Source organism: Homo sapiens, chromosome 1 (genome assembly GCF_000001405.40).
Source record: "Homo sapiens chromosome 1, GRCh38.p14 Primary Assembly".
NCBI classification, from domain to species: domain Eukaryota; kingdom Metazoa; phylum Chordata; class Mammalia; order Primates; family Hominidae; genus Homo; species Homo sapiens.
Genome location: NC_000001.11, coordinates 234,805,279 through 234,931,965, shown reverse-complemented (window position 1 = coordinate 234,931,965; position 126,687 = coordinate 234,805,279). Strand labels below are relative to the sequence as shown.

The following is a 126,687-nucleotide window of genomic DNA, read 5'->3' as shown; positions in this document are numbered from 1 at the left end:
GGAGCAGGGCTGTTGTAGGAGTTCCTGGACAAAGCTAGGCAGGAGTCTCAGGATCTCTAGGATGCAGGACAGGTTTCTTCCCCTCGGGTTCTGTCCATGAGCAGACCAAGAACCTTTCAAATGACAGTGGTCACATTATTTAGTCTGAAACTGGGGTTTCCAAAAAGCCTGATTCCTTGTATAAAGTCAAATCAGCAAAAACCCACTTGGACTAGGCTGCATACTTGGCATTTGCAGCCTCTCCCTATTGATGAATTCAACCTAACTACATGTTTTAAACACATTCTACATTCAGGGATGCCATGAACAGATGTGCAGGTTGGGCACTGCACAAAGGTGCTTGGCTTAGCCAGGAGTGTGGAGTGTGTGGGGGGAGTGGAAGGTGCATGGGTGCTGAAATACAGATTGTGCTTCTCTGTTGGATGTGCTCTGAGGGTTGCCTCCACCAGGAAAGAGGTGACTTTTTCTTCACACAAGGGCATAGCTCCACAGAGCTGTCATGCCGGCTGGTAGGCACTATACATGTGAGGGGGCTCCAGCTCTTTTCCCCAGGCTGTGTGCGTGTTGGGGATATGAGAGTGAGGAAAACAGATCTCTTTCCCTCCAATTGCAAACAGACTCCTAGAAAGACAGGCACCTATACCAACAATTGCAATCACACCACTTCTCTTTTCCTTTCCTGTAATATTCCTTTCTGATTTGTTGGAATGGTAGCCAGCTGTTAGCAACCTTGAAAAGGGGGCTGGGCGCGGTGGCTCACACCTGTAATCCCAGCACTTTGGGAGGCTGAAGCGGGTGGATAACAAGGTCAGGAGATCGAGACCATCCAGGCTAACAGGGTGAAACCCCTTCTCTACTAAAAATACAAAAAAATTAGCCGGGCGTGGTGGCGGGCGCCTGCAGTCCCAGCTACTCAGGAGGCTGAGGCAGGAGAATGGCGTGAACCTGGGAGGCGGAGCTTGCAGTGAGCGGAGATCGCGCCACTGCACTCCAGCCTGGGCGACAGAGCGGGACTCCGTCTCAAAAAAAAAAAAGATAAGGCTACAGTGCTCTTAGGGAGGACCCACAATCTCTGCGAAGGAAGTTTCCCCTTGTTCCCCTTTGGCAGGAAGTAGAAGCCCAGCTGAGGGACTCAGCAAGGGGTCCTTTCATCCCATAGGCTTGTCCCCTAAGGATACATCCCATAGGCTTGTTCCCCTTTGGCAGGAAGTAGAAGCCCAGCTGAGGGACTCAGCAAGGGGTCCTTTCATCCCATAGGCTTGTCCCCTAATGATGTGAAGTCATCACAAACAGGCACAGGTGGGACAGGATGCTGAATCCCAGCTCCAACCATGGGAAACATTGTAACAGAGGACAGGTAACACGTGACAGCTCCCGGCCTGAAAGGAAACCCAGTCAGCAGAACTTTCGTTCATCAAACTAAGAGGGATGTTGTGGGTGTGTCTGTGAACATACTGCTTCGAGGCCAAGGCCGCTGCTCTGTTGGCCTCAACCCCATGGACAAGGAGGATGTGAGCTGGGAGGTTCCTGGGTTGGCATCCAGACTACTGGTCCTTGCTTCCACCTGGACCTGTGCATGGGGGAGCCAGGCACTGGCCCAGATACCAGCCTGGCCAGGACAGCCAGGAGAGGTGTGGCAGCCCCACCCCAAACCCATGGGGCCGAGTGGGTGGGTCAAGCTCTGTGGGCACATGAGACATTAGCCAGGCTGGCAAGACATTGGTCAGGAATCACCTACTGGGGACCTGAGGGGCTTCAGGGACCCCCCTGATCCAGCACCCTAGAATGCAAAGTCTGTCAAAGATTGAATTCCTCTAAGCTTTTTTTTTTTTTTTTTTTAAGACAGAGTCTTGCTCTGTCGCCAAGGCTGGAGTGCAGCGGCACCATCTCGGCTCACTGCAAGCCCCGCCTCCTGGGTTCACGCCATTCTCCTGCCTCAGCCTCCCGAGTAGCTGGAACTACAAGCGCCCGCCACCACACCCGGCTAATTTTTTTGTATTTTTAGTAGAGACAGGGTTTCACCGTGTTAGCCAGGATGGTCTCGATCTCCTGACCTCGTGATCCGCCTGCCTCGGCCTTCCAGAGTGCTGGGATTACAGGTGTGAGCCACCACGTCCAGCTGAATTCCTCTAAGCTTTTTACTGCCCATCATCCCTATTAAAGAAGGAGGGAAAATGTCTTAGCTTCAGCTGCTGTAACAAAGTACCAGAGCCCAGTGGCTTATAAACAACACGCAGTTCTTCCTCACAGTTCTGGAGACTGGGGGTCTGAAATCAGGGTGCCAGCATGGTTGGGTTCTGGTGAGAGCCTCTTCTGGACTGCAGATGGCACATTCTAGCTGTGTCCCTGCATGGTGGGAAGAGAATGAGACTCCTCTCTGGGGTCCCTTTGATAAAGGCACTAATCCCATTTGCAGGGGCTCCAACCTCAGGACCTAATCACCTCCCAAAGGCCCCACCTCCTAATGCCATTCGTTACCTTTGGAGTTGGGTTTTTTTCAACATAGGAATTTTGGTTGGGCTGTGGGGAGCATAAACATTCAGTCCATAACCGAAAGGAAGTCAGCACAGATGAAATGTAACTCTGCTCTTTCACTTAATTCTCACAGCAAACTGGCAAGGGAGGCAACGTGACTCTTCCTATTTTATGAGGAAAAAAACGGGCTCAAGAGGTGAAGGAATGCTTTCTGGGTTAGAGAGTTAACCAAAGTAGAGTTAGGGGCCCAATCTAGGGTGTAGATGCCAGGCCCGCCTGTCCCTGCAGGGAGCAGGCAGTGACCTCCTCTGACGGGGCCAAGTCCCCTTTTCTCCTTGGTCTGAGGAAGGTGGACGATGAAGAAACAATATCACACGCTCTTCACCCTTCTAGACTCAAGCCAATTTCCACCTCTTCCATGAAGCCATCCCTGATCCCCCAGCTCTGAATCATTGCTCAGCCCTCCACGCTGCCATACATTCTAGCAGCCCCTTTTATCCTGCTTCCCCTACCAAAGAGTGAAGGACCCAACTGCCCCTTCTTCAGCAGTCTCTGTAAACCTTAGGCCCTGGGACGCTGCCCTGCTCTTATTAGGAGTGGAGCAGTGTATTAACAAGGGGATTATGTGCTGGCTGCTGGACTCTGGTGAGCAGAGAATAGAGCTGAGGCTGCCAGGTGTGTGCACACCTGTGCCACGGGCCTGCCCCGGCAGCTGATTTACAGTGTCGGTGAGGAGATGCATCCCCATGAAGGGAAAATCCATCAGATGGTAAATACTGTTTTGAGATATTAGCTCTCCCAAGCTAATTAGTTCCTTCCAAGCCCACCTGGGGTTTCTGAGACTTCTGGTTGCCTCCCCTGCTGGCGTTTTCACTGGGGGAGGGGCACGGTTTGGAGGGGGAGAGCTGGGGGAAACATTTCCAGTTTCGTCCCAAGTGTCTAAGCTATATTCTCTGTGGATTCCCTTCTTCTTGCCTATTGGTAATCCATCATTTCCTTTCCGGTAGATAAATAGCTATTCTCTGACATCAACCCACATTTTTCTGTTCACTTCTGCTCCTCATAGTCATGGCATAAACCTGCACTCCCAAGCTCTAACTTGGTTCTTGATGTGTGAAGGCATCCTTCAGAATTCTAAGAGAAATCTCTTTCTCAGTGCAGCCTGCCTTTTGCAAATCAAAAGTGCTTTGGTTTTCAGACTATTTATTGTTTCCGCTAGAGATAGACAAAGCCTACTTGAAAGCTGGGAAATGAAGAACCTGAAGTTGGTGTGCACAGTGGGTAGGAAGTGATCCTGCCACCTTGGGGGCTGGGCTCAGGCGGGTTTGTCACCAGCAGTCCTAGGGCCACCATTCATCTCAGGCTTCATAAATGTGTTCATAAATGTGAACAGACTTGGTAAATGCGACAATCTCTGAGCAGTAGTGTTCTGAGGAAGGGGAACGTTTTTCTGAATTTGCGAACAAGCCGGTGGGGGTCTTTGACAATGGGTACAAGGAAGTAGAGGAGACAGCAACCTTTTAATGCCTATTGACATCCCACTATAATGAAGCAACATGGGGACACAAAGGCAGGGAGAAGGATGGGGTTGCAGTTGTTGCAGAGTCAGGCAAGGTTGCCACAGGGAGGGAGGGACTGGAATTGGGCTTCGATGAGGCGTTGAATGGGCAGATCAGAGGGAGAGGCATTTTAAATAAGGTGATGGTGGGGACACAGGTATGAGGGACGGACATTCATGGAGTGGCAGGGGACAGCCTGATGGTGTTGAGGGTTGGTGTTAGAGAATAAGAGAAGAGTGAGTTGGTAGATTTGGGTCCTTGAAGGTCAGACTGAGAGGTGGTTCAGTGAGCAGTGAAGGACCCCGGAGGAGGACAGCAGCCTTCCAGAGGGAGGCGGAGGGCAGAGTAGAGGTGAGGTGGAGGGCAGAGTACAGGTGAGGTGACAGAGACCCGGACGGAGGCTGGAGAGGAGGCCCTTCTGGGCTGAGGCCAGGCTGGGTGGAGGGCAGTGGGTGTGAGAAGGAGGAGGTCAGAATGAGGAGACATTCAGAAGGGGAATCAACCGGACTCTGGGGCTCCTTGGAGACAATGAGTCTTCACATCTGTGTGGCTGGAAGCTGATCAGACTTCACCAGGAAGGGGGGCCGTGGAGGAGACCCTGTTGGGGATGCATCGGTGGGACTTTAAGGGTGCAGTGTCCAGTAGGCAGCTGGCTTCGGGAACCTGGAGACTGCAGCAGAGTCAGTGCTGTGTGCCCGCCCAGGGGCTGTTTGTGCAGGGCGACCCGGGCCCGAGGTGAGGCCTCAGGGGACAGAGGCACCTGGAGAGAAGTGTGGAGCAGGTGTGACCTGGGAAAGCCCGTGGCGGGGGCCACTCCACGCAAGAGCAAAAGAGCTTTGGAAAGGAAGCATTGCAGTGGTCATATGTGCCGCTCTGCACTTGTTCAATGGGCTGGTGATTCCTCATTGTTCTGTGATGTTGGTTTCAGTTTTGTAATGAGTTTTCATGAAAATAACGAGCACAATGAAAGCCCACATCCCTCTCAAAGTAGCGGAATGGAAAATAGAACTCTGAAGAACCAGCTCTCTTGACGTTCTGAGGCCCAGACATTTCTCTCAGGGTTGTAGAACAACCTTGAACCTGCGTGTCTCCCTGACCCCACCGGACACCTGCCCCGGACCTTCCTAACGTCTAGGGGGTGACGCACCTGAGTGGAGATTCTCCATGCAGCACCAGGGATTTCTGCCATCGTGGACTTTTTAACAGGTGTTCTCAGGATGAGGACTTTTGGGGTGCACCCCCCACCGGCAGCAGTTGCGTTTCTGGGCTTGAGATTCAAGGCATGACTGAGCAGGTGGGGGATGATGCTATGCATTTTTTGGCATGAGGTCTCTTTCAAGTAAATGAAGAGGCCATTTCAGAAACACTGCAGAGAGAGAAATGTGAGCACACATTTTCTGCTCTGGCCACCATGATTCTTTTGCATCTCGTCACCATTTCCCTGCACTTATGCCACCCCCTTCCCCAAGCTCCAGGGCCCACTAACTGTGAGAACAACGAAAAGCATTAGCTATGGACTCAGCATGCTTCCTCCCCGAGAGCTCCCGACAGCCAGCAGAAATCAATAAATTAGGATAAAGAAAATGACATTTAGCTTTGTCTGGGCTCTCCTGTCTGTATGATTTTGCAGGCTTGGTGTGGAATGAAAATTCTGTTTCCTCTGCTCCCCTCCCCTAAACCTACAGACTGGTCTTCCTGCTTCCCTATGAGTGCCTGCTTCAACCCAGACAGTTCTGACACTTTGACTTACTGATCAACTTTTTTTTTTTTTCTTAAACCACAGTTTAAAAAAAGTCAAACACACACAGTCACGGGAAACAAAAACACACAAAACAACAAACCCTGTTTAAGAGCTGAGTAAGCACTAAGGCATGCATTCCCTCCAAGAGCAAGGGCCAGGATGAGAATTCTCGGTTCAGCTGACTAACGCAGCTCACATTTTAATAGTCTGCAGCTCTTTCTAAGCTGTTAACACTTTACTGTCTTAGAGGATGTTTGGGCTGAATACCTCCCATAGTTCTTCCACTGAGACATACCTTCTCCATGGTAGAGAAAAGCAAACAGGAGTGTTGTAGAGAAAGATGAGTCAGGGGCCAAGTGGGTTGGTGCCAAGACAAAGCAGGAACAAACCAGTGTTCTGGTGCCTTCCGAAAGGTATGTGTTTAGCTCCCACTGATAAGTGAGAACATGATATATTTGGTTTTCTGTTCCTGCATTAATTCGCTTAGGTTAATGGCCTCCAGCCACATCCATGTTGCTGCAAAAGACCTGATTTCATTCTTTTTTATGGCTGTGTAGTATTCCACGGTGTATATGAACCACATCTTTATCCAATTCACCATTGATGGGAAACTGGGTTGATTCTGTGTTTTTGCTATCATGAATAAAGATGGGAACAATAGTCACCGGGGACTACTAGACCAGGGACAGGGGAGGAGGGGCAAGGGCTGAAAAACTACCTGTTGGGTGCTATGCCCATTACCTGGGTGCCAATCGTACCCCAAAGCTCAGAATCATGCTATATACCTTGTAACAAACCTGCACAGGTACTCCCTGACTCTAAAATAAAAGTTGAAAAAGAAAAGGAAAAAAGGAAATGTATGTATGTGTCTTCTACACTTGACTGGTCAGCCAGGGCTGTCCTGTCCAAGCCTCTGTTCTCATCTCTCTCTTCACCCTGACGGCCACGACACGTCCAGAGCTGAAGAACAAAGTGTGCTTGAGGTCGTCTTGAGCGCAGGTTCCAAGATGATTGTTAACACACACAAAGCCTTCCGGACCCCAGCAGAAGGGTGACATTTTCTTCTGGTAGAGTTTGTAATTTAAGATAAGGCAATAGAGCCCGAAGCTGGCAGTGTGGTGTGCACGCCAGCCACATAGCAGCCTCACTTCTCGAGAGGAATCACAGTTTCTGTTTCTAGGTCTCTGGATTTGTACAGCCCAGGCCAGACACTGTGAGGATGCTGGATGGAAGTCTCTGTATAAGGGGCCGGTCCCGGAAATGAGTCCGTCATGTCTGTAGAGAGGTCACCAACAGCTGCCGGATATTGTGCTGCCTCTTCTGGTGGCACACATTTGCTTGGAGGAAAATGCACACTTATTTTAATATTAGATAAAGAGGAGGAGTTCTTCTCCACCAGTGAGCCCGACTCCAGAGAGTTTCTGGAGCCTTGAGGATGCATTTGTTGAGCACTTAGCAAGGGGCTGTGTGCTGTTGGCAGTGGACAAGGCCAAGGGCCTTGAGGCCTCTACTACCTAGGGCAAGGCCAGCAGATGTCTTCTGCAAAGAGCCTGATAGTAAATGGCATGGCTGTGTTCTAATAAAACTTTATTTACAAAAACAGCTGCTGGCCAGATTTGGCCCATTTGTTTGCTGCCCAGATTTTTCCTCTGAGCTTCTCAATGGTAAAAACAAATTCTCACCCGTTTTTTGTCTTCCTAGTGCCTAGCACGAGGCCTGACCCATGGAGGGCCTTCGGTGGCATGTGCCGAGTAATACTCCGTAAATGTCTTCCAAGGAAAATGCTGTGGCTCTCTAAGTAGATTTACAATTTGCAACTTGAGCTGCACTTGGAGTTATGATGCTAAGTTGTTGAAAGGACCGTAGCATCGTGTGTGTGTATGTGCACACACAATGTGCACACGCATCTTAACTCCCCAGGTATGTGGGCAGTGTACAACCCAATTCTGTTGGTCTTTTGACTCTTTCCTTTCCTTCTCCTTCTCTGTTCTTCTCTTTTCTCCTCCTCTCCCTTCTCTTGCCTCTTTCCCTAAATATTCATTATGTACTCTCTGTGTACCAGGTACTATGCTAGACACGAGGGATGTGAGGAAGAGAATCAAGACCTAATGTCTGCCTGCAAGGAGCTTATAGTCCAGTAGCTGAGCTGGCAAGGAGAAAAAAATTCTTGCCCAGGGAGCAGTGTGCACCAAGGGTGCGTTGCACTATGCTGGGGAAATGTGTTCATGGGGGTGGTGCATGGAAGCATGAGAGACAGAAGATATTTGCTGGTGGGGAGGGCGGGCAGAGACACTTTGTGCAAGACGATGCAGTGTGTTTGGGAAAGGTCAGGCATTGGTGTAGCTGGGGATGAGGAATGAGATGGGCCTGGGCCAGCAGGAGGCAGGATGAGGGGGAGGCCCGCCAGGGAGAGCCACTGAGGGGTTTCAGCTGGAAAATAAGGTGATCAGAGCTTCCTGTCTTAGACGGATGCCCTGGTGGTTTGCTGAGGATGGACAGAGAAAGGCAAGCCTGCAGGGTGGGTTGAAGAGCACTGCAAGGCCAGATGGAGGTGCTGAGGTCAGGAAACGGTGCTGTCACCGTGGGGATATGGAGGAGTGGGTGGGAGCAAAGACCTTACTAAGGTTGAATCTAGAGGACTTGGAATCTACATAACTGGTAGTAGACATTTTGAAGCAAAAAAGTAGGTAAGTTGAATACGTGCAGGGAGTCAGGGAGAGAAGAAAGATAAGAACAATACATTTGGGAAAGAAGTAGGGGGAGGATGAGGAGTTGAGTTGGGGAATGTTGAGTTTGAAAATCTATTGTCCAGTAGGATGTTGGGCATTTGGATTTGGTGCTCACAGGGGAAATTTGTGCAGAAGATATTGGCCGTCAAAAGCAGCAGGTGGTTGGAGTTGCAGGATGGAGGCACCCTCTCAGGGAAAAGGTGGGGGGGTTGGCGAGAGAAAACTCTGGGCAGCACCGTCACTTCCAACAGCCATGGGCCATGATGGGAAAGTTCCTACTGGAGGGAAAGCATGGGCAGCATCATCACCTCCAACAACCACGGGCCATGATGGGAAAGTTCCTACTGGAGGGAAAGCGTGGGCAGCATCATCACCTCCAACAACACGGGCCATGATGGGAAGGCTCCTACTGGAGGGAAAGCATGGGCAGCAACACACCTCCAACAGCATGGGCATGATGGGAAAGTCCCCACTGGAAGGAAAGCGCAGGCAGCACCATGGAAGGAGAGCAAGGGCCCTTTTTTGAGGTTGTCTGCATGTTGCTGGCACAGAAATTAATCGCCCTGGCTGAGGAGAGCCTCCAGTGGGAGGCGAGCCCTTGGATTGGGAAACCCATGGACAGAAGGAAAACAGAAGACCTTGACCATAGATTCCAGGTGTTTCTTCCTTCCAGTAATGATTCCTGGTCTGGGTTAGCAGTGGGCCTCTGTACATGCCTCTTTCTCCCTTAAGCAATAAAGGAATAGGGCTGTCGTTTTCCCAATGTTGAACCAAAGTGTGTGTTTTGGGTCATCAGCCCTGTAGGGAAGGAGAAGCCCCTGAGTGCCTTGCCCTGCCTTGGGGAGGGTGCAGCTCTGGACACACAGGGGTGTCCACTTTAGTTCTGCTTTTTCAAACTAAGGAGTGAACTTAACAGCCTTTGATAATTGTCTCAGCTTTTAAGCCATAGATTAAGTTTGAAAGCCATTCTGCAAATACATGGTCCTGGGTGATTTTCTGTTTATAGGACCAAGGCAGTAACGTGTGTCTACTGTTTTGATAAATCTTTCTTATGAAAGTCTGTGTAATTGGTTATAGACATTTTGAAGCAAAAAAAGTTGGTAAGTCCTCATTAAAGGAGGAGAAAACTAAACTAAATAGACAATACAACGCTGAGGGAAAGGAACTGGACCAGACAATTTTGGAAAAACATGATGCAGGGGCAGCCTTTGTGTGTTTAAATAAATTTTACTGAGAAGACCAATAGTTTAAACAGGTAAGTACTGAGAGAGCCTTTCCCTGGAGGTCTCCCTTCCCCATCCCACCTGCCACCTCCCCTCAGGAGTTACCCGTGGGCCTTTGCACCCTGTACTTGGTAGAAGTCTATGTCTGTCCTGCTAACTTTCCCAAATGCCCAGTGAGCATTATCTCCAGGCCATTCATTGACATCTCTCAACCTAGACGAAAACTTCTGACACATGGCACGTTAACCTGCCTGCTTCCGTCTAAACCTTGCATCACAGAGAGACTCATTTGTTTCTAAGGAACATTCCAGACAATGCATTTTCTGGCCTGGGACTTGGTTGACCTCTGGCTTGAGTTGACCTGAAATCCTGTGTCTGCAGGAAACAGTCACAGCTCTGGGCTTTGGGAGGAAAGAACCCCAGAGACGCGTGCATGCTCTTTGGGTATGTGGATGTTGACAGTGGCCTTGGCCAGGTGCCCTGGGAACTCCGGGCACATTTACATGCTTCCTTGGGTGGAAGAGAAGGAGGACAGAAACAGATCAGGCAGGTGGGGGCTCCTAGGGACCTGAATCTGGAGAAAGAGTAGAACTTTTAGCTCTTCAAGTCTTCCAGAGACTCAAGGGTCAACACTCAAAAGACACAAATAATTCGTGCCAGTAAACTTCACTAATTATGCGACTCCTGACAATTCTACTTTGGAATTTGCTCGTGAAAAGAATGTCCTAACTTAATAACGGTGGATGCAGGAACTCAGCTGGATGATGACATTCATTCAGAGGCTAAGGTCCCACTGAACCACTCGGGGTCACCTCTCATAGTCTGGCAGCTAGTCACAGCCTAAAGATAACAACAACGGCTTTACACGAATTATCGTTTTGAGTCCTGAAATCTGTGTGCACTGTCACCAGCCTTGAGGATGTGCAACAGTGATTCTAGTTAAGTGCTTGCTCACAGGCACTCACTGTGTGTCTTGCACTGTGTCACGCTCTAAGCGTGTTCAATGCCTCATCTCATTTAATCCTCACGACAACCCTGAGAGGTAGATGCTCTTGTTTCACCTGAAACCAGATAAAAGCCATGGTGGGCATTTATTTTTTGGTGGAGACTCACTGCAAGATGGTTCTGGTGTAAGCCACAATCTGGGTTGTCTCAGCAGGCCCTGGGACCTGGATGGAGCACAGGTGTCATGGACCCACTTTCTTTCCCAGGAACTGGAACAAAGAAGGCAAGAACATACAGGCCGCTGGCTCCTGGGTGAGCACAGGTGCGGGGTCCCGGGCTATGTGTGTGCTCACACCCTTATAAGCATGTCCTCAATAGTGCTGGAAGGGACCAGTGGCCCCTGAATACAAACTGATCTAGTCTCCGAAGGTAAAAAAGGTGAAAGACAGCCTCGGATGGCCAGTGTGGCCACTGCCTTGCTTCCCTAACCTGCCCAGTGTTGCTCTGTCCTGAGGAGATGCCGTCACCTACCCAGGTTCCAATCTGTAAAGAGACTCCCAAAGAATTCAGAAGTGAATGTCACCCACCAAGCCGCTCAGCTGAAGGGGGCTGTTTCTGCACAAGGTCCCAGGACAGAAGGAGGTAGCCTGACCTGCACTGGCTGCTTCTTTTATTTTGATTTTTTATACATTATTTTTTAATAGGGACAAAGTCTTCTATGTTGCCCTGGCAGGTTTCAAACTCCTGGGCTCAAACAATCTCCCACTTCTGCCACCCACAGTGCTGGGATTACAGGCATGGACCACTGTGCCCGGATCGGCTGTCCCTTTTGGGAAGCTGGAGGGAACTGAGGTTCTGTGTGAGCTCTGCATGAATGGAAGGGGCTGGGAGGAGGCGTGGCTGTGGCAGTAGCAAGTGGCAGTGGTGAGGGCTGAGCAGGAAAGTGCTGTGGGGTGCTAGGAGAGGGGCCCCCAGTGGTGCCAGCTGGAGGAGGGTCCAGCAGAAAGAAGAACGGCTGGGTGGGGTGGTGGTGAGCCCAGCCTGGTCAGACCCAGAGAGAGGTGGCAGCTTTGGTCTCTGGGGACATGAAGCAGGGAACACCTAACTCCTCTGACAAGTACGCCTGTGTATCAGAAAAACTACTAATTTTTATGTGAAATTGGGTCAAATGTGGGTTTAAGACATTTTAGGCCAGGTGTGGTGGCTCACGCCTGTAATCCCAGCACTTTGGGAGGCCAAGGCGGGTGGATCACTTGAGGTCAGGAGTTCAAGACCAGCCTGACCAACATAGTGAAACCCCATTTCTACTAAGAATACAAAATTAGCTGGGCGTGGTGGCAGGCTCCTGTAATCCCAGCTACTCGGGAGGCTGAGGCAGGAGAATCACTTGAACCTGGGAGGCAGAGGTTGCAGTGAGCTGAGATCATGCCATTGCACTCCAGCCTGGGCAACAAGAGCAAAACTCCGTCTCAAAAGAAAAAAAAAAGACATTTTATAAACCCAGGAGGATGAAATTGCAAAATCCTCAAAGCATGTTTCTCTCTCTTCCTGGCCATAGCAGTGGGGATAAGACAGGCAGAGAACAGGAGTGTGTCTATGTCCAGAGCTTTCTTCTAAAACGTTTCTGCACCACTCCTTCACAGCAAGACCACACAGAAAGAGAGAGGCACGAGGACTGAGGGATGTGCCCTCAGGTTACCTTGCATTTGGCGGGGTTCTAGGTTCTTGGGTTCAACTCCCAACTCTGTCTGCTTTTCTGTGTAGGGCAATGATCCCAGTAGAATTTTTTCAGTATTCAGAAGGAAGTGAACTTCCAGAGGTAAACAGAAAATAGCTTTTGGCTGCAAAAGATAGGAAGGATGTTCTGGCTTTGGGCTTCCAAGCCAGCCAGCACTGCTCCTGGGCCTCAGGGGGAGGGCAGGACATAGGCCTGGCCCCAGCAGCCAAAAGAAATGGCTCCTCCAGGGAGGGGCAGCTGGCATGCAACTCGGTGGCCACATGCGTCTGTGAGGCAGGACACTGCCTGGAGCTCATGTGGGCATTAAGACATGGGGAGAGTCACCTCCCTCCCCGGTGGTAGCAAGCTGTCTGCAGTGTGCGTCCTGAGTGATGCCTGCCCGGAAGGGCGAAGGACTCTGTTCGGGGAATTCGCTGTGTGTCTCTCAGGCTACGTCCCGGGTAAATGTGCCCGAGACCAATGGAGCATGAAGGTGAGGAAAGAGGAGGCAGAGCTGCCCAGGTAAATCAGAGGCCAGGGCTGTGCAGGATGGAGGGCACCAGGCGTGGGGGGCCTTAGTGGCCAGGAAGGCCTGCAAGGGAAAGGCCAGAAGCTGGAGGGCAAGAGTAAGGGGGGCAGGAGCAGGAAACGCAGGAGTGTCAGGTGGGTGCAAAAGCCTTGGCCCCGAGGTGGAGGGTCTTAGAAACCAGAAACAGGATATGAGAAAGGACGGAGGGGACGGGGCCTCTTTTCCCCCAGAAGGAACAATGGTCATTCTTTAATTGAAAGCTGCCATTCCCTGAGAGAGGAAAGGCCTCTCAGTGTGGGGGAGGGGGCCCAGGGACGGGAAGGAAGGGGCCCCAAGCCTGCCTGACCCAGAAGAAAGCAAGAGGCCTCTGGAATTGCATTTGGAACTCGATACGGCCTGTGAAAGGGACAGGCAAGCTTGCACTGATGGCTTTACCGAAGTGTGACTTTCCCAGGCGCCACAAACTTAGCCTCTGCCCCCACCCTCTGTGGCCTCCTCCAGGACTCTGGAGCTGCAGGCTGGGTCGGACGCCTCAAAGCCGTCCAGAGCAAGGGTCTCACAGGCTGCGTGGTTATGCGGTTCTGTAAGACTTGCCATCTACACACACGGGAAGAAGGATTTCCCAGAAAAAATAGAGGAAGCTGGCCAATACAATCAAACTCACACAAACCCCGCCTCTTCCCAAATAGACGCCTATCTCCAAAACAATCAAAACTGCCCCATTAAATAACACTTGTTCAGTACAAAGGAAGTACAGCATGATGGGAATCACACACCGCTTCCAAGTAAAACATTCCCAATTGTTAGGCATGTAACAATGAACAAAAAACTTAATGGCATTCGCACGGGAGAAGCACAGTGCTTGGGGCAGGCCCTGCAGGACCCTTGAGTGCCGGTCGTCCAGAGGGTCAGGGGTGGTTCTCCCCGGGTCGGCCCCTGGGAGAGGCGTGCTCATCACACACAGGTCCTCACCTGCTCTGCAGGCAGCGACCTGGGCATTTTCCATCTTACCTACCTCCGGTCTCGGCCCTTCGGCCCCCTCAGTGGGAGGCAGGCCGTTTACCCACTGCAATTGGTGGCACCGAAGACTTCATTTGGCAAGGAGAATGGTCACAGGGCCCAGGGCAGCTGAGAGGAGGGCACGTTCTTCAGTTCTGACCGGAAGGAGGGCTTGGGGGCCCTCAGTGACAGCAGTGTTGTCATTTGTATGGACCGACTGTCTATGTCCCTGCACCAACCCCAGTTCATATGTTGAGGCTCCAGCCCTCCATGTGACTGTGTTTGGAGATTGGAGCTTTACGGAGGTGGCTGAGGTTAAGCGAGGTCATCAGGGTGAGCCCTGATCCGATAGAGTTGGTGCCCTTCGACGCTCCTCTCTCTCTCCACCATGTGAGGACACGGGGAGAAGCAATTGGCTGCAGGCCAGGGGGAGCCCTCACCAGGGCCCCAATCAGCTGGCACCTTGATCTTGGGTCCCCCAGCCTCCAGACTGCGAGAAAGAAATTCCCGTTGTTTAAGCCACCCGGCTTGGGATAGATTTGTGATAGCAGCCTGTCTTAGTCCATTTTCTGTTACTTATGTTGAATTACCTGAAACTAGGTAATTTGTAAAGTAAAGGATTTATTTTTTACAGTTTAGAAGGCTGGGAAGTCCACGGTCAAGGGGGCACATCTGGTGAGAGCCTTCTCTGCAGCGCCCCACAGCAGAGCAGGGCTTCACACGGTGAGGGGGCCGAGCGGGCTTGCTCAGGTCTCTCTTCCGCTTCTCATAAAGCCACTGGTTCCCCTTCCATGATAACCCATGAACCCATTAATCCACAAATGGATTAATCCATTTATGAGGGCAGTGCTCTCATGACCCAATTACCTCTTAAAGTCCCCACCTCTCAATACTGTCATATTGGGGATTCAGTTTCAACATGAGTTTTGGAGGATATGTGCATTCAAACCATAGCACAGTCTTAGAAGACTAATACATCATCCAATGACAAATCTGAAAGCCAAAAAAAGACAGGAAGTCTCAGGGGACAAGAGGACCCTAAAGGCCATCTCAGGCGTCTGCCTCTCCATCCGGTGATGGCTGCCCTTCCAGGCCCCACCAAACATTCCCCTAGGGACCTGGCAAGCTAATTCGCTTGGCGTGTGTGTATGTGTGTCAAATTTTATGGGTTTTTCTTTTCTTTTCTTTTCTTTTTTTCTTTCTTTTTTTTTTTTTTTTTGCTGTAGTAGAGGAATAGAAGCCCACGGATGTCCACACCCTTCTTTATGCCTTCATTCTGTCTTTTTTTTAGAGACAGAGTCTTGCTGCGTTGCCCAGGCTGGGGTGCAGTGGCACGTCTTAGCTCACTGCAACCTCCACCTCCCAGGTTCAAGTGATTCTCCTGCCTCAGCCTCCTGAGTAGCTGGGATTACAGGCGCTCACCACCACCATGCCCAGCTCATTTTTGTATCTTCAGTAGAGATGGGGTTTCACCACGTTGACCAGGCTGGTCTTGAACTCCTGACCTCAGGTGATCCATCCGCCTCAGCCTCCCAAACTGCTGGGATTATAAGTGTGAGCTACCTCGCCCGGCCCATTCACTCTCTCTTTTTGTGGGGTACCCCTCATCTGTGGGCTAAAGTCAGGTGTGACCCTACCCCGGGTCACGTCATGTGCGACCCTGGGAATCTTCAGGCAGGCAGTAAACAGCAGGGAAGGGATAAATTCTTAATAAACTGAATCCTGTTTTTATGCAAATGTGCCTGCTATTACAGAATGAGAGTGCAAGAACTACAGAATATTTATGACAGAGAGAAGCAGGCCTGTTTGGAAACAGACGTTTTATTAGGTTCCCGTGAGGCACCAGCTGCTCTTTCAACACTTCTATTTCGGGGCTTTATGTAGAAAAGTGATCGCTCTATAAATAGCAGGGCAAACAAAGTTAGGAAGGTGGCTGTTGACATGTGGGGAGGCTGAGGCCCAGAGCCAGAGGACACCGTGTGGCTCTTTCCCCCAGCCTTTAGGAGTGTCCAGGCTAGACTGTCCCCCAAGAGTGATCAGCCTCGGCGACTCAGGAGTTCCAAGCTCTTCTCTTCAGCACCTCCTCCCAGCCTGCTTCTGTCTACCTCCCATTCTCCTTACGCTTTTTCATCTTTCCATTGTATTCTTTGTTTTTTTTTTGGGAAATAATTCATACCTTGGAAAAGTTGCAAGCATAGTATATCTTTCCTGTGAATTTATAAATGAGCATTTTGCTTTCTCTCCCTCTAGGTATAGATATTATTCCTGTTTTTTGCTGAATAGTTTGAGATTAAGATGTAGACATTATGGCTCTTCACCCTTAAATACTTTAGCAACTCCTAGGAATAAGGACTTTCTCTTACATAACCACAATATGTTTACCACACCCAATATTGTTGTCTAACATAAAGGCCAGATTCACATTTCACCAAAGGTCCCAATGTTATTCACTATATTTATATGTCCTGTAATCTGGAACAACACTATAGGCTTTCTTGAAATGTCACCGCATTGATGTTTGGATCAGTTAGACTCTGACAGAGAAAAGCAGAATGCTTATGAAGCTAAAGGAATGAGAGATTGATTAGAGGGATGCAGGCTTGCCCCATCATGGGAGAAGCTGGGAAGTCAAATCTGGGAGGACACTGTGTGGGGATCAGAGGCAAGTGTTTGCTTGGGACCACCCAGGGGAGCAGGTGAAGACACCTGTGGAGGGCTGTTGCCTTTGATCCAGGTGTTTGGCCTGAGGTCTCTACTGTAGGTCAGCAGGGTGAGTTGTGGGGAGGAGAGAAGAGGGAAAGTGGAGCCTATGAGGACACAGTGGCCATCTCTGTCCTCACCACATTGGTGCCCCCCACTACAGAGCTGCACCCACACCCGATCCAGCACTTGGACTGACCCAGGTGCAGGTGCACCTGAAGCTGAAGACGAGGATGCATGGAAGCCAGAGGTGATGCCAGGCCAGCTGTGGCTGATGGCATGGTGACCCAGCGGAGAGTGGCGATGCATAAGCCTTAGCGAGCCCCTCCTGTGAGCCCCTCCACCTCTGCCTCCCAGCTCTTGTACATATTTCTCCCTTAGCCGGTCCTAGCCATTTGTCCTCCAGTGAGAATGAGTCTGATAAATGCAGGATGAGTGGACATCTTTGTAAGTTCCCTTCAAGTCTCAGCTCACACGTCAAAGGACACGCTCCCTGGCCAGGCAGAGCCCCAGCCATGCACCCACCGTACCTCACGCTGCCCTGATCATGCATCCTTCATCTTATTGCAGCTCCTGGTTCTCTGTGGAATTGTGAGCCTTCCCCGGGAGGTCAGGGCCCAGTCTGTCCTGTTTACAGCTGTATCTCCAGGATCTAGTCCAGTGCCTGGTGCAGAGTCCTCACTCATAAAATAAGTGAGAAATGAAAGGATGGACCGCTGGCTCTGCTTTTCTGAACACCATCTTAAGGCTGCTTGGGCGATGACTGGTGCTTTTTGGTTCTCATGTTGAGGAATGGCTTTGTAGGCAGGATCTAGTGGATTAGACCTGCCCAAATCTAACCATCTTCAGTGGCGACTTTGTTTTGGGACAGAATTGTTGGAAGGAGGCAAGGTGAGGGTGGTGGTGGGACCCTCAATTCCATAGGCCGATCACTACTCGGGGACAGTCTGGCCTGGAAACCCCTAAAGGAGGCAAAGTGGGGGAGGTGGGGGGTGTCCTCAATTCCAAGGTACAAAAGGGCCAATCAATGTAAGTATGGCTTAAACAAGATGGGAGTTTATTTCTCCCACATAAACCAAGTCCAGAGGGAAGTGATCCACCAAGTCCTCAGGGGCCCAGATTCCCTAGATCCTCAGCTCTGTCCTTGTTAAAGTACCTGTCTACAAAGCCATTCCTCATCCTCGTGGTCGGAGATGGCGGCACCCACATTTCAGGCAGCAGGAAGGAAGAGGGGACAAAGAAGAAACGCCAAGTGCAGCCACAGGGCACTTCAGCTTACTTGCTGCTCCCTAGCCCTTACTACATGGCCACATCTGGTGGCAAAGGAGGCTGAGAAGGTGGTGTTTATTCTGGAAGGCCGTATGCCCAGGTAGAAATGCTGCTGCCATGGAGGAACAACAGAACGGCTTTGGCGGGCCACCTGCAAGCAGTGCCCCGCTGTGTTTTGGAGAAGGCCCTGCGGCTTCCTTCTCACTCCCTCTTTCATATGCAGAATGGGCAGGAGGAGATCGGAGGCCCCCCGGTCCTGTGTTCTCACACCAAGGAGGTGAGGATGATCAGCTTCAGCTTTTCCTAGAAACGGGGCAAGTTGGTAGCCACGTGTTGCCATCGGATTATTTGTACTGAAAGGCACGAGCTTGTCCATAATGCAAATATGAACGAGGAGGGAGTGGTTGGCATTTAAATACATTGGAAAAAAACTAAATGCAACAAAAACACAACTACCCAAAACCCAAGGGAAGTTTATTATGATTCAAAGGCCATGGTGAGAAGAGAGAGAAGCCTGTGTTTATATGGCCACGGGTTTATCATGGCCGATATGTGGCCATTTTTGCTGCATTGCAATTGAAGAGTGCATTTACTCTACGGTGGGAATCTTAAATCTCCTTTCCAAAGCATGGGTCTCCAGGGAGAGTGTCAAAGGCAGAGAACTGCTCCCAGAGGGCAGATTCGAAGCTACTTGTAGCCGAGTTTATTTTGTTTGATTAAGAAATGCCCAGCCGAACATTTCCTCCTGTTCTCATGCTTTTGGACTCGAGTTCGTAGAGAGTGAGTTTGCCTCTGGAGAGCACATCCAGGGAGATATGAACAAAGGATCCTCCCTGCCGCTTGTCCCTTTGCTGCCCTCTGTGGGGGGGTGATGGCTTTGGGGCCCAGGTGAATCACCCTAAATTCCAAGTGGTCAGCGAGGGGTTGGGTGAGGTGAGGTGTGGGAGAAGCGAATGTCGTTTGGTAAAGGAGGTGCAATGTGCCGTTGCCTCAGCCAAATTCCACTTGAAAAATGAAATGCTGCTGTTTACTCAAATCCTGGGGGCCTGGGCTATTTTTATTCCGGCCATTGCCACTGTTGCCTGGGAGCTGGCATGCACAAGTGTGTTGGGCATTGTGCTGGGCATTGGCAGGGTTGGGGCTTGTCTTAGTCCATTTTCTGTTGCTTATATCAGAATACCTGAATTTGGGTAATACATTCCTTTTTTTTAAAAAAAGGAATTTGTTTCTTATAGTTATGGAGGCTTGGAAGTCCCAGGTGGAGGGGCCGCATCTGGTGAGGGCCTTCTTGCTGCTGGGAACTCTCTGCAGAGGATGACGTGTGCAGGGCATCACATGGTAAGGGGCTGAACGTACTAGCTCAGGTCTCTCTTCCTGTTCTTAAAAAGCTACCAGTTTTACTCCCATGATAACCCAATAACCCACTAATCTATTAATCCATGAATAGATCAATTCATTCATGAGGGCAGAGCTTTCATGACCCAATCACCACTTAAAGGCCCCACCTCTCAACACTGCCACACTGGGCTTACATTCCAATATGAGTTTTGCAGGGGACAAACACTCAAACCATAGAAGGGCTTATTTTATTTTATTTTTTTTAGCTGTATCTCCTTCCCTCTGAGCCCTTATGCTCTTTGGCAGGTCAGAGAGGCAAACACAGGAATGTGATACAAGTCCTTCAACGAAGGGAATAAAATAAAATCATTAGCAACCACCATTAATTTTGTGCATACTATGCTCTAGGTCCTGAAGACACAGGTCTCAGTTCACCCTCTGACAACAACCACAAAAGGCAGAAATTGTTTTCTCACTTTGGAGATGAGGAGAACGAGGTGGTGGATAGAATGTGCCTTCTGGTCTGTGTATGATGGGATTGGGGGGTTGGGGTGGGACAGTCAAGAGGAGGAGCAGCCTAGTCCATTAACACTGTCAGTGGCATTTGTGCAGGAAAGGGAAGACGCTCCCCGTCAAAGGTGGGGGCTTTGAGGGCTGTGATGGGTGGAGGGCAGAGCGACATCCCAAACAGTGTCTCCTCCGCCTTCCACACACAAGGCAGCCCGGGGCAGCCCTCCGCCTTCCACACACAAGCCAGCCCGGGGCAGCCTCTCTACCCTTAGAAGCAGCCACAGTGCTTGACAAAGGCCCTCTAGCTGGCCCAGCCCCTGGTTTCCTGTGGTATTGTTTATGCCAAGACAATATTAGCACTTTAGCTTTGGGTTAGAATAAAGAATTCACCTTAGAGTGTGAGGTCTCCTTTCCTGAACGTTTCCCTTTGAGTTCACACCACCAGTTTAACCCTTCATCATTTAGATCTGTTACTTTTTTCATGTCTACTGGTTTCTTATGCTCTGGAGAGGAGGAGGCACACAGTCCCCAAATCCTGTGCCTGGTATAGCACCAACAGCAGAGAGCAACAAATTCTTATAGACCGATTGATAGATTTAATAATAAAAAAAGTTACTTCCTTACCTTGTGGTGTCATCTACAAAGCAGCATCTTTGTTTTTTTCTTTTTTTCAGTTTTAAGTTCCAAGATACATGTGCAGTAAGTGCAGGTTTGTTATATAGGTAAACATGTGCCATGGTGGTTTGCTGTACCCATCAACTCGTCACCTAGGTATTAAGCTCAGCATGCATTAGCTATCCTTTCTAATACTTTCCCTCCACCCCACTCTACCCCCAAACAGGCCCCAGTGTGTGCCGTTTCCCTCCCCATGTCCATGTGATCCCATTGTTCAGCTCTCACTCATAAGTGAGAACATGTGGTGTTTGGTTTTTCTGTCCCTGCGGTAGTTTGCTGAGGATAATGGCTTCCAGCTTCATCCATGTCCCTGCAAAGGATATGATCTCATTCTTTTTTATGGCTGCACAATATTCCACGGTGTATATGTACCACATTTTCTTTATCCAGTCTATTATCGATGGGCATTTGGGTTGATTCTGTGTCTTTGCTACTGTGAATAATGCTGCAGTGAACATACATGTGCATGCATCTTTGTAACAGAATTATTTCTATTCCCCTGGGTATATACCCAGCAATGGGGTTACTGGGTCAAATGGTATTTCTGGTTCTAGCTCTTAAAGCAGCATCTTTATTTCAATAATGATTTTTTTTCTCCTGTAGCTAAAAAATACATGAAACAGTACATCTTTTGCTTTTGCTGAGCTATTCATAGCCCCATGTATTTCCTACTACACCGGCCTGTGTATCTCCCATCCTAGGAAATAGATTCATGTAAGCTGTGGTTGCACTGAGCCACCACCACACAGACTCTACCCTGTTGCATCCACAGGTACAAACCAGTGAATACTCATTCATCAAATAATTATTTTTACATCTCCATGCATGAAATAGCTGGCAAGTTCTGTCCCAAGAAGCCTTTGTTTCAGGACTTTCCCACATTTTCTTCCAGATGTTTTCTTGTTTCAGTGAATCAAAATATTTCTAATGTGGCTACTATGTCCTACAAGCAATATCGAACATGTATAAATCATGGTCCCTGCCCTTAAGGAACTTACAATCCAGTTGCAACTTATAATCTGGTTGTGAGGCCAAAAATAATCAAGAGCACACAAAATAACCGAGAATCATAAAGACAATACAATATCAAGACCTCCGTTGCAAACTGCAGGTTGGAATCCACTGGTGGGTGGGTTGTAAAATCAGTTTAATGGGTCACAGTCAGCATTAAAAAAATAGCTAGAATAGTAGAGGTCAGAGTATATCCAATGTAGTAAGAATAAGGACTCTTTTGTGAAAATTTCGTTCTGTCTTATGTGTAAAGATAATCTGTTTCTGCCCAAGTGTGGTGGCTCACACCTATAATCCCAACATTTTGGGAGGCTGAGGCAGGAGGATTGCTTGAGGCCAGGAGTTCAAGACCAGCCTGGGCTACATAGCAAGACCCCATCTCTACAAAAAATTAAAAAATTAGCTGGGCATGGTGATGCCTGCCTGCAGTCCTCGCTATTCGAGAGGCTGAGGTGAAAGGATCGCCTGAGCCCAGGGGTTTGAGGCTGCAGTGAACTATGATTGCACAACTGTACTCCAGCTTGGGTGACAGCGTGAGACCCTGTCTCCTAAAAACAAAAACAAAAACAAAACCAGGATAATCTATTTCTTACTGTGGCTCATGGTGAAATGTTTGAAAACTTCTGATAGCAGGGCCTAGCTTGTGGAGGAATGCCATATGAAGGATTCTTACCTTGTGTTTGGGCCATGGACTCTTGAGAGACATTTGAAAGCTACTGGGAGTCTCTCCATTTCTGGCACACATATGCCCGGCATTGTGCACATGATCTTGGTAGATCTTGATGGACTTTGCAGCCTATTCACAGTCCTGGTTAAATCCCTCTGATCTGAACCAGGGAGAAAGAGGAGGCTGGAGGAGATAAAGGACTGATATCTCCCAGGGTCTTGGATTTCTGATGAGGAGCAAATGCCATCCATCTCCCATAGGAGATCAGTGAAGGCTTCCAAGGAAGGGAAGCTCACTATAAAATTCATATTTTAGAAAGATTGTCCTGGAAGCACTTAGAGGCCAGAAGTCCAACTTAGAGGCTATTGTCACAGGTATGTGAGTCATGGTGGAGCCCAGGTAGATAGGAGGGCACAACTGTGAGAAGTTTTTAGAATTAAAAAAATCACTGGACTTGGTATTTGTTTGGATATGGGGAGAAGTGAGGGAGGAGGAGTTTGGGGTAGCCCTTGGGTTTCTAGCTTTGAGTGGACAGTGGTGTTAATTGCTGAGTCTGGAATAAACCTATAAGGAGGTTTGTGGAAGAAAAGGAGGTTAGTTTTGTAGTTAAGGGATTGCATGGGTATATATCCAGTAGCCCAGTGTATCCTCCTAGCATTCTTTCTGCAAATAGAAGACTCTGTGACACTAGAGAGCAACTGTCAAGTTAGGGTGGGGTGGGGGGCCGAGAGGGCTGGAAGAGGAGGGGGCTTTGTACTTCGTTTGCCTTTGTGTTCTTTGGCCAACAGTTTGGTGATGGCCACAGGAGTCCCTGAAAGGCTCTGAGAGCTCTGTTCGCAATAGAAATGGGAGGCGAGGTGCATTGGGGTGAACTGGAACAGAGAGCGAATGATTCTTGAGATGAAGCTGGAGCCTCTGGAGGCAAGGGGCCTGCACACACAGACTGGCTTTGGAAATATAGGAGAAGGCGGCCTCGGAGGGTGCTGGGAGGAGACACGTAACAGCCACAGTGGAGAAGGCCCAGCAGGCAGCGGCGAGTGGCAGGGGACTGTGTGTGCACATCCAGCCCCACTTGGGTCTGCATTCGGTGGGTTTAACAGCCCCCCTCCATAAGCACCTGCCAGGAAGGGCCTTAACCTTAGCATCGTGTTCCCGGCCTGTGTCCTGACTGTGGCTTGCTGTGCTTCTGATGACCCAGCCACCGAGCTCTTGCTGATGGTCTGGCCCTGAGCCCTAGTGCTTGGTGCTGTCCATTGGTCCTGACCCCTTGCTTCCCCTCTATCCCCTGCCTATAGACCCACATTTGCTCTCATACCCTAGACTGAGTTTCCTCCAGTCTGTCTGGGTCACACCTTGTCTCATCCAGGGCCCTGCCTAGCCTGGGCTCCTGTGGCCTCATTTCTGCTGGATTCCATTGAGTCTACCAGCAGGAAACAGACCCAGGACCTCCAAGCCTGTTTCAGGCTCAGGAACCTGAACTAACGATGTCTGTTTCAGCTCTAGAGGAGAAGATTGCAGTCAGGAACTTAATGCTCTTTCACTCTTGATACGCACTACTATGAATCTGGGTTAGAGTCCAATTTGTATGTGATTATCTGGGTGAACTCCTTAACTGTTTGTAATACCACTAAGTATTTCCAGATGTTAGCACGACACGCATACTGTGCTGCTGTGATGGGGCATTAAGTGCTGAAAGTTTTTTTTTTTTTTTTTTTTTTAAGTAAGAAAAAACACATACAGGGAAATTAAATCTTCCACCATAAAGATCCTGCATTATTTGCCAACCACAAGAGTTTTTCCTGGGCCGGGACCTGTGTCTCCTCCCAGCACTTATTCCAGCTGCTCAGGCATTCTGTGATAAAGTTACTCATTAGCTCCAGATACTAGCATTACCAGAGTCCTGTTCAGCGGTTCAGTGATTTGGCACCCAGAAAAAAGCAAAGGCAATTTCCGAATTCTAGCAACCCCCCCAAATAGAACCAAATAATAGTCCTGACCTCATGAGGCTCTCATGAAACTTAAAGGAGACAAGGCGTAGAAAGCACCCAGCACAGAGTCTGGCATCTACCGAGGTCTCTGTCGAGACCGGCTCTCCCTCTCTTTTTTTTTAAAGAAGGCCATGAAATACCAGACCAACAGATTTTCACATCAGCTGGGACAGTGCCATTGAAGCCTGTGACATGGGTTTATCAGTAGTTGAGAAATTGATCAAGAAGATGCTATGCAGGAAAAGAAACAGTTAGAAAAAACAGGAGTTGTGGAGCTAGAAGACTTCGGTTTGAATCTTAGCTTTGTTTCTTCCTACCTTCTCAGGCTCAAGGTGTTTTTTTGTTTGTTTGTTTTTGTTTTTTTCCTGCATTTCTCAGGGCAATGGTTTCATTTTTCCTATGTAACTTTTTCTTTAAGATGAGAAACAGGTCTGATGTTCCAAAGCTCAAAGTTTCAAACGCTGGAATATACGGGTGTCCAGGGAGCAATGGAAACAGTGGTCACAGTGCTGGTCTGGGAATCTGAGTGCCTGATCCCACCAGAGGACTTTGGAAATGTATGGTTCTGTACTTAGGAAGCGGCCAGCCTTTCTGGAGATGGCTGTGATTCTGGGAGAAAACAGCTGAAGAAATATAATGGTTAGGTCAGGACCCACACCCAGGCCACCAGGCTGGCGAACCCCAAGGCCAAGTGTATCCTTTGCTGGAAAATGAATTCTCAGGGAGGAAGCATGTGGTTGGATGATGTTCCTTCTTGTCTTCCCAGCTTGTAGAATCAACCAGATGTTTTTCCACACAGAATGCTAGTTCTTTAAGACACAGGCTGGGTGACATGTTTCCTTAGAGTGACAATATTTCCTTATAGTGACATTTTCCTTGACTGGCTCCATGCAGAATAGGAGGATATAGAATAGGAGGAGAAGGTTTCTGCTGTGGCACCTGGAGTGGTACTTGGTGCACGCCAGGTGCTAGACAATGTGTGTGACAAGGATGCACGTGAAATGCCCCCCCCCGAGTGCCTCAGTGACTGCAGTAAAGTGGCCCTTGTCATGGTCCTCTTCCTCTTTCTGCATTCAGTCTTCATGCTGGGCGGCATGAAGAGAGAAACAAAAACCACCTTTCTTGCCAGGGTCTTAGTACCATTTTGCTGCTCTTATCTTTCAAGTAAGGGAGAACATCTAAGAAACTTATCACCGTATTCATTCTAGACTGTTAGGGATTTAACTCTTCACCTACTTCCCTGAGTGGTCTGGGCTGGAGGTTCAGAGCTAAGTGGGCTGGGTGTAAATCAGGATTCCGTCCCTCACTAGCTGTGAGGCTGTGGGTAATTCACTTCATCTCTCTGAGCCTTCATTTTCTCACCTGAAAATTGGGCATGCTAATACTTTTCCATCTCCTTCCCAGGGTTCACAGGATTAAATGAAATTATTAACACAAAGTTCTTGGCCTGGTAGGGGGCATGTACGTGGCCACCGTCCTGGTGCTGGACACTGGGGTAAGAGTTTGGAAGTTATTGGCTGGGCAAGGTGGCTCACGCCTGTAATCCTAGCACTTTGGGAGGCTGAGGCAGGTGGATCACGAGGTCAGGAGATTGAGACCATCTTGGCTAACACGGTGAAACACCGTCTCTACTAAAAATACAAAAAAAAATTTAGCTGGGCGTGGTGGCATGCGCCTGTAGTCCCATCTACTCGAGATGCTGAGGCAGGAGAATCGCTTGAACCCGGGAGGCAGAGGTTGCAGTGAACTGAGACCACCACTGCACTCCAGCCTGGGCAACAGAGCAAGACTCCATTTAAAAAAAAAAAGTTATTGACATGATTTTCTCTTTTGCCTTCCATCGTCTATAACCTTTATGCCAACTGGCTGGTGCTAGAGTAGAGAAAAAGATTAGGATTTGTTACAGAACAAAGCTCTCCACCATTTGTTTATCTCATTTCAAAACAGGGAGCTGATTGAAGGCAGCCTTAGAGCTTGTATTTTAGACAAGGAGTGATACAATGTTTAGCAGGGATGCACTAAGCCAGAGCCGGGGGAGTGGTCTTCCCTGGAGCAGGCAATAACAGGATGCATTTTCTGCAGATAATTTTAAAACAAGCGTAAAATCAACCAAATATTGAGTCTACTTTTTATTATCACCAAACACAAGCAGTGTTAGATAATACCTGTGATAAAAGTCATCTTGTGCAAAAAGTTATGCTCTAAATTCTGAACAATTGATACAGTTACTGTTGAGCTGTAATAAAATAGGGAGGTGTCTTAGCAGTTTCTAAATGTCTTCTTTAATAAGGAATTGTATTCTCTGCGGAAAGTAACGGGAAGTAATTTGGAGAACATTCAGGTATGCGGGTTGATTCTCCCAACACATGTATCCAGAACTATGTTTCATTTTGGGAGTGAATTTGTAATGAACTGGAAGCATTAATTCTGACTGTGGGTGTAGTTTATGTCTTCCATCCCTGGGTACAACACATTCCTTTACAAAATGGTATATCAATTTAATAGAATATGATTCAATTGCCAACAAAAATAAGGTAGATTTATACAAACTGATATATACTATAATAGAGTACCTATGGTACAATCTCCAATATATAGTGTTAAATGAAGTTAGAAACCTGCCGAACATTTAACAATATTTTAAAAGGTGATGTGTGTGCATGTATATGCGGGTAGACATACATACACACATATGCTTTGTACATGAACAGAATATTTTTCAAAAGACAGATAAAAATTTCTGTGGATTCAGAAGGAGGAATGATAGTTTGTAATTGTGAAGACAAAAATATAAACTTAAACTACTTCAATTCCGTCAGTCTGCATCACTGCTTGAAGATTTTGTTTATGTTAAAAATTTAACACAGTGAAGCAGAGTGTGAATTGCAAGGTGTAATATTTTTGTTTGGTGAGTACAAATTTTAGTTCATACGTAAAATATTTTTCTGTGTCTGAATAGTATTTTCAACGCTGGCATTTATTTTTCTTTCCAAATTTTTAATTGTTGATTTTAAAGATAAAGAAAACATCAAGAAAGTAATGGCCATGACTGATTATTATGTGATCTTTACGTGAATAGTTTTGTGGCATGCAGAGGTTGTTAAATGTTCTGCTCTGGGTGTCCGATTCGCTGTGTGCCACGGACTTTTAATCAAAATTTAAAAAATGCTTTTCAGGCATTCTTTTAATTTTATCCTCACCAGATTTGCTTGGAGGAACAATTTAATCAACATTTGCAAATCGGTCACCTTTGGGGTCATGCTAGAAGGCTTTGAGTGATTTCAGGAGCACCCACCTTATTAATCCTACCAATGTCATACGCAATCCCATTTCCAGCAGCAGCAAGGAGCTTCCTACTTACTGATACTGTGATTCCTAGAAAAATATTTTATTCTGTTTTTTAGACATGGGGCCTCGCTATGTTGCCCAGCCTGGAGTACAGTGGCTATTCACAGGCACGATCCCCTTATTGATGGACATGGGAGTTTTGACCTGTTCCGTTTCCGACCCGGGCGGGGTCTGTTCACCCACCTTAGACAAGCTGGTGGTCCCTGGCTCCCAGGAGGTCACCTTAGTGATGCTGAACCTAGTGTGGACACCTGATCAGCACAGCGCACCGCAGCCCAGAACTCCCGGGCTCAAGCGATCTTCCTGCTTCAGCCTCCAGAATAGCTGGGATTACAGGCATGCACCCCCATGCCCGGAAAAATTCCTTAGAGATGAAAGCCTAAACATGTAAATGCTGTTGAGGCAGCATCTTAGGCGGCTGGAAGCTCTGCCAAAGGAGCAGGGAACATCACTGCTGGGTGGCCCTCTCTGTTTGAGTGAGGGGAGAATCTGAGGAGCCCACCAGGGAAGTCAAGATCCCGAAGTAGGGCAGGGAGCTCTTCCCTGGTGGGAAAGTGGGTACGAGAAGAGGAAATCAGGAGTAAAGCCTCCAAGGACCTCTCTCATCTTCCTAAGGTAGATCCTATTTCTTCAAGTGGGCAGGACTGTGCTTTGGCCATGAAATTGAAGGCAGAGCCACTTCACACAATGTATGGCAGGTCTTTCTTCAGCCCCTTCCCTTGGTGAGTGGTGCATCTACGATTATAAAGGACCCCTTCCATCTACTTTCTGGAACTGTATTAGGAAAGGCATCGTCTTGTAGCAAGGCTTCCCAATGGATGGACTGAGGCCTGTGCCAAATGCATTTCAGCTGTGCCAAAATTCTGTGACTCCCACCTCCTTGGGGCCAGCAGCAGCCAGAAGTCCTGGGCCAATCACCTGCTTTGAACAGCAGCCTCCCATTTACCCCTGCGTGCCACAGAAATATTATTTTATACCTGTGCCATTTTGTGTAAAAGGTTGAGAAGAACTAACCCCAGGGGCAAAGACAATACTATACCTACTGTTTGGGAGAAATGAATCTGTTATGTGTAGATAAGAAAAAGGTGGTCTGACCTGTTTCATTACTTGGTGAAAATGATCTTTGGTGGTGCTATTGCTTCCAGATGAATTTGAGTGTTTTGCAACCTGGCATCCTGGGGGGTGTGTGTGTGGCTGGCTGAAAATGCATCCCCTTGTGATGTGAAGCTCAGCTGTTGTTCCCCAGCCTGGGTTGTCATACTGCCTTCTGCTACCCCACACACCTCTTCACTTTCTCTTGCTGTGAAGCACTCACAGATACAGCAGCTCGGTTCCCATGGCGGTCCTTTTTCTTCCAGAAACAAAGGAAGGGGGGACTTTGGTGCCCTGTGATGCATGCCACCTAAGGGATATAATAATAAGATTTTTCAGGCCCCTGTTTCTGGAGTGATGGCACCCCTGTGTTTGAGGGTGATGGTGACAGTTTACAGTTGTGTCGAATTGTGACCTATGAGTGAAATCCAATTCAGTATCTCCTTTTGGGGGATGTACAGCTGTTGATGAAACCATCTAGACTTCAGTCACAATCTGTTGAGGTTTCATATTCTCTTCTCATGTGTAATGAATAGAAGAGTGGAAGCTACAGCACCCGGGGTGGCTTGTCAGGTGCAGAAGGTCAACAAATGCTGATTGAATGGCTCCTGTGTCAGGCACCGAGCTACGTGCTGGGTACGCAAGACTTGTGAGAAAAGTTCCTACAAAGGCCAAACGAAATTTCTGTAAACAAAAGCTGAAGGTGTTCTGAAGTCATCTAAAGGTGGTTACTTAAAGGAAAACGGATACTGCCTGCCCTCCATGTTTGTGTGTGTGTGGCCTCATCCTCTTCATACTGAAGGGTCTACCTCTAACATATGCAGAGCCCAGGGCAGGAGTGCAGAGAAAGTCCCTCGTTTGCCCAAATATACAGAAATATCAATCAAGCTTACAAAGAGTTAGAAAAAATACAGTTTGTTCTCATACTTCAAAAATATGCATAAAGACAAAATTGAAAAATTAGGTAAAGCTATAGTTTTTACATGATCCAAAGTTAGCAGATATAAAAAACGACTGAATCAATTATTGCCATACAGGTTTAAATATTCTTTTGTTTTGTTTGAATGACTAACAAAATAAAGACTCATAATTTATAACGATCATATATTTACTTCCTTAATTTTTTTGCCTTAATTTCATCGTGATCACAGATTCTGTCATTACAATGAACATTTTTACATAATTTTGTTCTATTGATAGCAATGAGCTAAAGGATTTTAAAAATGTAAATGTATTTAAAGTATGCAAAATTTGAATATATTTTCATCAAAAATGAGAAAATACATGTGAAAACATCAAAGAGGCATTTTCTCATATCTATTTTCAAAGAAGTTATTTTTTCTTGTAACATTAACATGAAAAGTCAAACGCAAAATTACAAATTATAATTAATAAGTGTCAAAATGGTAAATAAAAATTCTTGAAATAAAACTGACTTTTAAATTTGATTTTCTGTAAATGAAACAAAATCTTATTAAATACTTTTGTAAGTCATACTTCACATTTCTAGCATTCAATTTCCATCCAGTTGCCAACCTAAAGAAGCTCTGTTTTACATCATGCATGGGTGCATGTAGATCGACGTAGATACTGGCTTAAGAATAACAGGAATTGTTAAACGTTGCACGATATTCCTCTGCTACCTTGTACCATTGTTGCAAATACCATGTTACTTCTTCAGTATCTCCAGGAACAGGAATCAGAGCAGGAAGAGAGGTGGGGAAATGGGTGAACCGCTCCACTGGGAAACGATTATTCGTTATGCAAGAATCTGTTCATTCATGGTATCCGAGGGAAAAGGTCATATGAATTTGTCTTTTCTCTCACCCATATTAGTCAGCAACTCAAATCATCTCCCACTCCAAAACACTGTCCTCTCCGACATCAGCAGCCACAGTGCAGTCCACAGACCTCCATGGCACCTGGAGGGAGCGGCTTTCCTTAGCCCTCCCCACAAAGACATAGGGCAAAAAATATGGGGAAGCCACGGAGAAGGGTTTCCTGGCTACAAGAGTGGATGTTTGGGATTATGAGTGCTGGATCCCAAGCGACTGAGGGACCTCCGTGAGCATTAATGAAATGACGTTTTTTTTTAGCCGGGCGCAGTGGTGGGCGCCTGTGATCCCAGCTACTCAGGAGGCTGAGGCAGGAGAATGGTGTGAACCCGGGAGGCGGAGCTTGCAGTGAGCCGAGATAGCACCACTGCAGTCTGGCCTGGGCGAAAGAGGGAAACTCCTTCTCAAAAAAAGAAAAAAGAAAAAAAAAAAAGAAATTACATTTTTTTGTTTGTTTGTTTGCATTTGTGACTGTGGCGCTGTCTAAACCATCTCAGGGGAGGAGTCCCTTTTGCCTGTGTCTCCTGAGAGTGCTGACTACTCATATAGAGCAAGACCCTGCTGAAGAATAACCACTCGAGGCTGTCTCTTTTTACCTCCTGGTAGCGACTTATCCTTGCTCCAGGGGTTCTGGATGAGGCATCCTTCTTAGACAGAAGGGTGCTTTTAAGAGGCATGGGCGGCTCCATGGGTCACTTCTGTTCCAGTTGGTTCCTGAAGTGGTGCAGAGTTGGAGTAAAGGCTGTGTGGTCAGTTGGCCCAGACTAAGAGTATCCTTTTGTAGTTGGCATAAGGTTGTAGCACGTGCAGGCCTGAAACAGCTGCAGTCATCTCTCTGGGAAGCTTCTGTCCAGGCACTGTCTCAGGCTGGATTGCACTCTGTGGGCCCTGTCCTGATTGGGTCTGACCTGTGTCTGACCCTGTCTTTGCTCTCACCGTGTTCCTGATCTCACTTATTTGCTGTATCTTCCCCCAGGCCCTGTGCTGCATCAGTTCCCCTCTACCTGCTCACTTCACCTGGTCCCCTGATTCTCTCCTGGCTGACTGTGGCCGCCCCAGTAGTATTTTTCCCCTTCCCCAAAGACATAGGACAAAAGATATGGAGAAGAGGTTTGAGTTTCTTGTCCCTGAGGGTCTGAAAATGAGACCCAGAATGTGATCGGCATTCCCATATAGAATGAGCATACAAACAAAAATTTTCAAAAAGTGAATGTGTGAGTCGATAAGGCCCATGCAGCATTTTCATGGTGTCCATGTTACAGAAGGGTCACCACTAAGATTTCTACAACCAGCGTGGCAAGATAAGGGCTGGCCCAGATCACCCTGGCAAAATCTCGCATTTTGAAAAAGTTGGAAGACTCTCACAAGGAAAACCCATGACTGTAACGACGCCCACGATTCATCGATCCCCTCCATAAGTTGAGCTTTGAGCCCGGTGAAATTAGGTATGTCTAAAAACACATTCAGAATGTATTTAAATTGTGCTGTAATGCGACTGTTCTCAAGGATCCCCGTTTCTCTGGTTTCACGGATGTTTTGGTTGGATTGCATCTTGAAACTGCCTTAGCCCAAAAACATCTTCTTGCAGAAACAGCAGGTTCATTTCAATTCAATATTTCACTTTGGACGATTGCTTGACTTCATTGAGCGCCGCATGCTGAGACTTGGTCTCCCCGGGACCCACATGCTTCCTTCTCATTAGCATCGGAGGGAGCCTCGGCAGACAGATTGAGGCCAAGGAGAAGGCGGACCCCCACGACTCTGCGCCATGGCAGCGTGGAGCGTAGCTGAGCAGAAAGCTGGTGCACGCTAATAGTTGTAAATGGTGTTTTGCGAGCCATATGCTGCCTCTGATTGTATTTACATTGAGACACACAACATCTTGTTATCAAACAAGGCAAGAGGCAACACTAAATGGTAGGAGATAGCAACCTCAGTGAATGGCGGCGGCTTCTCCATTGCGCGCTGGTGCCCGGATGTTTAGTCTGGCAGAAATTCAGATCAGAAGGTCATTGCTGGGAAGTGTGACAATGCCATGTGTCCTGGGCTGACAGACTGCTTTGGAATGTAAGAGGAGGCTCTCTCTGCACCCCAAAGCAGAAGAAGATTCAGGATTCTGCTGCCTGGCTGAATTTTTCCTCTAGGAACTGTTTGAGGCCCTGGGGCTGAGCCCAGTGTGAACCCAGTTTACCCTCAAGTGCTTTTCTGGTTATGCACCTTATGAAGCTGAAACTCTGGGCATGGGGGTGGGGGTAGGGGGAACTTCAGAGGTTTATCTGTGAAAAGATGTGGCTGAGACGGTGCAACACAGAGGCTGACGTGGAGGCCAGGCGGTGTCTGTGCAGGGCTGGTGCCTGCTTTCCCAGGTGGGGTATGTTGTCATCCTGCAGTCATGCTGGGCTCTGGAGAGCAGGCGTGACTGTTTGCACTGTGGCTCTGCCTGAATCTGTGTTTTGTGGCTCTGGGAGGCACAAACTCCCCAGGTACAAGTTATGTAGAACTGAGGTTCCAGCTCAGGTTACCTGTGGCACAGGTGTCTCGGAAAGCCCTCCTCCGGGCTGAAGGCAGCTGCTCCTGCCCCAGCAAGTGGAGCTGGTGAGAAAGGACGAGAGGTTCTTTGTGTCTTGGTGAAATCAACCTCAAAATCACATGGATTGGGGAGCAGCCCTGCCCTTGCCAAACTCCTTATTGGGAAGGTGTTGGGGTGTTGAAAATGTTCTTTCCTGTTCAGAGGGAATGTTAAGGCAGAAGGGGAATTTCAGCAGGTGACACGGCAGAGAGGGGTGGACCTTCCGGTTTGTGCTGGTTGTCACTGGGCAGACACATCGTGGCCGTCTCATGAGCCTAACCAGGGAGCTGGACTGGAAGGCTTTAAGGATCTGCTCTGAACCCGAGATTTTGTTAGGCCTGTCAGAGGGTGGGCACAGATGGAGTCTTCTGGGAGACCTGAGTTCAAGTCCCATCTCCCAGTTTCTTGCTCACTGTGCCTCCTGAGGCAAGTTACTTAACCTCTCTGATCACAGCTTCCTGATTCCTAAAACAGATGGTTGGTATGAAGAGTAATCTGGCTCACAGTAGGTACTTAGTGAGTAGTAGTTGCTTTTCCTTCCTCTCCTTCTTCGAGTTGGCAGGGCGCACAGGCAACACAATACTTCCGCCTCTAAAGTGCACGCCTTGTCTATCACAGACTCAACTTTCCTCCCCACACTTGGAGGTGAGGACCGTCAGCTGTAACGCCATTCAAATGGAAGGCACTGTTGCTCTTTGAGGATAGGTGTAACTCAAGAGTCCACCTGTCACCTGATTCTCTGCCAGGCCAGCTCAGAGTCTGTGGCATCTGTCACTGCTTAGGGACCTGAAGTGCCTGTGAACATCATATCCCCAAAGGTGGCCGGCCTGTCCGTGAGCTGGGTTTTCAGTCGGCTTGCGTGGCACTTGGCATTGTCAGAACACAGGGTTTTCGTGAATCCTTCCCCTGTCCCAGGGTCACCAGATGAGATGGGAAAGGAGGTGGAAAGAAGGAAGGTCCTAGTCATCCTGACCTCAGTTAAAATCTCGGCTCCCTCAATCATGAGCTGTGCAATGTTAGGCAGGTCACTCAACTCCTGAGCCCCAGCATTCTAGTCTGTGAAGCAGAGATACTAATTCCTACTTGGCAAGGGGGTTGTAAATATCCAAGGCAGTAAAGTGTCTGGCACATGGGAGGCATTCGATGATAATATCCTTGTTATTCAGAGCAATGTTCTCATGCCCTTAGATCACTTACTTTAAATAATTAGACTGGTGGTTCTCAAAGTGTGGTCCTTGGGCCAGCATCATCAGCATCACCTGGGAACTTAGAGAAGCAAATTCTCCACCCAGTACCTGCTGAATCAGAGACCCTGGGGCTGGGGCCCACAACATGTGTTTTCACAAGCCTGCCAGGGGGCTCTGATGCACGATGAAGTTGGAGAACCTCTGAATTAACTAGAAATATTTTCCAGAACCACATGTTCCAAGGTCTTTTCTTTTGCCTGATTATGCATGCTCACCCCTGCAGATGATGTGGGAGGGCTTACAAACAAGGCAATGAGGTCAGAGCCGATGCTTGTCAGCTGGGGTTGGGGAGCATTGGTTTGCCTGAATTCGAGAGAAAGGGGTCCGGGACCCCTTGAGCCCCCTCCCCCTGGAACAGACAAGGGCCTCCATCAATGTTCTAGGTATTGCTTTTCACCTGCCCTCTGGACGGACTGCCCTTCCTCACTCACTGGGGCGTGTACAGACCCTGTGCCCATCTGTTCTCCTCCGCCCCATCAGAGATACTTTCTCTCACCTTGGCTTCGCTTCCCACGGAAGGGCTGGCCAGATCCTCGGTGTTAGATGTGAATGTGATTTTCCAGGTACGCTGTGGGAATGTATTCTGTAAATGGATGCTGCCAACCGGCCAGTTCTTTGCCTGAAGTCCAGACAGCGTTATGAGTACCGTATGGAGACTAATTTTAGGGGAAAACCTGATACCGTGGTGTTGCCTTGCTCTGTCAAGCAGCCTTCCACAGCATGTGCTGATCTCTTTCATGTGGTTTGTTATCATTCTGATGCTGAATTATTGAATGGGCTACATCCAGGCAACTAACACAAATAGCATTCAACGTTGAATTCTGTGACTAGACATCATTCCTGAGGGCCTCCTGGGTGGTAGCCATTCCACAGGGGGCTGCGAGGTGGTTAGCATCTGGGGCGGCCTCTGTTCTGAAAACAGATCATTTCAATCACTGACCCAGAGTTCTGCAAATATCCGGATGTCACAGCTGAACTCAGGATCGGTGTGAGTTGTGTGGTGTGGAGCTCTCCAAGTTTTGTGTTTCTTTTCAGAGGTAGTGTGGTTATGGAGGGAGGCAGATCTGGGGTTGAGTCTGATTCTGCCACTCCCTGGCTGTGTGAGCTGGGGAAAGTTACTTGACATCTCTGAGCCTCATTCCCCTTATCCCTCAAGTGGGATAAAAACTCCTGCAGGGCTCTTAGGAAAATTACAAGAGATGCTAGAGTGGGGCCTCTGGCCCTTGGTAGGCAATCCATAAGCAATAAGTATTCTTGTTTTGGGGTTTGTCTATGGGCAAGGCATTGGGAAGACAACACATCTTATCCATGGAAAAAAAATGACTTCAGAAGAACTGTTTTAATGGAGGAAAGATGAAAAACGATTTCAGAACTAGAAAGCAGAGGTCCTTCCAGCAATGTTTGGGTTTCTTGTTTCAACATCCATCACAAGATGTACCTCCTGGTGAGTCCCACAGGGCACTCCTGGACAGCAGGTGAGAGACAATGTACCCCGCAACTGTGCCCTTGAGCCACTGTCCAGCCTGACAGCCAACTGTGGAGCTGTCTCAAGATGGTGGTGAGGTGGGCTGCACGTTGTAACCTAGGAAATGTTTGCCTGGAATCAGTTGACTGAAAACACCAAAAGCTTTGGCTAGCTGAGCAAAGAGTTAGAAGAATCAGTTCTTGACTTTTTCCTGTGATCTCATTGGTTCGGTCACTTGAACCCATTGTGACAGATGTAGCTGTCCAGATGAGAGGGCCGGGTGAGAACTTGCCTACAGCCCCTATGGGCAGCCCAGGAAGCAGAGCACTGCTGCTGCAGGGCATGGCTCAGACACTGGCCTGGCTGGGGACGGGCATGGGAGGCCCAGCAGTCCCGGATGTCCACGATTCCTGAGTGTGCACAGCAGATCAGGTACTCTGAATGCAGAGTTCATGATTAGGTGAAGTCACATGGGCTATTCCTTTTCTTTGTTTTTTCCTTTTAGAGACAGGATCTCATACTCTCTCCCAGGTTGAAGTGCAGTGGCACAATCATAGCTCACCGCAGCCTTGATCCTCCTGCCTCAGCCTCCAAGTAGCTAAGACTGCAGGCATGGGCCACTGTACTTGGCTAATTTTCTTACTATTTTTTTTGTAGAGATGAGGTCTCACTATATTGCCCAGGCTGTTCTCAAATTCCTGGGCTCAAGTGATCCTCCCATCTTAGCCTCCCAAACTGTTGGGATTACAGGCATGAGCCACCATGCCCAGCCCACATGGGCTATTGTTAAACATGAAGCAGAAGAGTATAATAAACATTTAAAATCTCCTAGATTCTTTTCAGCATGATGATAGTTTTTAAAAATTTTATCAAAACTTGTTTTGGGCATGCTTTTTATTATGGTGAAAAATACATAGTGTTAAATTGACCTCTTTCTGTCTGTCTGTCTGTCTGTCTGTCTGTCTTTCTTGAGACGGAGTCTCGCTCTGTCACCCAGGCTGGAGTGCAGTGGCGTGATCTCGGCTCATTGCAAGCTCTACCTCCCGGGTTCACGCCATTCTGCTGCTTCAGCCTCCCGAGTAGCTGGGACTACAGGCACCAGCCACCACGCCCGGCTAATTACTTGTATTTTTAGTGGAGAAGGGGCTTCACCATGTTAGCCAGGATGGTCTCGATCTCCTGACCTAGTGATCTGCCTATGCCTCGGCCTCCCAAAGTGCTGGGATTACAGGTGTGAGCCACTGTGCCCAGCCCATTTTCACCATTTTTAAGTGCATAGTTCTGGAACACTGAGTACATCCATGTTATTCTGCAACCATCACCACCATCCATCTCCAGAACGTTCTCATTTTCCCAAATGGAATGCTAACCCACTAAACGCCAACTTCCCTTCCCCACTTCCTGCAGCCCATGCTGACCACCATTTCTTCTATTGAAACTTTTGTTGAGACCAGAGGACCCTTCTAGCAGATAGGAGAAAGTGTTTCCATGACCTCCTCCTTCAACAATATATTTAAGAATACTTTTTAAAAATATGTTGGACTTTTGTTTCACCTCTCAGATGCAGACACTAAATAAAGCCATGAACACATGTGGACATATGTGGCCCCTCTGGAATAATTGTACATGCCTTTATATTGCCCTTGCTGAAAAGAGCAATATAATGTTTATAAAAGAACACTTACAAAGAAGAAAGACTTGGACCAAACCACCGTCTTCCTGAGTTGTTGACAGCTGTTATTCAGTGGAAACCTCAGTGGAAACAAAGAAATATTGCAGCATTGTTTGAACATGAACATTTGAAGTGGCTTCCTTCCAAAGCTTGGCTGATTTAGGTACCTGGGATCTGTGGCCAAAGCCTCCTGTACTGTCTTGATTTCTTTCCTATAGCTATTGTTGACGCAGCTGTGGAAAAGTCTGGTGTGTATCCTGAATCGGCAATTGCTTCCACTTGCTTAGAGTCAACTATTTCTAGGTTATGTCACTGAGTCTTCCCGAACTGTGGACTGTTCCATTTACAGGGCTTTTGCTGTATTGAGGAAAGGCAAGCTTTTCACCATGGAGGAGATTCGCCAGGTGTTCTCAGAATCTTAGGGGCAGTAGCAGCCAATGTATAGATTTCAATGGACAACCATTGAAATGTGAAGGTGGGAAGAGTCTAGAGCATTTAAGAGAAACAGACAGTGTTTTGTTTGTTTGTTTGTTTGTTTGTTTGTTTGTTTTTTGTTTTTTCCCCCCAGGAAGGGTGGTACTTCCACATCATCATTTTTCTTCTTTTAAAAATTTGTGGCAATGCAGCTTAGCCTATTTTGAGGCCTGAACGTCCTTCTGTAGGCCTGCCCGCCTAGTCCTGGTGCTGACTCACCATGGGCCCTGCTGAGTCATTTCACAGCTCATTTCTTCCCCCCACCAATAACACGGGGTCAATAACGCCTGCCCTGGTTGTGAGACTCAAATGAGAAAACCTATGTGAAAGTGATTTGAAAATCATCAAGCACTTTCCACGTGTACTGTGGGGGCCCTTGCCATATGCTCCTTAGGACAGGCATGTCTGAGTGGGCTTGGGGTGGAAGCCCCCAACCGGGTGCCCCAGTGGTTAGGGGTGTGTGTTGGGGTAGTGATCTGCTTAGCCCTCTGGCTGTGAGCTGTCTCCCCCATTTATCTCCTACAAATATTATTTCCAAGTGGGCCATGACAAACGACAAAAATAGTCAGGAAGCCTGACGGAGAAGGGCTGGCGGGCATTGGTAGGAACAGCTAGAGAGTCCTGGGCCAGGGATCCCACAATACACTCTTTCCAGTTGTCCAGCTCAAATGTCACTTCCTCCAGGAAGTCTTCCGTCAGTCCCCAGGGCACCTGGCCTCCACACTGCCCATCCTGCATTGGGCTTGCTCCTTTAACTGTCTCCTGTGTAGACTGTGGATTCCACGAGGACGAGGACAGTTGTCCACCTTAATCCCTGTTCCTGGCACACAGAAGGCCCTTAAATGAAAGGGTGGACACCCTCCTAAGCACCCTTGTGGGTATGCAGTCTTTATATAGATTTATAACTATGTCCTTTCTTAAGATTAGTTGAAGAATAAGTTTTGGCAGAAAACAAACAAATGAAAGTGGGATTATTTACAGTCTGTTTTCTCAAAATGTGGCCCAGGAACCAGCAGCAGGGGCATCCCCTGGAAGTTTGTTATAAATGTCCAATTTCAGGCCCATCTCATATGGACTAAGTCAGAATCCACTTTTGGCAAAAGACCAGGAGATATGTCTGCTCACTGCAGGCTGTGAGGCGCTGGTTTCAGGCATCTCCTGGGCCTTGCAGATGAGGGAAGGGAAGTCCTGCCCAAGCTTCTCCTAGATCTTGGAGCCGGAGAGCTCAAGGCTTCTCACCTGGAATTTCCCAGCTCTGGGGTGGGGTTGCGGCCAAAGGGATGACTTTCTTTAAGGGATCCAGGCAGAGGAACTGATGCACAGTTTAGGGGTGGGCCATGGGATGTCCCTTCACACTTGAGAGGGTTTAAGTCAGCAGCCCAGGGAGCAGGAGTCAGAGTAATGGAGTAAGCCATCTGCCGTGGGGAACTTAGAAAACTAGGGCTCCTTGCGCCCTGTAGGAACCCTGGCTGGCTAATACTTTAACCCCTTTTGCTCTTCCCTGACAGGGTTTTTTGTGTCCTCTATGTAGGGAGGGGTATGAAGAGGTCACTTTGACCTTGATTAGTTCTAACAAGTTCTAGATAAGAAGATTTCAGATCTTCCTTACCAACCCACCCTGGTATCATAGCCCTCCTGGTCTTCCTTATACCTAACTGAAATTTATTCTCAATACCTTGTGACAACACTTGCATTATTTTCCTGGATCAATATTTGACTTTGCACTGTTATTTGACTGTTTATGAGCTTAGTTCTGAACCAGACTACTGGGTTCAAGTCCTGGCCCAGTCAGACATTCATTCAGCAGATATTTATTGAACATCTGCAATGTGCTATGCACTCAGCTGGGCACTGAAGAAACAGCTATCAACCTTTCCCCTCATTCTAGTGGTAGACACTGGCAAGAAACAACAAATAAGTAAAAAAAAAAAAAAAAGCATTTTTTTTATCAGCTATATGACCGTGTGCTTGCATAACCTCTCAGGGGCCTGATTTTTTTGGATTTAAAATGCCAGGCAATAATAGTATTATTCTGAGAAGGTTGCTGTGAGCATTGAATGTATTAATACACACAGTGTAGGATGATACTTACAAAGAGCCATAGAAAACTGCCTAGCCAAAATAGCCATTCAGTAAGTGTTAAGCGCACTGTTAGCTGCTCTTGGTTGTCTCTCCAGCAGCATCCTGAAAACTTTTTGGGCAGGTGCGATTGATTTTTTTCTCTGGCACCCCAGATCAGCCACACGCTAGCCTGTGTGATCTCAGTCTTCCCATTTGATGAGTGGGAATTTAAGTCTGCCTCTTCAGGTGAGGACTGACAGAGCAGATTGACTTGGGTGTGCCTGCTGGGAGGTGCTCAGAACAGGAGTCCTGGGGTCTTGTCTTACCCAGTTCTTGGAGGCAGCCTCCTGGAAGGACTTATGTGTCTGCTGTTATTTCTGTAATTCCTGATTTATTGCTGTTGCCATGTTTGTTCTTTGAGAGTCCTTCAGCTTCATGATGGATAAATCCTTAGTCACAGTCAATTCCTCACACTGAGCAACCTTGGAGCTAAACTCTTTGAATCCATGTTTACTTATGTCATCAAATTGAACGAAGGAATTTATAGCTTTCTGTTTTGGGACAAGGACATTGAACCAACTGGTTCTGATGCAGAAATGAGATGGGTGAGTGACATACAATGCCATGTTTAAGTAAGCATGTCTACACGAGGGGCCTTAGGCTGTCGAGAGAATTTTGTCCTGCAGATATGGGACTGGGTGTGTGAGCTCCTGTCAGGACACACATGGGGACTCCTGTGGGAAGGTGTCAGGCCAGCCCAGCTCGGGGCTCATCTCAGACACACAGGGCCTTCAAACACAGGGACTGAGCTTTAGTTGAGGCTTGGGGGCTTGGGAGCCCAGGATGTGTAAGGGAAGGGGGCTACCAGGCACTGAGTTTGGGCAAGTCTGGGCTGGCCTGGGCTATGGGGTCCAGAGCTGGGAAGCACCATCCCTCTCCTGGGCAAAGGAGGGCCACGAGCAAGGGAAGGTCTGCAAGACTGAGAGGAGTCTTGGGGCACATCGTGGGTCTAGGGAAGGGTCAGGCAAGAGACTGGGCAAGATATAGGAGTGGGTCTGGAGGCACTGCCTGGCTCTATGGTGTGTGTGTGACTGGAGGAGGGCACGGAGGAAGCCCTCTATGCAGGACAGTGGCAGCGCTTACGGCCCCCAGGAAACCACAGGGACAGACCCAGCCTGGGCAGATGTCAGCAGGAGCTGTATGAGGATGTGGCTTCCTTGCCAGCCCTTGGATTCCCAGAACTACTGAGGTCCCTTGAAAGCAGGGCAGCCTGCAGCCCCATCCCCTGATGCTCAAATTGTGGCCACACTGAACAGTCACAGAGCCTAGGTCTGAATGCTTCTAGGAGCAGAGGAGTCATTACCTCCTCACGTAGCCTATTTGATCCATTCTTGATTTTTTTCCCACCAGATTTTTTTGAGGCATAACTCATGCAATTAAATGTGCAGATCTGAAATGTACAGTTCAATAACTTTTCACATTTGCATCCACCTGTGCAATCACTTCCCAGATCCAGGTAGAGAACATTTCCATCACCCCAGAAAGTCTCTCCATGCAGGCTGGGTGCGGTGGCTCACGCCTGTAATCCCAGCACATGACTGAGGTGGGTGGAACATGAGGTCAGGAGTTCGAGACCAGCCTGAGGCCGGTCTTTGGGAGACTGGGAGGGTGGATCATGAGTTCAGGAGTTCAAGACCAGACTGACCAACATGGTGAAACCCCGTCTCTACTAAAAATACAAAAATTGGCCAGGTGTGGTGGCACGCACCTGTAATCCCAGCTACTCAGGAGGCTGAGGCAGGAGAATTGCTTGAACCTGGGAGGCAGAGGTTGCAGTGAGCCGCGATTGCGCCACTGCACTCCAGCCTAGGTGACAGAGCAAGACTCTGTCTCAGAAAGAAAAAAAAAAGAAAGAAAGTCTCTCCATGCTTTCCCAGGAACAGCACCCTGCCCATCCTAAGCCTGTCACTGTTCTGACCTTGATCACCTTGCATTAGTTTTACCTCTTCTTGAGAGCTGCAGGAATGGAATCATACAGCAGCCCTGCATTTGTGCTCAGCCAATTCTGTCTATTCCAATGGAATAGCTCTGATCATATTGAGCCTCCTCTGGCCGGTGTGCCTTTGCTCACACCCATCTCCATTCCTTTCATGGGGAGCCTCCTGCATGGGCCACCTCTCCTCTGCCCTCTTCTCACCACATCCCTCCAATCCTTGCTTGTCCTGCCCAATGGTGTGAATACACCAGCAGCCCTTCTGCTGTGCCGCAGCCCGAGGCATTTCACTGTTCAGGATGCTGACGGGAGCAATGACTCTCCTGATGAGTGTGTGCGCCTGTTGTCCTCAGAGGAAGTGCCACAGAGCCAAAAGAGTCGACTCTTCTCACCCCCCACAAGGGGAGGGCGTGGTCTGGAGTTTGGAATAGGCAGGTGACAGATTCACTGGCTGGCAGCTCTGTGACCTTGGAGGAGTCATTTGACTTTCCTGAGCCTCAGCTTTCTCCTTCCCAAAATGCAGGGGTCATTTGGATGAGATGCTCTTCAATGTCCCTTTTGATCCACAGCCTGATTCTGAGTCTTCCCTGTGCAGGTTCATCGATACATCCACCGTGTGTATGTAATTCTCAAGCAAAAAGTTTCAGCTGTAGGTGTGTGGATATATATATATATTAAATTCCGCCTTGAAGTTTAACATTCCTGCACTCCTAATTTATTTTATACCCTGGGTTAGAAAAAAGACATTTAAACAGCGGGAATTCTAGACTGGTGGAGGGATGACCTCCTTGGATTGATTTTTTTTTTTTTTCCAGCTGACCTCAGGTGCTTGCCCCTACCCACAGGCAAAGGGCTATCTGGTGGTCTTCTCTATAGAAGGTCTCAGAAATGGATGAAAGGACAGTTTTGTTTGGAGAGTATTTTGATGTCTTGGTTCAGTAGTTTCAGAGAATACGAAGACTCAGAGAAATCTATATTTTTGGATTCAGTTCAAAATGGGGCTCTGGGGTCATGTGGTGGGAAGCAGGTGGTATAAGGGCCATGTTACCATCAGCTGCCAACTGTGGGCCAGCCCCTGGTTGCCATGGGTCAGGGATGCCCATCTGTAAGATGGGTGAATAATCCCTGCTTCACCTTGCCACATTGTCATGAGCATCAGATGAAATAAGGCCCAAGGAAAAGGCATTGTTCCAATTCATCTTCGGCAGAGTTGGGTAAACTTGGGTGTGCTTAAGGGCCCGCTAGGTAGTGACTTATTCTGGTTTGTGTTGCCTGGTTTGGTCAGAGCCTAGGACTTTTAGAGAGTTCTTGTAGTTCCTCTTCTTAGGTATCTTCCCTCCCCTCCTTCAGTTCTTTTCTCCCCAGCATATCCCCTTCTTCTCACCCCTGTGCCACCCAGGGGTGCTTTTTGACTAGTATGCTGTATTAGTCTGTTCTCAGACTGCTAATAAAGACATACCTGAGATTGGGTAATTTATAAAGATGTTTATGGACTCAAAGGTCCACATGGCTGGGGAGGCCTCACAATCATGGTGGAAGGCAAAGGAGGAGAAAGGCACATCTTACATGGCGGCAGGTAAGAGGGAGCTTGTGCAGGGAAATTCCCCTTTATAAAACCATCAGATCTCATGAGACTTATTCACTATCCGGAGAACAGCACGGGAAAGCGCTGCCCTCGTGATTCAGTTACCTCCCACTGGGTCCCTCCCACAACACTTGGGAATTATGGGAGCTACAATTCAAGATTTGGGTGGGGACACAGCCAAACCATATCATATGCCTTCCTCCTTCTTTGCCATCTTAAACCCACTGATCCTTTCTAGGAAATCCTCCCAAGACTCTGACCTGGAGCTGACCCTCTGCAGCACCACCTCTTGGGCTTCCCAGGAGGCCATAAGTGTGCCAGGGGCGTCATAACCTGTGCACGTAAGCTTTTATTACTACCAGCTAACTTGGGGTATTTAGAACCATGGTAGTCTATGGCTAGATGTGACTTAGATTTCTGGTTTGTTTTAGAGCCAAGGTCTTCCCCTGTTGCCCAGGCTAAAGTGCAGTAGTGCAATCATGGCTCACTGCAGCCTTGAACTCCTGGGCTCAAGTGTTCCTCCCAGCTTAGCCTCCTGAGTAGCTGGGACTATAGCTGCATGCTGCCATACCTGGGTAATTTTTATTTTTTGTATAGGCGAGGTCTTGCAATGCTGCCCAGGCTGGTCCTGAATTCTGGCTTCAAATGATCTGCCCGCCTCGGCTTCCCAAAGTACTGGGATTACAGGCATGAGCCACCATGCCCACCCCAATTTTGATTTCTTAATTGAGAAATGAACAAACTGAAGGCAAGAGGCTGAGCCACCTGGGCAAGAGCCCCTGGACAGTTTGTCTCTAATTTCCCTTTGCTCTTCCGGTTTGCTGCCTCTGATTACTCTGCACTTAGTTTAACTGGGTGTACCTTGTCCCACTCATAAGCCTTTGATGACCTGGACTAAGCCTCACATGGGAACTCAATACTTATTTTTGATCAGATTAAATGCTCAATGCGTATTTGTTTCATTACATGGAAGACATGAAGAACAGATACATCATGCAAGATGTTCTTGCATGTAAGTTATTTGTTACGGAGCCCAGCCTTTGGCCACAGGACATGGAAACACCGCTCTCCCACTTTTTTGGTAGTGCCTTCTGCCATTCTTTGTAACCGAGAAGGTCAAGGCCAAAAGAGTGGTGGAGGCTAAGGGGTTAATCTCCATCCTCAGTCATCTCTCTTTGTTTCCTGTGCACCAGACACCCTTGAAACATTACCTGCAAGTTACTGGAGCTTTAAATCGAAATGTCAACCCTCTCTTCATTTCCACTTACCACGCTTGCCCCCGTGGGACGGATTGTACCGCTCTTAAAGTGGGTGATATCCTTTCTCATAACTCTTCTGTGGATGACTTAATCCCTGGAACATCTGCCATGTGGACTGAGGGCTCCTGGGAAATGAGCTTGGATCTTACTCTTTCGTTATGTCATTTGGTTCCCTGCTTCTGAACCTCAGCCTCAAAACCCAACCAAAATAAAAGGGAAAATATTTTTCTGAGTTCAGCATGACCTCAAGGTTCTTGGTGAGTGGGTAGAACTGGATGCCCACGGATGCTGACAGCTAAATGCATTTCTGCAGAGGGGCGAGGGCTATGGGTAGATGTCGCCTTTATGGCAAGACTGAATGCAAAGGGACCTGTTCCTATTTCCAGTGTGGAATCGTGTATGTGTTTCTCAGTCGGGTCTGTGTAAGGTGGTCAGCTGAGTGCAACCGCTTTCTACGTTTGCTAAGAAGACAGTGTTTGGGGCACGCTGGGTCCCAGCGTGACTGGGCAAGTATATTGCACAAAACCACCTGACTAATTCCTAACAGCAGCCAACTGCGTCTTTATGGATCCTGATTTAGACAAGGTGCTGTTCATTTGCTTAAAAAAGATATGAGTCCCAGACCAGGAGGAAACTGTCAAGGTTTGTTTCGCAACCTCCTTTAAAAGATCTGGAGTTGTCCTTCAATGGATAGAGAGGTAATTTATAAGCCTTCCCTTTAATCTAGTTTCCAAAAATAGTGGGGCTATCTCAGTCAAGACTGCCTCATTGCCAAGGTCCACTTGAATTTCAGAACATGGTGCTCTCCCTGCAGAGGCCCAGGGCACCAGGCAACTCAGGAGAGAAAACCCCTGCGGCTCCCTGGGGACCCCCAGGCTGCCGTGGGGCCAGGGACACGCAGGGCCTTTGATCTCCTGATGTATTTCTCTAAAAAGACATCCAAGAAGACACAGGAAGGAAGAAGGAGCCCCTGCTATCCCTCATCCAGTCGGTGCCCACCCACCCTGAGCTGGGGCTGGCTGCTGACCTTAGCCGAGGGCTCCCTGCACTCCCTGGATGTGTGGCCTTGGGTCCCCTGAGCCAGGAAGCTGGTGAGGATGGCTGGCCATCTGCAGGCTCCACCTTCCCACCTATGTCCCACTTAGCCTGCCCCTTTCAGAGGTTCCATGTTCTGCACCATAGACCCCTGGGCCATGGGAGACCCTAGCTGGGGAGCCGTCAGCCTCCTGAGGAGTGCTGACATCCTCTCTGCTCTACCTGAAGATGCTGAGTCTGGGTGGGCTGGGATGTCCAGCCTCCCTCTGTTTCTTGGCAGGGCGTGGCCTGGTTTTCTGGTCTCCTTTTGCTTTTGACCTATGCGACCCTCTTGGAATAGCTGCCACCCCACCAGACTGGCATGTGCATCTGGAGTCCCTCCCCCAGAGCCCGGGCCTCAGAGGGCGTGTACAGTTTGGGGCAGAGAATAGCCAGCTGGTTGTCAGGGGATTGCCTGTAAGAAGGGCTGTTGGTCTCTGAAACATGAAAGGGGAGCTGAGGACACCAGCTCAGTCGAGGGATAGTGAAATACAATCCCAGGGCTGTTGCCTGGCTCACTTGCCTATTTTGAGGGCTGGCCCAACCCTGGGCCTGCGTGTCTGTCCTCGTGGGGCCTGCTCGGTAGTCTTCAGTCCTTCCCATGATCACCCTTGGGCCAGGGGATCCCCGGAAGGCTGATCCAGTTACTCAGATAGTTTTGTGGTGCACCTGTGCATTCCTTTCTACATTTGAGAGATGTTTATTAAATAATTGCTCTGTGCTAGGCTTTTGGGAAACAAGTTAAAAAATAAGTGTGGTTCTGGCCCTCGGACATCTCACCATCTCAAAGACATGGCAGGCAAGGAGAGAGGTATGTCAGCAATGAAGAACTACAAAAATCTCAGGAGCAGACAGTCATAGACATTTGTTTTGTGGATCTGCAGGTTCAGGCTGTAGGTCTTCAGGGGTTGGCGGGGCTGATTTTACTCCATGGTGGTTCACCCTGGGTCCCAGGCAGGAGACTCTTCTTTTGATGATGGCAGAGATACAAAAGAGCAGTGGAAACATGCAAGGCTTGTCAGGCCTATGCTTGCAGCAGACACACTGGCCCTCTAACCACATACCTGTGCCCACTGCAAATTATACAACCAACCTGCAGCCAAGGGTTAGGGAAGAGCTCTCCTCTGTTGCAGGGCTGAGGGTGCAGGAGGGAAGAGCCAGGCTGATAATCCACCACTTGGGCAGTCTCTGCAGGCATGGGTGCCCCTGGGGGCCAGGTACAGACTGCAGTGGGGCATGAAGGAGCCTGGGACATGTGGCCTGGGAAGCTGGAGGCTAGTGCCTTGGGGCACTAGGACAGGGCCATGGGGAGGCCACAGGTCAGCAAAGGCATGAATGACCTTGGCTTCTTGGGCTGGGGAAACCAGAACCTCCAGGCAGGGTCTGTGTAAGTGCTGGTCCCTGGTTGCCTCAGGACCATGGCTGGCTGTATGGAAGGAGGGGAAGGCCCTGACTTGTCCTGCTCCTGCTCCTGCCCAGTCCAGCTTGCTCCCTCAGTCTTGGACAAAGCCCAGGTATGGCAGGACTCAGAGGTCCATGCGTCCAGAGAGGCATTCTTCTTTGATTTCTTTTGCCAGCATCTGCCTTTCTGAGTATGGCACCAGAGGCTCCCCTCTCCTCTGCATGTGCCAAGTGGAGGTGAGTATGAGGTCTTCCCTCTGGGGCCCTGGAGCCACATATCCAGCATTCTCCAGATCACAGCAGTTTCTCTGCCAGTCCCTTCATTCAGGCCACCAGCACCTGTGCCCTCCTGATGGGTCTCTCTGATTCTACCCTTGCACCTCCTGCCCAAGTGACTTCCTAAAATATAACTCAGAATGTGTCACTTTCTGCTGAGCCCCATCTAGGGCTTCCTATTGCACTGAGGGACCAAAAAAAAAAAAAAATCACACTCCTTAGGATGGTGTCCAAGGCTCTGCACCTTCAGCCCTTGCTCTCCTCCCCAGCGCAGTTTGTGCCGCTGGCGTTTGCATGCCACGCTCCTGCTACCTCACCTTTCTTCAATCCCTCCATGTGCCAAGCCCTTGCCACCCTTTCTCGGGGCCTTCACACCTGACCCCTCTGCCAGGAGGGCTTCTCCTCCCACCTGCTCCGGGTCCCCTTCACCTGCCACTGTCACATCTTGCTTGATGCAGCTGAAATATTACTCCTCTGGAGAAAAGTCCACAGCCCTCCAGCCTTCCATGAACCATGTCTATAACCACATTTCTTTGTGTTTATAATTCCTGAACTTTAAAGCACTCATTCCCTTGTTAATATATGTGTATGTGTGTGTGTGTTGGGGGGGTTTTCTGGTTTGTGCCTTTCTCCTCCTATGAAGGATAGGAGGCATGTGGGTCCTCCTCACCACTGTGCTCTCAGAACCTAGTACAGAGCACATACTAGGTGCTCAGTAAATACTGGATGGAGGAATGAATGACAGAGTGATGCCTTAACATTGTATGGGGTGGAAGCTATGACTTTTGATTCTGTTCACATTTAACTGGGGCAACCCTTGAGGATGATCCTTTGCACTCTCTCTGAAATACTTAATAATCAATCATATGTACCTGGTCAGAAAGAACATAAGAATTCCAAATTACTCCTGTCCACTTGACTTTGTCCAGTAAGGAATTTAAAGGCAAACAGATCCTGAAGTTGCATTAGAACCCACAAAGATGACATAGGGAGTAAGAAAAGTTATTTTAACCTCCGGATGTTCTTCCCCACATGATCTAAGCACCTCTGGTGCCCTCCTGTATGTTCTGTCTTTCCTCACTGTTCTGCTCAGCACTTAGACCCCAGGCACAATGACCCTTGAGCTCCCAAAAAACATGGCTGCCTCCCTGTGATGTCCACAGCCTGCTGTGGAAAAAACTTAGTAGGAACAACTGTGCAAAGCCCATGGAGAGAGCCAGGACCACAAAGCCTTCTCTACAAGAGAATTGGTAAGTCCAGCCTCATGGCTGCTCTGAAGGGCAGCAGTAAGTCCTCTAGATAATCTGACCCTTGCACAGCCCTCAGCCCTGGGTTTTGCTAGTGGTGAGATGTGCGTGGGACAGGCACCCATTGGTGGCGGTTGTCCCAGACAGGCCCTTGGTAAATGATGTTGGGCAGAACTGAGAGTTCCTGCAGCGGTTCCTGAGGAAGAGCACCCAGGGTGCCACCGCTGCTAGGCCCTGGTGATTGATGTCCCCTGGCTGTCATCTCATCAGACCCCTGCCTGCCATGCACCTCTGTTCCTAGTTTGAGAATGTAGGCCAGACAGGCCTGAGGACAGCGTTCAGATGGGCAGAGCTGAGAGGGGCTGCACGGTCAGCCTCTGAACCTCTGTCAGATCAAGACCTGCCTGCACCTGCGGATGGGGAGGGAGGATGCAGAACAACTAGTGCTCAAGGAAAGGCTAAAGGATTTCTTGGTGGGCTTAGTCTCACAGGAAATGATAACCTCTACTGAATGAGTGCTGTTCGAGGTTTACCTTGTGTATGCATGGAGCAGAAGGAGGCAGAGTGACTTTGAGGAGCTCAGGGCCTGAGGTGGGGAGAGAGAGACTTGGGACAGACAGTGAAGTGACCACGAGGAAGGCACTGCCTCTGAGGTTTGAGGAGGTCTGTGCTGAGGGCTGAAGGCTAAGAAATGCGACAGGGGTGTCAGAAAAGGCTTCCTAAAGGAGTTGGACTTTGATCAGGGTTTTGAAGGATGCATAGAAGTTTTCCAGGCAGAAAGATGGGGAGTGCATCTCAGACAGAAGAACAACATGAAGCAAATGAACAAAATTGTGACAAAACATGATCAAGAACAACAGGAGCCAAGAGAGACCCCGTGATTTGAAATGCATGAAGTGTGTGGTTTGGTTACATAGTAGAGATCAGGTCTCTGTCTAGACTGATGATACAAAAAGTGATTATGGAACTTTCACTATTAGGTGTTACTCTCATTTTACAGATGAGAAGGACTAAGGGCATTTCAGTGTCTTTCCTGTTGTCACACAATTAGTTAAGTGGTGGATGCAGATTTCAAGCCTTGAGTCTGTGGTCTTTCCACTGAGCTGCGCGGCTTCCCTGGAAGAAACGCTGAGGGTTGACGGCTTGACAAGGCAAGATTTAGTGTAGTGAAATGCAAAATGTGTTTCCTGAGTGGCTCTAGGGTTACCCTGCCTGAGGGTGGGAGGCTGGCAGATTAGTGAGATTTTCATACGGTTAGCACTGGAAAGCCGTTCCACATGATGTCATAGGGTATGTCAATTAACAAGCATGTTCCACTCAATAACTCTGGGAAACATTCAATTAGACCTTATAGATGATCCCTTCATGCAGGACTTCTCAGAGTCTGCGCCTGGCTGATATGCGCTGTGAGTTTCTAAAAGAATGCCTGGTAGCCCTGTCCCTACTAAAAATACAAAAATTAGCCAGGCATGGTGGTGTACGCCTGTAATCCCAGCTACTCAGGAGGCTGAGGCAGGAGAATTGCTTGAACCTGGGAGGCGGAGGTGTCAGTGAGCTGAGATCGCACCACTGCACTCCAGCCTGGGTGACAGAGCGAGACTCCGTCTCAAAAAAAAAAAAAAAAAAAAAGAATTCAAAGTACAGTGGTGGTTTTCAGTGTGTGGGCCAGAAGTTTCAAGGGTCCTTGAGACCCTTTCAGGAGGGTCAGTTAAGTCGACACTACTTTCAGAACAAGACTAAGGCATCATTTTACCCTTACTTTGTCACAAGCATACACTGGAATTTTCTAGAGCCTACATGATAGTGCAACAGGTTGAATTCAGAAGCAGAAGTGAAAATCCAGCTCTTAAGCGGAACACTGAGGAGTTGGACCAAAACGTGGGACAGTGCCACTCTTTTCACTGGTATTTTTGTTTTGGGAAATAGAGTCATTTTTCACAAAAATATGGTGTTAGCAGGGAGTAAATTTATTATTATTTTTAAGTGAACGATTGCATATTTTAAAAAATTTCCAGTTTAATTTTGATGATAGTAAATATTGATAGGCATAACCCACATAAACAAAAGCTCTTTGAAGATTTTGATTTTTTTTTTTGAGACATGGTCTTGCTCTGCTGCCCAGGCTGAAGTGCAGTGGCATAATCATGGCTCACTGCAGTCTTGACTTCCTAGACTCAAATGATCCTCCTGCCTCAGCCTCCTGAGTAGCTGGGACTATAGGTGCATAACACCACACCCGGCTAATTTATACATTTTTCTGTAGAGATGGGGTCTCGCTAAGTTGCCCAGGCTGGTCTCAAACTCCTGGACTCAAGCAGTCCTCCCGCCTTGACCTCCCAGGGTGCTGGGACTACAGGCAGGAGTCACTACATCTGGCCTACTCTTGATAATTTTTAAGGGTGCAAAGGGTTCCTGAAACCAACAAGTCTGGGGACCACTGGGTATGTAGTATTTCTTAAACTTATTTAATCCAGAACTTCCCTATCCACCCATTTTAGGTCAGATAGCAACTATGCATCTCTTGGCATAGTGTTCCATATGGGAAGCGTTGGAATAGATGATCTTTGGTGGAGTCTGTCAACCCTGAGTTTAAAATGTGGCTCTGTCATTTAGTAGCTGTGTGACTTTGGGCACATTACTTAACCTTCTGAGTCACAGTTTCCTCATCGGTGTGATGGTGATAATAGTATAGTATTAATGTTACCTACACTCTAGGTTTGTTAAGAAGATCACGTGTGATGATGAATGAAAGGCACTCAATACAAACTAGCACCCAATAAATACTACTACTAATAATATTTGAAACAATAATATCATGATATATGACTCTAGGTACATCTTCATTAAAGACAATAACAATAATAAAAGTCTGTGAGAAATAGAGGAAGGATTGACTCTGAATGGGAGTCAGGAAGACCATGGTAGTTAGAAGAGATGGCTTCTCTGGGGTCTGACCTTGATTCTCTCACAAAAGACCTGGAGGTGGCTTTCCCACAGCTGAACTAGTGGTTGGCAATGAGGGGGCCTCATGTCAGTCTGTGGCTTAGGCAGGATCTAAAATGAGATTTTTTTTTTTTTTTTTTTTTGAGACAGAGTCTCGCTCTGTCTCCCAGGCTGGAGTGCAGTAGCCCGATCTCGGCTCACTGCAACCTCCACCTCCAAGGTTCAAGCGATTCTCCTTCCTCAGGCTCCCAAGTAGCTGGGAGTACAGGCATGTGCCACCATGCCTGGATGATTTTTTTGTATTTTCAGTGGAGACGAGGTTTTACCATGTTGGCCAGGCTGGTCTTGAACTGGTGACCTTAAGTGATCCATCTGCCTTGGCCTCCCAAAGTGCTGAGATTATAGGCATGAGCCACCGCATCAGGCTGAGAAGCTTTTGTATTCTTGTGTGATCAGCCCCCAGTGCTGGTGGATACTGAAAGTATTTGTAGGCCCGGAGAGTATGGGACAGGCCCAGGCCTCCCTCAATAGCACTCTGTCAGATGCATCAAAAGGCAAGAAAACATTTTGTTTTTGTGGGCCACCTTTGTCCTGGACTGAGCAAATGTGTTGCCTCTCCCCTCACTGGCTGCTTCTGGATAACCACTTCTTTGGCCAATGGAGTGAAACCAAGAGACATGTTTGAGTGTGGTGTATTTATAGCCGGGAGATAGGAAAGCATCATGAGTGAAACCAGAGGAGGGAAGCCAGGCAAGGGCCTCGGAGGAGTGGAGAGTTTGTGTGAGTGTGTGAGTGTGCGTGTCTGTGAAGAATATTTTAAAAATTGTGTATTTTTATAGATTTAGGGGGTACAGGTGCAGTTTGGTTACATGAACATATTGGGAAGTCTGGGAGTCTGGGTGTTTGGTGTGCCTGCACCTGAAGAGTGAACATTGTACCCAGCAGGAGTTTTCTCAGCCCTCACTGCCCCTCCTTCCACTTTTTGAAGTCTCATTATCCACTCTACATGACCCTCACTACTCAGCATTTAGCTCCCACTTCTGAGTGAGAACATGCCCTATTTCACTTTCTGTTTCGGATACAATTTGATCTAAGCCTTAATTATTTCTAGAAGGAAGCCTAATTCATTAGGTCAAGTTAAGGAGCAGAATTCCTTTTTTTTTTTTTTGAGACAGAATCTCGCTGTGTCACGTAGGCTGGAGTGCAGTGGTGCGATCTCAGCTCACTGCAACCTCTGCCTCCCAGGTTCAAGTGATTCTCCTGCCTCAGTCTCCCGAGTAGCTGGGATTACAGGAAGCTGCCACCATACCTGGCTAATTTTTGTATTTTTAGTAGAGATGGGCTTTCACTACGTAGGCCAGGCTGGTCTTGAACTCCTGACCTCAAGTGATCCGCCTGCCTCGGCCTCCCAAAGTGCTGGGATTACAGGCGTGAGCCACCGCGCCCGGCTGAGGAGCAGAATTTCTTTCCTTCTTTAGTTTCCTCATCCGTAAAATGGAAAAAGGGCTCCTGTCCTTGACGTGCCTCTAAGACACACCGTCATGGGAGTAGCATTATTATAAACATTTGCACACATGCAGTGTTCTGGCAGGCAGTGTTCCCTCTCCAATCCATAAGAAAAACCATGCAACTGCTGGCTGAGGAGGAAAAAGAAATGTGAAAACATCAGCAGCTCACCTATCTGTGTCATCCCAAGCCTTCGTTCAAGTTTCCCTTGCCATGGTGCCATCATAGCCGAGAACAATCAGCCTGGGATAAGGAGCTTCGGTCTGTTGGGTGCAGAATGTCCTTGGCTGTCATATGCCTCTCCTCAGCCGGGGGCTGCTCCGTGGCCTTGGGAGCCACTGCCAGGGCAGCTCTGGGTGCAGGGGGCCGTGGCGCCTCCTCATGCTGACGTTGGCAGAGGTAAGCCTTAGGCTAAAGAACGAAACAGAAGAGAAGCGGACCAAAGAAGGTGGTCAGCCAGGGCTGCAAATGGAGCTGCGTCCTCATGGAGGAAGGCCGGTGCCCTCTGATCTTTCTTCTGTTACCTTGAAGTTACATTCTCTTTTGTAACAGTGATGTAGAGGATAATGACCACGTTACATGATGTCCAAAGGGGCTGACCCACCCTGAAACGACTCCGTGCAGAGGTGACCCAGCTTGCCCAGAGGCGGTGTCTGTAGAGGTGTCACTTGGCCTAGAGGTGCAGTGACCCCGTGTTTTCTTGTGCCAGCTGGGACACTTGTTTGAGAATGAAAGGAGGCACTATTCACCGGAATAAACTGGGTAAAGGGGACATATGGCCACCTACCTAGAGGTCACGAGAGGGTGATAGAGGACTTACCACTGGGTGGTTTCCTATGGAAAGGTGGCCACGCCCATCCACGAGGGTTTAGCGCACAGATGGAAATAGCCCCAACATCTCTGGCTGAGGAGGAGTTGGCCAGTGGGGGTGCCGGGAAAAGGACAGCAGGCACTTACTCAGTTGGAGGGGCCCATCCTGCAGACCTGGCTTAGAGACTCAAACTGGAGTCTCCATCCTACTCCCATCTTTCCAGAGTTTCAGGCTTTTCAAAACATTTTCCCAAGATGCACAATTCCAGCAGAAAATCCCACCTAACCATCCAAGGGTGGCTGGGCCACGCTATCATTTGAGAGGCAAGGACGTTGAGGAGCAGATGTGTCCAAAGCCATCAGCCTTCAAGGAGTGAATTCATTTCCAGTGTCTGGCTCAAGGAAGATTCTATCCATTGTGCCACCCACCAGAATAGTGGCTGAGGTCTGAGTGTCTTAGAATTCATTCCTACCTAACCGGCAACCCTCAAGAAAGTGCAGAAAATTAGGAAGGAAGAGCCCCACTGGGCCATGGAACGGAGAAGCCCGCGGAGGATAGAGCAGCGGTACTGGGGGCTGAGTGGATGTGGGGCTCAGACTTTGCCTGGACCTCTTGGAGTCCTGATGGTTTTAGAATACCGGCTGAGACTGGAGCCTGGGGCTGGACACAGGAAGGAGAATAACTTACTGCTCCTGTGATTTCTTGGGACTGCATTGGGTCCGAGCCGAAAGTGGCCTTGCTGGTCATCCCCTCCAACTCCCTTATCAAAAAGATGAGGGGCCAGGCACGGTGGCTTACGCCTGTAATCCCAGCACTTTGGGAGGCTGAGGCGGGTGGATCACCTGAGGTCAGGAGTTCAAGACCAGCCTGGTCAACATGGGAAAACCCCGTCTCTACTAAAAATACAAAATTAGCTGGGCATGGTGGCGGCCTGTAATCCCACCATACGGGGCATGGTGGCGCCTGTAACCCCAGCTACTTGGGAGGTTGAGAGAGGAGAATCGCTTGAACCTGGGAGGCAGAGGCTGCAGTGAGCTGGGGTCATACCACTGCACTCCAGCCTGGGTGACAGAGTGAGACTCCACCTCAAAGAAAAAAAAAAAAAAAAGATGAGGAACTTTGTATTGATGTGGGAGGAGGAGGTGGTGGCATGTGCCTATACCTTGCAGACCATCTCGAGTTTATCTCATTTAATCTGCAAAATACTCTGAGATAGGAAATATAATCTGAGATGATCCCTGTTGCCCAAACTCCCAGGTTAGTGAATGGGGAGGAAGGATTCGAATTCATTTCTCTGACTCTGAAGCTCCTGCTTTTTGTACCATATGTCTCTGTCTCTCCCTAAGGCATGGAGAGATTACAACCCTTGTCCAAAGTCACTTCATCTGGAAGAGGTCAGGCTAAACTGAAGGTACACTGACCCTTGTCTAAGTCTTTCTGGATCAACTTTCATTGTAAATATTTTCTCCCTGATTGTGCAACGCTCAGCAGTTACTTACCAGGGCTGCAAAGTGAAGATAAGCTTGCAAGAGAGGAACCACCCACCTCCCCCGAGTGAACCATAGGCAATTTCTGAATGACTCTCAGGCTGTCAAAGGCAATTGCCACAAGAGGTCAACGCCAAGGCTGCTCTGCAGATATGACCAGGGCTCATTTTTTCCATGATCTTAGAGAAACTGGATAAGCCCGGGGCAAATCGGGCCCAGAGATGAGATGGTAGGACATTATGGCAGGCCCTGAAACCCCAGCGTGCCCCAGCAGAGGCCTGTGGTGGCCTCTGGGGAGGTGGGCGGTGGTGGAGGTCCGTGTGAGAGGGCAGCAGCAGCAGCAGATTAGGCCCTGTGGAAGCCCACTTCCTTCCAGAGACAGTGCCAGGGGAGGAAGGGTCCAGACTGAGGGCAGGACGGGCCAGGGGGTGTGGCAGGCGGATGCCCCCCTGGGCAGGTGACCTCATCCACCCCTCCCGTGTCGCCTCCTCTGATCTGCTCCCTCTGGAGATGGGGAAATCCAGAGTAGGGGCAACAGGAAGTATATTCCCAAGAAGACTGTAGACCCCCGCACAGGGAAACGATGGAGCTCAGGAGGGGCGCTGATCTCGGGAGCCTGGATCCACCAGTTATGCAAGTGATGAAGTGAGTACGCACGGTCCTCGAGGCCAGGGCCGGCGCAGTAAGAACGAACAGGTTGTTCTGGAAAATTGTCTGGCAGCCTCCCCGCGGCCTGCCTGCAGGAACTGGCATCTGTGGAGTACTTTGCCTTGCTTGTTGATCCACAGCACTTACCACATCCTGGAGAAACAGGTCAATACAGGTGGCCCTCAGGAGCCATGGGCCCCATGTTTGGAACTCTGACCCACACAGGGGCAACCTGAACTCCTGAGCCATAGCCAACCCCTCCCACCCGGGGCCTCTGATGAGCTGGGCCCCCCTGCAAATAACGTTCCTGTCTGTTTCCATCTGTGAGCTCCTGCTCGCGATCTAAGGCCCAGCTGAAAGTGCTTCTTCCTTCCTGGGCCACCTTCCTTTCATTCTCAGCTTTTCTAAATTATGAACATTTCAAACATTCCCAAAGGAGAGAGAGTGCACGATGCACCTGAACCATATGTCGCCCAGAATCCATGGCTATCAAGATCTTACCACAGTTGCTTCATGGATCCCTGCCTCTACTTATTTCTTTCTGAGTTGCTTTAATGTTTCACGCCACTTTATATCTATGTACTAGATTTTGCATCTCTAAAATAGAGGGGCATTTTTATACGTAATGATGTTATGGTCGTCTGGCCTAAAAATTGCCAACACTTCCTTGCTATCTATCATTCAATACCCAGTCCATATTGAAATTTCCCTTCTGAAAATTAATTTTTGGAATCAAGTCTACCATCGGATTTGGTTGAATTTCTGAAGGAAGGGGGTCCATTGCTCTGCCGAATGTCCCCACATGGCTTCTGTCTCCATCCACCACGTATGTCCAGCTTGCGGCCCTGACTCTAGGTGCCCTCAATTATGCCCACTGTGGAAACGGCCTTTCTGCCACATCTGAAGCTTGAGCCTTGGAGGCAGGCATGACGTCTCATCTCTGTGTTCTTTGTGGTTCCCAAGGCAATGCGTGGTGTATCCGAAGTGCTCCACTGAGTCTCGAAAACGTCCCTGCATTGGAGGGATCATGGAGTGAATTTTGTCTTTGCCACTCCACTTACAACTTCAAGTCTGGAGATTTTGAAACACCCCATGACTGGGAGTGACCGCTGGCTCGGAGAGGTTTGTACACAGAGCAGAGGGTAGACTAGATGACCCTTAAGATCCACCATGACTCTGCAATTCAGGCATGCGGAACCTGGCTGATGACAGACATCGACTTTGTCCTCCAACCTTTTTCCGGGACTTATCAATATTCTCGTGGTTAAATTCCACAAGCTGGCATGATCTGAGGAGGGAAATTAGGACATGGTTTCTTGCCATTACTTTTTACAGCTTGGCAAGGGGCAGGAGGCTGCCATCCCCTTCTGTGGTTGCTGTGTCATTCTGTGGGGTTGCTGGAGCCGGGGCCTGAGGTGTCAGGGCGGTGGAAGCTCCTGACCCTGCCCTGCTTTCTGACCCACCTCTCATCTCACAACCTCTGACCTTGTTTATTTCTAGAGGCATAATCTGTGTGCCATATTGTGAGTAAATGAGAAAATGTGGCTTGGATTATGGAATTCAGCTTTATGATTCATTTGTTCAGCAAGCTCTTTTTGAGAATCTATCTTGTGCCAGGCCCTAGATTCTGGGGGTTTAAAAATTGCCAAGACCCAGGCGTGGTGGCTCACGCCGCTAATCCCAGCATTTTGGGAGGCCGAGGTGGGCGAATCACAAGGTCAGGAGTTCGAGACCAGCCTGGCCAACATGGTGAAAACCCGTCTTTACTAAAAATACAAAAAAAATTAGCTAGGCATGGTGGTGGGTGCCTGTAATCCCAGCTACTCGGGAGGCTGAGGCAGGAGAATCGCTTGAACCCAGGAGGCGCAGGTTGCAGTGAGGCGAGATCTCACCACTGCACTCTAGCCTGGATGACAGTGCAAGACTCCATCTGAAAAAAAAAAAAAAAAAAACAACAAAACAAGAACGGCCAAGACCCACCTTGCTAGCAAGAAGTTCACTGTCTAATGACAGAGACAGACCAAAGTGGCATAAGAGAGCAAGCCTGAATGCTATGAGAGAGACCCATTTCAGACTGCTGGGGTATAGGAGGGCTTCCTGGAGGAGGCAGCTTCTAAGTTGAGTCTTAAAGGTATGCATAGAAGTTTGCTAGAAGGAGGGGAAGCGGAAGAGGAAAGAACATTGCAGATATATTCCAAGGAGAAGGAATAGCACGTGGGAAGGGAGACTGCATTTACCCTGTGCTTTCAGAAACACATATAATGTAATTCACACCTCACAAATGATTTTTATAAAAAAATAGGCCTCAGGGAGGTTAAACGACTTGTCCAAGGGGAGGAAGAAGAATTAGAATGAAGGCTATAGACTCTCTGGGCAGAAGTTCAGCACCCTGACCTTATGCCATGCTGTGTAACATCCACCCTCCATTAAGTAACCGTAAAACCCTCATTTGTGTCAGCCACGGAAGGGGCTGGGCCAGCCTGGAGGGTTCAGGGTAGATGGGGTTGCTGCATTCAGCAGTTTAGGCCCAGATGGGCAGAAACACCTGGGGCCCCTTCACGGCATTGCACGGTCACCTGGGTGCTGGGGACCAAGGACAACAAATCCCGTCTCAGAGAACAGGAGAGTTTCTCTCCTGATGCAAATATATGTTGTTTGATATTGGCTTACTGACAAGGTGGAAATACCACACTATTGACCAAATAGGCTTATTTGGTAGTTTATATATCATATAAAAACCATTATAGCTTATTTTATATATATTGTTATTACTTATTACATATATATAGTTATATGTATTTAGTTATTAGTAAATATAGTTAAATTCAGCCACAATCTTGAAGAACAAGATTTTTCTTCTCTTCTGCATGTTCGAAAAAAATGTTTAAAAAGAAAAAAGATTAGAAGTGTTCCTTCTAGAGCAATTCCATGGGCTCTGTTAAAACCCTTTGACACTGGGCCAGGCACGGTGGTGGCTTATGCCTGTAATCCCAGCACTTTGGGAGGCCGAGGCAGGTGGATCACCTGAGGTCAGGAGTTCAAGACCAGCCTGGTCAACATGGTGACAACCTGTCTCTACTAAAAATACAAAAAAAATTCGCCAGGTGTGGTGGTGCACGCCTGTAATCCCAGCTACTCAGGAGGCTGAGGCAAGAGAATCACCTGAACCTGGGAGACAGAGGTTGCAGTGAGCTGACATCGTGCCACTGCACTCCAGCCTGGGTGACAGAATGAGACCCTGTCTCAATAAATAAATAAATAAATAAATAAATAAATAAATAAATAAAACCCCTTGACACTGAAGCATTTGACACTAAAGTGACCACCATAGCATCAGGAACTTCTCTTTGAAGACTTTCTTAATTAGAGCAAATGAGGAAATTAAGAATGCCCAGTACCTGCTGCATGTCAGACGGTTTTAGACACTTCTACCCACTCTTCTGTTTAATTCTCATGGGTCCTACCAAATAGATCCATAATTAGCCCAGATTTTACATGTGAGGGAACCGATCTTCTGAGAGGTTCGGTCTTCTCAGTGTCACAGAATAAGGAGCAACACTAGAATTCTGACCCCAAAGCCTGTTCTTCCCTCTGCACCACGATAATATTTCACACGAGAGGTGGTGCCTAAGACCGAGCTCTCAGGCCAGACTGTCTGGGTTTGAATCCGGGCTTCAGTCGTGACTTACTGTGGCAAGTTACATTTTAAAATTTTATTATTTAAGTGACCTATAATCATTGTACATATTCATGGAGTACAGAGTGATGTTTTGACTCATATAATGCACAGTGATCAGATTAGGGTAATAAGCATATCTGTCATCTCAAACAGTTACCATTTCTTTGTATTGGGAATATTTGATTCATCGTTTTAGCTACTGGAGACTATAGAACATATTACTGTGGCCTACAGTCATCCTGCAGTGGGATAGAACACTGGAACTTACTCCTCCTCTCTAGCTGTGGTTTTGTATTCTTTAACAATCTCTCCCTAGCCTCCCCTTCCCCCAACCCTTCCCAGTCTTTGTGACTTGGCCTTTTGCTGTGGTTTTCCTGGTTGCAAATGGGGTGATGACGGCACCTTTCCCATAGGATTACTGTGAGGATTTGAGGATTCAATCCCCACAGAATGCCGGAAACAGTGCTTGGCACCACTAAGCACCCTGTGAATGTGAACTGCTATTATAGAGATTTTTGCTTGACATCAAGGTTACCTTTTGTCTTGGCTGGTCTCGTGTGGGGGGAGGACAGCACGTGGGCACTGGCGGGCAGTGGGAGGCATGGTGCCCACGGGGGGATGCACAGGCCCCTGGGCCCAGGAAGAAGTGGAGGCCATGGCTTGGAAAGGTCAGCAGGGCTGGGGAGAAGCAGGATGGGTCCTTCGGGCCACAGCAGAGGAGGCTGATGCTGGGGCAGCTGGGGTTTCCAGCTCCAGTGGGTGAGCATGGGGCCCCGGCTGAGGCAGGCAGAGGGCACGGCACTCAGGGGCAAGGCCAGGCCCGCATCCAGCTCTGCCATTTGCTAGATGTGCACTTAGGGCAATTTCCTTTAGCCTGGTGGAGTCTCAGTGTTCCCGTCTATTAATTGGGAATAATTCTGCTTTCCAGGGTGAAGTACAGACATGAAAGAAGCAATGCCTGGGAAGGTACTCAAGAAAAAGCATGATGTGGTGGGGAAGGGCTGCAGCCCAGCCCTGTGCCTGCATCCCACGCATTTCTACTTGATTCCTTAGCTCCCTAAACCTTGCTTGTCTCATCTGTAAGGTGGAGATAAAAATAACAGTCTTCTTTTATTATGTGAGTTGCAAATGACAGAGTGCATGTGAAGGCTCCTGGTGCCAAAAATGTTAGCAGAATTGAGTGGAAGCAGAGTGAACACTCACTGAGGGCCGGGAGACTTAGGAGGGAGCTGGACCCCCCGGGATGCTTTGCTGGATGACCACAGCTTGGGGAGGGGGCTACTGCCTTTGGAGAATGGCAACACTATCATGCAGCTCAGAAGGCTGGAGTCTAATACCCTGCTCAGCAACCAGGCATAGTCCATTCCATCACAGAGCCTGGGTTCACCTTGAGGACAGTGAGAACTCAGCCCTGGCCATGTGGAAGTCAAAGCGTGCAGCACCTACGTACATGGACCTCACCTGTCATCCAAGTCTCCAAACCACACTGCAATACAAACATCGCCAAAGTAGCAGGCTTCTCTCCTCTGGGTGACATCCACAGGGCAGATCTGAGCAACACTTAGTGTCTCCTGGGACCTTCCCAGCCTCGGACAGAATGGTTGTTAGAGGAACAAGGTAATGGTGATATACGCGGGACCTGCCAGTTTGTTAGGCCGGTGGCTTTAATGGCTATTTTGGAGGTGACATTCCATTAGGGGTGATTGGACTTAATTTTAATGGCAGGATGACTTAATGTGTCATCATTCTCTCCTAGGCCTGAAGGTCAATGGGAAAAGTTTCTTTCCTCCAGGAATTACACTACAAAATTTCCATAACACAGCGCCAATTTTGGTCATGCTAAAATATTGAGCTGTAAGAAGTACCCTTCTGCACAAACAAGCTGGATTTTTGGGCCTCTTGGTCCAGTCACCCTGGAGTCAGATAACTTAGGGTGAAATGTTGACTTCGTCACTCCCTGGCTGTGTGGCCTTAGACAACATACTTAACCTCTCTGTGCCTCAGTTTCCTCATCTACAGAGCTGGGTAATCATAGTATGCGCTTCCTAGGGTTGTTGTGAGGACTAATTTGGTGTGTGTAAAACCTGGAAGGGCTGCTAAGGGCTGCTATTATTAGCTCTCTAGGGAAAGGACCAGCATAAGCAGTAATTTGCCAAACACATTCAAAGGCACTTTTGAACAGATGGTCAGGCTAGGGTGAGGGGTTGAGGGAGGAGCAGTGGGAGGTGCGTGTGGAACGGAGGGTTGGGGTGGATGGCAGAGGCATAGGAATGCCAGGCCCGTGAGTTTAAAAGGCATCTTGAATGACATCCCACCACCCAGAGCACTTCTGCGCGGTTCACAAGCGAGAAAGACAATGAGAAAGTAGTATTTTTGGAGGATCTTTGCTGACAGCAGGAATGAAAAGAAATAAATATATATGAGAGCCATTATGAAGGGAACCCTGCAGGACCTCGCGGCTAATTGGATGTGGGGCTGAGGGAGCAGGAGGAGTCTAGGGTGACTTTGAGGTGTGGAGTGAGGTGACTCACAGAAGATAGTGTCGTCGCTGGCACTAGAAAGCCACCAGAGGAGCTGGTTTGGAGGGAGGAGGATGGATTCATTGGTTTTAGGCATGTTGCACGGGATACTGTAGCCAGGAGCCAGGGTCTGGCCCTCGGGAACTGGGTCAGGGTTGGGATGGAGACTTGGCCATCATCTGCAGAGATAAGCAGGGTTTCTCTGTCTTTGAGAGTGAGTAGAGTGAGGGGGAAGCATAGAAAATTGAGGACAGATACAGGGAACACTGGCAGGGGCTAAAACTGACAAAGGAAGAGGAGATCGCGAAGAAGGCAAAGAGAAGGCTGGAAGAGAGCAGTGCCTGGAGGAAGCAGGAACAGGTGTCTGTGGGCATGACTCAGGGGAGGAAAGTTGTTAGATGCTGCAGAGGCCAAGAGGGGCCACGCAGGTAGGAGCCGCTGGGATCAGCCCTGGGTAGCCTGTGCAGAGGCAGCCTGGGTGGACCATGGAGATGTGAATACCAGCTGGAAGGCAAGTCTGAGGTGGGTGCTGGATGAATCAGTGGTGGAACTTAGTTTTAAGAATTTCCACAAAGTGCCAGAAGTGGGAAGATGGTGTCTTCTTTTTATCCTTTTCTTTTCTTTCTTTCTTTTCTTTCTTTCCTTCCTTCCTTTCCTTCCTTCCTTCCTTGTCTGCCTTCCTTCTGTCTCTTTCTCTCTCTTTCTTCCTTTCCTTTCCTCCTTTCCTTTCCTTTCCTTTCCTCATTGCATTTAGCAGAGACTCAGTGTCTTCTTCCTCTTCTTCTTCCTCTTCCTCTTCTTCTTCTTTTGCAAACTCTGCCTCCTGGGTTCAAGTGGTTCTCCTGCTTCAGCCTCCCAAGTAGCTGGGATTACAGGTGCTCACCACCATGCCTGGCTAATTTTTGTATTTTTAGTAGAGACGAGGTTTCACCATGTTGACCAGGCCGGGCTCAAACTCTTGACCTCAGGTGATCTGCCTGCCTCGGCCTCCCAAAGTATTGGGATTACAGGCATGAGCCACTGCCTCTGACCAGATAGTGTCTTCTTGAATGGGGAAAATACCAGCACTTCTGGCAGTTAAGAAGTCCAGTTCTTCAACTCACTAAGCTGCCTTCTGGAGCCCGAACCAGGAATGCAGTGATAAAGAGATGCAGGCTGGAAAAGTTTGAACAACCTGGCCCCAGATTCCCCATCTGTGAAGGGGCACTGAGGCTAGGTCGTACTTGGGCAATTTTTGTGCTGCCCTTAGCTCATGAGCCCCTTCACCAAAGCTAGGTGACCTCTGAGTCCCTTCATATTAGACCAGAGATCCCAATCGTGGGGCATTGCAGCCCCATCATGTGTGGGTTGTGGGCCTCCCATGCTCCTAAAAGCCCAGTGCAATCAAAATAGCTAATGATTATTAAAAACTTTTTGGATTGCAGATGACTGACAGGTATATTCCCACATAAGCTAGTTATTATTATCTTGTTTATACAGTCAAGACATTTGAAGTCCAGAAATGTGACCGATTCACACAGCTAGAATGGAACTTCAACCCAGGCCCCTTACACTCCAAGTTCAAGGCTTTTTCCATCGTGATATGCTATTTTAAAATCCGAGTGGATTAAAATTAAATTTTTTTTTTTTTTTTTTTAGACGGAGTCTCGCTCTGTCGCCCAGGCTGGAGTGCGGTGGTGCGATCTCGGCTTACTGCAAGCTCCACCTCCCAGGTTCATGCCATTCTCCTGCCTCAGCCTCCTGAGTAGCTGGGACAACAGGCTAAAATTAAAATTTTAACTTGACTAGTGTGGAGAATTTTGTGTAACTCTTTGAGCTGTTTAGCAAAATCTACATAGCCCACCTTGCTGGTTGTGGGGACACTGGCATCTCTTGCATGGAAACCTGGCTGGTTTTAACCTTTTCTGCTATTGCAGATGGGGAAAGTGAAGTGGCTCCTATTGACTTTCTGCTGCCGCTTCCAGGTCTGACTTGCACACAGGGCCATGATGCCTGGTGCTTCCTCGGCTCTTCCAGTTGTTTATGTTCAGCCGAGGGCAGTGGATCCCAAAAATAGCAGGCTCTGGCTCGAAGTTCTACCTACATAACTTCTGGGAGCCAAGCCCTCTCTCTCCCTGGCAGGAATGGGTCCTGGGAACATGCAGAGATTCTCCCTGGTGGCATATGGTTTTCCATGGTGGCCGTGACTCAGGAACTCACTGCCATGCTGCCTGACTCTCTACTCTGCCTTTGGGCTCCTGTCTTGCTGGTGTAGGCTGACTTTGATGTGACCTCGAGATTAGCCACCGCCACACTGAGGTCTCTCTTCCTGTCTTCGTGTTGCTGACCTCATCTCGTCCAGCCTCCAACCCCATCTGATGAAGGAAGGGGGCAAGTATGACAGCTGTGCCCCAAGTATAATAGCTCACAACCCGCTACCAAATACAATGTCTTTCCCCACTCAATTCTTATTCTTCCTTCAGGGTTACAATTCCAAATTTCACTCATGCTATTTTTTTTTTTTTTTTTTTTGTAAGACGGAGTCTCACTCTGTCACCCAGGCTGGAGTGCAGTGGAGCGATCTTGGCTCACTAGAACATCAGCCTACTGGGTTCAAGCAATTCTCCTGTCTCAGCCTCCCAAGTAGCTGGGACTACAGGCGTCTGCCACCACACCCTGCTAATTTTTGTATTTTTAGTAGAGACAGGGTTTCACCATGTTGGCCAGGCTGGTCTCGAACTCCTGACCTCAGGTGATCCACCCACCTCGGCCTCCCAAAGTGTTGGGATTACAGGCGTGAGCCACCCCGCCCAGCCTCTTGCTATTTCTTTCAATGCTCCCTGTGCCTTGACAGAGATCCAGGGATTGTGTTGAAGACAATATGTGTAAAAGTAACCAGCATTGCACCCTAAATTGTCCTTCCCCTCTGACAATTGGCCACCATCTCTGTATTAAGCACAAGCACCTCAACAGGCCCTCCGCTGAGGATGCAGGTGAGGACGGGCTGGATGTGCCTTTTATCCCCTCTTTGTGGTGTTACTTGCTCTATTGCAGAATCGAGCATTGGCCCCATTATTCCTGAATGAGTCAGAAGTCTCCGCCCCTCTGCTGAACAGGCCGATGTGTCCCTTGACACACACGTGATAATGGTGCAGTTAAAAAAACAAACCCATAGAGATATGGAAGTGCAGATGTGTAGACGCCCCATGGTTTTTGGTGACACAAACGTCAGCTGTAGCTCAGGGACGTCCTCCTGATAGAACTCGCCATTGTGGCAGGCAACCTCTGAGATGAACTCAGATAGTCTTGCCTGCTGACACCCATGCTCTTGTGTAGTCTCTTCCCACGCTGAATAGGGCTGACTGTGTGACCAATAGGATATTCTAGAGATGACCGACTATGACCTCTGAGGCTGGGTTATAGAAGAAGTGGTGCTTCTGGCTGGGTGAGGTGACTCACACCTTATTCCAGCACTTTGGGAGGCCGAGGCGTGTGGAACACTTGAGGTTAGCAGTTTGAGACCAGCCTGGCCAACATGGTGAAACCCTGTCTCTACTAAAACTATGAAAATTAGCCAGGCGTGGTGGTGAGTGCCTATAAGTCCGGCTACTCGGGAGGGTGAGGCAGGAGAATTGCTTGAACCTGGATGACAGAGGTTGCAGTGAGGCAAGATCATGCCACTTCACTCCAGCCTGGGCAAAAGAGCGAAACTCCATCTCAAAAAAAGAAAAAAATAATAATAAGAAGAAGAAACGGTGCTTCCCTCCTTGTTCTCTTGGAACACTTACTCTGGGGGATGCTAGCGCCACCTCATGAGGACATTGAAGAAACCATACAAACAGGCCCATGCAGCGAGGGCTAATGGTCCCCAACAGTCAGCATTGACTTGTAGGCTGTGTGACCATGGGGACATCTCAGAAGCAGATCTTCCAACCCCAGTCATGCCTTCAGGTGACAGTAGCCTTGGCTGACATCCGAACTATAGCCTGTGCCAGAACCATCCAGTGAAGTCACTCCCAGATTCCTGACCCACAAAGACTATGACATAAGAAATGCTCACATTTTGAGTGCTAAGTTTTGGGCTAATTTGTTACACAGCCACTGATAACTGATACACCCATGGCAAGGACACAGGGACTTCTGACTCAGTCTGGATTCTCAGTCTGACTTGCCTGTGTTTCCAGCTAATGTTGAGTCCTATCCACCGAGCCTCCCAGTACTGCTTCTGGCGACATGCAGCTGCACTGAGGCATTTGAGACCTGGTGTTTCTACTATCTGGATCACTGAAGGAACCTTGGATGCTTTTTTCTAAGCCTGGTAAAGCCATGCAGCAGATCAGCAGGAGGGCACACATTAGCCCACGGGCTGCCTGAGCCCTGGCCTGCAGCTACTCACCTCCTCCTCCTCCTGGGGCTTCACTCCTGTGCTCATTCCATCAGCTATGAGAGTTCAGCTTGACACACAGAGCCTGGTCTCACAGTCACTTATGAGGGGCCATGAGTTCCAGGGTTTCAAACCAGAGAAGATGGGGCTGATATATTTTGTCCATCAGAAACAGCAGAGTCCCACCATGCTAGAAAGACTGTTAGGAGGGTATAGTGAGCCTGGCATGGAGCAGGCACTGAATTGTTTGGTGACTGAGGGGGACTTGGTCTTGCATCCTCCATCACGCTGCTCAGAGAGACGTGGGGCAGAGGTTGTGCTGTGTGTGTGTGTGTGTGTGTGTGTGTGTGTGTTTGTTTGTTTGTTTCTTTCTTTTTATTTTATTTTATTTTTGAAACGAGTTTCACTCTTGTTGCCCAGGGTGGAATGCAATGGTGCGATCTCGGCTCACTGCAACCTCCACCTCCTGGGTTCAAGTGATTCTCCTGCCTTAGCCTCCCGAGTAGCTGGGACTACAGGCATGTGCCACCACGCCCGGCTAATTTTGTATTTTTAGTAGAGTTGGGGTTTCACCATGTTGGTCGGGCTGGTCTCGAACTTCTGACCTCAGGTGATCCGCCCTCCTGGGCCTCCCAAAGTGCTGGGATTACAGACGTGAGCCACCATGCCTGGCTTATTTATTTTTATAGAGATAGGATCTTGCTTTGTTGCCCAGGCTGGAGAGCAGTGGCATGATCATGGTTTACTACAGCCCCAAACTCCTGAGGGGGTGATCCTCCTGACTCAGCCTCCTAAGTAGCTTGGATTACAGGAATGTGCCGCTATGCCCAGCTAATCATTTATTTAGAGATGGGGTCCCATCGTGTTGCCCAGGCTGGTCTTGAACTCCTGGCCTCAACTGATCCTGCTGCTTTGGCCTCCTAAAGTGCTGGGATTACAGGTGTGAGCCCCTTGCCCAGCCTGCACTGTTTTCTGGAGCTCACACTTTCAGAAAGAAATAGGAACACTGGAGTGGAAGAATGGGCGTGGATGAAGAGATTGATGGGGACTTCCAACTCATGCAAGCAAGTGCAGCATTTGGCAGGGGAGGCTCACAGCACATCCCACTTCTGCAAGTCACCAGTGGGTCTTTTCTTGCCACAGGGATCCATCTAGGGGTCCAAGGTATGAAGTGAGTGGGAGGGACTTACAGAGAGACACACGTCAGCTCTGCCTGGAGAAGGATGTCATGGATCTCAGTGGCACACCCAGGTCTCAGAGAGGCAATGAGTTGCTTGTCACAGGAGTTGTTTATTCCCAGCCAGGTGGCTGGGATGGGAGTCTCAGGAGATGAGAGGACTATACTGTTTTTTTCCTGGAGAGGTACATTTCTCTAGTCTGTGGATCAGGCTCCTAAAAGTCCTGCGGAGGCTGCAATTCTGCTGCTTCCCTGCCATGGACTGCCAAATGGGCTGGGTGAAGGAAGGTCCTATTCTCAATGGCATTTCCAGGACCTCTCTGTGTGTGTGATCTGGCTACTTTAGACAGCAATGGTATATTTGCCTTGGCTGATGGGAGTCCCTCATCCCTTGAGCAGTTTTGTGGAGAGCAGGAGAAATGTATCACAGTGTCTTGACGCTCCTGAAAAGCGTATGAGTCACTAGTACCAGGGAACCTGGCGTCCTTTTCTCAGTCATTGAGCTTGCGAGCCAGATCCGAATCATCTTTCCTTCTGCAGTCCTTAATTATGGGGGAAAAAAATGGACTTGTAGAAACCAGTCCTGTGTTTCTGGATGTGGAAGGACTCTGAGCTTTCTCTTGGGCAGAGGGGTTGGAAGGGGACAGGGCACAGAGGGCAAGGGCTCTGCATGATGCCCAGGGGAGTAGAGTCCAGCCTCCAGCCTCTTGTCTCCCAGAGCCCTCCCTGGTGGTCAGTGTTGTGGCCTTGAGCCCCCAGTAGGCCAGTGCTCACTTGGATCCTGCAGCCCAGGCTGGGGCTGGGGATGAAATCTGTGGCCTCCATCAATCATAGCAAATGCATTGTCCCCAGTCGATGACAAAAGGCCAGGAACTGGAACCTCCCCAGACCGACTCAGCTAGTTCACTTGGCTAGAGCCCAGGCTGGTGGGAACCGGATGTTTTGTGGAGGATTGGCGTCTCTCTCCCTGCCTGTGCCCCACGCCGCTCAGTGCTTTCCCTTGGAGTCCTCAACCGTGGAACCGGTGCATTCTTTCCTGGGCAGCTGCTCTGCTCACTTCCAACATGTTGTGCTCTGAGCTCATAAAATCAGAGGAATCAAAGGCAGAAGCTGCAAGCGCTCAGGCCTGCGGGGACCGGCGGCTTTGGAAACTCCAGTTTGCTTTCTTCTTTCCATGTGTGGCAGATGTGCCTGTCTCATCTTGTAGCGCCTTGGCCAGCTTTTGCTTTTCCGCAGAGGAAGGTAAAGCAAAGCTGTGGCCAGAGACCCCTGAGGCTGGAAAAACGTTTAAAGCCCGAGGGGGAGGGCTGCCCTCCCAATGCAGATAAAGGAATGAAACAATAGAGCAGTTGTCCATTTGGAATCCTGGGAAAAGCTCAAAATACGACAGGGAGGTCAGATCAGGCTGGACCCATCTGTAGCACTGAGGGCTGGAGGGGGAATGTTCTGGGCTTGGAAGGCTTCTCTTTCCCCTCTGGTCTCATGAGCCTACTGTCTTATTAATGAATTTGGTTTGCCTAGAGGTCCTGACTCAGTGGCCAGTTTGGTTCCAAAGCAGGTAGTGGCCCCTCTTGAAAAACAGCTGCCCACCTGTTGACCTCATCTTTTAAAAACATGCAGGACATCCATCCACGTGAGAGATCCCTGTGGGTCTCATGGGCCATCCCTGGCTGCCCCTTCATTCTTGACCCTGCCCCATCCCTCCGGGGTCACATTTGGATCTGGGAGAAATATTTGGCAAATGTGAAAATGATAGGTTTAGCAAGAGCCTGAGGAACTGGTAGGGAAAGACTTGTTTCGTTCACGTTTACTTTTTGAACAGATAATTCATTTTCTTGGTTCACAAATCAAAACTATAAAAACCATGACTTCTACCCTTGCTCCCATTAACCCCAACCCAAGTAACCACTTATATTAATTTCTTGGGTGTCTTTATGATATACAAACAAATGTGTGTGTATAACTTTGTACATATATATTTTTTCTTTTTCTTTCCCCCTTTCACAGAAAGGAACTGCAGCGGCCTTTGAGAGAATGAAAAAATACTCAATCTCACTTAGGTTCAGAGACATGCAAATTAAAACTATAATAAAATACCCATGTGGCAAGGCTGACAGAAGTTAGCATTCTGTGCAAACTGGTTTGGACTTTGCTCTTTTCACTTACCTGTGTATATATCTTGGACATCTTTCAAATCAGTACATAAAGAACGTCCTCATTCATTTTTTACAGCTTAATAGTTTCCTAGTTATGGACACATCGTAAATTTATCTAACTGGTTTCTATTACAGACATTTGATTTGCTTCCAATCTTTTGCTACTACGAACCATGCTACCCAGGATGCTTCCTATACATGTAGGTATACTGGTAGAATAAATTAAGGCAAGTGGCATTATTGAGATAAAGGGTAAACATATTTATAATTTTGGTAAGGGTTTTCAGACGTCTTCAACAGAGTGTACACTATGCACTGCCACTAGTAAAGAATGAGAGTCTCTCTTTCTCCATAGCCTTGCCATGCAGGCATTTCATTGTAGTTTCAATTTGTGATTCTCTTATTAAAGTGAGATGGAGCACTCACTTTAATTCCATTCTTTCAAGACCCATTTGCATCTCCTTTTCTATGAGCTTCCTCTTCATCTCCTTTGCCCATCTAAAGAAAAACTGTCTTGTTCACTTTGGTCTTTTTCCTTAACCATGCCTAGTAGCTATTTGTGTGTTAAGGAAAGATTGGCTCTCTGGGATATGAGTCACTCCACATTATTGTTTGTCTTTTAATTTTGCTTATGTTTTGTGGATGTCTAAGTTTTTTAAAAATTAGGTGGTATAATATAGTAATCTTTTTTTTGTATGAATTCTGGATAAAAGAAAGGCCTTCTATTCTCCAAAGTTCTAAAGGAATTTGCCGATATTTTCTTCTAGTTCTTCTATGGCTTCTTTTCTTTTCTTTTCCTTTTCCTTTTTCTATTTTTTGAGACAAGATCTTGCTCTGTCACCCAGGCTGGAGGGCAGTAGCACAGTCTTGGCTTACTGCAGCCTTGACTTCCTAGGGCTCAGGTGATCCTCCTGCCTCAGCCTCCTGGGTAGCTGAAATTACAGGCACGTGTCACCATGCCTGGTTAATTTTTGTACTTCTTGTAGAGATACATGTTGCCCAGGCTGGAGTTTTCATTTTTCAAGAGTTTGTATCTTGGCCAGGTGGCCAGGTATGGTGGCCCATGCCTGTAATCCTAGCACTTTGGGAGGCCAAGGCAGGTGGATCACCTGAGGTTGGGAGGTGGAGACCAGCCTGACTAACATGGAGAAACCCCATCTCTACTAAAAATACAAAATTAACTGGATGTGGTGGCATGTGCCTGTAATCCCAGCTACTCAGGAGGCTGAGGCAGGAGAATTGCTTGAACCCAGGAGGTGGAGGTTGCAGTGAGCTGAGACTGCACCATTGCACTCCAGCCTGGGCAACAAGAGCAAAACTCCATCTCAAAAAAAAAAAAAAGAGTTTGTATCTTTAATCCATTTGGATTTGACTCTGGGGAAAAATGTGAGGCATGGATTGAACTTAACTCTTTTCCAGTTGTTCTGATATCGTTTAGTAATACCATTCCTCTAGTGGTTAGAGATATCACCTTCATAATTTACAGAATCTCTGATTATAATTGGGTCTATTTCTGCATTTTCTAGTTTATTCCATTGTTTGGGATGTCTGTCCGTTGGCCAGTACTATGCTGTTTTCATTACTGAGACTTTACAATACACTTTGAAATGTGATAGAGCTATTTTTTCTCATTCCTTTTCGTTTTGTTTCTTGCTGTTTTTGCTTTTCCTTTCTTTTTCTATTCTTTACCTGGCTATTTTTTTTTTAAATTTGGAATGGAGAGCTTTATTTCACATAAAGGGCTGCAGCCTGCAGGGTGGCCATTCTGACAGGTTGGGAAGCATAGTCTCTGGCCAGAAACCAGAAACAGAAACTTTGAGAGTCAGAAGAATAAGACAGATATTTATATTAAATGGGGTTGTCAAATATACATATTCAATAAGCTGGAGGAGGAGTCATGAACATTTATGAAAGGAGAAACATGCGTGTGTGCAATTGAGCTTCATGCCTCTCTAGGGGACCCATGTTCAAGACATGGCAGTGGGGTTAGCACAATCCAAGGGTGGGGTTTTTGGTCCTCTGACGTCAAATGGTGAAGCAGAGGACATGGACACCCTCTGCACATCCTGCTTAGACTGCCTGGCTATTCTTGCTTGTTTCATTTTTCCATATGAACTTTAGAGTCAGCTTATCTAGGTTTTTTTTGAAAAAGATTATTTGTATTGAGGTCACATAAAATTTATAAATTCTTTTTAGGAGAAGTGATGTGGTAATGAATCTTTCTCTCTTAGAAGGTAGTATGTGTTCCCATTGGTTCTATTGTTCCTTTGCATTTTTAAAGGTTAGTTTCTCTCTTAGGCATTTTGCATGCATGTTAGTAAGTTTATTTGAAGGTATTTTTTGTGTTGCTGTTGTAAAAAAACCCAAACAACTCTTGAAGGATACACCATTTTTCTCACTCTATCCTCTGCCTGGTTGATACTTGTACATAATACTGTTGTTATCTATTACGTTAGTGTGTACCATGCTACCTTTTTTTTTTTTTTGAGATGGAGTCTGGCTCTGTTGCCCAGGCTGGAGTGCAATGGTGTGATCTCAGCTCACTGCAACCTCCGCCTGCCGGGTTCATGTGATTCTCCTGCCTCAGCCTTCTGAGTAGCTGGGACTACAGGGGCACACCACCACGCCTGGCTAATTTTTGTATTTTTAGTAGAGACGGGGTTCCGCCATATTGGTCAGGCTGGTCTCGAACTCCTGACCTCAGATGATCCTCCCGCCTCGGGCTCCCCAAGTGCTGGGATTACAGGCATGAGCCATTGCACCAGTCCCATGCTACTTTTTTCAGAAAGCCTAATTAATGTAAAGAATACAAATGTTATTTGGGTAAGTACCCAAAATGAGTATTTTAGAAATTAGAAGAAGGCAGTCCCAAATAGATTTTAGGAAAACCATAATTGGGGTGGGATGCTTAAGAGTGTGCTTCTTGAGAATTAGGGATCCTTCAACATGGTGGAATTTGAGGGATGTAACATAATTTCAGGAACTCATTCTGCACCAAGAATAAAGATGTGTGAGAGCACAAGCAGTTACCTGCAAAAGAATTTGTGATGAGCTCATCTGTGGTTGGATTCCTTCAGGTCCTAGAGCACAGAAGTGAAATGCCAAAGGCCTAAATTCAGTGGGAAGCAGGGTTCTCACTGGCTACAAAACCTGCAGCTTCAGAAAGGAGCAGTGCAGGGGGGCACTGGCCACTGAGGGCCATGGGTCCTCAGCTTTGACCACCCCTCAGAACTCATCAGAGCAAAGCCCCCAGCTGTTTCCTCTCTTAGAGCATGAGGGAAAGAAATGGAGATCTAGCACTCATCTGTTCCTTTGGAGATGGAAAGAAAAATGGAATTCACAGGTGGCCTTCAAGAGCCCAGTGAGAAACAGTGAGCCCATTCTGCTCTGTCTCTGGGATCAGTCAAAGGCAGAATGGGCAGGTGCAGCCCCAGCACCCTAACACCTTTAGTGCCACCAGTATGGTTTATCCAACCAAGGATTTGGGGTTCTTCTGCGACTTGGGGCTCTTTTAGGGAACAAAGTTTATTTTCTTCTTCGTCTTCGTCTACTACAAATAAGAGGAAGGAGGGAGCTGTTACTGCGCACCCATGCGTTATGCTTGGTGCAGTCTGTATGTCCTCAAGGCATGCCTCGAAATCATTCTCTCTGCTTTTATGGATGAAGAAATGAAGGCTCAGGAGGGCAATTAACTTTCTGAAGGCAACTTGGCTGGGAATTAGCTGCTGTAGGGTCCAGGGAGGAGGAGGATGGAGGTAGTGGAGCTCTGGACACCTCCTTCTTCTTGCTTGAATGAAAGCAGCTCCGCGTTGTGTATGGGTTTCCCATTGAGCTATGCTTTGAAGAAAGGATTCTACTTGGAAAGAGTCTGTGTTCCCAGACAGGTCTATTCTATGTTTCTCAGCCCCAGAGATGGGTTTTGAATTTGCAGCACCTCCCCACTCCTACCCCTACCCCAACCCCCGCTCATACTATAGCCCCCACTTTGCCTAGTGGATTGGAGGGGTCCCAACCCACTGAGGAGCAGTATCAGGTGCTGAAGGCTCAGAGGGGACTCAGGGCTGGGAGATGGCAATGGCAGCTCCCAGCCAAGCTCTGGTCCTCTCCAACCGATTGCCACAGCCAGCTTCAGGCTGGAAGGCTCTGCAGTGGAGTGAAGCTGACATTTCTCTCAGGAACTACAATGGGGAAAAATGCTGCCAGCCACCCTCTCCCTACTCCCTCCAGACCCTGACAAAAGGGTTCCCCAACCAACCGTACCAGTTACTCAGCAGTGTCTTTGATAAGAATTAGAAACTCAGGAATTACTTCAACCAAGCTGATGGATTGTAAAGGTACTTGAGCTCATTATATTCTCTTCCAGACTGACTTTTCTTTTGCACTTAATGATGAATAGTCCTTGGTGCTTCTGTGATCTTACTCCAAGATTTTAAAAAATCCTAGGAATAAGAACTTTTTCTCTTTTTTAAGAGAAAGGGTTCTACTCTGTTGCCCAGTCTGGCGTGCCATGGCGTGATCATAGCTTGCTGCAGCTTCAATCTCCTGGGCTCAAGAGATTCTCCTAGTTCAGCCTACTGAGTAGCTGGTACTACAGGCATACCTGGCTAATTTTTTCAATTTTTTGTAGCGATGAGGTCTCACTATGTTACCCAAGCTGGTCTCGAACTTCAGCCCTCAAGCGATCCTTCCACCTTAGCCTCCGAAAACGCTGGGATTATAGGAATAAACCACCATGCCTGGCCTAGAACATTGTTATTAGCATCATCATTACTATCCTCCTTGTCCTATTCTGGCTTCCAAATTGGACTGCGTCTAACATTGATGGCTGAAGCCAAGACATCATTCTTATCACCATGACAACAAACATAATACTGAATTAAATAATCGGCTTTTATAGGAAGTGCTCAGTGCACTAGGCCTGATACCAAACTTGAGAAAACTCAACTTTAGAGATAGGAAAAAAGGACTATCTAGAGAGAAGAGGTCATTTATTCCACATTTCTTGCAAAGATAAAGGCAAATTCTGGAAAAACACTGCGCTCTGCTCTCCCTGGTGATTGTGAGCAGTTACAGCTTGTGAAGATCTCACATCCTGGGCAGAATTCCATGGCAGGAGGGCTGCATTTTGTAGTCAATGACTGGGCTGCCTGTGGATGGGCAGCTGTGTTCAGACCTGAGCCTTCATCCTTTGTATTCTTGGACTCTTGTCATGGACCAAGGGATGCAAGAACCTCCTAACAGGCCTTGATCTTTCCTCCACGGGAACAGCCTTAAACTTTTGGGGAAAGTAAGGCAACAAAATGAGCAGTGCTAACGCAATGTGTAATCTGTTGCTCATCAGCGGGAAGACTTTTATTCAGTGGTCTAAGCATTTTACAAATAGTAACTTATTTAATCTTCACAGCAATGGTCCCACTTCAGTATTCCTATTTTCAGATGACAAAACTAAAGCACATATCGATGACATAACTGGACTAAGATCACACATCCAGCCTGTTGCAGAGCTGGAGTGGGAGCCCAGATCATCTGGATTCAGAGTCCATGGTGCACTTATTATTCTGGAAGTATCTAGTGCTGTGCCCTTGGCTTGGCAGTGTGGTTCAAAATCCAATCCAGCGTGGTTCATGGTCCCTTCCCTCTAGTAGCTTACAATCTCTGAGAAGCTTATGTTTTGAAGGTTTTGCCTTATAAGGACCTGTACCTCACTTAGTCTTCAGCCCTCTTTACAAGTACATTGAACTCACTTAGTTACAAGGATTACAAACAAATACTACAGGGATGTGATGGGTAGTTGTGTGTGTGTCCATTCCGCTGGGCTATGGTGCCCAGTTGTTCAGTTAAACACTACTGTAGATGTTGCCGTGAAGGTGTTTTTAAAGATAACATTAACATTCAAATCAGTAGACTTTGACTAAAGCAGATGGCCCTCTGTAGTGTGGGTGGGCCTCGTCCAATCAGTCTAAGGCCTTAAGAGAAAAAACTGATCTCCCCCAAGGAAGAGGGAATTCTACCTCCAGATGGCCTTCAGACTTGAGACTGCAGCATCCATTCTTCCCTGGGACTCTAGCCTGCAGCCTGGCTTGCACATTTCAAACTCACCAACCTCCACAATTAATTGAGCCAATTCCCTAAAATAAATTTCACTCTCTTTCTCTATCCATACTATTGGTTTTGTTTCTCTGGACAATCCCGACAAATACAAAGGAAAACATGACATTCTGGGGTCTCACTAAACAAATTCTTCAGTGGTAAATAACTTCCGTAGATGGGTAGCTAGAATACAAATGAAGACATCTGAGAACTGTGGAATCCTCTTTACGCTTTCTGCAATGCTGATGTGCGTTATGGTATGTGAGGAATAAGTTGAATTTGAGAAGGCAGAGATTCCTTATTCTGAAGTGTCTCAGCCAGGTATTGGCTCTTACCATTTCAGCCGCAGAGATGGCGCTCCCATCTGCAAGGTTGGGCAGGGGTCCTCTCCCAGTCCTCTGAGATAGGTGAGCAAGACACAGAAATGGCTGTGGGGGGACCAGCCTGAACACTGGTTGATGAGCAATGCACAGAGAATTCGCTGAAAGTACTCTCGGGGACAAGAGTGCCCCCGAGGGACTCCATTGGTGTCCGAGAGTAATAGAGTTCCTGCAGAGAGGAGACCGCAAATGGCATTTGCCACAATTTACCCACCTCAAAATAGTGACAACACCAGCCTTTGTGAAGCAAATCAAGTGGGAAAAAAAATCACTTTTACAAAATGGGAACAGTGCCTCTTAGTGCCACGTCACAGTGATAAGCACTTGGATCTTATTCTGGGTGAGAGTCAAATGAAACCCCAAATGTTCTTTTGAACAAGACTGTTCCACTTAATAGAACTGCCACTCAGTGAGTCCTGTTGTTCTCCCCACGGGCCCCTTGCTGAGCCTTGGAAGCATCCTCACAGAAGACTTGAAGCTTTGCTGATTTAAAGCATCCTCCTGCTCAAGTCTTGGCCAGGAAAAGTCAGGTGGGAACCCATTTGTGACTCAAGCCCCCACCTATCAATAGAGCTGGGTTCTTAAGTTCGTTTGTGAGTAATGTGTTGAGATGAACTGGATCTGTTATTCCTAGTGGCACCCTCAGCTGTGTCACTGGTGGAGTGGGGGCTTGGGGCTGCCTTGGAGCCCAGTCACCACTAAATGTGTTCCTCATTTACAGGTCACTTGTCATGCACAGGTCATCCAACCATCAAGTCTTGCCCCAGTCAAAGAGGATTGGGCCTTCCTGCCTCAGTTAGCTGAACCTGTGAGCTCCTTGAAGGCAGGGTTGTGTCTTAGATATTTTAGTATCCTCAGATGCCTTGCACAGTTAGGGCTGAGAAGAAGGTCAGTCAATATGTGCTTGATTAAGTAAAACCAACCTCTCTGCTCTCTGGAAGCCTGTTTTCTTCTGTTTGGTTTGAAGTGGTTAATGAAGTCTTGGCTTGGGTAGAGCCTTGGCTCTAACTGAGATTCTGTGATCTACTGTGAATTATAGGGATGTACTCTGCAATGAGTCGTGAAGCTTCTGGGGCAGAAAGGATGTGTGGGTGTGCTTACAGAGCAGTCCAACCCTGTCTCCTACCTCGGCCTCAAGCAGTCTAAGGGAGTCTGGTAAGGGAGGCAACCACAGCATTTGGGAAGTTCTTAAGGTCACCGGCTTCCCTCTTTTGAGACAAGTATCAGAAGACTTGAGATTTCAAATGAAATGTCTGCTTATTCTGTTGTGTGGACAGCTCAGGAGTTCACATATGAGTAAAGAGGATACTAACCACCAGCTACTCTCTTCAAACCATGTACACTGTCCATTGCAGTAAAGCATTTGTCTCTGTTTTGGAATAACTTACGAAGTTGATGACCCCTAGGAGTTCTATAAGAATTTTGTCAAGTCATCTTATCAGAAACTTAATTTGTAGGGGTAGGCACAGTGGCTCACCCCTGTAATCCCAGCATTTTGGGAGGCCAAGGCGGCGGATCACTTGAGGATAGGAGTTTGAGACCAGCCTAGCCAACATGGTGCAACCCCATCTCTACTAAAAATACTGTGTATATATATATATCCCATCTCTACTAAAAAATTGACCTGGGTGTGGTGGCGCATGCCTGTAAACCCAGCTGCTCGGGAGGCTGAGGCAGGAGAATTGCTTGAACCCAGGAGGCAGAGGTTGCAGTGAGCTGAGATCATGCCACTGCACTCCAGCCTGGGTGACAGAGCGAGACTCTGTCTCAAAAAAAAAAAAAAAAAGAAACTTAATTTGTTTTGGCCAAGGAAAACAGGGCTTTAAGCACCCTTAAATCAGATTTGCTCTTTTATAATTGTTTTGTCAAAGGGACTTCTCTGCTTTCATTCTCAGCCACCTCTGTCTTTGTCAAGTGGCTCACGCCTGTAATCCCAGCATTTTGGGAGGCCAATGCAGGTGGATCAGGAGGTTAGGAGTTGAAGACCAGCCTGGCCAATATGGTGAAACCCCATCTCTACTAAAAATAAAAAATTAGCCGGGCGTGGTGGTGTGCGCCTGTAGTCCCAGCTAGTCAGGAGGCTGAGGGAGAAGATATACTTGAACCTGGGAGGTGGAGCTTGCAGTGAGCTGCACTCCAGCCTGAGCAACAAAGTGAGACTCCGTTCCCCCCAAAAAATTTTACTGATGAAACTTGGGCCAAAGGCTTGGGCATGGACTTCCCAGGGTAGGGAAAGAGGGAACAGGCAGGGTTATATTTACTCTTATTTCCCTTGTTAAGGCAAGGATGCTTAATTTTAGTGGTGATGACGATAAAAATGATGTTAACTAGCATTCACTGAACATTTGTTACGTGCTTGGCATGGTACTAAGCACTTTGCGTGCATTATCTCACACAATTCTCCCAACAGCTCTACAAAATACACTCTATTCCCCCACCCCGAATTTTATATATGAAGGTGTGAAAGGAAAATAAATCTCAGGACCGCAAAATCACTAATCCAAGGGAAAAGTCAAGCCGGGAACTGCGTCAGGCAAACCTGCCTCCCATTCTATTCCTAAATAAGATAGCTACAAAGATAAAAAAGCTACAGATCCCTTTCACAATTTGCCCACCAGGAAATTCCTTGTGGTCTGCAAGATCTTTACCCTAAAATGGTTCTGTTGAATTACCTGACAATGTAAATGGATAGCTTATCTTCATGGGTGCAGGACAAAGGACAGAACTCAAAGTCATCCCTCTGCTCACCTGAGACAAAAGCATATCTGATTGTTTTTTTCTGATGTAAAAATGAAGGCATAAGTGAATATTCCTCCACCCCCTCACATGTAAATTGTCTATTTAATGAAAAGCTGAACAAAGACTCAAAAGAATGCAAAGTTTGTCTCTTACCTACCCACACCTTTAAAAAATTTCTTCCTTTTCTTCCAATATCTGCCCTTTCCCCTTTAAATAAGCCTTCAAAATCATCTTTGGAGAAAGGCACAGACCTTCCTCCAGGGCATGTGTCCTTAACCTTGGTAAAATAAACTTCCTAAATTGGTTGAGATTCCTCTCAGATATTTTTTGGTTTACAGAGCAAACCGAGGTTTAAAGATGCTGCGGTAGCATGCCCAAAGATCTATCTTAACTGGGGACACAGAAGCAGACTCTCAGATGAGGATTTGTGTGCAGGAGATTTGTAAGGAAGGGCTCCCTGGAGGAACCTGGTAAAAGAGTTGGGGAAGCTGGTCTGGGAAGGGGCCAGGGATGATCTCAGAGGGTGGCTTACACCTGATTCTGCAAGCAGGGATGGCTGCAGGGCCGTGCGCCTGTGCAGTCACACGGGCCCCACACTTAGGCCTTACACTTGGGTTGATGCTCTGCTGTTGTTGCTGTCTTGAAATTCTTCATACTGTTTGAACAAGGGATCTGCTTTTTCATTTTGCACTGGGTCTTGCAAATTCTGTAGGGAGTCCTGTCCCCAGGGCAGCTCTAAAGTATAAGTGCCTCAGAGCTGCCCCACCCAAGGCAAGGAGCTGGGGCTGCATGCTCTCATCATCAGCCATTCATTGGTCATCTGTTAAGGGCTGCCCCAGGGGGACATATGTTCCTGCAGGCTATAGGTTCCTTCTCTGTGCAAGCAAAGCAGCTGTACTACTCTGCAGGCAATACTGCTGATAAAGAGCTGCAGGTGATGGCTGTTGAAAGTGAAAACATTCTTAGGGGCCTCAGGATTCAAACCTGGGGCTGGAGTTTCTAACCCCTCTTCCTGCCAGAGGTCATGTGCTTCCCTGCCCTGCAGTGACGGTGGCTTCAGTTCCGCTATGAGTCCTGGAGTCCTCGGGCTCCTCCTTCCCTTCTTTTTGTCCACTGCTTCTGATTGTGGATAAAAGGGGAAGTGAAAGAATGATAAGGAAGATTGGGCAGTGGTGCAAACTGCTAGGAAAACCATGATTCACCTTCCTGGAGACAGTCCCTCTGGCCTGGGTGGGCCACCCACCGATCCATGATGATGTCGCCATGCCAATCATGCCAGTTCAGCCTTCCCTTCAGATGTGTAGTCCTCAAGTGTTTTCTAACAAAACACACATATATATGTTTTTCTACTTTGTCATCTCCTGTGAATTTCTAAGAAAATGTAATTCTTTTTTTTTTTTTTTGGACAGGGTTTTGCTCTGTTACCCAGGCTGGAGTGCAGTGGCATGATTGTGGCTCACTGTAGCCTCTGGCTCCTGGGCTCCAGCCATCCTTTGGCTTCAGCCTCCTGAGTACTTGGGACCACAGGTGCACCCAACCACACTTGGCTTTTATTTTAATTAAAAAATTTTTTAAATTATTTACTTATTTATTTATTTTGAGATGGCGTCTGGCTCTATTACCAACACTGGAGTGCAGTGGCACGATCTCAGCTTACTGCAACCTCCACCTCTCAGGTTCAAGCGATTCTTGTGCCTCAGCCTTCCGAGTAGCTGGGATTACAGGTGCATGCTACAACTCTCAGCTAATTTTTGTATTTTTTTGCAGAGACAGGGTTTTGCCATGTTGCCCAGGCTGGTCTCGAGCTCCTGACCTCAGGTGAGCCACTCACCTCAGCCTCTCAAAGTGCTGGGATTACAGGTGTGAACCACCATTCCTGAGCTTTTTAAAAAAAATTTATTTTAATTTATTATTTAGTATTTTGTAGAGACAAGGTCTCACTATGTTGACCAGGCTTGTCTACAACTTCTGGCCTCAAGCAATCCTCCTGCCGCAGCCTCCCAAAGTGCTGGGATTATAGGCATGAACCACAGCACCTGGATGAAAATGTAATTCTTACGGCCTTGAGTCTTTGTGTTAAGCTCCTCAAACCGTGTGTTTTAAAGAACTTTTAAAATTTCAGGCTAAAAAATAATAATGACATGTTTGTTCTTGGCAGGCCGGGTGTGTCTGTGCCTATGTATGTAACATGCATATCCTCTATTACTGCAGTGTAAAGATTCACGCAAGTGTCATTAGTTTTACAGTTCTATACAAAGTTTACCAGTTTTAACTCTAGGGTTAGGTTGTTGAAGGCTTGACTGAAGAGTCCTTCCGAATGGCACACTCATGAGCCATTACCAGAAGCTTTTATGGGCAGAGGTGGGCCGATCACTTGAGGCCAGGAGTTTGCGAGCAGCCTGGCCAACATGGCGAAACCCCATCTCTACTAAAAATACAAAAATTAACTGGGCTTGGTAGCACACGCCTGTAGTCTCAGCTATTTGGGAGGCAGAGGCAGGAGAATTACTTGAACCCAGGAGGCGGAGGTTGCAGTGAGCCAAGATTGCGCCACTGCACTCCAGCCTCGGTGACAGAGCGAGACTCCAAAAAAGAAGCTTTGATGGAAGGGAAAACAAGCAGGCATACAAAATGGTCCCCTGAAACACCGCATTTGCAGAGGATGGATTCGAAGTCAAACAGCAGGGACTTTCCTTCTTAAAAATTATGACTCCTGCAAACATGTCCATGGGTTGCTATGCAACAGGCACATCCAGTCAATACAGAGCACATAAATTAGCAATAAACGTGAGGGCGAAATTGCTTTCTGATTTTTTCCACCAGAAACTTCCTGGAAATGTTCAAACACTTCCTGCATATCTGTGCCACGCCTGAAAAAGTGTCCCTCTCTGTTCAGTGGGCACCAGCTCCTAAGAGCGTTTAAAGATCTTGACTTTGAAAGTTTGACTGCTTGTCCTAAGCTGCTCATTCATCCCTGGGTTGCTGTCCTCACCAACTAGACCACGTATGGGAGAAGAGTGAACCAGGTCTCTTCTAGAATGCAATGCCAGGACTTTAAAATTGCTATCCTTTGTCCCCTTTGTGTTCATTATCTTAATGACCCATTACTTACCTCATCTTACCCTCTTCCTCTTATCCTTAGCATTTTTGCAGTGTGCTTACTTTGTCTTTTAATTAGGTCTGATTCATTGGGTAGCCAAGGTGATGCACTCATCCTGCTGAAAAAGAATTCATCCATGTGGTTCATCCAGGGCATCTGGCTAAAACCCAACACACAAACCACTGCTAAACCTCAGCCTTCCTTGCATGGGAAAGCAGCAGAAAGTTCTCTCTCTTTTTTTTTATTTCCACAAAATCTACATCCTCAAAGCACGCAGAGAAGCAAATGCTGGCTAGAAGTGTCATTGTTTACTCAAGACACTGTACAAAAAAAGAGGAAGGAGCAGACGTTTGGCCACCAAAGCAAATCTGAAGGAATCTTCGAAGGAGGAAGAGTCTAAGAATTTAAGAGGAGGCCATGATGACACGACCATTTTTTGCATCTTTAGGCAAGCCCTGATACTTAATGTCCCTTATTTAAGCCTTTTATGCACAAACATCTTGTCACCTCCACATCACAGCTAGTCCCAGCAAGGAGAGAAACTGGCCAAGATAGGCGTTTTCAGGGAGTTTTCTAGGGAAATGAGGAGAAGTGTGAGTAGAAGGAAGGAGACATGCAGGCTTGGTGGACACTCCGGCAATGCTCATGCCAACCCATGTGGGGAGCCCTTTCTGAACTCATCCCTCCAGTCCCCCAAGTACCACTCCTGTTACCATGCCACACAGAACAGAAATCCCAGCTTGGGAAATAGTGTCCTCAACTATTAAAGAATTGATTTTTTTTCAAAGACATCCAGAAGAGGAGACTCCATACCCTCCCATTCCAGTATGAAAATCGTGACTTATATCCAAATAGTCTCTTTCCAAATGCTTATTAATTTTACTTCCTGGGAAATCTCCTCTTTCAACCTAAACTAGGATAGTCGCAGATAGTTCCTATAAAAACTCTCTCTAGATCTACTGCAGACTTGGCTCCCAGAACCAAATACAGACTTGCAGTCATTGTATTCTCTGTCTCTCTCATCTGCCACTTCACCTTGGTGCACCATGTTATCACATCTAACCCCACACAACCTTGGAAAAACTACAGATGAAAAATTTCCATTTTAGTTTTGATATTACAAGCCTGTTTTGAAACTCTGAATTTTTAGTCCTAAAAATGGTACTATCTAATAGATGTTGTGATACTTTTCTGTCTAATGGACCAAGATGGCTGCAAATACAATGCAAATAGACCAATTAACTCCACATTTCCTCAGAAGTCAGGGTAATAGTGAAAAACTGTTTTAATGGATAGAATCCATTATCATCGAGGGCCATAAACTTGAGTCTTTGAAAAAATAATGAATCAGATAGTTTCATACTAATATTGCTCCTTTTTCCTCCCTTTTAAGGTACCTTCTAATATTACCCGAATCTCCTGATAATGAAAGAATTGAACAATTAGATTGATCATGAAAGGTTTTACAGTATCTTTTCCTCATTATACCTATTATAAGGGCCTTGTCTAATTTGAAGGACCTAGATTTTTTAAACTGGTATTATTGTTTCTAGCTGTCTGATTTGTACCAATATTCAGATATCACTGATACTTCTGATGGTGAGTGTTTATCTAGATGTCTTTGAGAAAGGCATTTTTCTTGCCACTGTCTGTTTCTCTCTCCACTCCTTTTTTTAGTACCTATGCTGCTAAAGGGAGCACTATCTACTCCTCTCTTATGTTCAGATCCTTGGTACATGGTGCAAATCACCTGGCTTAACAGATGTTGGCATTTTGGTGACTTTCTCATTCCTTCTTGGGACCATTCTTGCCGGTGCTTGGCTCATCCTTCCCTTCTCATGTACAAAGGACTTGAACACTTTCAGTGGACAAAGTTTATCAAATATGTTTGCATAAACCCCTCTTTCTGTCTTTCAAGCTACAAGACCTAGGTTTCTCTGCTTAACATTTGCTTCATTTTACTAAGCCTGACCACACATTGTATAGAATGCGATTTCCTTGTTTCTGAGTGATACCAGGTCTTCAGGGCCTACATACAAGGCTGGCTACATAATTTGTAAGGCCCAGTGAGAAACAGAACTTCAGAGCTCCTTGTTAAAACATTATTAAGAATTTCAAGCTTGTGACAACAGAGCATCAGACCAAGAGCGGCACCCTGTGTAACTGCCCAAGTCACACCTCCATGGATCCAGCTCTTCATACATGTATAACTTCATATGAGTAACACTAGGCATGATCTGCAACTTAGCCTTAGTTTGTTTCTTTACTATTTTTAGTTTGCAGACTAAGATCATTGCTTATTTCTCAGTGCTTTGAAAATATCCCAGTGACTTCTGACTTCTATTGTTGTCACCGAAAAGTCTGCCATCCAAAAGAAACTATCAAGAGAGTAAATAGACAACCTATAGAATGGGAGAAAATATTTGCAAACTATGCATCTGACAAAGGTTTAATATCCAGCATCTATAAGGAACTTAAATTTATAAGACAAAAACAACCCTATTAAAAAGTGGGCAAAGAACATTAACAGACATTTTTCAAAAGAAGACACACATGCAGTCAACAAGCATATGAAAAAAACTCAACATCACTGGTCATTAGAGAAATGCAAATTGAAACCACAATGAGATACCATCTCATACTGGTCAGAATGGCTATTATCAAAAATAAACAAAAACAGATGCTGGCAAGGTTGCAGAGAAAAGGGAACACTTATACACTGTTGGTAGGAGCGTAAATTAGTTCAACCACTGTGGAAAGCAGTATGGCAATTCCTCAAAGAGCTAAAAACAGAACTACCATTTGACCCAGGAGTCCCATTACTGGGTATATATCTAGAGGAATATAAATCATTCTACAGTAAAGACACATGCACGTGAATGTTCATTGCAGCACTATTCACAATAGCAAAGATGTGGAATCAACCTAAATGCCCGTCAATGACAGATTGAATAAGGAAAATGTGGTATACATACATCATATAGTACTATGCAGCCATAAAAAAGGAATGAGATCTTGTCCTTTGTGGGACCATGAATGGAGCTGGAGGCTATTATCCTAAGCAAACTAATGCAAGAACAGAAAACCAAATGCCACACATTCTCACATGTAAGTGGGAGCTAAATGATGAGAACTCATGAACACAAAGAAGGGAATAACAGACACTGGGGTCTACCTGAAGGTGGAGGGTGGGAGGAGGGAGAGGAGCAGAAAAGATAACTAGTGGATACTGGGCTTGATACCTGGGTGATGAAATAGTCTGTACAACAAACCCCCGTGACACAAATTTCCCTATATAACGAACCTTCACATGTACCCCTGAACCTAAAGTAAAAGTTTTTTTTTTTTTTTAAGTCTGCTGTCAAACTGTTGTTTCTTTGAAAGTAATCTTTTCTTTTTTTTTTCCCAATTGATTTTGCCCTTTGGCAGCTTTTCCTTATAATGCCTCTAGATTTTTATATCTCGTTTTGAACTAATTATGCTACCTGAATCTGATTTTCATCTTGTTCTAGAAAACTGTCAGACACTATCTTAAAATATTGCCTCTTACCCCATTCTTTCTTTCTGGAGCTCCTATGTAATGCATGCTAGAGCTTCTCATTTCATCTTCCATGTATTTAAGTTCTCTTTCATGTAAGAAATATCTTTATCTTTCTGTGTTGCATTCTAGGTAATTTGTTTCCAAACCACTTCCTGGATGATCAATTCTCTCTTTGGCAATCTTTGCCCCGTTTATTAAGTTTTTATTTTTAATGTTACACATTTCATTTCTAGAGGTAACATATGGTACTTTTTCAAATATGCCTGGTCTTTTAAATTTATTTTCTCAAAATTTTGATTTCTCCTTTTACATTTCAGTTATGTTAACAACAATTCATATCCTCCTTCTGATAGTTCTATTAGCTGATGTTCTGGGGGTTCTGGGGACTCATTACCTGTGCCGCCCGTTGTGTCTGTTTATTCTTGTTTGTAGTGCACTCTTGCTCATGTCTCTAAACGCATTTTGTAATTTTCGATTGTGAGCTTCTATTTAAAAGAATGTGCTCACTATGGGAATCTTGTGTGGCAGAGGTTGAAGATTGGTTTCTATAGAGAAGTTTTTTATTTGTTTTGGCAAGTGCTCTTGTGATATTGGGACTCCTTTTATGTTAATTAATTGACGTAGCTTTCCTAGACCATACAGGTGAGTAAACTTAAGCTCCAAACCCATGTGAAGTGTGGTCTGTGGTTATGAAACTTGAGGTGACCTTGTTTTCCCTCAGCGGATCTCCCACTGCTCAGGCAGCCAAGTGTCAGCACTTTTTCTTGTGCTCAGACCTTCTTTATACTCAGTCTCTGGGATTTCCTTCACTCATTTCAGCTGTGCTTTTAACACCACACTTATTATTTTTCTACAGCATATTTAGGCGTTTCTGTGGCCAGAAGCTTTTCAGATTCTCCTCTAAGATATTGCCAAAATGATAGTTCTTGTCATCCTGAATTTCTGAACACAGAAAAAGTTTTCCCACGATGATTACAGATTTTGAGATCTCTCTAGATACTAGGGACATCTTTAGAAAGCAGGCCAAGAGCCTTGACCAAACTTACGGCAATTCTATTGTACTGATCAGAAAATATCACTTACTTTTGCATGTAGATTTTATTTAGATGAGAGTTAGGTTTTGTTTTGCAAAGAAAATAGCTAATGTATTCTTTGCTAAGAATGACGGTGATACACAGCGGTTGGATTTATTTAATAAAATGTGAGATGTTAAGAAAAAAATCTTAGGAATTTGAAGACACTGAGAGTGTTCAATGCAAAAAAAAAAAAAAAAAAGGCAGAGAGAGAGGGTGTTTCAGTTGCCTGCACCATACATACTCGCTGGTTCCGAATAATGCAAGGATTTCTCTCTTCTGTTCCGGTCTTTTGATGTTGAGTTTCCTGCCCCTTAAATATCTGCTTTACCAGAAAATGAGAAAGTCTTCACCCAAAAAAACAGCACAGAAGTGAAGCCAAGTGACTGTAAAAGGTTTCATAGCCTGGTCAACAGGGAGGCAGCTGGCGATCACTTCCTGCCTCACCCTGGAGGAAGGAGCTACTAAGGAAAGGGACGTCTAAGCTGAAACAACTTCAGGTGGTTCCTGTCCCTCTCTAGAGACTTTAAAGTCTCACTGCATGGAATGCCCTTGATATCCAGACTGGGAAAATCTAAGCCTGTGGACCAGGAAGAAAAGTCATTCATTTATTCATTCGTTTATCACTCCTACTACTCATGAGAGTCAAGTGAGGGCTGTCTGGGGACTTAGGGTAGGAAACTTTCAATATGGCTAGATATATGCACTTAACTATTTCTTTTTCTTTTGGATTGACAGTCTTATTTACTCTGAATACAGGGCATTCATAATGCTCATTGTTGCTGCTACTATTCTGTGAACACATGTTTAGAAAAAAACGTGGTGCAACGGTATGGGAATTCTGAGTTCACTTGTTCATCCATTTTTTTCTTTAAATAACATTTATCCAGTGGTATGTTATATAGAGCTTTGTACTGGGTGGAGTGGGGCTAAAAAGATGAATGATAAATAGTTTCTACCCTTAGGAATCTCAGTCTAATACCATGTGGGGGATGGGGCAGTATATTTACAGAAAGAAATGCTACATGGGGCATATTTAACCCACAAATGATCTAACTGAAGAATCAGAATAAATATTTCCATACATTTTAATTGTGGTAAAATATACACAACATAAAATTTACCGTTTGAAGCTTTTTTTTTTTTTTTGTAGACAGAGTCTTGCTCTGTTGCCCAGGCTGGAGTGCAATGGCACGATCTTGGCTCACCACAACCTCTGCCTCCTGGGTTCAAGCGATTCTCCTGCCTCAGCCTCCTGAGTAGCGGGGATTACAGGCGTGCACCATCATGCCCAGCTAATTTTGCATTTTTGGTAGAGATGGGGTTTCTCCATGTTGGTTAGTCTGGTCTCAAACTTCTGATCTCAGGTGAACCGCCCACATCAGCCTCCCAAAGTGCTGGGATTACAGGCATGAGCCACTGCACCTGGCCTATTTGAAGCATTTTTAAGCGTACCATTTGGTGGCATTCATTAAGTACATTCACATTATGGTGCAAACATCACCATCATCCCGGAAGCCTTTGCATCTTTCCAAACTGAAACTGTACCCATTAAACACGAACTTCTCATTCCCCTCCCCCTAGTCCCTGGCACCCACCATTCTACTTTCTGTCTCTGTGACTTTGACTCCTCTAGGTGCCTCATACAAGTGGAATCATTCAGCAGTTGTCTTTTTGCATATTGCCTGTCCAAAACTTTTTGAATGGAAAGAAGTATGTTTTACAGAAACAGGAAAGTCCCAGCCTTGTCTCTGACTGCTTCACCCCTTGGTTCAGCCCAGTGAAAGCTGGTCAACTTTCCTTAATGCTCTGAGATCCGTAATAGCACAACCATTTTAGTATCTTTCTCTGAAGACTGCAACACGCTGTCATGATATTAGTCAACTCAAGTCAACTGACATTATTATAGTGCTTATGAGGCTGCTCCTGCCTGAAAGCCCTTCACTGCCTCCCTGGGGTGTGGGTGGAGGATGAGATAAGCAGCTCACAAGTGGGACAGAACCCTGGCTCTGCGGAAAGCCCAGCTGGCTGCCACGGGTGGCATGTTTCTCGGGGCTTCCTGTGTGAGCGCATAGACAGCCCTGCTAGTCCCTCAGCCCAGATGCCTGCCAGAAACCCAAGCCCTGAGGATGCCCCTCCAGATGTGTGCTGTGAACTGAGCTTTCTGAAATCCTTCTCCTGGGGCCAGACACTCATCAAAGCGCCAACTCTATCGCAGACTGCATTTGAGTCACCTGTTATGTTTGAGATCCGCCCTGTGTTGGGAGCTGAAACCTGTTGGCTGGTCTTGCTGGGGTTAGGGAAGGGCCTGAAGTCTGGAAGAGGACTAGGTCAAGTTTCCTGCTGTACTTCTGAGGTCCTGGACGTGAAGCCGAAATGCTGCAGCTCACAGCCAGTGTGGTCAGCCGAATGGGAGTCAGCTCTGGGCGGCTTATTGCCATGAACAAAGGAGCTCAGTTGCTGGGGTTCACCTCCTATCCCATCAGAATACAAGCTGCACTGGGGCTAGATGTCCACGGCTGTATCCTCAGCACCTAGAAGAGAGTCTGGGACCAAGTGTGAACATCTATAAACCGGAGGAAACATCTGTTGGCAGGATATTTAGTATAGCAATATCTTTGGATAAAATAATCAACAAACAAAATTATGTTGTTGGAAACCAGAAAACGACACCACTGATGAATGTACTTAGGCTACTTAATCAAGAAATAGTCGCAATGATTCTACTTCTGTCTTCTTTTTTAAAAAAAATTTAATTAGTTGTTTTATTTTAGAATAGCATTACTGATTACCTTTCTTCCCTGGAAATTAACACATTTCGTAGAGACTTAAGGATGCATCAATGAAATACTTAGAATTGAAAGAGGAAATGAATTACTTGATTTCTCAGGATGTGTGTGTCTATTGGTGCTCTAGCACAGTTAAATGCTAATATTGCCACTGAAAACTGATGCAACTTTTGTGAAGCAACAGCTGTAACAGGGCCTCTGTGTAACACTTCCTTGTGTAGAATTAAAAAAAAAAAAGCTTAGGTTTTAGAAAATATCAGAAAAGCACCTCTTTATAGGCTTACCACATAAGTACATTGTTTTCATCCCCCAGTAGACTGCGATTGGCTTTGACTGGGGAGTTCCTCATTTGTCTCCGGGGTTGGGGCCCACTTCTGTTTTTTGACCACTGACCAGCTATGCTGTCTTCATAGAAATCAGGCAGTGGGCAGTGACCTGGTTCTTACTAACTCTTGTGATGCCTCACGCGATGTTATATCTGTCACCAGCACGCTCTCCTCTCCTGAGAGAGTGTTAGAAAATTGCGTGGTCTGGGAGTGCAGGGGTTAATGAACAGTTCGGAGATTAATGCTTCCTCTCCTTGTGGTCCCAGATGTCTTCGGGAATGCTTGAATCCTCTCCCTTTGCATCTTTTCCCTTATTTGTAGGGTTACCTGTCACATCCCTTTCGAACTTGCAGGGACCATGTCTGGACAAATTAGCCAAAGACTATACCTATGTTTGAAGCAAAATTTAATATTCCTCCAAAATTATGGCTTTCCAATTCTCCATGGCTCATGAAGAGGGCCCCTTACTCTTAGACAACAAATATTTCTGAGCACTGGCCGTGTTCCAGGCAGTCTGCTGAGATCTGGATCTGATGATGCAGTGGTAAATACACACAGACCCCACCTCTGCTCTTTCAAAGCCTATACCTGGTGAATGGCAGAAACAATATTTCTCCACGCCTTACACTCAATGAGTAACAAAGAGGAATCACAGTTATTGGCATAGCTCAAAAATTTTTTTTGTCAGATCCAGTTTTGCCAATCACTATGACAGGGCCAAATCTATAAAACATTGGGAGCTTTATAGGAGATAAAATATCCTCTAAAATGTAGAGAATTTTTATAGCCCAAATTCCTATCCAGAGTCTCCAGCCCCTTTGGGACTAGACAGCCCCCTCAAGATTCTCAGGGAGCTCATCACATTCCCCATTGGGCAGTGTGACTAGATAAGGGCCAAGGGCATGAGTCAGTGTGGGAAGTGGCCCCAGCTCAGCTCAGCCACTGTGGCAGGCAAGAAGGATGCCACGAACACCGCCAATGGCCTCAGGGAGGTGGGTGGGTTGGAAGTGTGGTGGGGGTCATGTTTGGTTATGTAAATATGACTCCAGGCAGAGCCAGTGCTGAGTTTGATGATGGAGGAGGATTGGAGGTAAAGCTAGAGCTCTCAGAGCCTTCCCTGGGATAGAGATTCCTGCTGACACTGCTGGCCATGATAGTCTGTCTGGGGAGCCATGCTCACCTTCAGCTCCTGTGCAGAGAAGGGTGGCTGGGGAGGTGTTGCATAGCTGGGGGCATGCTAGGTGCATTGATGCCACTTGTTTCTCCACTTGGCTTCAGTCCAGAGCCCCACTCTGGGCTGGTGGCTGGGTAAGACCATAGGTAAACAGTAGACTTATAGTATGGTTTGGGGGCTATTTTGCTATGATTATGTGGGCACGGGCTTTAAAGACTAATGGCCCTGGTGTCTTCATGCTACTCTGTATGCTTTGAAACCTAATGGCCTTCTGGCACTGCCTTTCAGTTGTTGCATGACTTAGGGTAACACTAGTAGCAGTAACAAATAAATGCTCAAATTTCAGAGCCTTTCCACTGATGCTTATGTCTCATTCAAGTCAGTGGGTGGCTTCCCTCCAGGTGGTAACTCAGAGATCCAGGCTCCTTCCAGGATGTGACTCTGCCATCTCCTAAGGCCCTGGAGAATTCTGCGTGGAGGTGGAAGGTGACAGAGAGGGCATGTCTTACCACCTTAGCCCAGAGTGATACATATCACTTCTAGTCATGTGTTGCTGAGGTAAGGCAGTGGCCCCCAAACTTCTTGGGCACCAGACAATTTTTCCATGGACTGGGGTGGTGAGGGGGATGGTTTCAGGACGATTCAAGCACATTATATTTATTATATTTATTGTGCACTTTATTTCTATTATGATTACATTATAATACATAATGAAATAGTTACACAACTCACCATAATGTAGAGTTAGTGGGAGCCCTGAGCTTGTTTTTCTGCAACTAGATGGTCCCATCTGGGGGTGATGGGAGACAGTGAGAGATCATCAGGCATTAGATTCTCATAAGGAGCAACCTGGATCCCTCACATGCGCAGTTCACAATAGGGTTCACTCTCCTGTGAGAATGTAATGCTGCTGCTGATCTGACAGGAGGCAGAGCTTAGGTGGTAATGCGAGCCATGGGGAGTGGCTGTAAATACCAATGAAGCTTCACTTGCTCCCCTGCTGCTCACCTCCTGCTGTGTGGTCTAGTTCCTAACAAGCCAAGGACTGGTACCAGTCTGTGGCTCTGGGTTTGGGGACCCCTGAGATAGGGGACCAGAATGTGTAATCTCACAATTTCTACACTATGGAAAGAGCCACGTGAGTGTTGCTGAACAGTTAGCTTCTCTGCCTTGATAATGGGGTAAACTTCCAAAGTCTCAGTTTCCTCATCTGTAAAACAGAGAAATAGAAGCTCTCACCAGCACCTCTGAGAGTTATTGTGAGGATCAGAGCTAATGTAGGTGATGTGACTAATCTAGTGCCGCCGTGGTGGACAGTCAACTCATGGCTGTGATTACTGCCAGCAAGAGGGGCTGTCTTATTTACAGCAAGGGGGATCTAGTCTCATCCTCTCCTCCAGCTCCTTTAAGTGCTCCAGATCCATGCCTGTGCTTCTGCCTACATAGGTTTTATAATGACCATTAAGCAATACGCATTCCGTATGATGATTATTATGTAAATCTAAGTATATTTCATGATTACTATGTAATATATATTATCTATTGTGATTATTATGTAAATGCAAGTGAGCATCTCACTCCAACATATGTTTCATGGACTAAATATTCCTGGGGCATTGACATAAGCTTTTAAATATTGCTCCATTGTTTGCTATCATTCAAAAAGGCTTTTGTTATAAAAGCAATAGAGGTCACTGCAAAAATTACGAAGGCACAGACAGCTATATAAACTGGAGCTTAAAATCTGCCTGTCTACCCTTGGGTCCTCCTACCCAGTGAGCCCTACTTGGATAAGTAATTTTCATGAACAGTTTTGATAAATCTTTCCAGAAATACTCTATGTTTACATACAAGCATATGTAAATGCTTTTATTTTGCACAAAAGCAAATCATGCTAAAATGTTATTCTGCAACTCCTTTTTTTCTTTTTCCCTATTTCCATGTTTGGTCTAACTCATACTGTTTAATAGCCACACAGTATCCCATCGTGGGAATGAGCTACAGTTTATTAAACTAGAGGTGAGAGCTTTTGTGGTGAGTAGAAAGGCATCAGATTCTTCTTTCTTCCATGTGAGCAGATGGCTCACTCTCCAAAGTTACTTTCCCACCAGGTACCCCGAAAATCGCAGGCCCATATGGGTGCATCCAGAGTCCGTGTGCTTCTTGCCCCTCATTGTCCAGGCAGTGGACAAGCTTGATTCAAAAGCCCCTGCTTATTTTATCAGGGTTGAGGTCATGGGATGGAATAAAGGGTCAAAAGACTGCAGGAACCCCTTCTCTGTGCCTGTAGCCTCAAGCTCATCCAAAACAGCAAAAATATATTATACTTGTTGTCCTCCAGGGCACTAGGGCATGTGGTTCAACTTCAAAAATATAGGCCCTGAGCCTGTTGATTATAAAAGGAATCTCCTTCTGTTGCACAGTTTATTGTGGTTAACTCTTCTTCTTCCTTCTTCCTTCTTCTTTCCCCTCCCCCTGCCTCTTCCCTCCCCTCCCCTCCCCTCCTCTCCCCTCTCCTTCCCTCCCCTTTCCCTCCCCCTCCCCTCCCCTCCCCCTCCCATTCCCCTCCCCTCCCCCTCCCCCTCCTCTCCTACCCCGCCCCCCTCCTCCTCCTCCTCCTCCTCCTCCTCCTCCTCCTCCTCCTCCTCCTCCTCCTCCTCCTCCTTCTTCTTCTTCTTCTTCTTCTTCTTCTTCTTCTTCTTCTTCTTCTTCTTCTTCTTCCCAGTCAAATGTAGCAGTGGCTGAGTTGGGGGTTGAACACCAACTTTAGTGACACTAATCTTAATAAGTTCTGATAACCCACTACCATTGGACCACCCCATTTGGGTTAAGACTTCTTAATGTGGTAAGAAACCAGGTAGATCTTGCAACATTGCTGAGGTCCCAGACTGTCAGTAAGTCTACTGGGGCTGTGGAAATGATTTTGTGTACCACATCACTGGCCCAAGCCATGGGAACCCATCTGGCTTCATCCCTAAGAGTAGTATCTCCCAACTTTTAGCAATTCATGTGCTATCTTCTGATTTCATTTTGCATCTTTGCATGCCACTTTCATCACTTTTATTTAGTACTTATACTCTTGCACAATTCCACTTATAAACTTATAACATATTTTAGATATATCCTAATTCTAAGCAACTTGGAGTCACAGGTTGGCTACGCTAGCTACGATTTTCTTAATGCATAATACACATTACCATAAATACAGCTATTACTAAAAATTTATTCATCTATGTGCCTCTTAAAATCCTTGCCCATATCATACTTTGGGAATTGCCACCCTACTACCTTCAAGGAAGATGTATCCCTTTGAACCATTTAACAGGAGACCCTTTAGAAATCTTTAAAACACCCAGGATTTGTGCTATGAGAGAGCAATCTCTGATTTTTTTCTCCTTCACCAGCACAGGATGGTATTTTTGGCCACAATAATCTTCACGGAGTGTTTTTCTCTTTTTCTGGAAAGAAAATAAATGCCTTCATTCCCAATTACCACTGAGGATAAGTAGTAAAGAGTGAGGAAGGGCCCAGGGGCTCCTACACCAGCAGATGCAGGGATCTTTTTATTGCTGAGCCAGGCTCGCATTAGTCCTATTTTTAGACTTTCGGGTTGACTTGGTGAATTTGGCCTCCTTTTCAACAGATCATATTAATGAACTGCAGATGGGTCCATAATTGATTCCTTTCTATCACAATTATTTCACAGGCAGGCAAATGTACTCAATGTCTCCTTGGTGAGTAGTTACCTAGTTTCTAAAACCCCTGCTAGGTCTGGGAACAGGTTTTCTTTTTGGCTTGGACGTCAGAGGACAGATTATTCAAGATGGATTCACTGAAGTACTTGGACGCACACTCAGTGTCCTTGGCAGTTATAGTAGGAATTTGGAGATCTTGGTGGCTCTGCGTTCAGCATCGAGAGATGCTGATATTTATTATTTTTGTGGATGGAGGCAAGGGCTATATTACTGAGTGACATTTAGCAACATCTCCATCACGTATCAACATACTCACAAGTGCTGTTATTCTGGTGGTCTATCCAAATACACCCTCTCCTTTCTTGGCCACACCTTGAAGTATTGCCATGTGTCTGGGGGCCCTGAAGGAACTTTTATTTTACGTTCACTGGACTTTCCCTTAAGATGCTCTCGATTTCCCCTTTTGCCCTATGTGAAATCTCAGGCCAGCTCGTTTAGCGCTACCAAGCACTGCAGGGAGTGGTGGTGGTGGGTTAGTATTGTGTAAAATAATGGGAACATGCATTTACATACACAACAATGCAAGCCACTGTCCATCCAGACCTCAGAGAGCCACAGATGCTGTTGACAAAGAATTGTTGCCCTCCTTATACTGCAGAGGAAGTGGCTGGGTCAGGCTGGGCATTTACTCACTTGAGTAATACAGAGAACCAAATGGAGTGATAGGAAGAGAAGACAGCATTTTCCCGATGTTGAGGCTCCAAATGAACATCTGTCCATTTTCTGATGAGTTGGTGGACTCCGGACTCTGGCGAGTATGTTAAATCTGTTTGGGTAGATCTAAATCTTGCCAGGAATACAGCTGGGATTGATCCACATTCTCCAACTTGGTGCATTTTCCAGGAAGCCAGTTTTTCCTCTGGAGCAAAAGTCTCACTGCCACCCAGAATGCATGTGATCAACTCCTTTCCACATCAGCCTTTTTGTACAAGGAAACAATTTCTGTGTTTCTCTAGATAAAAATATAATTTGAAAGCCATAGCTTCTGTATAAATTATTGCAACTTCATTTTCAGGTGAGAAAAATTTTACTGTCACTAAACAGTACTGGGTTATTTGAGCTCCTATGCATGGTTGTAGATGACGGACAGTTACTTCTATTATGTCCATGTATGCTGTTCAACAACGATATTGAACTCAGGTAATTTCAACCTTTTGGAGTTAAGAACTCAGGTAGCCCAAATATGTTCTGGGATATCCTTCAGAAAGGGCCAAAACTCTGCGGTCTCACAATTCACTTTATCTCTTACAACAACTCCAAACTGACCGATTGCACAAAGCACGGTAGTAATGTGTCTTGCTGTATTGGAGATGAAAAGACAAATGGGCAGTGCAGTCTGGGGTTGTCCTGGTCTGTGGGACAGTTCAGCCTGGCTGCCCTCTTCAGGGGTGGCGGAGATGCAGGTGGAATTTCCAGCCATCTCCCTGCTTCTTGATCATGGCTTCCAAGCCCACTTATGTTGGTCTTCATCATTATAGAGTCTTTTTCCAAAGGAAATGCCAGGCTCTACCAAGAAGTGAATGGCTATTTTCATTCTCCCTGAATTAGATTATTGGTGTCCCCAGCAGTTAAGTGTCAAGTGACTTTTGGACTCATGGTCATCAGGATATTGTGTTTGCTTACCTTAAGTCAGTCCAGGCACTAGCATCTCTAAAGTAGTCCTACAATAAGACTTCAGGCAAGCCACTTGGCCACCCTGGGGACCCACTTTCATCATCTCTAAAGGATGATGCTTACTCGGCTAACGTTCTGTGGTTTGGTCTAGTTAAGGGTTTCTAATCTTTGAAGATAAAAGAGCTTATTATTTTTCTAGCACCTGATTTTGAGAGCTTACTGGCTTGAGAATTATCATTGACCTTAGTAGACCTAAGACAATACTAGTTAAGAGAAAATGGGTAGGAGATAGTGAGGATGGGCTTTAATTATTGATTTATAAATACTTAATGATAGGCTCAATTCCTACCATTTATCCTTAATTTATTTTACAGCTCACTATTGGCTTCCATTTATTTGAAGTGAACGACGATGTCCCTCTATTTGAAAAGACCTTTCTTCCACACCTATCCTTCCTTCAACCTGCTGTTGGAATCAGGTCCCTTAACTACAGAGAATTCAATGGTACCCCAATCCCATACACGTCAAACTTTGATTAAAGAATGTCTTACTCTGACCAAGGATCTCAGAGCCCCCAGATGAACCTCAAGACATGGTTGGCCATTTTTCTTTACCATTTGTGGGATAAAAAAGCTGAAAATAGCCAGGAGCGGTGGCTCCCACCTGTAATTCCAGCACTTTGGAAGGCTGAGGCAGGTGGATCGTGTGAGCTCAGACATTCGAGATCAGCCTGGGCAACATGGTGCAACCCTGTTTCTATAACAAGTACAAACATAAGCCAGGCATGGTGGCATGTGCCTTTAGTCCCAGCTACTTGGGAGGCTGAAGTGGGAGGATTGCTTGAGCCTGGGGGTTTGAGGCTGCTGTGAGCTGTTTTTAGGCCACTGCACTCCAGCCAGGGAGACAAAGCAAGACCTTGTCAAGAAAAAAAAAAAAAAAAGAGACCTGGTTTGGTGGCTCACACATGTAATCCCAGTGTTTTGAGAGGCTGAGGTGTGAGGATCCCTCGAGCCCAGGAGTTTGAGACTAGCCTAGGCAACATAGCAAGACCCCATCTGTGTTATTAAAAAAGAAGAAGAAGAAGAAAAAGCCTAAGGGTAAGTGAGCAAAGGGCCAAAGGCTTCTGGGTTTGTGGACTCTGCACTTGGAAGACTGAAATGGGCTTTGCAGATTAGGATCAGCATTCAAAATTGCTTCTAGAAGTTTCTGAGTAGGTAGAAATTAGGAAGAGAGGCTTGCAGAAGTCTGAGTCAACTAGACTGAGGTCAGAATCCCAGCTTGACCTCTTATTAGCTGTTTGACATTAGGTAAATTTCTTACATTTACTTGAGCCTCAGTTTCTTCATCTGAAGACTGGGACATGATCATGCCTGTCTCATTTGTTGTTGTCAGCCAAAATGAGATAAAGTATGAAAATGCGCTTTGCACAATGGCTGGAGTATTATCAGAATGCTAAAATATTCCCAGGTGCTGTGGTCTGAATGTCTGTGTCTCCTCTCCAAAATTCCCATGTTGAAAGCTAACCCTGATGTGATGGTTGGTATTAGGAAGTGAAGTCTTTGGGAGGTGATGAGGTCATGAGGGTGGAGCCCTCACGGAGGTGATTAGTGCCCTCATAAGTAAGGGGCTAGTGAGGACGAAGCAGGAAGCAGGCTGTCTGGAAGAGGCCACTCCAGAACCCGACCATACTGGCACCCTCATCTCAGACTTCTGGTCTCCAGAACTGTGGGAAAGATTTGTTATTTATAAGCTAGAAGCTTCCAGAGCTGTAAAAAACAAATGTCTGTTATTTATAAGATACAGTCTATGGTATTTTGTTATCTCAGCCCAAATGGACTAAGACAACCAGTAAATGTTAGTTCATTCCCCTCTTTGCATGCAAAGGGAAAACTGCTTGACCATGACTTCACATCAAGAGCTGTGTCCACTCTTAGTAGGTCCATATGGCAAGCTTTGTTTGGGTAGAGACCAGCAGAACTAAAACAGCACCCTGTCTCTGAAAATAGTTATTCAGATCTAAAGACGCTACCCCAGAGCCATGCTGCTTTATAGCCCCTGACCAGTCAACATCCTGATTACGGTGGTGTTAGGGGCCTGACCTTGATCTACTTTTCCTGTGGTCAGGAGAGGTAGACTGAACTGTCCCCAATGTGCCCATGGGAGCTGTCAAAACAAAGTTCAGAGAATAGGCTTGGTCCTTGAACACTCTCTCTGTGCACCTCCTGTATCTGTAGCAGTAATGATCAATCAACAAACAGATAAATACAATTACGATGTTTTCTATGTGCCAGGCACTATGTTACGTGCTCTCCATGTATTAATTCATTTCATCTTAACTCAACAGTAGGTGCTCAATAAGAATATGACAACTTACAAATTCCTACAGCAGCCCAAGTTCAGGGCTATTTCCACCCTCATCGCACAGATAAGGACACAGTCACATGTAATGCACTTTGTAGTTTACAAAGCATTGAAATAAAGCGCACATTTTCTGAGTATAAAAGCAGCACATAATAATAGTAGGAAACGTGGAAAATTAATAGAATTAAAGAAGAAAAACAGCAATCATCCTTAATCCCATCACTCACCGAAGCAGCTGCACCTGATTTTTAAATGGGCTCCCTGGATAGAGATGATGATGATATTGATATATTTTGTAGAAACAGAAACCAAAGCTTTGAGAGAGCAGTTGCACAGTGTGGAGCAGATCTGAGGCTCGAACCCAGCCTTTCCCCGTATTTCCCTACAACTCTGATGGTTGCAATTTTTGAAGTCTGTCTCGATTGGATTTGCAGGTTCCTCTTCCACTTTGGGGAAAGTTCTGAAGCACTCGGTCTGAGTGACTGGAGTGGAGCTGGTTTAACCTGTGATGGTAAATCACTCATTCTCAAGTTTCTGACCTGGGAGCCTTAGATCCCTGGGGTAGAAGGGTAGCCAGAGTTATTGCAAGAGGCCTGAGAATGCATGTGCCCTGCAAGCATTGCCTGTGTGGACTGAATAAGCAGCACTTCCCAGCCATGTGAGCTGTTATTTGTTGAATCTATGTAGATGGCTATAATTAATAAAATGCATGTTTATTCAAAAGCATGGCTAAATTCATTATAGACTTTTGTCATGTATTTTCTTAATCAAGAAATATTAAACATACAACCACTATCACATGACAGTCTGCCATATTTTGGGGGTTTCAAAAGGATTCACAAATATGAGAATACAGGTGCTGCTACTAAAGAGGAAAGCCAAGGAAAGCTGAGGCTGCATCCAGGGCTTGTGCAGAGCAAGGGGACAGTAGAAATGGGGATGGGCGTCTCTCTGGAGGGACTTGGAAGCAGCCACTCATTTAGTAAGCTCCACGGTGTGGTATCGTGTTAATGAAATACTCACTTAGTTTGTTAATTTTTAAAATGGTTTTTAAAAAATCTGAATCCACTTCATGTTGCATAGACCTAGTCTGAGTTTGGAAGGGTAGCCCAATAGAAATGAAGGTGCGGACTTATTTTATGGCCCTAGTCTTTCATGGAAAAAGAGTGATATTGCCTTGTGTGATTCTGGGAAGCAGCCTCCCACGTCCCTTCTTTGGGCGAGTGAAGAGTTCAATCTAGGTGCATACTGGGGCACCATGCCTGCTTCACACCACCTCTCACCTGTCACCTGGGACCCTTCCTCTCTGTCTTGTGGTTTATGGTCCCCTGCCCATTTTCTCTGCCAGATTTTGGGCTTTGTGGGTCCAGGACTATGCCTGCTTTTTTTTGGGGGGGGCGGGGCAGTGTTTTGCTCCGTTCCCCAGGCTGGAGTGCAGTGATGCGATCATAGCTCACTGCAGCCCTGACTTCCCAGGCTCAATTGATCCTCCCACCTCAGTCTCCTGAATAGCTGAAACCTGGCTAACTTTTTTTATTTTTTGAAAAAACTGGGTCTTGCTATGTTGCCCATGCTGGTCTTGAACTCCTGGCCTCAGGTGATCTGCCCACCTCGGTGGCCGTAAGTGCTGGGATTGTAGGCATGAGCCACCACACCTGGCCCTACATCTGCCTTGTTAACAGCCTTATCTCCAAGATCCAGCATAGAATGTATTGAAAAATATTTGTTGAACAAATAAGTCACTGACTGGATGAATACATGAATAGTTAGGTGTGTCTTTAATTTTACAAAGTAGAGATGAAAATGTTTGAAGGAGATTTAAAAAGTACAGATCACTATTCAATATGCCTTTTTATTTTTTCTCCTGCATGAATTTCTAGGTCAGAGTGTTGAATGGAAAACCCATTTTTCCCCTTGATTATAGAAACAATATATGCTTGTTCTAAAAACAAAACAAAATGAAAAAGATAAGGAAAAAGCTGGCTGTCCCTCCTAATCGCGTCTCCGTGCACCTCTGGAGCACGCCCTCCTGGTTCTCCTGAGTGTGTTATGTGTAAGTATCCATTGCCCTCGCCATGGAGCCATCCTTTGCCTTCCGCTGTGCCTGGGAGGCTGACCCCCTCGGGGAATTACCCAGGTTCCTTTGGCCCCTGGCTTCCTGTGAGTTCAGCTGATGAGAGGCACCTGCAGGAGTCAAGCCTGTGGGCAGAGAGAGAAATCCTGAGACAGCCGCTCCCTGTGTCCACGTTCGTCTCTGTGTCTGCACTTGTCTCTCTGTCCGTGCTCATCTCTGAGGCTGCTTGTCCTTCCTGGCTTCAGTTTCCACCACCGCCCCCCACCCTGCATGGTTCCAGTCCTAGCCAGGCCCCAGAAACTCTCTCCACCTGCTTTGTTCTTCATGGGTATGGGGTCCTGGGAGCCCCGCCTTGCTAGCCTGGGTGTCACCTTCCTGTCTGTTCACTTCACTCTGCACACAGCTCTTGAAGGGGTCCCTTCACTAAAGCTTCTTCCTATGGACCCTATTTGATACATTCTGCTTTTAGCCAGGACCCTGATTGCAACAAGATGCATCTATAGTCACATAATCAGAGTTGTCCTATATATTCTATTTTATAATCTGCTTTTTAAAGTTAACTATACACTATTATAGGACTCTTTTAAATCCAGCAAATATAACTACAGGTCCTCATTATTTTACTTGTTAAGATTTTCAACAGGATTTAATGAAATCCCACAAATATTGATTGAGCACCTATCATGTACAGGATGTAGTCCCGCCCTTAGGCGGGGTACAGAGCCACGTGGGCATTAAGACAGATGTGGAAATTATGTGGATGGAAAATACAAGGTGTCATCAGGGAGATACTAGCTAAGAACCATGGAGTTCAAAGGATAGAGAGAGAGAGAGAAAGAGAGATAATGGAGGCATCAAGCAAGGCTTCCTGCAGGAGGTATCGTCTGTGATACACCAGGAGGGTGTGGAAGACTTAAAACAAAGCGACCTGGAGCAGGAAGACATCCCAGGCAGAGATGGAAGAACCAGCACCTGGAGCTGAAAACCTATGGTTGTTTGATTAGTGAAGAGTTGACTTTCTTCCATTGTCCTTTATTCATCTCCTTGAATGCAGTTTTCTGGAATCAATACCGTTTTTCTGTTACCTCTCTAGATTATAATCTGTGGGAGGCCAGGGACAATTCCTTCACATCTTGCTGTAAACCTCCCAGCGAGTCTATGGTAGGGATTCCAAGGACAGGTTTGTTGAGTGAATTTGAATGGCCAACCTATGGCAGGCATGGAGATTTGTTGCCATCTTGGGGTAGGTGTTGAGGGCCAGGCTGAGTGGTTTGTGGGAAACTCTCTGAACCTGGTTCCTTCTGATGATGTCCCCTCTCTCTTTTCAAAGACTTCCTGCTCTTTCAGGCTGAGATGGAATCATAGACGTGAAAATGATTTGACGACAGGGAGGCTATCTCCAGAGAAAATGGGTCCCTTTTTCCTATCAATTCTTCTGAGTGTGGATCGGGAGTGGGAAGGCCACCCCTCTTCATGGAAATGATTTAGGAGGAAACTCAGATGCTCTGGTTTCATGGCTGGTGTTCACTGGGGAATCCAACAGCAAATGGTTCTGCAGGATCAGGCTGGTCTTTGAGACAGAGGGTAAAACAAGAACTGAGTTGAGCTCTTCTACCAAAATTAAAAGTTCAGGGAGCCCTTGTTTTCCTGCTGCCCCTCCCTCTCCTCTGGCCAACCCAAGGACAGCCAGCCAGAGACCACCAACTTTCACGTCGAACTCCTCCTTTCTCTCTTGCCCTCCACATCCTACCTATTTCATTGTGCTTGGTGGCTCAGGGTCCTGGCGGTTGGGCAAGGGATTATGGCAGAGTTTGGGATACCTGTACAGCACTCGCGTGTTTAGTAACTAGGTACAGCTGCTGATGGTGCAGCAGCACCAACAACACGGAAGCAGAAGAGGGTATGCCCAGGCATGCACGTATGCTCCGCCGCACACTGACCGGGTACATGCCTTTGCCATTGGGCAGCTTCCTGCTGTTAGGTTTAGTGTCCCCTCTGTAAACTGGAGATGGGAACATCTAGCGACCCTCACAGTGTTACTGTGCAAACAAGGGAGAGAAAAGGCAAGTGGAAGCGTGGAGGACAACACTCCACATGGAGACTCAGCAGATGTTATTATTTTTCTCCTTACACACAAGTACTCTATGTTTTAAAATTCCAAACTCCTGTGGGAATGAAATGTGTTTCTTTGTGAATGGGTATCTGTTACTGTCACATGCCGCGCAAATTCTCATGGAGGTAGGGATAGCAGACATTCAATTTGGGAAGAGGTGTTATTGTTGGGGAGAAATCAGGTTTATGTAGCATTTATTTATTACTCATTCATTTATTCATTTATTTGAGACAGGGTCTTCCTGCTCTGTTGCCCAGGCTGGAGAGCAGTGGCGCCATCCTAGCTCACTGCAGCCTTGACCTCCCGGCTCAACTGATCGTCCCACGTCAGTCTCTAGGGTAGCTGAGCTTATACGTGCATGCAACCATGCCAGGCTATCTGGCTTTCAAAGCAGGTCTATGGAGACTTGCTCTGATGCTATCCCCAGTTTCTAAAAGTAAAATTAAAATGAAGAAAGGAAAAAAAGAGAAAAGAAAATGAAAGTCTTGAGCATGTGGCTTCCATTTCTAAATCCAGTCATTCTCTTGTCTTGAGAGCTGCAAAATGTGCCATACGTGGTTGCATGATCCTCCCCAAGCCTGTGCCACGCTTTTCAGGGAGGAGGGCTGCTCTGAATGAAACCAACTGGCATGGATGGAACCCCAGGGTGTCCTATTATGACAGTCTTGTAAACATCTAGGAAAACCTGTTGGTGGCTGAAAAATTCAGATTCTAAATACTGTTTACTTCTGAATAATTTGTAATTCCTTTCCCAGCTCAAATAACTATAAACCTCTCCAAAGTGCTTTATAAACACTCATTAGAGTCTTACAAAAGTCTTTTGAGTGCCATATGATTATCTCCATTTGGCAAGTGAGTAAACTGAGTCACAAAAGTTGAAAGATCAGCTCAAAGTTATGCCAGGAGCAAAGGCAGGGCTGGGCTGGAACCCAGACTTCCCGGCTCCTTGGCTGGTGAACGGCTCCACAGAATATGCTGGAACTAGGCACGTCCAGGCTCCTGATCTTCTTGGGGCCCCATGGCGCCTCTTGCTTCTGCTAGCGACCCTTCATTCAGTTCACTGGGACTGGCCGAGGTCCCCTGGCTCCTGAGACCTCACCGCCCAAAAGCAAAGACTCCAACTCTGAATAGTCAACTGAGCCACATGCCTGACAACCACCTCTATCTTTTCCTCCTGAACAGGATTTAATTAAACCCCACAGCTGCATGTGGGGCTCTTCTCCAAAGCTTGCTTAGAAGGGCTCACAGAAGGATAAGCAGATAGAGCAGTCAAATTTGGGGTTTTCTGCTTTTCTGTTTGTTGATCAGCTGAAAATAACCAGGATTAGGTGAGTGAACTAAATATTTCCTGGTTTTTTGGCTGCCTTGCATTTGAACCCACTTCTTATGTTGGGACTCTGCCATCCACCAGGGAAACAGGATAGGCTGGCTACTAGCTCTCCTAGACCCCTGGCAGTGGGGTGTGGACACAGGATCCAAGCTTGGCCAGCTGGACCAAGTGAGCAGTGAGTGAGGAGAATCAGCCCAGGGACACTGGAGACTTGAGCAGAAGGTGGGCGGTGGAGGTCCCAGCATCCTGCACCTGTTAGCAGTGGTGCCATGGGGCTGGCAGGATGGCCAGGGTCTCAGGGAAGCACTTCATCATCAGATTGGACAGTGCAAGAGCTCAGCTGTGGTGAAAGCTGCCAACCCCTGGTATGCTTTGCTTCCTGTTCATGTCCAGAAACTTCTGGGTTGACTTGTGAGTTACTGGCTAGTCTTCCAACTAATTTTTTTCTTGGTGACATTCACAAGAGTCAGGAGTTTTGTTTATTTGTATCTTCATGGGTATGAGTTGGAAAATGAGAGAGATTTTCCTTTTCCATCCTCTCTCATCATATTATTGAGAGATGAGCACCCAGAGCTAGGGTGTGACCATTGATAAACAGAGATGGTGAAAATGCCGTAAGAAAGAAAGGCAGTAAAGTTTAGGATGTGAGGCTAGAGGAAGGTCTAGCTCATTGTTCTCCTGCAGCCCTGAACCCACATCAACAATATCGGTTGGCAAGCCACTATCACATCACATTGAGACCACCTGTACCACTGTCACCATTACCAGCAGCACTGCCCGGCACTGTAACCATGATGGTCTTGACTAAGTCAGCATCTCTGTGTACTCACCTCCTGTCTTCCTCTAAGCTCCTCTCAACAGATTCTCTTTGTCCAGGGTTCTTAGCCAGCTTGGATGTGAAGCTGAGGTGAGGCTGCTTACAGCCGTAAATAGGGAGCAAACACTATGCCCGCGCCCGAGCCCTGGATGTTGCTGTATCCACGCTATGTGGGCATGTGATGGTGCTGTCCATCTGGAAATCTTAGAAAACGGTGTTTTTACCTGTGCTCATGGCCGTGGGCAAAAGGCCTCTTACAGACTCTTAGAAGAAGATAACATAATAAAAGCTAATATTTGTTGAGTGCTTATTATGTAAAATCTCCTTTAATTTTTCCACCATCCTTATGAGGCAGGTGTTATTATTATCCCTAATTTACCCGGTCTTGGTGGTAAAGACAGCCCACCTTTGCTGCTACCTTGCTGCAGTGCCCGTGCAGGAGCCTACAGGCTCCTAGGTGGTTTCCAAAGCTGACTCTACATCAAAATTCCACAAAAAGTCGAGACAACTGCAGATTTCCAGGGTCCACGCCCAAAGATTTTAATTCAGTAAACCTTGAGAGGGTGAGGGTGAGGGCTCGGAGATGGAATTATTGCAAGCATCCCAAGGGATTATGAAGGAATCTGCCCGTGGACAAGCCCCCAGGAACACTGGCTGACACGAGCACATATGTGGCCATTCCTGTTCTGTGCGTTTGGCTGAGAAGGCGTGTAGGTCACAGTATTCTTTCCTGCTAAGCCTCGACTTGGCCTCAGAATCCGTCTCAGTGCAGGCAGTGACTAGCAATCATTTGCAGGTGGCTTCAAGACAAAACCAATTTGTCATCCTCAGCCTAGAGCCTCCAGAAAGGGTACTGAAGAAGCTGAGTTTTATCACAGTCCACCAATTCAACAAAGAAAATGACAGAGTATCTCTGCACCTCTGGCTTCTTTCTACTGTGCAATGGGGGGAGAAGATCATGAAACTTTTCACCTTCCTGGAGAGGGTAGATTCTTATCTCTAAATTACTCTGTTAGTGAAGGGAATGCTGGCTATTATAACATTTTATAACATGTTATAACTGTCATTGAAACTGTTCTGTGGTTAGTTTTTTTTTTTTTTAAGCAATCAAATGATCAGGTTCTACCCCATGAATTGGATTAGCTTGCACATGTTGGACCTATTAGTTAGGATGGCTCTCAACACCAAATCAGTCACATTTAATCAGCAGCAGGGAATGGGAAAGGGGTCCTGTTCCAACCAGCCCCTCATGTTCCAGGCAGATGAAGGCTCTGTCGTCCTTGATGTATGTTTTCTAGATCCCCCAGGTGTTGACCTCCAGGAGACAGATGGTAGTGAAAGACAGTGGAGAATTGCCCAGGAAGCTCTTTTTTTTTTTTTTTTAAATGGAGTTTCACTCTTGTTACCCAGGCTGGAGTGCAGTGGCGAGATGTCGGCTCACTGCAATCTCTGCCTCCCAGATTCAAGCGATTTTCCTGCCACAGCCTCCCAAGTAGCTGGGATTACATGCATGCGCCACCATACCTGGCTAATTTTGTATTTTTAGTAGAGACAGGGTGTCACCATGTTGACCAGGCTGGTCTTGAACTCCTGACCTCAGGTCATCCACCCACCTCAGCCTCCCGAAGTGCTGGGATTACAGGTGTGAGCCACCATGACCGGCCCAGGAAGTTTTACAGATCGCTGGTAGAGGGAAAATTGGCCGGAACCCAGTCACATGGCTATGCTCAACTGCAAATAGCCTGGGAAATAGAGCCCAGCTTGCCCAGGAGGAAAGGGAAGCGGGTTTGATGAGTAGCTAGCCAGAGTTCCCTTGGAGCTAGGGGGGTCTGTGGCCATGCCCTAGAAGGAGTGATTGAGTCCCGCAGAATCCACAGTGGGTAGTTCTTGTGTCAGTGACATGTAATCTTGTCACTCTTGAGTTGTTCCCATATTAGACAATTAAAATACATTCAATGGGACGGTTTTCAAATTTTGAATAGTAAGCACACATACACTCACACACACACACACACAAAATCTAAGAACAATAAATACTTTAAAATTCTTCGGTGGGCGGATCACGAGGTCAGGAGATCGAGACCATCCTGGCTAACACAGTGAAAGCCCGTCTCTACTAAAAATACAAAAAAATTAGCTGGGCTTGGTGGCGGGTGCCTGTAGTCCCAGCTACCCAAGAGGCTGAGGCAGGAGAATGGCATGAACCCGAGAGGCGGAGCTTGCAGTGAGCCGAGATCGCGCCACTGCACTCCAGCCTGGGTGACAGAGCAAGACTCCATCTCAAAAAAAAAAAAAAAAAAAAAATTCTTCTTCCTCATTTGAACACTCTATAGTAATATTTTTGGAGTTCTGGAATTCTCTCCATTATTTAACAATCTCTTATAACTTTTATGGAGCTCTTTACAGTTAAGATCTTAGAATGCCTGTCCAGCTCACCTCATGGTTTTGTTTTTTTTAGCTGTTTGTCTTCCAAACTGTTTTCTTCAACTCTAAGGGAAGCCTGTCAGAATCTGTCCTGGTCTTCTCCGTATTCTGAAATGAAGACTGGAGGGATAAATAGAAGTTTCTGGCTTCTTTGGAAAAATGTTAATCTGGTTCTTTAATTTTGGAAGCAGGTGTCCGTGGTAAGGAAAGTGTGTGCTCTGAGGCCACCTCTGGTATGTGTGTGTGTGTTTGGGGCTGGAGGGTGTGGGGTGTCACCTGGCCAGAGCATTGAACCTCTTATTGTCTCCATTTACACAATGAGGATAATAACAGCAACCTCACAGATGGTAGTGAGGTGTAGGGGAAGCAGTGCCTGATGTATGGTAGGCATCAAAACTGGTAAGTGTTGTTATTCCTATTGTTAATGCCAGAGTCAAGGGGCTCAGACATGGCTCGGGATGTGTGGGTAGAATTTATACGTAGGGATAAGAATCTGTACATATAAATGCAGAACAAAGGTGTGGTCGGGGGTGCTCTCCCGCTGGCCCGCTCCCTGAAGGGCTTCTATTGGGGGTGTCTCCGAGAGTCCTCCCTTGTAACAAACCCTGTATGCCCTCCAGCCCTCGCTGCACAGTGACTCAGTTTCCTCTGTGATAAAAGGGGATTCGACTACAGTTCTAAACTTGCCTGTAAAACACATTGAGAGCTTTGAAATAAAGGTGGTATTTAGTGTGAGTTCAAAGCGTTATGTAATTATTTTATTGCCCCTTTTATTCCTGAGTTTTTTTTCTGTTTGCTCTGCTTACAAACCCAAGCTACAGCCATAAAACCACTTTTATGCCAGCGCCTTTCACACACATTGTGTACCAACCGCACATCGCCATCAAGGTGCAAAGTGCTCAGGAGGATGAGCATGGAGAAGCAGAACAGGAGCGCCAGCAATTTCCGCCTAATTGAGGCCATTACTGTGCACTGTCACTGAAACTGGGTCATGGTTGATGGTTTTTTTTTTTTTAGCTATCCAAATGACCAGCTTCTGTCTCGTGAATTGGATTAGCTTGCTCATGGGGGACCTGTTAGTAAGGATGGCCCCCAACATCAAATCAATTCTGTTTCTCAAGCCATCATTCTTTCTTGCAGGTTCAGAGCCTATGTCCTGCCACCATTCTTTCCAGAGTCCCATTACCTGAAACCATAGGATTTTTTTTTTGTTTTTGTTTTTGTTTTTGAGATGGAGTCTGTCTCTGTAGCCCAGGCTGGAGTGCAGTGGCATGATCTAGGCTCACTGCAACCTCTGCCCCCCAAGTTCAAGCAATTCTCTTGCCTCAGCCTCCCGAGTAGCTGGGACTACAGGTGCAAGCCACCACACTCAGCTAATTTTTGTATTTTTAGTAGAGACAGGGTTTCACCATGTTGACCAGGCTGGTCTCGAACTCTTGACCTCGACCTCCCAAAGTGCTGGGATTACGGGTGTGAGCCACCGTGCCTGGCCTTGAAACCATATGATTAAAGAAGCTTTGAGTTGGAAAAGACCCTAGGGGTCTGCTGATGTCACCGCCCACCCAGGTGGAAGTCCCTTTTACAGCATCCCACGTGGACAGTGGCACAGCCTTTGCAGCAAACACAGGGTCCACCCTCACTATGTGGAGAGGCCTCCCATCCTATCATTGGGTGGATGTGGTTGCAAAATGCTTTTCCTTACGCCAACAGAAACGTGACTAAACTCAGGTGAGTCCCAGAGAGCAGGAAAGGCTTCGAAAGCTCTGTCAGTGTCGGGCCTCTTTAAACCCCTGAGCGGGAAAGGAAGAAATTCAGGATCCGAGGGGGCATTTCCATTCTGGTTCTTTCTGAACTTGGTTTTACAAACCCTGGTAAGTGGCAGCCCATTTAAACGAGGCACTGCTTGGGGTGAATTTAACAGGATTGAGTCTTCAAGGGCAGCATCTTTGTTGCTGTTCTGATCTGTGCCTTTCACTTTTAGTTAAAATAAAGAACTGCAAGCCAACATATTATGGAAGAACAAGGGAAGCCTCTCTGGCATCTGCCTAACCCACCAGGAGCTTAAAGGGAATGATCCAGTCCTCAAATTTATGGCCTAAATCATTTATTCAGTTGCATTCAACACATTCCTACTGTGTGAACAGTCCTTCAGGATAAGAGAATTCAGATCGTTACGCTTGAGAAACTTACAAACTCCTTAGGGAGGTGGGAAACTTTAGCTGGACAAGATCACTGTACACCTCGCCCCTATGGAAATCTCACCTTCAGACATTGGAGAAGTGCAGTGGCCATTTGGAGCATCTATTCTTCCTCCCTCCATTGGTCTTTGGGTCACGCACACCCCAGAGAACAGCTTCCTTCTGTCAGTCAGCGATCTCACCCCATGGACCTAGAGAGCAAGGAGAATGTGAGTGGGTGCGGGGCTGCAAGGCAAGCAACCTGACTCTGAAGACAGGTCCAGCCAGGGAAAGCTGGTTCTGCGGCCAGACAGTGACAACCAGACGCTGGGGTTGGCGGTTAGATGCTTTGCAGGAAGCCCATGAAAAAAGCTCTGCAAAATTGTATGGAATAAATGAACACGTGAGGGAGTAAATGAACCTGGAATCTACTCTATGTCTGCCCATGGTCCCAAAGTATTACCCAACTCCATCCTCATTCTTCTGTGCCATATGCTTTAGTCCAGATGGCTCAGGGAAGGAGATTTCTAAAACCAAACAATTCTAGACACCTCTTGCATCTGAGTGCATCCTCACACTCCTTTCCTAAGAGACTTTATAGAGCAGAGGATTCTAGAAGCAAGGTCTTGTGGGATTCTCCCTCTTTTAATCTCTCAACAAAGATAGGCAGAGGAATTTATTATTATCCACTTAAGTTGATTGGTGTCCAAGAAAATCCAGCAGTGAGTGCACTAATGTTTAGGTAGAGCCTTTTAATGTGAGCTCAAAGCACTTGGGAAAAATTTTATATTCATAGTGTTCAAGTGAAGCAAGTAGATGTCAAGAATTATTATCCCATTTAATAGGTGGAAAATCGGAGGCCCTCATTCATAGAGTGAGTCAAGAATACAGCTTGGGAGAGATGCCAAGTCTTTCTCTGCCTGCACAAGTAGGTGAGATACCACGCGAATGTCTCTGTAACATGGGTTTTGGCATATTTGCCTTCTCTGAAGTCAGCTTTCCCTGGTCAGGGTTCCTGCAGGAGCCAGATAGTGGGGGATGGGTGCAAAGCCATCTATACCTTTGCCGTGTCAGTCCCTGGGAGGGGAGGATGGTGGGCTTCTCTCCAGGGGGCCTCTGCAGCTGTGTTCCTGCACTGTCTAGAGTCTCTTGGCAATTCATATTTCTTGTACACTCTTCATTCTTGCCCTCTTCCTCTTGGGACACAGGGACATACCTCACCTTCCCCAGTGAGTCCCACATCCAGCTTCTTCTTTTCTGCTGCATCTCCTGGGAATTCTCAGGGTCTTCAGCCTCAGGGTGTCCATTCCTGAGCTGACCACTCGCCTTCCTCATTGCCTTCTTTGGTCATACACATGGCTATGCCTATGGCTATGCTCAGAGTCACACAGAACTGTCTCACTTCAAAAATATTGGGCCCAGAGGTCTCCCTGTCTGACTACAAACTCTTCCACCACTTGCCAAGAACTCTGTCTGACTTTATCCATCCTCTACTCCACTGTAGGCCCATGGCCCACCCATTTCAATACTGTTTCCTTGAGCCTATGAAACCCCTCCTGCATCTCCTAGTCTTCACTGAACATTATGTCAATTCCCAGCCTCAGCTCTAAATGCTCATGGTTTCCAAAAACATATTTACAACCCACCATAGGTCCTGAGCACCAAAGCCTGATGTCCAGTTGCCCAGTGGACAGACATCTCCACTGGGACATCTCATACGCACTAAAAACCTCAATGTACTGAAACCTGAATTTATATTTCTCTCCCCAAATGTGCTCCATTTCCATCTTCCCTTTCTCAACATCCATCCAGTGGAAATGTTGCTCAAACCCAAGTCCAGAGCCACCCTTGGCACGCTCATCTTCCTGAGCCCCCCACTTCCATCGGCCACCCAGGTGCTTGTCAGTTTTCCCACTTTCTCCCTCTCCACAGCCCTTTTCCTAGTTCAGACCTTCTGTCTCCCTTGTTGGGATCATGTCAACCTCTTCCTCACTCGCCTCTGGCTCTGGGCTTGTGCCTTCAACCGACTCTTCAAACCGTAGCAAGAGGGATGCCTCAAATCACAGATCAGATCCCTCTCTCCTTAAAGCCCTGCAGCAGCGTCCTGTGGCCCTCAGGATAGAATTCAAACACTTCCAGGATCTGGACATCTCCTGCCCCTCCACAGCCCTGCCTCGCCCTGCATTCCAGCCCCACCAAACCACAGTCAGTCCCTTCCATGGTTTTGGATCTCTTGTCTGGGAACTTTGCACCTGCTGTTCTCTCTGCTTAAACTCTCGCTTTCACCCATGCGACCTGGTTCACTCCTCACTCTCCTGCATGTCTCAGCTTGGAAGTCACCTCTTCCAGAAAGCCTTCCCTGACCCTCAGGTCCAGGTTAGATCCCCCACCTGGATTCCCACAGCACCGTGTTTTTCCCCTACCACAACCCTAGTCATGCCCTTTAGTGAACAGCCAACAGTTACTAAGCACCTGCTGTGTTAGGCTGTTTCTTAGGACTTTATAAGAAAGATCACATTTAATCCTACGAAGTAGGTACTGCTATTATCCTATTTTTTAGATGAACAAACTGAGGCAAGAGCAGTCACACACACATAGAGTCAGTAAGTGGTAAAGTTGGGATAGAAACCAAGACAATCTGACTCATGGATGTTACACCGTGTGTTAGAACTAGCCTTGAAAAAAAGACACAAGCTTGTGCCCTGTGCCAAGAAAGTTTCTGATAATGGTGGCGGTGGTGGTGGTGGGATTTAATCAGTTGGCAGAAGTCTGTATTTCTAACAATCTCTGATTCAAATGGGCAGGACCCATGTCCATTTCTCTTTATTGCAATTGTATTATGTTTCTTACCTTCACTCTGCAACAAGCTTGGTGAAGACAGAGAACATGTATCTGAGGCCCTTCATCTCCCCTCAGTTCCTAGACCAGCACTAGCCCATAGTCAACCCTCCATCAAGGTAGAGGGAGAAAGTAAGTGGCTTTTACCCTGTGCTTTCTGAACTCCTGGGATGCTAGGAAGAGCCAGAAAACCTTGTCCACCGAACCCACAAATTCACTCTCTTCATCCCTTCCTCACTCCACTTCCTTCCCAGTAGTTGTTGGAGTTTTTGAATTTTCCCTCTGTGAGCCCTTGCCCTCCCCTGCCATGTTCTCAGCAAAGGCCCTGGCCTCCAGGTCCATGAGAACAGGATTCCCTGTAGTAAGAGCTCTTCCCTAGCCTCCTCCACTTCCAAAGGGGCTGGAATCTTCACCCCTTGATCCCTTCCCTTTTTAGAGCACAGAGGAAGCGGGGCCCTCCTCCTGCCCTGGGCTCCCCTGCCCCACATGTTCCTGGAGAGCACCCCTGGGTCACTGTTGTAACCACATGGTGACTTGCTTGCTCTCATCCTTCATGACCCCCCCTCCTCCCATGCCCCACTTTGTTAATTTCACTCTCCTCTCAAAACTCCCCACAGTGCCAGTGATGGGGTATAAATGCAGCTGGGCAACGAGGCTCCCACAGACAGACCCAAACCTATCTTCCAAGTGTTAATTTCTTTTCTCTCCTCTTCTTCAAATAGGTCTCTTCCTTACACATTTCTGCCATTCCTTTCTCTCTCTGCCTTGCCTCTCCCTTTTCTCCCGGCCACAGCCTTATCCAACCTCCCAGCCCAGCTTGGACTCAGCTTTCCTAGGAGGCTCCCAGACAATCCAGTGGGCTCTCATTTTTTTGAGTGTATTCAGCAGTTGGCTGATGCTGCATCTCCAGCACTTGCCCTAGGTTGTTTTATCTCCCTAATGGCCTGTAAACCCCTTGAGGGCAGGATCTGGCCTTTGTACTCTAAAAAGGTCTTCCTACTAGAGAATGCTCCACACATGTGTGATGCTTCGGGGAGTCCCATCCTTCATCAGAGATTCCCACTGGTGCCAGCTCATAGCTCATCATGACGTGTCCCAGATGGTGACTGGGAGTAGCCTATGCCAAGCAGGAGTTTTTCCCCGAAGTCTTCCTGTTTATTGCACCGGGCTGGCTGCAAGACATTGAGGATGCTGCCCCAGGTGCCAGCAGGGTGACTGGGGCAGGCGCCATGATGGCTGTGCCTGGGTGCTGGCCAGTGTGGCCCCAAGAAGAGGCCGGGAGCCAGAGCTGCATGCCTCTGTCAGCACCAGCCTCCTAAAAACACTCTCGACTTTCTCCAAGCATGGATTGCCTGAGCTCCCCTCCTGCTCCCCAAAGAGGCCGGGGAACGAGTCAGACAGGGGATAAGTCAGACAGGCTCAGCTGTGGGAGGCTGGAGCAAAAAGACCAATAAAACTGACTTTATTTGTAATGTTCCCATGTTTGTGATTTTGTTATTTCTACTGTTTCCTCGGAGCAATGAAACAAGGAAACGGAACAAAAAATAACAAAACCCAGCTCTAAGTATACGTGAACTGTAAGGCCTCCCTCTGGCCTCCTCTCTTCCTCCTTCCTCACCAGGTTTGCCTGGCTGACCCTTCCAGCCAGTGAATTCCTTTCCCAGGTTGAGTGTTTTCCATTTTAATTTTTATGGCATTTCCCTGGATTAATGGTTAACGCATTCATTTTCTCCCCTCCACCCTCCATCATCAAAGAGTGCTTTGAATAACCATTAACTCTCTGGTTAAGCGAAAGAAACACGTTAATCATCTACAAGTCCTGGGGCAGGAAAATTATTCTTGGTAACCTTCTCCCAGTGGCAAGAAAACCACTGTCCCTGAGCAGCTCAACTTCAGCCACACCTGGGTCTAGAAGCTTGCAAAACCCCTCCGGTAACCTTGTTACAAGGACCTGGTGAGGTCATAAACTGCTGAATGGCTAAGCGCTGTGCTTTTCAACCCAGCCACCACCGGTTCTCTAGGACCCTATAAAGAGACAAGGCTGGGCTGCTGCTTCTCCCTTTACTTTTAAAAATTGTTTTGCCAGTAAAGTCTCATCTATTGTACATTCCTTCTTACTGGGAAACTCAAGTGGCTGTACAGGCTGTTCTTGGAGCCACAGTTAAAAGCGCTTTGACCCAAACACACATGTGGCGTCATCCTGAGCTCCGTTTGCGTGGGGCCGGAACACCGGACTAGGAAACCTCTCCCTGCTTTAGCAACTGAGTGTGGCTAGATTGAGGGACCACAGGGGGTGGCTCTGGATGCAGCAATCCAAGTCCCCCTTTCAGGGAGGGTGACCTCTTTCCGAAGTTCAGTGGATGGCCCCCTTCCAGGGTTAGGGAGACAGGAGGAGGAGGAAGAAGAAAAGGAGGAGGAAAGCTCTCAACAGCCCCCCACCCCCAACCCATCCAGGAGAGAAGGACTGCAGTCCCCGAGACCAGCTGGAGGAGTGGCGTGTGCATGGTGTGCCCGCAGGGTAGAGCGCGCCATCTTGGAGAGATGCCTCTTTCATTCACAAAGCGGATCTGTTGCAGAGCCCAGAGCCCCGGGGAGAGCAGGGCGGCGTCCAAGTGCTTGCTGGATTTGGCTTGCACTCCCTCTCCCTTAAAGAAGACAGAGGCGGAAGGGAGAGGCTGTTCTTCGGAGGCGAGCCTCAGGCACTGCTAGACTTATTAGGAAAGATATTGCTGGGGTCTTGGCAAGCCGTAGGTGCAGCGCTCCCCATCGTCATTCCGGTGCGGCTGGTTACTGTCACCCTGCCTCCTCCCCGCCGGCCTGAGAGCCTCTCTGTTCCAGATCCAAACATTTCCACATTAGGCAGCCTGCATGTGCATTTCCCTGGCAGTGGAGGGAAAGGCACCCCTGTGACCTGGGATGACCGACGACGGGGACTTGCCCTCCTCCCCCACAGGTGCACTTGCTCTTTTCTGGGCCAGCCTTGTGATCTGGTGTCCGGGCACTTGGCAGCATTTAGCAAATGTTCCTCAGTGCTCTGTTTGGTAGTTAATGCTGTTGACACGGACACCTTTGGGAGCACGTGGGAGAAGCTGCTGCCTCCGTTTCCCCCGGGTTACAGCGCCTGGCGCAGCCTGTTGTCCCCTCAGAAGTGGTGGGCGACATTATCTCCTTTTTCATCCCTAGCCCTCTCCCTTGAAGCTGTCCTGATCTCTCTTTTGGACCCAGGAACGTGAGCAGAGGTTATTACTCACTATATATACACACTGCATCTAGACTCATGCATGCCTTCTTGGTGTCAAGGACACCTCACATTTCAAAGACTTCATGAAAAAGAACGTGAGGTATCTCACACGGTGACATGATAAAGCTTTGGACAACGTGGGTTAAGCTAAAAACAGGTCATTACAATTAATTGTATCTCTGTCTTTTGACCCTTCAGTGGCTCCTGAAATCCATCACACATGTGGCTTGCAAGTATTTTGGTCGGACAACGCTGCCATAGATTGTCCCACTGTGAAATGGTTCCCTCTGGGCTTACGGGACTACTATAGAAGGGTCCTAAGGTCCTGTGCCTCCCTGCTTTTCAAGTGGCTGCAAACTTCTGTGCCTACCGCTTCCTCCACTGGATGTTTCCTTCCTGCCCTCCTCCCTGAGGACCTCCTAGTCCCCCTTCAGGATGCAGAGCTGGAGCCTCCACTCCAGGAAGCCACTCATGTTGTTGCCAACACAACCCCCTGCACACATGCAGTATTAGGCATTGGTCTGCCTGGCTGTCCCTGGGCTGTGCTGTCCTTGAGGGCAGTTTTTGTGTCTAATTCCCAGAGAGTGCAAGAACACAAGCATGCTCATCCAGACGTTAGTAAGCTGCCCTAAGGGGTGGAGCAGTCAGATTCCGGTTTTATTTATTTTTCCCCTGCAAGGAGCAATCAATTATTAACCGAAGTCATGATACTTTGGTTGCTGTTATCAGCACATGAAAATATCAGTCAAGGCTGGGTTTCAGACCCGCCTGGCACTATTCAAAGGAAATTTTTTAGTAATTCTTATTTTATTAAGAGCACTAGTATATTCAGATCAAGTAAAACTTCACATATAACAGGTTCACTCTTCTATATGAAATGTTTGTGGGAAATCTATCATGCATCAGGTGCTCTCAAAAGGTGGTGAGGTGTAAATGTCAGCCTCAAAGGCTGCAGTGTCCAACATGGCACACAGCTTGTGTGGCTCTTAGCACCTGAAGCATGCCTCGTCCACAGTGAGATGTGCTGAAAATGTAGTATACATCCAGATTTTGAAGACTTGGTAAAATATCTCACTAGCAATTTTTTATATTGATTACATGAGGAAGTGATAATGTTTTGGGTTGGTTAAGTTAAACGTATTATTAAAATTCATCTCATCTGTTTCTTTTTAAAAGTGGCTTCTAGAGAATTTTAAATAACATGTAGTTCACATTATATTTCTATGAGACAGTGCTGCTCTAAGGCGATTATGCTTTGTTTGTTTTGAGACACTCACAGGTGTATGTGAGCATTTCAACCGGGTTTATAACAGCTTAGGAAACTGGGAACTTTGACTTGGAACTTTCCCGCCAAGTGACAAAACATCCGTCCAGTGATAGAAGTTTTAATTCTACTTCCTCCAGCTAGATCTTGCCTGGAGGACCCACGTTGACTTACTCTCTCCAGAAACGGCCCCACTGGCTCTCTGGGGGAACTCCTGGGTTCTGCAGGGACTTGCTAGGTAGTAATTACAGGTGTGTAGAGACCCTCCTGCTTCATACGCTCAGTCATCATTATTTACTTTTACCAGGCACCAGGGGCGTGATGAGAGCTTAGCTGAAAGGAGAGAAGACTCAGCAAGCACATCACCTTGAAGCTGACCTGTCAGCCAGATTTCGCAGCACCTGCCTGTTCCAGCCTGAGGGGCTGCGATTCATTCCTTGGGAAAGAGAGCTGCAAATTCCCGCTCTAGGCCACAGTCCAAATCCTTGCTCTTCTCTCTCAGGTTCTGGAAGACAGAATGGAGGCATCTACAGAGCAAGGACATGTTTTCTACCTGAATTAGCTTTTCTGACACCTTCAAACCATCTCTAAGAAATTGATTTTTTAACATACACATATACAGGTAAACATTTAAATCTGTGCCATAATGTATTTGCACTTCGAGTCCCCCTGAAGTCCTAAGTCACATGCTTCTCTTCCTAGGGGTTCTGTCTGAAGCAGAGACCCCTGGATTGGAGCAGTGGGAAGAATCCTGATGAATCAGGTGTTCCTGCCTGTTTACATTAACTGGGCACCCTGCCTGCCCACCCCACATGCTGAATACTGCTGGGGAGAAGAGAAGAAACATTTATTAAAGGCAAGGAAAAATTAGAGCCTTTTCATTGAGGTCAGAAGATTTTTGAGGTTGGATCGGCTGGCCAGGTGCATGACCAATTTTCTTGGCTCCTTAGAAGCAGCAAAGTATTTGAAAAATAATGGAGCCCTTCGTCCTACAAGTAAAAGCCCATTTATATTGGGAATTTTTTAAAAAGTGCTGGCGATGGAAAATTTCCGATGAGATGCATTTCTTCCTGCCTGAATGTCTTGAATGCCTGCTGGATTTGTCTCCCTGCTAAGACACTCACACTTGCAAATCTGTGCTTTTCAAGGTGGGGAGATGAAAATAAAAAGTCTGTGAGATGTATTTCTGGGAGGCCTGAAAACAGGAAGCAAATTGGAACCACAGCATGTGGGGCACGGATGCTGGATTCTGGGGGATATTTGCTTATTTGGAAAGGCTGCAAACATTCCATCCTACCCACTGCTAGGAGCTCTGCACTTTGCTAACGTCCCATGGAAACCAAGGTTCTCTTTAGGACTCGACAGGACTGGGTTATTTTTCTCAGCTTAAATTGTTTTTATATGGTTATCCTCAGTACTCTTTTCTGTTTTGGGATATTTTCATACTTTTTATTTTTTAAAAACCCCAGAATATCTTGATTTTGAAAAGGTACATTCACCCAAATAAAGTGCCCAGCGCATAGACAAGGCTGCCTCAATATTTCACGTGTCAACAGCCAATGCCCCCAGTACGTGCAGAAAAGCCTGAGAACAAGGAAGGAAGAAAAGGGTCTGGTCCTTGCTCTGCGGGTATTTAAGCATTTCTCAGCCCCCTCCTCTGACTTCTCAACTATGTTCACCTATATGGCCTCGAATGGAGAGAACTGGGGTTATAAAAGAGGATATTAGCTATGCCTGCTATAGAATGAGGAAGGCATTTCAGGATGTGCTTGGGGAGGAGATGGAATGAATGGCAAAGGGGATGTTTGTCCGTGAGGGTGGTCTGTGATCTGTGGGTGGGGGATGTCTGTGCAGCTCCCTTCATGGCCTCTCATGGCCCACACAGTAGGCAGTGTTTGCCACACACAGACCCTGGACAAAGTCACAGAGTGGTGTTGGTACCATTTCATAGGAGGGGTCCTAGGGGACATTCTAGGAAGTTCTTCATCAGCTTAGGACGGTGCAGCCTCTGCAGTCATTAAACACAGTCTACCAGCCAGAGAAGCCCAAAAGCTGCTGCTCCTGCTGTTCTGCGTGGTGTGGGAAACTACGGCATTGGCACAACTTTGGGAGCTCTCTTTGATCTCTTGTTTGTCTGCATTTCCCATACTCTTCCAGTCACCAAGTGTCATCATTCTTCCCCAGGTTGTCTCTGTCTCCCTTCCTTTTCTGTCCCCATGACTCTTACCTGTATCCAAAACTATGGCGTTTAAGGTGAAAGAGCCAGTCTGTAGGAGCTGCTTCGAGGAAAGTCTTGCAAGACTGCCTTCTTGAACTTGGTGCTCAAACTCCCCTCTGGCTTCACAACCTGCATAGTTGCCTGGGTCAGAAACAGGTTCCTCAGGCAACTTGGTGTTGCATTAACCAAGTGACACTGATTGTCACTTGGAAGACACTCAGTGACTGACTATTAGAGATCATCTGCCTCTCATTTTGGGGATGTGAAGGTTGAGACTCAGAGAGGTCAGGCAACATGTCTGAGGTCACTGAGCCAACTAGCAGCAGCCCCAGAGTTGTCACCCAGATTTCCCGACTCCCTATTCATTCCCCAAAACCTACCCATGGGGAATGTTCTGCCAGGCTGTTCTACATCACCAGTAGAGAGAAGTTGCCTTGAGTATTCGGTTTGGTTTTGAAGTTAACCTATTCAGACACACTTGAGCATGCAGTGAGTCACTGACTGGATTCATTCCCAGACCTATGGACTCAGCGCATCAGCTCACCAAGCCTCCTGCATACTCTGCTTCTACGCTGGACAACTGTGCATTTTGAGAAGCTGGAGGAAATTGTTTGGCATAGTGTTCTAGGCCAGCAGTCATGCGATACTGAGCTAGGCCTGGCTCCTATAGGCTGGTGAAAGCCAAGTGTTAGCTGTTCAGGATTTTTTTGAGTTGGTTAACTATTGATAGCTTCAAAGTCGCCATGGCAGGGGTATTTATACCATAGAAATTGGTACATGTTACAAATTAGGGTTTCATTTTTCACCATCCAGAGATCTGATTTACTAACTCACTACTGATTCTGAGGTAGGACCCCAGCTTAGGAAGGCACTTTCAGGCAAGACTGTTCTGCGGTAATTAGGAAATGGAGAGTGGCCCTGTCAGATGCAAAGGAGAATATCAAATTTGGAAAAAAGTACTGCCTATTGCACAAGAGGTAAGAGTCACTGAGACATCTTGCACCAGACCCAAGTGAGGGATGGAAGGGGCCCTGATGGTCATCTTGGGACAGCTTCTTAGGGTCACCCAGGAGCCCAGGAGCCAGGTATGCCACTCTGTGGTGGGACAGAAACCCCTGTAAAGAGCAAGCAGACACTCAGTCACCCAGGACCCTCCCCAACACTCCCATTCCCTGCAATCTATCAGCACATCCTATCAATCCCGTCTGGAGTAGATATCTGATCACGCCTTCTCTCCCTTGTGACTGCCATGACCCAAGTCCAGGTTCCTGCTACATCCTTCCTAAAAGGCCTTCCCCTGCAAGCTTGCCTACCTCACATCAACTCTCCCCACATAGCTGCAAAAGTGGACGTCTGAGAAGAAGGGGGAGGAAGAGGAGAAGAAGGAAGAGATGAAGAAGGCGAAGATGAAGAAAAAGAAGAAGAGGAGGAAGAAGAAGAAGGAGGAAGAGGGGGAAAAGAGGAGGAGATGATGTTATGTCATCCCTTCACCCTTCCCCTGCACACACACACACACACACACACACAGACACACAGACACGCACACACACACACACACACACCACGAAAACCCTTCAAGAGCTTCCCATTGTACTTAGAATAAAATCCACGCTTGAGTAAAGCTCTGCATGATTTGGCCCCTGCAAACCTCTCCAGCCTCCTCTTGCTTGGGAGCCTCTGTGCTCACAACTCTCCTGTCACCCTGGTCTTCTTCCAGGTCCTTGAATGCTGGCTAAGCTCTTTGCTGCCCCAGGACCTTCGCACCTGGTCTTCTACTGGCAGGAATACTGTTTCCTGAGTCTTCCCCTGACTGGCTCCTTCATTTCCTTTAGGTCTCAGCTTGAGTGTAACCTCACAGGGCCATTTCCTGCTCACCTGGTGAAAAGTCAGGCCTCGTCTGTTCTCTGTTTTAGCTCCTAAGTTTCTTTACGACAATTATTTCAGCCCACAGTTCTTTTATTTACTTGTCTGCTTACATTTTGTTTTAATCTTTTCTTTACTTCCCCCCACTTCAACAGATGCTCCATGGAGAAATGGGTTAACCACTGCATTGCCAGTGCCTGGCATATAGGGGTGCTCAAATAAAGACTTGATGAGTGGGCTGGGTGTGGTGGCTCACACCTGTAATCTCAGCACTTTGGGAGGCAAAGGCGGGCAGATCACCTGAGGTCAGGAGTTCGAGACCAGCCTGGACAACATGGTGAAACCCTGTCTCTACTAAAAATACAAAAGTTAGCTGGGTGTGGTGGTGAGTGCCTGTAATCCCAGCTACTCTGGGAGGCTGAGGCAGGAGAATCGCTTGAACCTGGGAGACAGGGATTGCAGTGAGCTGAGACCGCACCACTGCACTCCAGCCTGGGAGACAGAGCGAGACTCCATCTCAAAAAAAAAAAAAAGTTGATGAGTGGTTCATTCTACTGCCACCACCTATGGGAAGACAGGTCAGGAATGTTGAAATGAAAGAAGTGCTTGGCTTCCTCTGAGCTCCAGCTGGACACAGGCATCTGTGATGCATCCAGATTCAGGCTGCTCATGGACTCTGAGGACTCAACGCTCCCGGAGGGCTAGCAGGGAGCTTTGCACACATACAACCAGTTCTCACCAAGCAATTGGGGATTAATAGTGCAAGGGGTTAAATGGGTTCAAACTGTTCCTCTTAAGCTCACCAAGATGGTAAACCGTACTTCAAAGCTGCTTGAAAATTCTTACTTGGTGAGCATGCAGTTCTGTGTCCCTTTTGGGCAGAGGATTGGGAAGGCAGCCACCAAGGCCGCCTGCCGAGTGAACAGGGGGAGGGGGCACTCCAGGTGACGTGGGTGCAGAGACCCGCTCATGCCTGACCCACAGTTAGTGCACGCTCACAGTGGTTCCAGTCTTGTCCTAGCGACCCGACTGGCCTGGTTTGTTATTGGAACTAGAGCTGATGATTCACTTTAAATAGATCCTTAACCTCACAATTTGTTTTTCTTGAAACGGTCCTGAGAGGTGCTTTCCAAGAAACAAGGAAAAAACTGACTGCACAGTGGTGACTTTGAGTCTGTCTGCAGAAAGCAGTGTGAGTGGATGGTTCATTCCCATGGCAAAGCCTTTCCCTGTCACCCGGTGTCAGGGACAGTGAAAAAAACGGGCCGTAGCTTGGGAAACAGGGGTGCTCTGCAGTTGCCGTAGCAGGTCTTCAGGGAGAGCTTACGGGAACCCACGGTGTAGGGGCGGGGGAGGGGGACTGGGTGTGTTCATTTCCCGGGGATGCTGTAACAAATTACCACAAACTGGGGGCCTTAAAACAACAGAAATGTATTGTCTCACATTTCTGGAGGCTGGAAGTCTGAAATCAATGTGTCGCAGGACCACACTTCTTCCTTGCCGCTTTCTGGCTTCTGGCGCTTGCCAGCAGTCCTTGGCAGTTCTCGGCTGGCGGTTGCATCTCTCCAGTCTCTGCCTTTGCTGTCGTGTGGCCATCTTCCCTCTGTCTCTGTCTCTGTCTCCGTATTCAAATCTTTTTCTCTTTGTGAGAACACCAGTCATTGGATTTAGGGCTTGCCCTAATCCAGTAGGATCTTATTTTAACTTGATTACATCTGCAATTACATCCTATTTTCTAATAGGGTCATATTCACAGGCATCAGAGTTAGGACATCAGCATATCTTTTGGGGCTGGGGACTCAATTCAACCCACCACAGGAGAGGTCCCCTTGCTACTAGGCGGGTAGTCATATCACACGCACATGTCGTAAACATGCTGAGCAGACAAGAACCCAAAATCTCTGATTTGGGTAAGATGTGATTCCAAAATGTGGAGTGCAGAATTGACTAAAACGTTTTGAGGCTTAGAGTAAGAGACTGCTGCAGTTTAGGAAGACTTCCTCATTAAAAGATTCCAAAAGACATATTCCATGAGTCACCAGGGTAGACTGAATAATGAGCGCTCAAAGATGTCCGTGCTGTAATCCCGGGAGCCTGTGACTATGTTACCTTGCATGACAAAAGGGACTTTACAGATGTGTTTAAATTCAGGATTTGAGATGAGATGATCCTGGATTCTCTGAATGGATCTTCTAAGAATCACAAGGGTCCTTACGGGAGGGAGGCAGGAGGGTCAGAGTCAGAGAAGGAGACGTGATGGCTGAAGCAGAGATCAGAGCGCGAGGGGTTGGAGGATGGAGGGAGGATCTAGAAGAGGAAAGCAGGCAGCTTCTAGAAACTGGAACAGGCAAGGAAATAGATTTTCCCTTCAGAGCCTCTGGAAGGAGCTGACCCTGCTGGACGCTTCAATCCTAGCCCGGTGAGACTGATTTTTCCTTCATGACAAGTCAGTTGATGTTGTTTTAAGCTCCTAAATTTGATAATTGGTTACAGCAGCAATAGGAAGCATTGCAGTCACATAGCCCAGTTTGGCGTCTTGTATTATTTTAACAAGCTCTCCATCAATCCACCTGTGTATCATTTTAGTCTGCTAACACCAAGAACAATATGTTGCATGTGGAAGACCTTAATAACTACTTGTTGGATGCATACTCTGAGAGCTTATTATACACTCGGTAGTATGCTAAACCCTTTGGATACATCCCTGTCCTCCTATCTATCAGTGTGGAGGAGAATTGGACATTGAACAAATAATTTTACAAATAAAACAGACATTGATTTATGTGACAAGTGCTGTCACAGAAAACCACAGGGAGACGTGACAGGGTAGAGTCGGGGAAACCTAACTTCAACGTGGGGTCAGGCAGAGCCTTCCAGGACACTCCCAGCTGAAGCCAGGACTGGACATACCCTCGCTTGGTTCCAGTTTTAAAGACAAGACACTTTGCCCAAGGAGGTGACCCGAGTTGAGCACTCGGAGCGTCCACCATCTTTTCTGAATGGTGCGAGGTTGTCTGTTGTTCATGGAGCTCGTGTGGGGTAGGCCAATCCCTGGTCTGAACTTGAGGCGGTGACACATTTTCATCTTGGTTCTGCCGTGGGTTTAGCGGGTGACCTTTGACATATCGTCTGCCCTTCCTGCATGTCGTCTGTGCTCTGGCTGACAAACAACGATCTCACCAGCCATCAGCGCTCCACAGGAATGAAAAGAGTGAGTGACCAGGACAGGGAGGGAGGAAAGAAGAAGTTGCCTTGTTGCCACGGCCTTCCTCAGATGTGCCTCCGTGCCTTGGGTCACCCCTGGGGCTACTGGCACCTTCTGAGACAGAGCCGGGGCTGAGGGCTAGATTGTCGTTCACTGGGCACCTCTGCACCGGGGAAGGGGACGGGAGCTGAGGAGGGGGCACTGAGCAAGGCAGAATCCTTATCCCCAAGCAGTTGCTGACAGGTGGAGAGACAAATGCAAACACTCAGAATGCAAACACACAGTGTCCAAAGCAGAAGCAGCAGGAGGGGCGTGGGCTCTGCCCCAGGAATTCAGGTGCACAGAAGGAGCTGGGCCTGCAGGGATACTTTGGGGTTTGGTAAATGAAGGCGGGGTCGTGCACTCTGCAGTGGACAACAAGAGAGAAGCCTCCCCACACATCAGGGTTACACGTGGCTTGGGGTATGGCTTGCCACCTTCTCCCGTTTCTCCCCACATGAGTAAGGGCGGTGTCCATTATCTCTCAAGCAATTCCTACCTCCCTGGCACTGGTAGATGCTGGACACATGGTACCTCCTCCAGCCTCACAACAACACTGTCACATCGTCACCTCCATTTCTCAGATGAAACTCAAAGAGGTGACACTTGTCCAGTGTCAGGTGGCTGTGAAGATCCCAGCACAGTCTCCTTGCATCCAAGGCCCTAGCTCTTACCACATTGTTGATCCTGGGTTGATGGTGAAGGTGTAAGCTGGGGTTCCTCCCCAGCCCCTACCTGTCATGTGCACACCTGGCCTTCTCTGGGGGTGCATTTCCCAGCTGAGGAGACTGTCTGCGTGTGTGGCTCCGAAGGAAGCCTAGCTGGTGAGTTCAGAACAGGCCCTGTGTGTGATGTGGTGACCTGAGGTCATAGGATACAGACTGTGTCCCAGGAGCACCTGCCATTTTAGGGGTGGCTCAGGAAAGCCTCTGAGCTCCCTGGAGGAAGTTGTCCCCTCTCCACTGCTGCAAAGGAGAGTTGGTCATGGGGCCAGGCAGACACTCTCTGGACATGCTCGTGGAAGAGCTCTTTGGGAGAAAAGACACTCGAGCATGCCAACAAGAGGACTTAGGGGCCAGAATGTTCTGCCACTTGCCACTCGCCAACCTGAAATCTGCACCTCCTAATCACCTCCTCTCAGCCCTGCCTCATCAAGTGGGGTCTTGCAGGAACTGCTGGCAGCTCGGCCACCATCGGGGAAAACACCCCAGTCAAACACAGGCTCTCCTGTGCCTTGGCATAGAGGGAAGAGCCAGCCCTGCCCCCGCCCCTGCCCACTATGGTCTCAGGATTCACTCCTTGCTGAAGCCTTTACAGGGGAGCCAAACGCCCTCTCACCCAAGGCCCTTCCAAGGCCCTCCCACATCCTTTGGGTGAATCAGTTTCAGGAGCACCCATTTGAGGGAAAACTTCGTCCCCAGGAGAAATGGCAACGGAGAGGTGAAGGGGTGGAGGTACGCTTTGGAGCAGGGCCAAGGCACATGGGGGTGGGCTCCAGCCTCGAGCCTGTCCTTCTCCATGATCCTGAACATGACTCTTCTGGAACCTGGCCGGAAGTTGCCCCTCAGGAGACAGCGGGGGAAGGAAGTTGTGGTCCAGAAACTCCAGAATGCAGGGTGCCCTTCCCATTCAATCACGGAGGCTGGTCCAGGCCAAGAGCATCCTCGGCCTTTGTTTAAGCTCCCGTGAGTTCTTGGTTGACCTGGAGAGGCTGAGAGAGGCCCACAGGACCTCTTTCCTTCTGACCCTTCATTGCCTTTGGATCCAGCTCACCTCAGTGCAAGCCTGTGGCCTGCAGGGGAGGCCCTGAGGTAGAGGCACTCAGCCCTGATACCGTGAGGGACCCTTGAAAGTCTGTGCTCTTGTTTATGGTCTCAAAGACAAGAGGCCAAATTCCTCAGCTGACATTTTTACTGTCAGGACGTGCCAATGTTGTTCACTTTTTGTTTTGCTTTGCTGATGATTGTCTGGCACCTTGAGATGATGCTGAGTATGCCAGGCTATAGGGTGGAGATGTGGGTGGGAGCAGGCAACAGACTGGCCCTGATCTTCCAGAGCTGATCACATTCTCTGACGTCAGCTCTCTCTGTTCATGTCCTTTGAAGGGCAATGGACTCCGTGAGGGGAGACCCGAAGTCTGTGAATGCCCAGCTTCTGAGATACCGTCAATACTGTTGACT

At 47.3% G+C, this 126,687-nt stretch overlaps 1 long non-coding RNA gene and 2 pseudogenes across 2 annotated transcripts, besides 19 other annotated features; 1 reads left to right on the top strand and 2 right to left on the bottom strand.

Moving 5' to 3' along the window:
* Positions 4,377–4,466: an enhancer, noted in NCBI's record as "active region_2774". NCBI's record gives its function as "activates an Ori minimal core promoter by ATAC-STARR-seq in GM12878 lymphoblastoid cells {active_cell/tissue: GM12878}" and the evidence as "EXISTENCE:reporter gene assay evidence [ECO:0000049][PMID:35858748]".
* Positions 5,227–5,306: an enhancer, noted in NCBI's record as "active region_2773". NCBI's record gives its function as "activates an Ori minimal core promoter by ATAC-STARR-seq in GM12878 lymphoblastoid cells {active_cell/tissue: GM12878}" and the evidence as "EXISTENCE:reporter gene assay evidence [ECO:0000049][PMID:35858748]".
* Positions 11,091–11,590: an enhancer, noted in NCBI's record as "H3K4me1 hESC enhancer chr1:235056123-235056622 (GRCh37/hg19 assembly coordinates)". NCBI's record gives its function as "activates a minimal SCP1, AML or CMV promoter by ChIP-STARR-seq in naive H9 embryonic stem cells {active_cell/tissue: H9 hESC(naive)}" and the evidence as "EXISTENCE:reporter gene assay evidence [ECO:0000049][PMID:30033119]".
* Positions 13,591–14,270: an enhancer, noted in NCBI's record as "H3K27ac-H3K4me1 hESC enhancer chr1:235053443-235054122 (GRCh37/hg19 assembly coordinates)". NCBI's record gives its function as "activates a minimal SCP1, AML or CMV promoter by ChIP-STARR-seq in naive H9 embryonic stem cells {active_cell/tissue: H9 hESC(naive)}" and the evidence as "EXISTENCE:reporter gene assay evidence [ECO:0000049][PMID:30033119]".
* Positions 17,502–18,246: an enhancer, noted in NCBI's record as "OCT4-NANOG-H3K4me1 hESC enhancer chr1:235049467-235050211 (GRCh37/hg19 assembly coordinates)". NCBI's record gives its function as "activates a minimal SCP1, AML or CMV promoter by ChIP-STARR-seq in primed H9 embryonic stem cells {active_cell/tissue: H9 hESC(primed)}" and the evidence as "EXISTENCE:reporter gene assay evidence [ECO:0000049][PMID:30033119]".
* Positions 18,247–18,992: an enhancer, noted in NCBI's record as "OCT4-NANOG-H3K4me1 hESC enhancer chr1:235048721-235049466 (GRCh37/hg19 assembly coordinates)". NCBI's record gives its function as "activates a minimal SCP1, AML or CMV promoter by ChIP-STARR-seq in primed H9 embryonic stem cells {active_cell/tissue: H9 hESC(primed)}" and the evidence as "EXISTENCE:reporter gene assay evidence [ECO:0000049][PMID:30033119]".
* On the bottom strand, positions 27,478–27,780 carry RN7SL668P (RNA, 7SL, cytoplasmic 668, pseudogene; annotated as a pseudogene).
* Positions 32,599–33,536: an enhancer, noted in NCBI's record as "H3K27ac-H3K4me1 hESC enhancer chr1:235034177-235035114 (GRCh37/hg19 assembly coordinates)". NCBI's record gives its function as "activates a minimal SCP1, AML or CMV promoter by ChIP-STARR-seq in naive H9 embryonic stem cells {active_cell/tissue: H9 hESC(naive)}" and the evidence as "EXISTENCE:reporter gene assay evidence [ECO:0000049][PMID:30033119]".
* Positions 49,299–49,368: an enhancer, noted in NCBI's record as "active region_2772". NCBI's record gives its function as "activates an Ori minimal core promoter by ATAC-STARR-seq in GM12878 lymphoblastoid cells {active_cell/tissue: GM12878}" and the evidence as "EXISTENCE:reporter gene assay evidence [ECO:0000049][PMID:35858748]".
* Positions 49,752–49,888: a silencer, noted in NCBI's record as "fragment chr1:235017825-235017961 (GRCh37/hg19 assembly coordinates)". NCBI's record gives its function as "represses an EF-1alpha promoter that drives an FKBP-Casp9 reporter gene in an ReSE screen in HepG2 liver carcinoma cells {active_cell/tissue: HepG2}" and the evidence as "EXISTENCE:reporter gene assay evidence [ECO:0000049][PMID:32094911]".
* On the top strand, positions 55,140–119,130 carry LOC107985365 (uncharacterized). 2 transcript variants are annotated; one of them, XR_001738533.2, is made up of 3 exons: positions 55,140–57,190; positions 60,676–61,364; positions 117,490–119,130. It is a non-coding gene; the product is annotated as an uncharacterized LOC107985365 (long non-coding RNA). The 2 variants fall into 2 exon arrangements; XR_001738534.2 differs by having other exon boundaries at positions 55,498–55,649.
* Positions 55,374–55,518: an enhancer, noted in NCBI's record as "145 bp enhancer 94/95 fragment used in the MPRA reporter construct; PK_construct_3202". NCBI's record gives its function as "activates an SV40 promoter by MPRA in K562 cells {active_cell/tissue: K562}" and the evidence as "EXISTENCE:reporter gene assay evidence [ECO:0000049][PMID:23512712]".
* Positions 55,438–55,455: a transcriptional cis regulatory region, noted in NCBI's record as "GATA motif; enhancer activity is reduced when this motif is scrambled". NCBI's record gives its function as "necessary for full MPRA enhancer 94/95 activity {active_cell/tissue: K562}" and the evidence as "EXISTENCE:site-directed mutagenesis evidence [ECO:0005528][PMID:23512712]".
* Positions 80,130–80,424: an enhancer, noted in NCBI's record as "tiled region #12865; HepG2 Activating non-DNase unmatched - State 10:DNaseD, and K562 Activating DNase matched - State 8:EnhW". NCBI's record gives its function as "activates a minimal TATA promoter and a strong SV40 promoter by Sharpr-MPRA in HepG2 cells, with weaker activity in K562 cells {active_cell/tissue: HepG2 | K562}" and the evidence as "EXISTENCE:reporter gene assay evidence [ECO:0000049][PMID:27701403]".
* Positions 82,470–82,764: a silencer, noted in NCBI's record as "tiled region #4610; K562 Repressive DNase matched - State 5:Enh". NCBI's record gives its function as "represses a minimal TATA promoter and a strong SV40 promoter by Sharpr-MPRA in K562 cells {active_cell/tissue: K562}" and the evidence as "EXISTENCE:reporter gene assay evidence [ECO:0000049][PMID:27701403]".
* Positions 88,803–88,922: an enhancer, noted in NCBI's record as "active region_2771". NCBI's record gives its function as "activates an Ori minimal core promoter by ATAC-STARR-seq in GM12878 lymphoblastoid cells {active_cell/tissue: GM12878}" and the evidence as "EXISTENCE:reporter gene assay evidence [ECO:0000049][PMID:35858748]".
* Positions 89,722–89,791: an enhancer, noted in NCBI's record as "active region_2770". NCBI's record gives its function as "activates an Ori minimal core promoter by ATAC-STARR-seq in GM12878 lymphoblastoid cells {active_cell/tissue: GM12878}" and the evidence as "EXISTENCE:reporter gene assay evidence [ECO:0000049][PMID:35858748]".
* Positions 93,896–93,993, bottom strand: RNY4P16 (RNY4 pseudogene 16; annotated as a pseudogene).
* Positions 114,889–115,388: an enhancer, noted in NCBI's record as "H3K4me1 hESC enhancer chr1:234952325-234952824 (GRCh37/hg19 assembly coordinates)". NCBI's record gives its function as "activates a minimal SCP1, AML or CMV promoter by ChIP-STARR-seq in naive H9 embryonic stem cells {active_cell/tissue: H9 hESC(naive)}" and the evidence as "EXISTENCE:reporter gene assay evidence [ECO:0000049][PMID:30033119]".
* Positions 115,389–115,890: an enhancer, noted in NCBI's record as "H3K4me1 hESC enhancer chr1:234951823-234952324 (GRCh37/hg19 assembly coordinates)". NCBI's record gives its function as "activates a minimal SCP1, AML or CMV promoter by ChIP-STARR-seq in naive and primed H9 embryonic stem cells {active_cell/tissue: H9 hESC(naive and primed)}" and the evidence as "EXISTENCE:reporter gene assay evidence [ECO:0000049][PMID:30033119]".
* Positions 124,577–125,160: an enhancer, noted in NCBI's record as "H3K27ac-H3K4me1 hESC enhancer chr1:234942553-234943136 (GRCh37/hg19 assembly coordinates)". NCBI's record gives its function as "activates a minimal SCP1, AML or CMV promoter by ChIP-STARR-seq in primed H9 embryonic stem cells {active_cell/tissue: H9 hESC(primed)}" and the evidence as "EXISTENCE:reporter gene assay evidence [ECO:0000049][PMID:30033119]".
* Positions 125,161–125,743: an enhancer, noted in NCBI's record as "H3K27ac-H3K4me1 hESC enhancer chr1:234941970-234942552 (GRCh37/hg19 assembly coordinates)". NCBI's record gives its function as "activates a minimal SCP1, AML or CMV promoter by ChIP-STARR-seq in primed H9 embryonic stem cells {active_cell/tissue: H9 hESC(primed)}" and the evidence as "EXISTENCE:reporter gene assay evidence [ECO:0000049][PMID:30033119]".